We start from the raw sequence: 144179 nt of genomic DNA on the forward strand, positions 1-144179 counted from the left end.
AGACTGGCATAGCAGGTAGAATGCCAGACTTAAATACCAAACATCCTGAGTTCGACCCCTGGCATCAAACATACCAGCCTGGAGTTCTGATTCTCTTTCTCCCCACTTACTAAATAAACAATTTTAAATAGTACTATCCTCAGCATGTAGTGGTCACTTATAAATGGTTGGTGAGTCAGACTAGTGTATCTATGAAAGAGATTTGTTCTTCTCATGTGTTGGGGATGAGATTTCAGTTCTCAGTTCCAAGTTTGCATTTCTATCTATAAGTATACCGATTTCAGTACTCTGTCATACACTGGTAGAAAAGACTGAGAGCTTAGTGTTGAATTTAAATGATACATTCAAATCAAGAGATGGATAAATGAAATCATATCCAAGTAGAATGAAAAGATTTTACAAAGAGAAGTAGGACTGCAGCATCCTAAGAATGTGGTTTCACAGGCCTGAAGAACTCCTAAATTTGGGCAGTGGCATCTAGCCCACTAAGGCATTGAAGCAGAGACCTAGTTTTAGCAAAACAGTATCATCCACTTCATTAAATTATTTATTTTAATTTTAGTTGTGGTACAGATTTTATCTTTCCACATTTTAAAAAGATTTGTCTGCTTTTTTGATGGGCCTAGACCTCAAATAAATCTCTCTCTCTCCATTGTTACTGGTCACCTCTATCAGGAACAACACAACAGATCTCTTTGTGGGCCCTCATAGGACCTTGCCCTCAACATGGATCAACAATGGTAGAGAATGTTCCATCATCCAAAGGGAGGATGGACAACATACTCTATGTTCCACCTGAGGAAGATGGGTTCTCAAATTGGGGCAGCTTGGAACATTCCTACTCATGACCACAGAATGTGAGCTCAGATCTACAGGGATGCAGAGGTCACATAGGCTCCTAAGCTGAATATGTGCCCCAGATCACATCAAATCAATGGGGTTTACAGTCAACAACATTTATACACCTTTCCAATATTTGGGAGCTACTCTCTTCCTTGATCCAGCTTTCTGGTCCTTTTTCCAGCCATGACATCATCTCCCCCAGACAATAACTTGGACCTACCTGCATATCAGATGTCAGGCTCAGAAAGGAAAAAAAAAAAAAAAAAAACTAGTATAGTCACAGGCCCTTTGGAATATAACTAAAATAGACCTACTAACTATCCACAAAATAGAGAGCCCCCAACTCATCATCTGAACTATTCCTGCCTTTAGGTTCATGATTAATCAACAATTTGTTTGCCTTTATATGTTAACTCTTCTTTCAGCCACCAGGTTCCAGATGCTACCATGATGCCAACCAGACTTCCCTGGGCAGATGACCTCACCAATGTGTGCTGGAGCCCCACTTCCCCAGAGCCCCATCTCACTAGAGAAAGGGAGAGACAGGCTGGGAGTATGGATTGACCTGTCAATGCCCATGTTCAGTGGGGAAGCAATTACAAAAGCCAGACCTTCCATCTTAAGCACCCCATAATGTCCCTTGGTCCATACTCCCAGAGGGATAAAGAATAGGAAAGCTATCAGGGGAGGGGATAGAGTATGGAGTTCTGGTGGTGGGAACTGTGTGGAGTTGCACCCCTCTTATCCTATGATTTCTGTCAGAATAAAAAATAAAAATAAAAAATAAAAAGATTTGTCTGTTTTTTTAGGAGAAAATAGAGAAGGGGAGAGGCAGAAAACCAGAGCATCACTCTGGCACATACAATGCCAAGGATTGAAATTGGGATCTCATCTTTGAGAGTCCAATGCTTTATCCAATGCATCACTTCCCAGGTCACTTTCTTGCCCTTAAACCATCCTTTTCTTTGAGTTTTTAGGTCTTTACAAGTATGAACATAGGAAAAGTCAAAACTGGTTTTATGTTTGTAAATTTAATCAACACTGTAATAAAAATAATGTCAATACCATGGGTCCAGAAGAAGTTTCCCTGTCACTCCTCTAAGAAGAATCTAGTGAAGTTTGAAGTTATGAAAGCATTCAAGGTGCTGCCTCTTGCGATGGTTATCACTGGAAACTATACCAGGCAAAATGTTTAGATGACCCTAACCTGAGGATTGCCATTTCAACTGAGATTCAGAGGTCTAGGAGGTTTGGGATGAGGACATTAATACCCTAACCACTTTCCTAAGTTGCCCTCTCAGCTCCTTCCACCTATGGCAGTTCTAGCTGCTTAAAACAGTCCCTAAGGGCTCAAAGTGTCTCAACTACACATCACTTATTGCATCAACATGTTGGAGGGAGTTAATAGTCTCTAATAACTGTTTGGTACAGAGGCAGGGGACACACACACACACACACACTCACAGAGAAACTATAAGACTGGAAGAAACTATACCCAAAGAATGTTGGGCGTGAAATGCAGAGCCCAGGCTCTGAGGCATTAGAATGGACAAAGCACTCCTCTGCAGTCCCTCCCTCTAGGTAACCAGGTTAACTCCAGAAACCCCACCAGCTATAAATAAGACTCATCACTTTCTTTTTTTTTTAATTTTCATTACTTTCCAAATCATTTTATTTGGGAAATAATGGTTTACAGGATAATTGACACATGATTACAGTTTCTCCCCATGAGAAACCATCAGTGATGTGGTCTGCATACTGCTCAGTGGTCTGCAAACTATCAGTGGTGTGGTCTGCATACTGCTCCTACCAACCCGAGTCTCACCATTTTTACTAGTCTACAAATTCATACATCGGAGACCTGCTCACTTATGAACTCTAGAGGAGACAAACATCTCTTTAAATCCAAAGTATTTTCAAAATTCAATTGTGCCAGATATTTGCTTTAGGCAACCCAATGGGAGAACTTCAAAACCTCAGAACTTCTCCAGAATGTGTGTAAAAGTGGGAAGTTGGAGAAATGGTTTAATCTGAGGTTAAAGAAGAGACATGGTTTTTAATCAGGTAAAAGATACTGGTACCCTAGTGGGGGTTATATTGTTATATGGAAAACTGGGAAATGTTATGCATGTACAAACTATTGTATTTACTGTGGAATGTAAAATGTTAATTCCCCAATAAAGAAACCACAAAAAGAAAGAAAGAAAAAGATACTGGTCCCAATATAAGTGAGTCAATATTCCAGCAAAAATTTCAAACATCTGAGGAAGGTTTCACTAGAAGGTTGAAAACAAGTGAATTGAGTGTTTACCATCCAGGATTGAAACTGCAGCTTTTCAAGAATCAGGTGTGGGGGTCAGGTGGTGGGACACTTGGTTAAGTGCTCACATACACAGTGCACAAGGAACCAGGGTTAAGCCCCTGGTGTTGCCCCCACCACCACCTGCAGGGGAAAAGTTTTACAAGTGGTGAAGCAGAACTGTAGGTGTCCCTCTGTCTCTCTCCCTCTCTGTCTCCCCCTCTCCTCTCGATTCTCTGTGTCTCTTTATCCAGTAACAAAAATAAATTTTAAAAATTTTTTTTAAAAAGAAAGAAATCAGGTGTGGAAATAAACCGGAAGTAGTGGCCTTCTATTTGCCATGAATGCTATCTATAGCTAGAAGCCAAAAACCACTCAACAGAAGTGTTCCCCAACTTCATGCCCACAGGGAAACACTATGATTTTGTACTTTTGCACAGATGATTAATCTTATTAGCCATGCAACAACCTATCATTTCTTAGATCAAAACATCTCCTCCCACAGTGTGCAAATCTATGTCTTGCTAAGAGCATCATCAGTGCACCCAATCACTTTATTTCCCCCTAGAGCACTGCTCAACTCTGGTTTATGGTGGTGCTGTGGATTGAACCTGAGAGCTCAGAGCCTCAGGCTTAAAGATCATTTGCATAACCATTATGCTATCTCCTCAGCCAGATTTTGTGCCTTTGAAAGGCCCTAGGCACTTGCTCCTTTGTAGGCTCCTTCCTCCATTAAAAAAATAATAATAAGGGGCTGGGTGGTGGCACACCTGGTTGAGCACACACATTACAGTGCACAAGGACCTGGGTTCAAGCCCCTGGTCCACACCTGCAGGGGGAAAGTTTTGTGAGTGGTGAAGCAGGGCTGCAGGTGTCTTTCTGTTTCTCTCCCCCTCGGTCTCCCCCTTCTCTCTCAGATTCTGGCTGTCTCTGTCCAATAAATAAAGATGGTGATAATAATGCTGATAATAATAATAATAATTAGTAGTAGTATAAAGTCAAATACACCATTATATATTTAAAATATTTTTTTGAGTCAGCTCTCAGTGTAAGGCTCAGTCAAGTCCATAGTGCCCAGGTTCCTTTCTCTGGCACCACTGGGAAATGCTACAGCACTGGAGAAAGTTATCTCTCTCTCTCTCTCTCTACCTCCTTCTCTTTATCTTGTCCCTGTCTCTCTCTATCTCCCCTCCACACCCCTCAACAGACAACTGAATGGAAAAGTGGTGTGGGTATGGTGAAATGGTGAATAAGCCAGACAGTGGCTCTGCAAAATAAACTTCCTTAAATTTTCTTTCACCAAAGTCTCCTTTTTTTTTTCCTTGATTCTTAAAAAAAAAAAAAAAAATTAAAGTTTTTTTAAGGGCCCCCAAAATGGTTTGTGAGCACTGCCCAGTACAAAGTGGCCATGCTGGGCCTAAGTCTAAGAACGTGGGGGGGGGGCCGCAGGGGGTAGCGGGGGAACCCCAGGGACCTTAGTCCTTACCCCACAGCCAGGGGATGTGGCAGGCCGAAGTTCAGTCTGTACTCATCCAACTAGGGCGGGTCTGGAAGCCCAACGGACGCCCCACAAACAGGTGCACACCCCCAAAGTGGAACCCCATTTGATGTGGGGACTGTTGGGAGGAAACTTAGCAGTTTCCGGGGGCGCTTCTAGTTCCAGCACTTCCTTCCCGGACCAACAATGTCCGAGAGGGACGGGGGCTTGCCCTGCTCTTACTTACTTGCGTGCCACTGACCACGAGTCTGTCCATGGCGACAAGGCGGACGCGAGGCACACAACACCCAGCACCGAGCGTGGCAGCGGGCAGCCAGGCAGAGCGAGCAGTTCCGCACTGGGCGGTCAGCTGACCCGGCGGAAGCCTGGGGCGCAGGCTGCTGGTCTGGTCGCAACAAGCTGCACGAGTCTCTCGCCCTCCGATGGTACTCATGCAGGTGAACCTGGCAGCCAAGCCAAGGCAACCACAACTGTCCTGCAGAGGGCCGTGCCACACACACACACCACTAAGGTGTCAGCCCTTGACCTCCCTGAGGTTTCCAGGACTCTGTGGACCCAAGAGGGGACACACACACACACACACACACACACACACACACACACAGTGTCAACACACACACCACGGTGTCAGCCTTTGACCTCCTAGAGGGTTGCAGGACTCTGTGACTCCAAGAGGGGACAGAGGAATCAAAATAGTGCTCTCCCTCCCCCCACCCCCACACGCACACACACAAAATTCATGTCCAGAGGTTTACTGAATGAGAGATAAGAAGCTAAATAGGGGTTAGGTAAATTTCTCATCAGGGTCTCCCCATCTGTGCTTGAGCCTGGGAAAGAGACAAGTGGGGCTTTTCCTATATATTTTTATTATTTTAATTTTATTTTCTTTATTGGAGGATTAATGGTTTACAGTCAACAGTAAAATACAATAATTTGTACATGCATAACATTTCTACATAACAATACAACCCCCACTAGGTCCTCCTCTGCCATCATGTTTCAGGACCTGAACCCTGCCCCCCCCCCCCAAGAGTCTTTTACTTTGGTGCAATACACCAGCTCCAGTCCAAGTTCCACTTAAGAGTTTTCCCTTCTGATCTTGTTTTTCAATTTCTGCCTATGAGTGAGATCATCCCATATTCATTCTTATGTTTCTGACTTATCTCACTTAACTTTTTTTTTTTTTTTTACCAGAGTACTGCTTAGCTCTGGATTATGGTGGTGCAGGGGACTGAACCTGGGACTTTGGAGCCTCAGGCATGAGAGTCTCTTTAGCATGATATCTTCGAGCTCCATCCAAGATGGGATAAAGAAGGTGAATTCACCATGAACCCGAGACTTTGGAGCCTCAAGAATAAGAGTCTCTTGGCATAACCATTATGCCATCTACCCCTGTTCACATTTCTCTTTTCCACATAACAATTCAATCCCCCTGTAGGTCCTTCTCTGCCATCATGTTCCAGAACCTAAACCCTCCCCCCACACCACCACCACCCCAGAGTCCTTTACTTTGGTGCAATACACCAGACCTAGTCCAAGTTCTGCTTTGTGTTTATTGTTCAACTGTTTTTTGTTGTTACTGGATTTGTTTCATTGAAAATGCATTAAAAATTTAGATGGAAATGAGTTCTACCAATATTTTCCTCTAAGTATTTGATAGTGTCTGGTCTAACATCCAAGGGGCATTGAAATCCCCTAGTATGACTGTGTTGCTGTTAATATATTACTGTAGCCCTTTCAGTAGATGCTTGATGTATTTAGATGGCCTCTCCTTGGAGGTATAGATGTTTATAATCATTAAGTCCTCTTGACTGACTGATCCTCTGAGTACTAAATAATGTCCATCCTATCTTTTTTAATTTTATTTATTTTATGGTTTATCATGTCAGATTGAAAATAGCTGTTCCTGACCCTTTTTGTGGTCCACTGGCTTCTATGATATTTTTCCATTCTTTCACTTTGAGTCTGTGTTTGTCTTGCTAAGTTAGGTGGGGTTCCTGCAGACAAAAATGATTGGGTTGTGTTTTCTGATCCATCTTCCTACTCTGTGCCTTTTAATAGGTGAATTCAGACCATTGACATTTATTGATATTATAGACTGAAGATATTTTAATGCCATTATTCTAAAATTTTAGAGTGTCCTGATACATGTCATGTTTATGATGATATGAATGTTTATAGGAGAACTTTCAGAACTTCTTGCAAGGCAGGCTTGGTGATAGTTGATTCCTTCAACTATTGCTTGTCTGAGAAGGTGATCCTGTCCTGTAAGGAATTTGTTTTTTGTTGTTGTTTTTGTTTGTTTGTTTTGGTTCTTTTTGTTGTTGTTAATAAAACTCAGACCAGAAGTGATACCTCAGCTGGCAAACAGCGGGACTTTTACCAGTCACTCCTGATCCTAAGGATCTCTCCTTGAGCCCCTCGCTGTCCAGGAGCCACAGGTATTTGCACTCACTTGTGACTTGGTGGGTTCCCAAAGTATTCTGAGTCTCATCTTGTGTTCTCAGGTGATCTTCTTTTTATTCTTAGTTAACCAGGAGAGGGGAGAGTCGCAGCTGCTGCAACTCTGTAGTCCTACCTCCAGAAGTCTTCTGGCCTTTCCTATATTTCACAATCCAGATTACATAATTGTCACCAACTGCAGGAAGGAAGGGTCCTCTCCCCAACTTTGAGGAGAAGGGGTAAAGACCAGAGCTTAAAAGGATTTTCAAAGGTGGGACTTCCATTTGTTGGCTATGGGAATTCACAGGTCTTCTGTTTTCATTGTTATGTGTCTAAATAGCACTTACAAACCGCCAGTTATGCAGAGTGAAGAGAGAAATTTGATTTCCCTGTAAATGAAGTGCTGACTCAGCTAACAAGAATCCAGCTAACAGTAATATAAGTCCTGCAGAAGGAGAGTGTAATAATGTACGCAAATCTCGGACTCCTCCGGTCTCTCCCTCTTCACAGCAAAAAGGCATTTGTAAGGGTCAAAGTCATCTGTACACACACACACACACACACACACACACACACACACACCTTCCCCTCATTTGGAAGGTAGGGATGGCCACTGCTGCCTCCATTTGCATCCTGTCAGGATGACCTCTGGCTCAGTGAGCACTGCAACCTCATGCCTGATTTCAACTGAAAATTTACCTTTATCTCTCTGTCTTGAGGATTTCAAAACTAATGCCAGCTATCAATTTCATATATATATGAAAGAGAGAGAAAGAGAACAAGAGCATCACTCTGTCACATGCAGTTCAGGGGATCTAACTCAGGACCTCCTGTTTGAGAGTTGAACATTATATCCATTGCACCACCTCCCCAGGCCTAGAACCACCCCACTTTGAACTGATCTTTCAGTTCTGTTTCCTTCATACCAACAAGTGAAAACACCTTTCAGAAAGAGAAGGGAAAAGTGAGTTCTGACATTCCTGACTCCTGGCCTCACACACACTATAGGTACCTCAACTCAGTGGTCCTATTGGTAACCCCTGAAAACCCCTCCTTTGGCTATGGGAGTTCACAGGTCTTCTGTTTTCATTGTTCTATGTGTCTAAATAGCACTTATAAACCGCCAGTTATGTAACTGATGATGATCATTATGATGGTGGCTAAGCATTTTGTGGTTATCATCATTGTGTCTCGGGCCTGCTGCCAACACACTGTAATGTGGGCCCTCATTGTCAGCATTTTGATCAGTGATGTTGGCCTGTGAGGGTTGACCTGCCTGCCCCTCTCTCTGCCAGGAGCAGTCAACACAGCAGAGTGGAGCTGTAAGAACACAGACTTGGCTGTGTTTACTTTGGGGGCTTCCAGGAAATGCTATAACAAAAGGTCCCCAAAGGCCAAAAAAAGAAGGCTTGCCCTCCAGAGATAAGGGGGATCAAAGGGAATCCTTAGAGACTTGCTGCCAGCCCAGCTCCTCTCCCTCCTTCTCTGCTGGACACAACCTCTCCAGACTATTGTCCACTTTTGCTTTCCCTTCCTGCCTGAAAAGGAGGAAGTAAACCCAAAGCCTGACGATCATGATACTCTGCTCCCCCCACACACACCAGCTATCTTTCACCTTGGACTTCCCAGGACTTTGACCAGCAAGAGTGGACAGATAGAAACAAACTCAAATTTACTTAAAAGATGAAATCAGCAACCTGTACTCCCCACCCCATCCCTATAGGAGAAGAGTACTCAAAGTTTTCTCCATGCCCTGTCTTCTTACGGAGGAGCTACATCTCCCAAGCACAAACTGATCTGTTAATGCTATCAACTGGGCAGGAATCTACTTCACCTTCCCATGACCCTTCCCTAATGTTCCTCTACATGGACCCACAGTGATTATTCTAAAAGCTCAATTTGACCCTACCTAAAATCATTCAGCAATTCTTAATCAACTCATTGTACAGTCCAAAATCACTAGCATCTACCTCAAGAATTCTTATCATCCCATCCTGCCTCCTCTTCCATTGTATCTATCCTCTGACTTTTAGTTGTTCATTTTGCCTAGTCAGCCCTTTTACCCATTCCTGTCTCTACTAGATGAACACTCACAAAAAATGAAATTCAGGATAGTGCAGATTGAGGTAGACTTTGGGGTTTGAAATGTAAAATAATAGCAAGGAGTTATAAAATTTCTTAAGCAAAGTAGAAATTTGCTGAATGGGGAAAAATAGATGAGTCACAGACTAGTCTTACTTTCTCTTTACTCCCCTCAGTTTTGGAAGTTAGTCTTTAGAACAGAATAACAAGAAAAAGAATTTGTATCTATGGATCAAGGAAAGTTGAAACAGAGGAATAAGGCACATCTTTCTACCTCCACATCACCTTCTTGGGCGGGCAGGCAAAAAGTAAGATTAAGTAGAGATAGCAAAGGTTCTTATCCCTTTGGAGAGAGAGAGAGAGAGAGAGAGAGAGAGAGAGAACACAAAGGAACATAGAGACAAGGTTAGCCCAGGAGGTAAGCAAGTGGTTTCCTTGATATACAAAGAATTCACAAGAGTAAACAGAGGGGGAAAGTTTTGATGCTTCTTGAATGCAGCTAGCTTCTTCAGCCCTGTCTAGGAGTTCTGAGAAAAACAGAAGGTTCATGCAGTCCTCCAGGTTCTTTTTCAGTTCCCTCACTCCACTGCTTAGCCAACTGCAAGTAATCTGCAAGCACCTGTACTGCCTCATCACCATTTTATTCCACAGTCCATTCCACAATAGCTTCCAAGGACCAGGCACTATGCTAGGACTAGCAACACTTGTGATTAAGACATAACTTTTTAAGATTTATGCTTGGGGGAGTCAGGCAGTAGCGCAACAGGTTAAGCGCACGTAGCACAAAGCGCAAGGACTGGCTTAAGAATCCCGGTTCAAGCCCCCAGCTCCCCACCTGCAGGGGAGTCGTTTCACAGGAGGTGAAACAGGTCTGCAGGTGTCTGTCTTTCTCTCTCCCTCTCTGTCTTCCCCTCCTCTCTCCATTTCTCTCTGTCCTATCTAACAACAATGACATCAATAACAACAATAACTACAACGACAATAAAAAAACAAGGGCAACAAAATAAATAAATAAATAAATATAAAAAAATTTTAAAAATTGCTTGGACATTCACAGTACTATGTTAACAAGAAAATTTATAACAGTGATCCTTTATTCTGAAATCAGAGTTGAGGTATGTGATTGAAATATATATAGTGTATTTCGGGGGGGGGGCAGAGAACAGAAAGTTAAAATCACACCTGGGTAGAAAATCCTAGGCCTGGGAGTCAGGCAGTGGCGCAGTGGGTTAAGCACACGTGAAAGCACAAGGACCAGAGTAAGGATCCCCGATCGAGTCCCCGGCTCCCCACCTGCAGAGTAGTCGCTTCACAGGTGGTGAAGCAGGTCTGCAGGTGTCTATCTTTCTCTCCCCCTCTCTGTCTTCCCCTCCTCTCTCCATTTCTCTCTGTCCTATCCAACAATGATGGCATCAATAATACTTACAACAATAAAATAAGGGCAACAAAAAGGGAGTAAATAAATAAATATTTTTTAAAAAAGAAGAAAATCCTAGGCCTATGAATTCTGGAGCTCTAAGAGTGAGAACGTTCAACACATACAGCTGGATATTTCCTTATCACCCTTGATGAAGAAGGCAATATTTTATTCCTACTGTCATCCTTGTTATTATTATTATTCTTTGGCAGAAGAGGCCCTTTCCCCTAGAGTCCTTCCTCCATCACATTCCTGGGGACAAAAAGGAAGATCCTGTTTATTTCCAATCAAGGGAGTTGATTCTGGGGTCAGCCAGAAACAAGGAAACAGGAACTGATTTCTTAAATCTTCCTACTCCATGCATCAGCAGCTGAGACAAGGACAGGGCAAGTTAACAAAGTTTTATTAAAAATCACTACTTATCCTTAGTGGAACTGTTATATAGCCTGGCCTCATTTCTCTCAGGCCCAGCCCCTGGGCAGGTTAAGATGGTTGTTGCAATTAATCATACCCCAGCCCCTTAGTTCAAACTCACCACATTCAAATTTCAATTAAAAATAAAAGCTGAATGTCTGCATACAAATGCTCTTTGTTGCTGAGGCAGCCTCCTTTCGGCCTAATGGAGGGCATTTAGAAAGTGTAGGAGAGAAAAAAGGTTTTGATGCAGTATTTGCACATACATGAGAGAATTGAGAATGATCTGTGCACCAAAACACCTTTCTGATCTCCCAACTAGAACAAATTAAATTTAGAAAAATATAAATTGTGATAATAATGTTTAACATGAATATCCATTGTATAAATTTTTGTCTATTATTATGTAGTATAAAATTAATTGGTGTTATTAGTTCTCAATGCCTCGGATTTCCCTTCTATTTAAATTTTAAAGTATTCTGTTGTAGTTAGTCTCCATGAAAATGTACACATTAGCAAACAGTGGGAGAGGGAGTAGGCCTGGAGAAGGTGGCTGTGAAGGGACTGCTGCTTTTCATGCCATATCTTCTGTCATTTTTGCAACATGGATATATCACCACTTTTGTCATTAAGAAAGGAAAGGGAGGAAATTGGACTGGAATGGGGCAGGAAAAGAGAATTTGCAACTGAAACTTATCTATTAATCTCCTAGCATTGTTTTCACAAATCCTAAAAATAGCAATGAGAGACCAATCTTATTCCCCAATTTGCCTGGAATGTGCCAGATATCCCCAAGTTCTCACCTGGGTTCAAATGGGAAGTCATCTCTGAATTAAGAAGAAAAGATTATACTGAACTTTGGAGAAGGGAAGGGAATAATGACCAGAAGAACCCACTGAACTTTGTATTTTCTGGTGAAGAACAAGTATGTTGAACAAGTCTATATGTTTCTGCATATATATCACAATCTTTCAGAACCCCAATTTGATTTGGAGGTTGTACTTTTAAGAGGTTGTGGAACCTCCCTCCAATTAAAATGTATGGAACTCTGAAAATAAGATTCTGACTCAGTCAATAGTTGGCATCACAGTATCCAATATTTTTTTTAAGATTTTATTTATTTATGAGAAAGATAGGAGGAGAGAGAAATAACCAGACATCACTCTGGCACATGTACTGCCGGGGATCAAACTCGGGACCTCATGCTTGAGATTCCAAAGCTTTTACCACTGTGCCACCTCCCAGACCACAAAGTATCCAAATTTTTATCAAGTAATTCCAAGTAATTTGAATTTGTGATCATCTAAACTGTTTTAGAAATCATCTACTCCAGCCCCTGATGGAAGGATCTGAGCTCTAAAAGACAGGAAAGGAATTGCCCAAGGTTACCTAGCATATGAGCAGCTATATCCAAGCAAGATTTCATTCTTCTGGAGAAAATAAAACAATAATCCTGCTATATCCCATGAGAAAAGGATGAAGAGGCTGGGGAAAAGCACCAGAAAAATGCATTTCATATTTAATCACTTCTTGTCACACTGTAACCATTTTCCTCATATGGAGCCCCACACTGATGGATCAGAAATAACATTTTAAAAGTTATACCTGCAAGGAAATGGCTATTAATGTTCTTCCTCTCCTTTTAGAGTGCTGAGGAATACATATTAATTTTCTTTCTACTTATATTGCCTATTTGCAAATTGTATTCACTACCCAGTGTTCTAATTTGCCTTACCCCTGAAGAGATTATGATGAATAAATGTGTTCCTAGAAGTAAAATAAAACAATTTGTCACTGAGATTTATTTTTATAATTATTTACAGGGATTATTTTAGGATGTATGGGGGGCAATAATAACAATGTACACACAAGGGTTCTGGTGTCTCATACCAATATTAATTCAAAGTCTCTTCCCACTTCTTCAAAAGGAGCCTCAGCTCTCTTTGCAGTTCTGAGCCAGGGCCAAAGCAAGCATCAGTTGTACTGGACACGCCAGTGCCAGAAGACTGAGAGTCAGTGAAATGGTTGGTCCAGCCTTATAGAGAGGCTCATTACCTAATCTAGGAGTCCCTGGTTCAAGAATTTAACTTTTTAGGAGTCGGGCTGTAGCACAACAGGTTAAGCGCAGGTGGCGCTAAGCTCAAGGACCGGCGTCAGGATCCCAGTTCGAGCCCCCGGCTCCCCACCTGCAGGCAGGTCCCTTCACAGGCGGTGAAGCAGGTCTGCAGGTGTCTGTCTTTCTCTCCCCCTCTCTATCTTCCCCTCCTCTCTCCATTTCTCTCTGTCCTATCCAACAACAACGACATCAATAATAACTACAACAATAAAACAACAAGGGCAACAAAAGGGAATAAATAAATAAAATAAAATAAATATATATATATATATAAAGAATTTAACTTTTCTACTAACTAGCTGAGCATCTATGGACTAATCCTCTCACTCCTCAGATCCTCCATTTCCTTAGGAACTGTTTACTACCAAAATAAAAATATAGTTAAATGTATACACCCTCACAAAATAAACACCCAGAATGCACCCAGCAAATATTTATTGAACACCTTCTTTGTGTCAGGCACTGCAGGGACAATAAGCAACAAGATAGAGACACATCTTCTTCCCATGAGACACACATCTGGTGGGAGGGCACAACATGAAATACATAAATATCACAGGCAGGTGCGAAGAAGACAAAAGCAGACAATAAGAGTGTGGAGGAGACTAAGGGTATTAATTTAGATACAGTGTCCAAAATCTTTGCATTACCCGTAGAACCTTTCTCCTGTGAAATCTTAATGACCACAGCACGGGTAAGATTTGACCCCAGTGTGGCCCAGAGATGACTCACAGAGTTAGCATACAGGTTACCATGCAGAAGGACCTCAGTTTAAACCCCTGGTCACCACATGGCAGTGCGTGTGGGGGGGGGTGGGGGGGTTTACAAACAATGGAACAATACTACAGTATTCCCCCCCTCTCTCCCACCCCTCTCCCTCCCTTCCCCTTCGTCCTCTCTCCCTATCTCTCTGTCTCACAACCTCTATTTATAAGAAAAGCATGGCTACCAGAAGTAGTAGAATCCTACAGGAGCAGAACCCCAAAAATAACCCTGGGAAAATAAAATAAAATAAAATAAAATAAAATAAAATAAAATAAGGATCTGACCTCAGTAAGGTTTGATTCCATTATAAGATTTGACAGTGTCGGGGGTGGGGGAAGGGACACAGGCCTTTGGTGGTGGGAATGGTGTTAATATACACTCCTATTAACTTATGGTCTTACAAATCACTATTTAATCAATATAAGAGGAGAAAAGTAGGGGCTGGGCAGTGGTGCACCTGATTAAGTGCACCACTAGGTTATAATGCACAAGCACCCAGGTTTGAGCCCGCAGTCCCCACCTGCATGGGGAAAGCTTCACGAGTGGTGAAGCAGGGCTGCAGGTGTCTCTCAATCTCTCTCCCTTCCCTCTTGATGTCTGGCTGTCTCTATCCAGTAAATAAAGATAATAAAAAAATGTTTTTCAAGCCCTCGGCTCCCCACCTGCAGGAGAGTCGCTTTACAGGTGGTGAAGCAGGTCTGCAGGTGTCTTTCTCTGCCCCTCTCTGTCTTCCCCTCCTCTCTCCATTTCTCTCTGTCCTATCCAACAACAATGACAGCAATAACAACAACAATGATAAACAAGTGCAACAAAAGGGAAAATAAATAAATTAATTTTAAAAAAAAAGAAAAAAAATTTTTTAAAAAAGAAGGGAAAATAGATTGAATGCCTCAAACTTTTTGATGCATAGACCCCAGTTCTGAGTATATATTCCTTTAGTCTAAGCACTTAAGGTTTCAAATTGGTAACTTGATTGAATTTTAACAGTGGGCTTAAATTGTTAATATGCTTCTAATAATGACTTTTTCCTTTTTATTTTTTTGCTTTTCAATTTTTTGATTTGTTTATTGATTATTGGATAGAGACAGAGAGAAATTGAGAGGGGAGGGGGAATTAGAGAGGGAGAGAGAGACACCATGTCTCACCACCCATGAAGCTTTCCTCCTGCAGGTGGGGACCAGGGACTTAAACCTGGGTCCTTGTGCACTATAATGTGTGCATTTAACCAGGTGTGCCATCACCTGGCCCCATAGTGACTTATTACATCATCTACAATCTTAGAACAGAGAGACCAGAAACTACTGGCTGTGTCACTGTATCAGCTATGGCTATATGTATATAACATTAAATAACATTAATCATGGTGAGGTCTTGTATGATACAGCAAATCCTAACAATGAGAGTTTCAAAGTCAACCAATTTTTCAAATAATTTGGTTATAATAATAAACTATCTACTGCCTTCTTAAACCCTGAGACAACAGGAACCCTCCCCATTCTCTAAAAAACCCATATTTCTCCCAGTCCTGGAACCTCCATGGTGGGATTTGTTTTTCAGCAGTCTTCTCTCGACCCATACCAATTGATACTGCATCTGCTGATCTCAACCTAAACAATGCAACCAGTGCCACCTTGACATGTTTCACTTTGGACTGTGTCCACAGACGACAGGCCTGCGATGTCAACCCTTTAGCTCCAGTACTCTGGTGAGACCATTCCTAGCTCCTAGGACTCCTTAACTCCATTTTGGGTAGTGCACTTCCTAACAAAGCCCCAGCACCTAGATATGGACCAGGGCCCAAGAGACAGAGCACATGTACACACATATCCATAAGTTAGGGGAAAATATATACCTTAAAGCAAAAGTACACAATAGTTTGTAGTGACCCAATAAGTACAGCAAGCAAGTAGAAAGACCTAAAAAAGACAACATAAAGTACTTTATCAAATAGTTTCTACTTAGATACTCTCCTCACCTACTTCCTATTTCACTTCCCTCAATCACTCTAACCTTGTCAGACAAAGTAAGGACTACAAAAGCTGGGTAAGAGCAAGAGACTGGCATACTTTAATGATGGCTCCTCTGATTACTACCAGGCTACCTCATTTCCTGGGGTCCTAGTCAGGGAATCCTGGGATCCCCACACAGACATGATGGGCCTAGACCTCTAATGGATCCCTCTCTCCATTGTCACTAGTCATTTCCATCAGAAACAATATAAGGGACCCTTTTGTGGGCCCCTAGAGGACCTTGCCCTCATTGTGGGTCAACAACGGTAGGCACTACCCCACTCTCTGAAGGGAGGTTGGGGGTTGGACCAAAATACTCTACCACACGAGGAAGATGGGACTGGCAATGGATGCAGTCTAGAATGCTCCTAGCTATGACCACAGAATGTGAGCTCAGACCTACAGGGATGCAGAGGTTACACACTCTCCTGCAACAGAAAATAGGCCCCAGATCAAACCAATGCAGTTTACAGTTTAACAATATTTATATACTTTTCCCATATTTGTTTGGGAGCTACTCTCTTCCCTGATACAGCTTTCTAGTCCTATTTCCAACTCTGACAGTGTCTCCCTAGACAATGCCTTTGGTCATGTTAGCTGTTGGGCTCAAGCAAAAATTAGTAAAGTCATGAGCCCCTTGGAATATACCCAAAATAAATTTACTAGCTTTTGCCAAAATAGAGAGTCCAAATATCATCTGCTACATTCTTTCCTTTAGGTTCATGATTAGTGAAGAATTTGTTCTTCTTTATATCTAAGTGCTTTTTCAGACACCAAGTTGCAGATGCTACCATGATGCCAACCTGATTTTCCTGAGCAGAGAACCTCACCAATGTGCTCTGGAGCCTCACCTCTCCAGAGCCCTGCCCCACTAGAGAAAGATAGAAACAGGCTGGGAATATGGACCCACCTGCCAATGTCCATTTTCAGTGGAGAAACAATTACAGAAGTCAGACCTTCCACCTTCTACACCTCATAATGATCCTGGGTCCATGCTCCCAGAGAGACAAAGAATAGGAAAGCTTTCAAGGAGATGGGATACAGAACTCCAGTGGTGAGAATTGTGGAATTGTACTTCTCTTATCCTATGGTCTTGTCAATAATTTTTATTTTATAAATAATTAAAAAAAAAAAAAGACTTGACAGTGCTTTGGTGATACTACACTAGTGAAGTATTCTGGGAAGAATTCTCTAAGGAGAGAGCCAGACCTGGGAAAAGAGTTTTCCTAGCAAAGGGAACAGCAAATTCAAAAAACTAAATGGTGTTTTCTTTTAGGCTATGTTACCAACTTGCCCCTGTGTGAGAGGCAATCTTGAATTTGAATGTTTACAAGGGCAAAGTGTCACCCCAGCTAAACAAAAAATGTATCCCAGATACACCTGCCTCAAGATTTGGATTACTCCTCTGCTCAAAGACTAAAGATTTGAGATTCAGTGGCGGGAAGCAGAGGTGTTCATGGACATACAGAGATTCTACTTAAAAAAAAAAATGTTTTTCTTGAAGAGGAAAACAGAAAAATTACTAACCTTGTATATGGATGCACTGGCACAGAGTCTCACAAATAAGCAAAAGCACACAATTATACATGTAAGCATATAGGCATACACCAAAGTTAGATTTATAGGTTCCATGTCATGGCTACTACTTGAACTGAACCAAGCAAGGCAGGACCTAATCTCTTTTAAAAATATTTTTTATTAATTTATTTATCATTGGGAAGGGATACAAGAAATTGAAAGGGGAAGGGGAGATAGAAAGGGAAAGAGAGGGAGTCGGGCAGTAGCGCAGCGGGTTAAGCCCAGGGAGCGCAAAGCACAAGGGCCAGCTTAAGGATTCTGGTTTAAGGATTCCCACCTGCAGGTGGTAAAACAGGTCTGCAGGTGTCTGTCTTTCTCTCTCCCTCTCTGTCTTACCCTCCCCTCTCCATTTCTCTCTGTCCTACCCAACAAGGATGACAATAATAACTACAACAATAAAATAAGAGCAATAAAAGAGAATAAATAAATATTTTTAAAAACTCTTCTACACTGCTGGTGGAAGTGCAAACTTGTGCAGTCATTATAGATAAAAGTATGGTGAGTCCTTAAATGCAAATGGAAATATGTTATGATCCAGCAATTCCACTAAGCATTTACCCAAAAGATATAACACTAATTAGAAGGGATATATGCTCCCCCATGTTCATAGCGACTTTATTCACAACAGCAAAAACCAGGGAACAACCAAAATGCCCTTTGGCATATGACTGGATAAAAAAGTTATGGAACATCTACTCAGTGGAATATTACTTAGCAATAAAGAGATGATATTGTGTCCTTTGGGATAAAGTGGATGGAATTGGAGGTGGTTATGCTTAGTGAAGCAAGTTAGGAGATAAAGGACAACCACAGAATGGTTTGACTCATGTACAGAATACAAAGAACTGAAAAATGTCAACCTATATCTAAGACTGTAGGAGAACTATACTGGCTATCTGTGGGGGTGGGGATGGAGACACAGACCTTTGGTTAAAGGAGTGGTGAGAGAAAAAAAAAAGATACAGTGATATTATCTACAATATTCTTCAGTATTAATTATATCTTTGAAACATAAAAAAGATACACCTGAAATGCAAAAAATTGCTTACATAAAGGGTTTTTGTTGGTAAAAATTATTATGTACATGTACAGAAATATATATGTACAGAAATATAGATGTAATTTACTTCTTATGTGCATTTATTGGTTATTGTCAAATTGTGGACTTCTGAAAAATTTTAAATAAATACCTTCTTAAGAGGGTTAAAAATAAAAATAAGTAAAAGTAAAATACTTAGGAGTCCAATGCCTTATTCCAGGCCACAGCTGAGAAAATTTTTAAAGTTATTTATTGAGGCTAGACACACCTAGTAGAGCACACACATTACCATTTATGTGTAGCCAGGTTCAAGCCCCCAGTCTCCAACTGCAGGGTTGGGAGTTTTACAAGTAGTGAGCAGTGCCACAGGCATTTTTGTCTCCCCTCTATCTGTCTTTATTTCTATCTTAATCAGAAAAAAACTACATATGTCAGAGCAGTGAAGTCATTATGCAGGCACAGAATGTCAGTGATAACACCAGTGGCAAAAATAAATAAATAAATACTTATTTATTATCTATGTGAGAGAGAAAGAAAAACAGAACATCATTTTGGTACATACAATGCCAGAGATCAAACTCAGGAACTCATTTCTGTAAGTCCAGCTCTCTAATCACTGCAGCACTTCTCAGGCTGCTCAGTGAAAAATTTTATTAGTAAAATATTAAGGAATAAGAAGATGAGTCACCAACTTGTCCAGTGCTACTTAATGTCAAGTAAATTGGTATGGTCACTGGTGACCTTAATAATGGGATAGACTATAAGTTAGGGGAAAATATATATCTTAAAATAAAATTGCACAATAGTTTGCAGTAGAAAGACCTAAAAAAAAAAAAAAAAGACATCATAAAGTACTTAATCAAAGGTAAGACTGCAAAGAGTTTACAACCCTGTTTCAAAGTTTTGATATCTGTTTTGGGAGCCGAGGATAGAGGAGCCAAGATGGTATCATTCACTAAAATATAAGATTGGAAGTTAATGAAGTCAAGGAGAACTGATCCATTTTGTTTTGTTGATTTTAGCCAGTCAAATACAGCATGTGGTGTGTGTGTGTGTGTGTGTGTGTGTGTGTGTGTGTGTGTGTGTGTTGGGGGGGGAAATAATGCAATTTAAAAGTCAATGCATTGGAGTCTTACTCTAAGAGACAGACACTCTAGGACCAGCAGCAGCAGCACGTGACAATGCAAATGCAAGTCTGAGGATTTGAATCATTTGAATCATTACTCTACTCTGAGCATGTGTCATCTAGTCCTCCATCCCTCAAAGACTGCCATTTGATGTTAAGGTGATTGTTGTAAAAGTCTCTCCTGTGCACCTGGAACTGATTCCTGCCATTTGATGTTACGTGCATGTATGTCTGTTTCCAACTTCCAAACCAGGTGGTCAGCTCCATAATGTAGAAACCTTAGTTCATATATTAATAGTCTTGTCTGGAATAAATAATTTACAAGTAGGAAATGAAGGACAGAGAAAGGAAGCAGATTCTAAGGCATAGGAACCACTTCTGACCACCTTATAGGGGTTGGGGAGGAGTTACTTAGAGACCATGGTTGCCAGCTCTCCCCCACTCCCCTGTAGCCCCCCAATTCCAGAGTTAGTATCCTTGGTAGCAAGCCTCCCTGGAAGAGCTCTCCATGCTTTCTCCTGAAGCTGTTTGCAGTAAGTGACTCACTCAATTAAGAGCATCTACATAACAAAGCCTCACCGGGCTGCAGAGGTCACAGAGACTGTGAAGTGTGTCTTTAGTGTGTGTGGCAGAGAAGGTTCACTAATTACCAGTCATTTCCACCCCTCAAGAGCCTGTCAGCTTTTGAGATGCAAGGGATAAAAGAATCCCCAAATTCCCACCCCACACCAATCAATTCTTCCTCCTCAGCCCTCCCCTGCATTTCAAACCTGTGACTAATAAGTGTCTCTGCCCACCTAGCTCAAAACTAGAAGGGAGGAAGTAAGGAGAAAGGCTGATTTCATTGGCAGCTTTTTAATTTTTTTTTCCTAAGTAAAAGGGGACTGACTGGGAGGCAAAGAGAGGTTTGAAGGCTCTGCATTTTCTCTGCTAAATGAACAGACAAAACTTGTATTTTTCCTCTATTGATAAAGGTAACAATGGTTTTCAGTGGAAACTACAAGTATGCAAGAGAAAGTAAAAATCATCATCCCACCCCCTATAACGACCAGTGGTTGTTCACATAAGCCTTCTTCTATCATACATTCTAGACAACATACTTTGACTGTAAGTATGTGTGTGCCCTTGCCCTTTTATAATCAGTTTCTTCTTTTAGTGATATTTCTCCAACATCTCCTCCCATGGGCAAGGGGGAAGAGTGTTCAAACTGGCAGGGATGCTGAACTGAGCTAGCAGAGAAGTTACATTTAGATGTTAGAGCACAAAGGGGAAGTACTGCCAGAATTTCTGGTTGCTGTAGGAGTCCCTTGTGAGGCAGGAAAGAACTGTAAGCGTTGGAGCTCAGATTTACTCTATATAAACCTCAGCTTCCCTCATCTGTAAAATGGGACTAACAGTACATGCATGCTTTGTAAGACTGTTGTGAAGATTAAGAGAAACCATGGTTGTGAAAAGACCAGATAGGCAATGTTTTATTTCTCATATTAATAAGTATTCTTTGTGTCTATTCTTAACTCATTTTCATGAGTATTCATTCACGCCTGCTTTTACTAAGCCTTCAACTAGCATACATTGAGGATACGAAGAAAGCATCTGGTTCAGGTCTGGAAGAGATTAAAAACTAATTGAGAAACTGAACATACACTCAAACACAAAGCCAACCATACCGATTTACACGACTAACAAAATATATCAATTAATAGACAATTAAATGCCACACAAGTGGCATTGACAGTGCTTCATGTGTTTAGAGATAAAGAACACTGAGGAATAATAATAATAGTAACCTCTCTAAGCACTATGTGCCAAACACATGTGTCCCTTGTCTCATTTAATTTACCCATTGAGGTAGAAACCATTATTATAACCATTTGCACAGGAGGAAATCGAAACTTCAAAGAAGTTAAGAACTTTACCCTGAGCCACACATCAAGTTAATAAACAATATTGTTCTTTGGGATCAAGCAACTGTACTCCAAAGCCCACCATAGACTGAAGCACTATTGACCTATTCTGATGGAGTGAGGTGGGGGAGAACTAGCTGGCACAAAGAGCCTCAGAAACAAAGAGGGGAGTGAGGATGTGTTTGTTGGTCCAAGGGAGAAGATCCCCATCTGGCTAGGCAATTGCATTGTAGAACTGTAGAAAAATAAGGTTTGATTGGAGAGAGAGAGAGAGAGAAAGAGAGAGAGAGATGGAAAGAAGAAGGAGGAAGTGGAAGAGAAGGAGGAGGAGGAGGAAGAACAAAGGCATGTGAAACATATTCTGGTAGAAAATGGGTTATCCAAGGGCACCAAAATGGAAATAATAATAATAATAAATTAAAAAATAATAATAATTTAAAAAAAGAAAATGGGTTATCCAAATGGTCTATGGATGCTACAAGGTCCAATCAAAACAGTGTTTAAGAAATGGTGCATGCAAAGGTAAAAAACATCATAGGAGGCTTTGGAGATGAAGAAAAGTAGCCAGGAATGGGTGAATGACTATCCTTTCTAGAAAGTCCTGCTTCCCTACCCTTTTTATCTCTGTAATATTTTGCTTTCCATGGCCTCCAGTCTCATTTTGGCATATGTACTAATTCCTTTCACATTATGATTCTGCAAGAACTAGCTCGCTCAGTCATTCCATATGTGCTTGACAGTGCCATGTCAAGGAAAAAAACTGAAGATGACTCTGATGCTCTAACAGAACTGACCTTCACTAGACTCCCCCAAATCCAGTTCATTCCCTGAGCAGACCTACCCTCCCAACATCAACCCTCTCCTTGGGCCTCTGCTGCAAGAACTAGTTTCCCAGCACCTATAGGTGGGGAGGAAAAAAAAAAAGTCCCCTCAGCTTCTGATGAAGCAGGGCAGGAAGATCTGAGGACATGGTACATGGTAAGGCCTTCAGCAATTCAAGTAAAATGTGGTGAATATGAGAATATGACAAACTAAATGTGTGGTAGATAGAGTCCCTGAGGGGCCAGGTAGTGGTGCACTAGGCAGAGAGTACACATCACCATGCTTAAGGATCTGGGTTCAAGTCCCCGATCCCCACATGCAGAAAGGAAGTTTCACAAGTGATGAAGCAGTACTTCAAGCCCCACCCCAATATATCTCCCCCTTCGCTCCCTCAATTTCTCTCTGTCTCCATCAACAAAAAGAAAAAGAAAAAGGAAGGAAGGAAGGAAGGAAGGAAAGAAGGGAAGGAGGGAGGGAGGAAAGAAGGAAGGAAGGAAAGAAGGAAGGGAGGGAGGGAGGAAAGCTAAGGAAATGTCCACCAAGAGCAGTAGATTAGTCATGCTGGCACCAAGCCCCAGCCATAACCTTAGTAGCAATAAAATTTAAAAAAGAAAAGAAGGCTCCTCCATTGTCTGTCACTGCCTCTGCAGCTGCTGCTACCACTGCTGCCTAAGTTGTTGCAGCCTCAGGCATCCTACTTTGCTACCTCCTCAGACAGATAAGAAGTAATGCAAGTAAGGAAAGAGGAAAAGAAAAAGAAAAAGGTAAAGAAAGAATGAGAGAGAGAGAAGGGGAGGGGAGGGAAGGAAAGGAAAAAAAGTCATAAGACTCACTAGCAGGCGTGGAGGAGATAGCATAATGGTTATGCAAACAGACTCTCATGCCTGAGGCTCCTAAGCCCCAGGTTCAATCCCCTGCACCACCATAAACCAGAGCTGAGCAGTGCTCTGGTGTTTCTCTGTGTCTTTCTCTGCATCTCTATCAAAAATAAAATAAATAAATAAAATTTTTTTAAAAACTCACTAGCAAAGGCAAGGCCTGAGAAGGAAAAATATTTGAATATATATTCACATAACAAATATTTATTTAGTATTATTGATGTACAAGATATATTCTTCAGGAACTAAAACTAGAGTGGTATCATTTGTGTCCTTAATTGATATTTTTAAAATGTTGAATGGAATGGGAATGAGTAGAGATGTAGAAAAAGAAGAATAGTAAATGCTGAGCTCAGAGACATGGAGCATTTGACAGGGTCAGGAGTTGAGGAAGGTGCTATACAATGTAGAGGGAAAACCTTCCTCCTCATCCTTCATTCTACCAGCTAACTTGTTGTATACAAGGCCTCAAAGGCATTAAGACACCATCTTCCCAAGAAAATGTAGCCCAGGGATGTACCCATGTTATTGACTGCATTCCACAAACATTTTTGAGCACTCTAAAGTACCAGGCACTTAAAGTTCTTACACTCTGCTAAAAAGAATCAGAGTTGATTACTACCTAAGGTGATTGATCTTGAAAGTGTCCTTTGATGCCTTAGGAACCTTAATCAGACATGCTGAGTGTCATCAAGTTTTCTTGAAAGAGAAGCAAAGGGAAAGAAACTCTGTACTTTCTCAAACTAGATGGGGATAACCTTTTCTTACTTGGTCTGGTAAAAGGTAAGTAAAGGTAATGTTATAACGCTATCTAGAATAGTGTTTAAGGCAAGATGATGTTCAATAAAATCATCTGAACAAAACCAACTGAATAAATATGTTCTCTTATTCATTTCTGTGATGGTTGATTCTCTGTATTAAATTTACAAGTATAATGAAAAATTGAAATTGCCTGACAGAGTTGAAGATAATTGGTCAGGCAGCTTGGTGTTGGGGTGACCACCAGTTCTCATCATAGCATCTCACAAGCATAACATAATAATAGCAGTCACTATCACATTTGTTTAGAAGTCACTGAAAGAGCCATATTATGGCAAATTAATCAATATTCTTAGTTACAAATGACTAGCTCTACATATTTAAGTAGGAGGAGAAAGACTTGTTAAAAGGATATTAAGAGACATCAATAATAATAATAACTACAACAATAAAATGACAAGGGCAACAAAAGGGAATAAATAAATAAATATTTTTAATCTTTTAAAAAAGATATTAAGAAACTCAGAATCCACATAAAGGTCTAAGTTGAGTGCAAAAATGTTTTGCAGACACCTATCACAGGGAGATGAGAAATAGTACCCATGTGTCAACAACCGTATTGTAAACTATTAAGCCCTCAATAAAATGAATTTAAAATTAAAAAAGGATTGGAAACCTTGGAAATGAGTAAACACCAAAAGTGGCTGGGAAATGGAGCACGTATTTACCCATGTTACTGCAATGGCATGGGTAGGCCTGAGTAGCTCCAGTTATCACATTAGGCATGACAACAACTGTACTCTTTACTGCTTTCTAGCCAATGCCATTGCACGGAGTTCAGTGATGCTGCCCTAAAGGCTCTCGAAGTCTCTGCTGTTCCTCCAAAAAAGAGTTTGCAACCTACCTCAATCATCTACTCATCCCTTGAATATCAAAGATCCTGTTGGAGGAACCTCAGCTATCAAGGTCAGAGAGAAGCAGGATGTAACTCCTTTCACTTCTGTAGTTGGAAGCAGACCCCACATTATAACAATCAGGAAACTAGACCTAGAGCAGACAAATGAAGTTTTAAAAGGAGGAAGGAGGGAGGAGAGACACTATCAGACTTGACTCTAAGAGACTTAACGGCTATTCTAATATACCAAAGCCTTCTTTCAAGAATGTTATTCTATTGGTCAGGTTACATTAAAAACTATACTTTAAGGCAAGTCTTTAGTAGGTTTCTAAAACCTTTTTGGACCACCATGGTGGTTTTCCAGTGATTATAGAACCATCAGAATAACAATGCTAGAAGTAGGAAAAGTATATGTTTGACTGTAAATTTAAAGACTACTGATTTTATTCACTTAAGCAAATAGGGCATTTATTTTTCCAATATAACAAGAGTTTTGGAGGTGCTGGAAATGACTCAGGGTCCTGGTGATGTCAGGACAAAGTCTCTTTCTGCTATTCTCTTATATTTAAGATCACAAGATGGTTGCTAAATGTCTACACTTTCCACCCAAGCCTATGAAAGGGAGAAAGGAGGGGAAAGGGGGGGGGGGGGCTTGGCAAAAGAGTGCTCAAAACAACAGTATATTCTCTTTGAATCAGGACAATAAAATTTGTTTTCTATCACTCCCCCCACTTCACCCGCACACACTCACACACTTAGTTGCACTCTGACTTGTTCCTCATTTGCCCAACGAGAGTCATATGACCATTCCTAACTGCAAGGATGATTGTGAAAGGTGAAAATACTATTGCACTGATTGGCCTATACCAATCCTGAATCACTGCCTAGCATATTGCTTCAATGTTCAGATGAGTAAGAAGGAAGGAGGTAGTTATTGAACACCTTGTCTAAAGTCTAATTGCAAATTTAGGTATTGCAGGGTAAATTGTGAGGAGCACAGGGGTGTTGAAGATGCAGAAGTTAAAAAAACAAATGCCAGGAAAAGAGAAAAAAGAAAATCAGATTTTGTTGGGGTGTAAGTGATCCACTTCTGTCATCACAGAGAAATAAAATCACAGATTTTAAAGACATAGACACAAGACATTTTACCATTAAAAAAAAGATAAATTTGGAGTCGGGCAGTAGCACAGCAGGTTAAGTGCACGTGGCATGAAGTGCAAGGATCGGAGTAAGGATCCTAGTTCTAGCCCCCGGCTCCCCACCTGCAGGGGAGTCAGTTCAAAGGTGGTGAATCAAGTCTGCAGGTGTCTATCTTTCTCTCCCCCTCTCTGTCTTCCCCTCCTCTCTCCATTTCTTTCTGTCCTATCCACAATGATGACATCAATAACAACAATAATAACTACAACAATAAAAACAACAAGGGCAACAAAAGGGAATAAATACATTTTAAAAAAGATAAATTTATAATAATCTATATGGACATCAATAGGGTAATGGCTAGACAATACCCTTTTAATAAATACTATGTTACAAAAAAAGAATAAATTAATTCTATCTACAGAGGACACTGAGTGATGATACACCTGGTTGATTAAATCCTTAAAAAGAGACAGAGTTTAGATGGGAAACAGAAAGAAGATAGGTAAGATCATGTTTTTCTTATTATTTTTTAAAGATTTTGTTTGTTTGTTTATGAGAAAGATGGGAGGAGAGAAAGAAAGAACCAGACTTCACTCTGGTACATATGCTGCCAGGGACTGAACTCGGGACTTCATGCTTGAGAGTCTAATTTTTATACACTGCACCATATCCCAGTCAACCATGTTTTTCTTTATATGTGTTCAAATGCATTACTGGTTGAAGTTAACAAGTTGTTTTTTTATATATAATTTTGGGATGTAGCTTAGTAATTTTAAAATATTTTAAATAGAGACTAATGGTGGCACAGCAGGTTAAGCGCACATGGGGAGAAGTGCAAGGACCCAGAGTAAAGATCCCAGTTCGAGCCCCCAGCTCCCCACCTGCAGGGGGTCGCTTCACAGATTTTCTCCCCCTCTCTGTCTTCGCCTCCTCTCTCAGTTTCTCTCTGTTCTATCCAACAACAACAACAGCAATAACAACAATAACAAGGAAAACAAGGGCAACAAAATGGGAAAAACAGCCTCTAGGAGCAGTGGAATCATAGTGCAGTCACCAAACCCCAGTGATAACCCTGGAGGCAAATATATATATATATAATTTTATATTTTTAAGATGAAGAATTAGAGGATTAAGGGGAGGGGAATGGTGGCATACCAGATTAAGCGGACATATCACCACATGCAAGGACCCAAGTACAAACCCCAGCTCCCCACCTGTAGGGGGCACACTTCACAAATGGTAAAGTAGGTATGCAGGTGTCTATCTTTCTCCTTATATCCCCTACTCTCTCCTCTCAATTTCTCTCTGTCCTGTCAAATAAAAATAGAAAGAAAAAAATGGGGAAAAAATGGCCACTAGGAGTGGTGGACTCCTCATGTAGGCCCCAAGCCCTATTGATAAACCTGGTGGGGGAAAAAAAAAAAAAAAAAGAATAGGTAGACTGAGGATTATATGTGAACAGTAGGGAGTCCCTGAAGGTTTGAGCAAAGGAATGAAGTGATGAAGAAAGTTAATTGGGGTGAGGGGGCCAGGTGGTGGTGCACCTGGTTAAGTGCACACATCACAGTGTGCAAGGATTCAAGTTTAAGCCACTGCTCCCCATCTGCAGTGGTGAAGCAGGGCTTCTGGTGTCTCTCTCTTTCCCTATCTCCCCTCCCCTCTCAAGTTCTCTGTCTCTATCTAGTAAATATTTTTAAAAAATAAGCAGATAACTTTAAAAAAAAACACACATGGGTATATTTTTTTTAAAAAGTTAATCTGGGAGGGACCTAGTGGGGACCGGGTGTTGGCCCATCTGGTTGCGCACACTTGTTACAATGTGCATCCGGCCCCCACCTGCAGGGGGAAAGCTTTGCCAATGGTGATGGAGGACTGCAGGTATCTGTCTCTCTCCCTCTCTATCTCCCCCTTCCCATTGATTTCTGGCTGTCTCTATCCAATAAACAAATAAATAAAGATAATCATTAAAAAATCCATTAATCCTCCAATAAAGAAATTAAAAAATAGTCTGAGAATAGAATAATTAGATAGTTCTTATTCCAACATCTATGTCATAAGCTAATAACTGAACTATGATAGCAATAACACTGGAAGAGAGAGAGAAAAAAAGAAAGGGCGACACAAACTAGAGTCTTAGACTGTAGATAACTGGTGCAATGAGGAAGGGTTGTTTTTCCTTTCAGTGGTGTAACCAGCACATTTGCACTTTGAAAGCCTGGATAAATAACTGCAAAACCATATTTCTCCTCTCTGACTCCTTCAGCATTCATTTATTTGACATTTTTCCATACAGAGACTCTATCATTTCCCCATGAGAATTGTTATTATCTCCCTTATTAAACTGAAGCTATTTTGGGAGATGAGATCATAGAGAATAGTTGCTGGTGGTCCCCCAGAAGTGCAATGAATACACAAATTCAACACAGTTGATAGCACAACAGCACATGCAAATGCTCTGCATTCATTCCTTGAAGGAGCAATATCCCTCCCAGGTCCTACCTGCATAAGGATCACAGTTTGAGCCCCCCCCAACCCACCCCCACCTGCTTAAAGGAGCAGTCTCAAAACTATCACTGATAGCAGATCAGGTGAGGAGAGGTAGAAGAAAGGCAAAGCTAAATAAAGGTGGTGGTAATGGGGGGGGGCGGGGTTGAAACAAATAAGTTCCAAGCCTCGAAGCAGGTCTGCAAGTGTCTATCTTTTTAAAAAAATTTTTAATTATCTTTATTTATTGATTGGATAGAGACCGTCAGAAATCGAGAGGGAAGGGAGAGATAGAGAGGGTGAGAGACAGAGAGACACCTGCAGCACTGCTTTACCACTTGAGAAGCTTTCCCCCAGCAGGAGGGGACTGGGGGCTCGAACTCAGGTCCTCGCACATTGTATCATGTGCGCTCAACCAGGTGCGCCACCACCCGGCCCCTCAGGTGTCTTTCTCTCCCCCTCTGTCTTCTCCTCCTCTCTCCATTTCTCTCTGTCCTGTCCAACAACATCAATGGCAACAATAATAAGAACAGCAAAATTGGGGGGGATGGCCTCCAGAAGCTGTGGATTCCTAGTGCAGGCACCTAGCCCCAGCAATAACCCTGGAAGCAAAGAAAAAAAAAAAACTTAAGCAAAGGATAGGTTTGGTCTGTGTTGTGGTTGTGGCTGTTTTGTTTTGGCAGGGACTCACTAGTTAAGTTTTCCTACCAGGCCAGTGGGCGCTCTTTCTCTGAGCAGATTCCCCGCTGGCTCAGCATGGCCACAGCTGCAAGTGGAAGTGATTAACACTCCCCCCATAAGGGAAGTGCAAACCGGGCGGGATTCCCCAGGAGTGATGGGCTGGGGTAATGAGGGGTCACAAGAAAAAAAGGAATAAGGATTTAGACGGGATGGATGGAAGCTTTCTTCTCTCCGCGTGTTAAACAACAGGGTCAGGGTACCTACCTCAGAGAGCTGCTGAGAGGACAAAAAGCACACAAAGTTCTCAGTATCTGATACAAAGTGAATGTCCAAAAAGGCTCAACTTTTGGTTTTGCTCTTCCTGATAGACAAATGGGACCCTGTGAGAGTGTGGATTCCCTAAGGCGGTATGGTGAACTGACAGGATCCCAGAGAACGGACAAGTGTCTCCGTTTGGGAGCATCAGAGTTAATAGTATGTATATGTTTATGTTCCCTTGGCGTTAAAAAAAAAAAAAGGGCCAGGACAGAGTCCCCAGCTAGGGAAAAATGGAGGCGCCCACCCACGCTACACGTGGGCCCGCACTAGGCCTCCAGAGCCCGTGACTTTTTGCGCCCCGACCGGCGGAGGCGGGGCCTGGCGAGCGAGGGCGGAGCCTGGCGAGCGGGGGCCGTGACGGCATGACGTGAGGGCGGGGCCAGACGAGCAAGTGACAGGGGCAGCGTGGACGGGGGCGGGGCCTGGAGGAAGGGCGGGGCTTGTGGCTTGGGTGTGGGGCCGGCACACACCCCCGCGGACCCGCCCCTAGCGGAAGTGCCACCTCTGGGTCCCGAGCCCCTTCCAGGCGGTTCCCGATGTTCTTCCCAGGCTAGTACGCCCTTAGCAACTCGGCGCCTAGCGTTCGGCCAGGGCCCCAAAGCCAAGTCTGAAGAGGAAGCGCAGGGTCTGCGCGTCGGGCTGTCTGGGGTGGTGCTCTCAGCCCCTCCCATTCCCCTGCCGTCCTCTCTGCTCCTCTATTAGCAGCGTGGCCGCAGGCGCCCTGGGCAACCGCACAGGTAAAGGCGGCTAGTGAGGACGCAGGTATGGGTGCCTCCAGAGCCACAGGAGCAGAGAAGCCGAGGGCAGGTGACTTTTTTCTGAGATACTGTATGGACAATTAGGGCTCGGGGCGGGTGGATACGGACCCCAGGAGTGCAGCCGAGCTCTGAGAAGGCAGAAGGGCGGGACTGAAACCCCCAGAGATTGGGGCCGGGTTGCGTCCCCGCGTCGTGCGCAGGCTCCTTCGTGCCCCGAAGTGCAGATCTGGTTTGGTGAAGGAGGTTTTGGGCTCCTACACCAGAGGGTTATCTCTCACCTATCTGCACCGTGACGGCGATCTGACAGTCGCCCCGCCGAGCGCATACAGTCTCGGATTTGCAGAATGAAAATCAATAAAATCGATTCAACGCAAAGAACACGAAACACGCTGAATTATTATTTGCGTTTGTTGTGTGTGTGTGTGTGTGTGTGTGTGTGTGTGTGTGTGTGTGTGTGTGTATTTTTAACCGACTTCTTGGAAAAAGTGACCAGGTTCGATGGGGAGGGTAAATGCCCCCCCATCTCCCGACAGGGGACAGGAACAGACCCTCGGCCCCTAACCTTCCAAACTTCCCCGAGCGCTTGTGCGGAGTAGGGTGGTGGGAAGGGTGCGCTCCTCTTGGGGCTACGACTTCCTCCCGGGCCTTACTGTCGGCACTTTAGGGAGACGCTCTCCCCCCTCCATCCGCATTTCCGCGGTTCACCACCCCCACATCCCCGGGGCCGCCCCTCCTCCCCTCCCCCGAGCTCTCCCCGGCGCTTTAAATAATGATATTTGCATGCAGGGAGCGATTCATAAATATGTCAGGGCCGGTGAAATATAGGCAACATTTCAAACTTTCTATTTAAAAAACATGAATTATGGCCGCGGAAAATGTGTTCCCATTTAAAGGCGATACGAAGTATTTGGTGTCTCGTCCCCGGGCCCATCCATCACGCAGACAATAAAGAGAGTTTTTCGCCCTGACACGCGCGATTTATGGGCGCCCTTCTCTGCCCTCATCACTCACCCGCCGCGGCTGGCCAAACGACAGGCCCGGCGGAGAGACCCGCGGCTGCCCCCGCCCCCGCGCCGGCCCGCGCACTTGGCTCCCTCGCCAGCCCCCCAGGACTGTGGCTCCCGGGGACCCAAGCCTGGGAGATGGAATTTCGACAGTGATGATCTGGGGAGCTAAGTGGGAGCAGAAGACACACTTGTCCTCTCACCTCCGTGCAAGCCTCCTTTAGGGCTGTAGCTGAGCGCACGGAGCAACTGCTTGCCGGGCCAGCTGCCCTGGTCTCCCGGCAAGCGAGGCGCCACGCTGGGAAGTTTGTGGCGCTGACGGCGGGAGGCTATTCACCAGAGGGTTCGCGGTGAGGGGAAAGGACTAGCTAGGGGACTCCTCGGGTCAATTTCGGGGCATTTCAATGTGGAGAAAGTAAACTGTCCTGTGAGCCAGCGCTGCTGAGCACTGTGCCTTCTGCAACTCTTACAAAGCCACCTTCTCCCGGGCTCCATCCCTACAAACACACTCTGGACGGTCCTCGGCCGCCTTGGAAACTACGTTTACTGACAGGGACCGACACGTCGGCAAAAAGTAAAAACGTGAAAGCACCTTTCCTCGCATTTCACCTCGGGCCAAGACCTGAAACTCGATGCCCTCACTGCCCACCGCCCCAACACACACACACACACACACACACACACACACACACACACACACACACACACACACACGCCTGTGGTCCTCCCACTGAATCTCCAATGCAAACTTGCATATCCAAGAAAGTTCAGGTTTCATCCGCCCCGAAATTTGCTTTCATTTTTCTCTGTGGGAGGACTCGGTCCAGTGGGTTCGCAAAGCACTGGTAGAGATGACTGCAGGTACTTCCGAGCAGCAATGAGCCGCTCAGCCTGAGGGCGCTCCTAGTCCAGCCTCCCTCCGAGAAGCCACCTCGCCTCCCACTCCCGACCAATATGTCTGCGTACACAGGAGTCCTGAGTGGTTTCCTGCCGGATGTCCAAGAACTGGATTTATTTCTGATACAGGCAGCGCAAACCTCAGCCAGAGAAATCCCATCGACCTAAAAATAATGACAAAGTTGAATTTATTAGATTGAGATTCGTGCATAAATGAAGTGAGATTAAAATTAGCAGCTACACATCCAGTGTCAACCAACGATTACGTCCAGTTTCAAAGGCATGTAACATCTGAAGATTTAGGTCTACAGAGGGTTATACAATATTTAGTTACTGGTGTGTGCACATGTAGCTAAGTTAAAAAAATTCTAAAGCAACTGTGTTTTTACAGTCTCTGGTTGTTCTCTGGGTTCAGCATAGCACTTATGTTCAGATAACCTCCCAGTGAATATTTTCTTTAGGTAGAGAAAGTTTCATGTTGTGAAGTGACAGGTGAAATAAACCCATTTAAGAACCGCAGGTACACAGATTGCATAGATACACTATTTGTGGGTATGGAAAAGAAAACATGTGGTAAAGTTCACACAAATGGGGGACTTTCAGGAAGCTGTTGTGGAGGCCACAGGTCCTGCAGTCCCAGTACGCAGCACACTGAGATGGACTCTATTCCATATCCACTGATAGCTGGGAGAGGCTTAGCCCATACAGTCATGACTGCGGCACTTAGGGAGTTTTCTCCATTACATGCCCATAGAGAGGGAGAGACTTCTCCTAAAGTTAAACCCAGCATTTACCAAAGCAGTGCCTGGGATCCTATGGGTAGCCCTTCCTCCTTAGTTATTTATCTCTCAATCCTGGTTCCATGCGACTCTGACTGGGATCATTAGAGCCTACATGAAAGGGCAGACAGATCATGTCTGATTCAGATATACCCCCAAAGTCTGAAACTGGGAGACCACCAGGAAGAAGGCCACCATTTTGCACTGACTCCAGGCTCTGCCAGTTTGAGGTCACAGAAGCAGTGATCTCAGTGTAATTACACATGAAGTGTTAGGCACCCCTTTCACATACTCAGTGTTTCTGCCCAAATTCCCTCTGGTTCTCCTCCACTTATTTGCAAAACCCAGACAATGCCATAAGCAATGCAGCAGCTGTGAAATTCCAGCATCAAACACTAATTCCAGAATGGGCACTTGCAAAGTTCACCCACCTCAGTGCCCTGCCCTCCCACCCCCTCCTCAACCTACCAAACATACCCTTAAACCGCAAGCATAAATCGTCCTGCTTTAGGAGAAAGTAGGAAGGACCTTGCTAGGTGTTCTTGAGAACTGCACACATCCTGAGCCATTCCTGCCGCACAGAAATAACCCGGGCCCTGAGAATGTTCCTGCTTCAAAGGGTGACGGCATGAGAGTGATGTACACAGTATACCAAGCAGGGGGAAAGAGATAGGAAAAATCCCCTTGGCAAATGTGGAAAAGGGGTAGGGTGGGGTGGGTTGGAAGCCTGGGGGAGAGAGGTTGAGAGAGAGAGAGAGAGAGAGAGAGAGAGAAAATAAGTCTAGGGAAGCAAGCCCATAAGAGTTACTAGCTGCTCGATGCCCCAGGACCAGGCCAGGAATTGACTGTGAAGAAACTGGGTATCTCTGCAGCCCCTGAGAAAGGGACAGAGTCGCCAGAGACTGTCTGCCTCTAGCCCAGCAAATCTGGGCCCCACTCACAAAGCCAAGGGCCAGGCTTGGGACCAGTGTCCTCGGAAGATCCTTTCTCTCCCCCCTCCTGAGGGACCACAAGGTGGGGCTGGACCTGGGTGGGGAGGCCCCCAGGGGCGCCTGCCAGTCCTGGACTGTTTGGGTGCTCTGGGCCAGGCTTTCCAGCTCGCCGGGCCTGACCTGTCAGGCGGATTATCTTCGAGGGAGATTAATAGGGGAGGCGGGCTGCAATAATAATCGTTTTGTTTGATGTGACAACTCTGATAGGCGTTGATTTACTTACAAACTGATAGGCTTTTAATTGAGCGCCTCCGCCGAGCCCGAGATGAAAGGGAAGCGGCGGTGAAAGGCGGCCCGCCTGCCCTCCGGCCTCAATACTGATTAGCCATCTCGACAGTGAATAGTTCAAGGCATTTTCAAACTTTTCCCCTCCGTTCTCTCCTTTTACTTCTCCTCCCAAGCTCTCCTCAAATATCTGTCATACCTACTTTTTTTTTCCTCAGAAAAACAAATCATCCCCATTGTGTGCAAATAAAATCCCCAGGCTATCTACGCAAACCGCCACTGGAGGCTGGAGGTAGTAGGCCCAGCTTGGGGTAATTAATAACGCCCCCGCCCCCGCGGTCCGGCAGACTTTTGGGGATTTGGCCTCCCAAGAGAGGTGCGCAAGCTCCGCTGCTAATGCCTCCCGAAAGCCCAAGACGAAAGGCCCCCAAGGCGCCCCCGTGCGCTCGGACCTTCGGAGCTGACTTGAGCGCGGAGAGAATGCACGCGGACCAACAATCCTGCGCGCGAAGCCTGGAGGTTTACAAACGTCTGTGTCCACATGGTGCACATTCCTCCCAGGGTACAGGAGGGCCATTTGCGGGCTTCTCCAGGTTTGGCTGCCGGGGTTGCCTCCCCCAGAACCGTCCAGACGGGAGTGGAAAGGGTACCGGTGCACAGATGGCTGCGATTACCTCCAGCTCTGGTCTCCACGCTAGCCTTCAGTTCTTGGGCCTTGTGGGGTAACCCAGGCGACTTCTGGCCCACTCTTGGATTCACCACTGCCATCCCTGCAGCTGGCTCAAGCCAACAACTCGATAGCCAAAGCCGCGCACTCAGTGGCACAAACAGACATTATCACACCCTCTCGGGATACAAGCAGTCTCAGACATGCTGCCCTACAGAGACAACACAGGTCTGTCCCACTCTCGGAAGCAGGCACCCTAAAAATTGCTTCCTAAGGATCACAACTTCGAATGTAGCCTCGCTGTGATTTATCTCAGAACTCACCATCCTCAGTTGTTTCACAGACAGATATTTCCAAACCCCCCTGAATGTAAGAATGAAAACACACACACACACACACACACACACACACACACACACACACTCTGCATTGCCTCATTGCCTCACTCCCCTAACCTCTCTTCGCCAAATTATCTTTAGTCTAGTCACCATCTTATGAAATTTACCAACCTAATGAATCAGGGGATAAAAATGTAGAGGGGCAATGCCTGAGAAAATTCTCAAGCTCACCCCAGAAAGTTCTCAGTAGCTGTTAGGGGAAAGGGGGTAGGATGATGAGAGAGGACAGGGCTAATGTGCAGGTCCCAGACCTGAGCCCCGCTGCGCACCAGGCTCAGCGAGGATGGAACCCGGTCTCTGGGATAGGCCACCCCCCCCCCCCAGCAGCTTTTCCCCAACGCGAGTTCAGACTGGTTTCTGGTTCTCAGCATTCCCAGACCCACCATTTCTCAAAGGGACCTGACAACAAAAGAAAAGCTGGGGAGGGAAGTGGGGGAGGGGAGATTCCGAGGAAAAGGTGGTGGTGTCCTTTTCTAGTTCCCTGCCAGTCTCTACGAGTTTCTTGCGGGAACCCCCGAACTCACTCGGTATGCTGTCAAAGCCCTAAGAACTCACACAGCGGCACGGACATACAGACACATTTGTGTACCCAGATTCCAGGTACATCGAGGCACTCACAGCGCCCCCCCCCTCCTTCCTAACAGCCTGAGTGGCGGTGCAAATCGAGAGGAACGCGGCAGTCCTGCTCGGCTTCCTGGGAAGAGTCCGTGTTCCCACAGCCAGCCACCCCTCCCTCTCTCCTTCCTTCCCTCGCTTCTCCCAGAGCAGGCCGGTCCTCGCTCGCCGTTTTAATGAACTTAAAAGCCTGTACCCTGAAGGAAGTCGGGTCGCCTAGGCAGTGGCGCTGGCGAGAGGTGGATGTGGACTGGGGAGGAGGCCAGAGCAAACCGGAGACTTAGCTGCTCCCCCATTCATTCGCGCTTAGGCCTCTTTGTAGCAGCCTCTCAATCCCATCTGTGACCTGAGAAGGCTCAAACTGGAGGAAGGTGGGGAGTGTCCCACCGTAGACCTTCAAGACTCAAGGTTAAGTTGGTGGTCGGGTTCTTAGAAGTCTCCGAGTTTGGGGGAGGGAAGCTATCTAAGGCTGGGGGTCCCCCGACAAGCTGGCAGCTGGGTACTCGCACGCTTTACTCCCCTAGAGAGTGTGGGGTGCTGGGGTGGAGTAGGAGGACTGTGTCAGACCTCACCGCAGCCAGTCTCCCGTACCCGGAGCCCTTCAGAGCTCTGAGGCCCCTTAAGGGCCGAAGTCCCCGGGGGTGTATCTCCGAGAGTGAAGAGAGGCCGGCATCCCAGCTCGCGCTCCACCTCTCAGCGCCCTGGGGCGCACCTGCGCACTTTCAGTATTCATTCTGTGACACTGAGCGTCCCTCTCCCCCTTTTCATTATTTTTCTTAAGAGCACCTCTCCCCACCTCCCTTCCGAAGAGGCTGTTCCTCTTTCCCCCTCCTCCAGTCTCCCCCTCGGTCTCTTCCTTTCCTTCTCTCTCCCTCTCTCTCTCTCTCTGTGTGTGTGTGTGTGTGTCTCTCTCTCTATCCTTCCCTCCCTCCCTCTCCTTTTCCCTTCAAGTTGCACCCGCCTTGTAATCAGCAACAAAAGCTGACATAAATCACAGGCGGATTGACAAGAACTGACAAATAACTGATTGATTGCGGTCGAGGAGCATTGACAAGTGATGGAGGGGTGGAGATGCCCAAAGAAATGGGGGGAGAGGAAAGAGGGTGGCAAGGGAGAGTAAAAATGGGGGGGGGGGGCGAGTGTGAAACAGAAGAAGCATGTGACCAGGGCTTCAGCCCCAATCTGCGCGTCCCCGGGCGTCACGTGGCCGGGAAGGGTGGGGAGCCCGGCCCGCCTAGTAGAGCTGAGCAGCCACCGCCTCCGCTGCCCATCTAGTTTCTGGTTTCTCCACCGCCAGAGTCTCGAGAAATCAAAGCGGGCGGGCGGACTTATTCCAGTACGCACTCCGCATCTTTTCTTACCCTGGGCGGCGTGCTGTGGGAGATTTTACTACCGGAGAGGAGAGACTCTAAGGTGAGCAGAGGCCACTATGTTCCGCTGTAGTTGACAGTCCGGCTATTGTACATACCTCTGCCGGTGTGTCTCCTAGCACCCCTTCAGTTTATCCCTCAAACACACCCTCCTACAAAAGGTTTCAGTTTGTGTTCCAGCTGAGGCAGGGGGGCAAGCAGGAAGGGGGGAGAAGAGGGAGGCGGCAGAGAGCAAACGTAGAATAAATGTCCAGCTCGTCCTCCGAGCGAAAAGGAGGGTGGGGACTCGCAGCGGGGCGGCGAAGAAGGAGCTGCCCATTATAACCAGCGCGGCGAGTCCTGGCGGCGGCGGCGCGGGACGCGTCACATCCCCTTGACCCTCCAATCACCTCGGGCTCCCATTTGATTGGAAGGCGGCAAAGGCTTTAATCTCCCCCTCCGTGCAGCTGCTTTTGAAGTGAGTTTCCTCGCCAGAGCCCCGGCTGGACTGGCAGCAGCTCACATCGCGGATCGCAGCGCCGGCGCCGGGTGGCTAGTGCGCGGCGCAGGGGCGCAGCCCGAGGCAGCCGCGGCGAGCCACCTAGCGCTCCGCAGTCTGGGCCGGCTCCTCCCGCTCGGCCACTGCTTCTCCGCGGGTCACCCAGGATTACTCGCTTCTCGCTGCAGGCGCCGGGAAGGCGCGCTGGGCGCCAGTGGCCGCCGCGCCAGCTCCTCCTCCTGCTGCTCCTGCTCCCCAGGCCAGCGCGCAGCCCGGAGCCCGCCCCGCGCCGCCCGGAGCCCTGCCCCCCGCTGCTCTCATGCGCGCGGGTGGGTCATGAGCACAGCGCCCTCGCTTTCTGCCCTAAGAAGCAGTAAGCACAGCGGCGGCGGCGGTGGCGGCGGCGGCGCGGACCCTGCCTGGACCAGCGCGCTCTCTGGAAATAGCTCCGGCCCCGGCCCAGGCTCGTCCCCGGCCGGCAGCACCAAGCCTTTTGTGCACGCCGTGCCCCCCTCTGACCCTCTTCGCCAGGCTAACCGCCTGCCCATCAAGGTGCTGAAGATGCTGACTGCGCGGACTGGTCACATTTTGCACCCCGAGTACCTGCAGCCCCTACCTTCCACGCCCGTCAGTCCCATCGAGGTAAGTACCCTCTGCCGGCAGAAAACAGACCTCCACCAGGGCTGCCTCCCCACGGGATGAATCTCTCTCTCTCTCTCTCTCTCTCTCTCTCTCTCGTCTTGAGATAGGAGGGGGCTGGTCGGTGTGATGAAGCTCCGGGTTGAATGTACACTATTCCCGCTTCTTAAAGCTGGGGTTGAAAAGTGTGGAGGAGGCAAAATAGGATGTAAATGCTAGGGTACAAAGGCAGCCAAAACTTATTTCTCCCTCTGGTATTAAAGCCCAACCCAGATTCAGACACCTTCACTTCAGCCCGAAGACTAATGGGAGGTCGAAATACGGTTCCAAAGTCACAGTCCTCAGGCTCTCACCACCCCCACCCCCGCCAGATTCCAGTATTTCTACACGGCCTCTAAAGCACCAAATGACCAAGTCCTTACTCTGAGGAGTTGGGGGGGGGCGGTGAAGAGTGTACAGTTCTGGGTCTAGGAACTAGAAAACAAAATATCTTGGGAACCTTTTCAGAAATCTAGTTATGGGCCAGACAGGAAAAATTCTCTTGGTGGGGAGGGGGTGTTCCGCCACTGTTCTCAGAGAGAGGTGTGTGTGTGTGTGTCTCCCTGGAAACGCACCTCCGGGCTGGAAAGATTACTGAGGGTCGTTTGAACTCTAAAAGCCAGGGTTCTAAAAGGGTTTACCTTTTCTCCCCCTCTCCTCCCTCACATCTGACCCCGCAGCTTGATGCCAAGAAGAGCCCGCTGGCGCTGTTAGCTCAAACTTGCTCTCAGATTGGGAAGCCCGACCCCTCGCCCTCTTCCAAACTCTCCACGGTCGCCTCCAATGGGGGCGGCGCGGGCGGCGCCGGCGGCGGTGCTGGAGGCGACAAGGACGCCAAGTCAGGTCCCCTCAAATTGAGCGACATCGGCGTGGAGGACAAATCGAGTTTCAAGCCGTACTCCAAACCCGGCTCGGATAAGAAGGAGCCGGGAGGTGGCGGCGGAGGCGGCGGCGGTGGTGGTGGCGGCGGCGGGGGGGTTTCGGCGGAGAAGTCCGGATTCCGGGTACCGAGCGCCACCTGCCAGCCATTCACGCCCAGGACAGGCAGCCCCAGCTCCAGCGCCTCGGCCTGCTCGCCGGGCGGCATGCTGCCTTCGGCCGGGGGCGGCCCGGAGGGCAAGGACGACAAGAAGGATTCTGACGCGGGGGGCGGCGGCAGCAAGGGCTCCGGGAGCGCCTCGGCCGAAGGGGGGCCCGCGGGGCTGGCTCATGGCCGGATTAGCTGCGGCGGTGGGATTAATGTGGACGTGAACCAGCACCCTGATGGGGGCCCCGGGGGCAAGACGCTTGGCTCGGACTGCGGCGGCTCCTCCGGCTCCAGCTCCGCCTCGGGTCCCAACGCGCCCGCCTCTTCCTCGGTGCTGGGCTCTGGGCTGGTGGCGCCCGTATCGCCCTACAAGCCGGGCCAGACGGTGTTCCCTCTGCCTCCTGCGGGTATGACCTACCCAGGCAGCCTGGCCGGGGCCTACGCCGGCTACCCGCCGCAGTTCCTACCCCACGGCGTGGCGCTTGACCCCACCAAGCCCGGCAGCCTGGTGGGGGCGCAGCTGGCGGCGGCCGCGGCGGGCTCTCTGGGCTGCAGTAAGCCGGCCGGCTCCAGTCCCTTGGCGGGGGCGTCACCGCCGTCCGTGATGACAGCCAGCCTGTGCCGGGACCCGTACTGTCTCAGCTACCACTGCGCCAGCCACCTGGCCGGGGCGGCGGCAGCCAGCGCGTCCTGCGCGCACGACCCGGCCGCGGCGGCCGCGGCGCTCAAGTCCGGATACCCGCTGGTGTACCCCACACACCCGCTGCACGGCGTGCACTCCTCGCTCACCGCCGCCGCCGCCGCCGGCGCCACACCGCCCTCCCTGGCCGGCCACCCTCTCTACCCCTATGGCTTCATGCTCCCGAACGACCCGCTCCCTCACATCTGCAACTGGGTGTCGGCCAATGGGCCGTGTGACAAGCGCTTCGCCACGTCCGACGAGCTGCTCAGCCACTTGCGGACCCATACGGCCTTCCCCGGGACGGACAAACTGCTGTCGGGCTACCCCAGCTCTTCGTCTTTGGCCAGCGCCGCGGCGGCCGCCATGGCCTGCCACATGCACATCCCGACGTCGGGCGCTCCAGGCAGCCCCGGGACCCTGGCGCTGCGCAGCCCCCACCACGCGCTGGGACTCAGCAGCCGCTACCACCCATACTCCAAGAGCCCGCTCCCCACCCCAGGCGCACCCGTGCCGGTGCCCGCCGCCACCGGACCCTACTACTCCCCCTACGCCCTCTACGGACAGAGACTGACCACGGCCTCGGCACTGGGCTATCAGTGAGGGCGGTCGGGGGGGTGGGGGTGGGGGGGGCTAGCCAGGGGGCGAAAGGAGCTGGAGGGAGGGGGTGAGCCCAGGGAGGGATGGGCACCCAGCAGAGGCTACTGTCACCCGGGCGTGTGGGGAAAGACCCGGGCCAGGAAAAGAAAAATATACATACCGTGCCCATCTACCCGAAACAGCGACAGTGACCCGGTGGGAACCCACTTCAGACCCCCTCCTTCGTACCCCAGTCTCTCACTTCCCCACCCAAACTTTATAAAAGTTGGAAAAAAAATCGTTTGACTTTTATAGAAAAAAATAAGAAGGAAAAATAATTGAGGTGTTCATCTGAGGACTGCATTGGTGGACACTGGTATTTATTTATGTTAGCTCCAAGCGGACCCGTGGTTCAAAAGTGCATTATTTAGTTTGAACTCTGTAGTAAAAAAGGGGGGATTAAAACTTGAGGGTAAAATTGTGGAAAACAAGCCCTCCCGTCCCTTGTAGATTATAAATAAATACAAAGCCGCCACAGAACTAGAGGTCTTCTCTTTAATGTTACTTTAAAATTGCTATGATTGTATTGTACGTTCTTATTTAATGTCTGATTGAAACACAAATTTCCATGCATGTTTGTTACAAAAAAATGAAAAATCAAAACAAAACAAGTCACAATTTGTCAATTCTGATTTCAAATTGCAATTATTTTTAAGGTGTACACCATCAAAAGAGAGTGGGTATTTTTTTGTATGTATTCTGGAAGAAAACAAAAAAAAAAAAGGAAAAACAATTCTATTCCAAAACCTCATTTGCCTTATTTTGTTCTTTAAAGGAACACTTAACTATTTTTAATTTTAAGTCCACCCGCTGAGAAGGGGACAAGTAAGGTTTACGTCATGTACTAAAATAATAGACAATGTATCGCTTTAAAGATTAAAATTCCGTATATTTGATGTATTAAAAGGTTTTACTTATTCTTCTTATCTTTTTATTTTTGGTTAAAGAGGAAGCTTTATTTTTGGTTAAATAGGACGATGGTGGCCTTTCCGATTGTTCTGTTGTGATTTTGAAGAAGCTAAGGCTTCAGAAGTGCTGGCCCGTGGTGGGGTGGGTCTTGAGGGAAAATGTTTCTAACGAGGGGCTGTCACCATTTGGAAAGATAATTTTCTTAGCTATACCTTACTTCATTGGCTTCTCTCCCCCCCCCCCCCAGCAGATAGCTTGTTAAAGTGAAAGAAAAAAGGGGAGGAGGAGGCTTTACACCCCACTGGAGATTCTTGGAAGTTCGAGTTTCGTTTTGTTCAAAGGACGACTCAAGGTGGTACTCGTTTGTCGGGTCTCGGCCGGGGTAACTGCCCACGTCGTCCCTCCCTTCTTTTCCAGGCAACCGGGGCACTAAGGGCGCTTTGGAGACCTATTCCCTAAACCTACCAGAGCGCGCCGGATGGAACCAACCCTCTAGTCCCTGGGAGATGGGATGGTGCAGTGAATTATCCTTCCTCTTTTCAGGTCTGCTCTGGGCCCCAGGTGGCCGCGAGCCGACCCCCTCCACCCACCCCCTAGCGGCCTCCTTACTCTCCCCCAGTCAGAGCCGAGGCAGGCCGGCGCCACGGCTGCTCTTCCGCGTTCCGACTCCTGCGTAGCCGGGCGTGCGCCGCGCTGGCACTGGACGCGGACACCCCTTTAGAGTCCGCCTAGCTAGGCTTTCGGAGCCCATTCTCGTTTCACTGGGATGACTAGGTGGCCACCGGGTACCCTTCCCGGCTGCTAGTTCCCATCCACAAAGGGGCGGCTAGACCCTCGATCCGGACGTGATCGTCGTGACTCTTCTCCCCAACTAGAGCCATGGCTGCCCGCAAAACCAATGGTGCCGTGCGAAGGCGAGCCCTAATCTTTTTGAGGAAAGAGGTGTCCCAGGCCACCCCACACACACATAAACCCTCCCACACACACACATAAACCCCACACACTCCCGGCCGGGGTGCGAGCTGGGGTCCCCGGGTTGTGTGGACTGTCACCCTCCCGAACCAGAGCATGCCGGCACGACCCCACGCGCCCGAGCCCCTCTCTTTCTGGGGTCAGGTTTTCTGGGTTGTCAGATCCAACTGGCCTCCCTGGGTGCCAAGCTTCCCCTGCTCCCACCCTCCCACCGAAGATCGCAACCTCCCAGTGCCCAGCTCGAGGCTTGGGCCTGGGGATGGGGAAGGTGGGGGGGGCACCAACGCGCAGCCCCCGCCGCCATTTGTTTGCGGCCTGTTGATTTTTGAGATTTTTCCAACGTCATGTCCAGCGTCAGCCTCTCGGCTGTTGGGCCTTTCTCTAGAACTGCAAGCCAAGAAGTCTCGGTGACCCCGAGGCCTCGGCAGGGAGGTCCCAGGCCTTCGCCTGGGGAGGACTCAGTGGAGGCTCGGGCTTTGTGGGTGCCTCCCCAAGAGGGGCGGCCTCCTACACCTCCCAGCCTCTGGCCACGACTCCAGAAGCTGCAACTGCCCCCCCCCCCCGCACCCCCGCCCCAGGAGGACCTAGGCTGCTGTTCCGGGACTGCTCCCATTCAGGTACAGCTAAAAGAGGCTGGGTTGGGCCTGGCAAGTCGAGAACCCCAGTGCATGGGGTGGCTTGGCACCCCCAGTCCTGTAGGCAGAGAGCCCTCTTCCCCATCCGCCAGACTCCAGCGCCCACGGTTTGGGATGCGGGACGTGCCCACCCTCTCACCACCTCCCGCCACCAGCCTCCTGCTTCTCTGGCCCACGGGCTTCACCTTCCTCTGCCCCTCATCTTCTGATGGAGGTTCCGGGCCACCGCCCCTCGCCCCTGGCCCCTGGCTCGCCTCCGGGAACAGTGGGGCAAGAAAGTACTTAAGGAATCGCCCTCTCCCCTGTAATTTCTAACTGGGCATACCCATGCCCTCAATCCTCTCTTGGTATTTTATTAACACACACACGCGAAATGGCTTGAAATTTTAGCGAAACCCACTTCCTGGAGAAGCTATCTGAAACTGAAAAATTCTGGAGCCCGAGGTTTTGGGGGCAACGCAAGGGAGGGAGGGTTCCCCGACGTGTTGAGCTGAGGCAACCAGGCGCGGTGTGAGCAAAGACTCTGAGGGTGCCAGTCTGTGGCGTGGGTTCAGTATCGGGTGCAAGCCCCCCCTAAGAACTTGCGCTCCTCTCGCGGGCTCGCCCTCAGGCTTTCTGCTCCAGAACCGCCTTGGGATCCCGGGAGCGCCGACCTGCGGCAGCTGCGGCCCGAGCGGCAGGCGGCGTGTCCGCCAGGCGGCGCTGTAGCGCCCGGCGGAGCGGGAAGGAGAACCCGAATGCGGGTGGGTATGCAGGCCTCCGGCTGGCTGGTCACCCTGAAATCCTGCGCCTCCACATCCGCAAGGATTTTGAGAGTGGTGTCCCGCCGCTAGTCCTTGTTGCTCATCTCTCTTCTCCTGCTGAAAGCCACGTCCGCTGTAGCTGCTGTGCTGCTCTCTTTCTCTAACCCAGAGAAGTGGGGCCCCAGTGTGAAAGGAGCTCCCAGCCAGGGGAGCTCCCACAGTCTCGGATAAATCACCTTGTCTGTGATGTTTCATGTCGACCCCACAGGTTAATGCAATTATTCACAACCACATTCGGCTGGCTACTTTTTTTTCCCTGCCCCTTGCCCTCCCTTGCCCAGGCTGTCCATCCATCACTTTACTGGCTCCTAACAAAGGTGAAGAAACTGAGGCTAAAGCCAGCAGAAACAGTCCAAACCATTCCCTCTATGAAACGACCCCTGTCCCTATCTGTACCTCTGGTGGTAAGACTGAGTGACTCAGTGTGACTTGGTGATCTTTAAGCCTAAGGAGGAAAATAATAATAATAATCCTTTAGTTAATGAACTCCTGTGCTTTTGGAAATGTGTGACCATTGCCCAGAAATTAGGGCTGCCCCTAAACAGTCATCTGATGGTCCGTTTTTGGCTTGGTGTTGCTCACCCTCAATAATTAGAGGCCTAGGGAGTCTGGCGGTAGTGCAACGGGTTAAGTACACATGGCGAAAAGTGCAAGGACCTGCGTAAGGATCCCAGTTCGAGCCCCCAGCTCCCCACCTGCAGGGGAGTCACTTCACAAGTTGTGAAGCAGGTCTGCAGGTGTCTATCTTTCTCTCCCCCTCTCTGTCTTCCCCTCCTCTCTCCATTTCTCTCTATCCTATCCAACAATGACAACATCATCAACAACAACAATAAAACAACAAGGGCAACAAAAGGAAGTAAATAAATATTTAAAAAAATAAATAATTAGAGGCCTGTCTGTGCTTCTGAGCGATTGCACAGCTCCAGCCAACCTGTAAGAAACTATGTGCTGTCCACGTTATCCTATAGTATTACATTTAAACTTTACAATTCCATGTGGTTCTTCAGATTTTCACCCTTGTTTCACAAGTAAGGACACTGAGACTCAGCAGGGAAGGGGACCAGTTTGAGGTCATATAGCTAGTGAGAGATGGAGAATGCAGATTCTTGTCCTGGCTGCACTCACCTGAGATTTGAAAACATAGCAATGTCTAGGAGAGAGTATGGTGGACACAATTGTTTTTTCCCTCTCGTTATCATTATATGACTTTTTATTATGGAAATTTTTAGCTGTACAGAAAGAAGAGTGAACAGTGCAAAGGATCCCTGTAAACCCACCACCTCGCCTCAACAATTACCAATTCAAGTCAGTTGTCTCCTCCCTAGCCCTTCCAGTTTGCCACACCTCTCATTATTTTAAAGTAAATACAGATATCTTATTGTTTCATCTCCTCCTGTCTCTTCTAGGGAGAGTTTAAGCCTAGCCCTGGGCTGGCCCCCACATCATCTCCTTTCCTTGCCTCACTTGAGGCTAAGTGAGGTTATAGATATTTCTCAAGTTCAGTCAGTGTGTAGCAAAGTTGGGATTTGAACACACTCTGTCAGACCCAAAGTCCAAGCAGGTCATCCTATCCTTGCTGGGGATCCCCCAAAGTCCTTTCTTTCTTCCTTCTTCCTTCCTTTCTTTCTTTCTTTCTTTCTTCCTTTCTTTCTTTCTTTCTTTCTTTCTTTCCCTTCTGTCTTTACTTTTTAAATAAATGCCTATTTATTATTTGTCATCAGGGTTATTACTGGAGCTCAGTGCCTGCACAACTTCACTGTTCCCAGAAGTCTTTTTTGTTGTTGTTGTTTAAGAGGGCAAGAGACAGGGAAAGAGACAATGAGGAGAGACACCTGCAGTACTACTCTACAGATGGGAATGAGGGATTTGAACCTGGATCTCTGCACATGCTAATATGTACATTTAGCCAATGGAATCATCACCCAATCCCTACTAAGTCCAGAATATTCTGCCTGGTTAGCCCAGGGCTTGTTCTGGGAGTGAGTGTCTGGGTTGCAAAAAGGCTCTTGAGCACCTGACAAGGCAGCAACACCTAGTGGGTACACCTATAGCATAAGGGGCATTTTGAAAGTGACAACAGCTTAAAAACCACATGACACCATGAACAGAGTACAAATCTGGGGATGAGGCTGATCTAAATCACACTTACAGTTTTAACACTGGCTCTATCCTGACTTTCTCTGAACCTCAACATTTCTAATCTTTAAAATGGGGCCAGTGATACCAACCTAATGGGGCTAATGTGAGGCACAAATTCAGTAATAAACATGAAAATGCCCAACAGATGCCTGGCCCATGCTGATTCTGGGTATACAAAGATTCCTTTCTTCTTTCCAAAGTCTTATTTCATTGGGATCAGCCCTCTTACTTAAGACCTGTCACTCCCACAGACTCATACTCTACCATCTTGCCAGCAGGTTCCTCTTCTCTTCTGGTCTCTCTTTGCCTTCCTACGTTGTGTCTCACTAACATTCAGCTTGGACCTTCTGCTAGGAGACTAGTCCCCCCAACACCTTGGCGAGTTGTATTCATCATACACCCCTTCTTTGGAATGCTTTCTTCTTTCCCATTCCTTCAAAACTCTCAAGACTGACCTCATCCAGGAAGACCTCCAGGTTTCCCAGAACACACACTGATATTTCCCTCACTTTGCATCCCTTCAGCACTTGCAACAAGGGCAGGAGGTGGAGGTTTAAAGGCCACTGGAATGGGATAGGGGAAACTGAGTTTGAATATTGCAGCTTCATACTTGTGTGTGACCACGGCAGTTACTTCTGGTCTCTTTGAAACTTATCTCTTAAATAGGATGCAGGAATGTGAATGCCATGGGTGAGCATCACATATTCCAACACTAGCAATGTTAATGGTGAGCATATATTGCATACTCACTATTCAGGCTCTCATTAGCCCTGTCACTGTTATTATCTCCCTTTTACAGATGAGGGAACTGAGGTTGAGGGAGCTGTATCATGTCTGTACTTAGGGGTCATTCACAGGTAGGTTCATTCAGAACTGGAGTAAGATAAACACTTTTGTTGGTAGCTTTCTAAAGAACCTCTGAATGGTGACTTTTTGTTTTTATAGTTGTTTAATAATGGATTACAAGACTATAAGATTACAATGGTACAGTTCCACACTATACCCATCATCAAAATTCTGTTGCCTTCTCCCCACCCCAACCCATAACCATCACAGTTCACCAAGTCTTAGAGATGGCTACTCTAGTCTTCAATTGGCCACTAAAGTCTTAATTTAGCTAGTGTGTGTGTGTAAATTCATGTGATTTTGTTGTCTATATTCCACATTGACTTTCTACCTCCTTACTTCACAAAGCTTAACCAACTCCAGTTCCTGTTTTATTTTATTTATTTATTTTGGATAGAGACAGAGAGGAATTGAAAGGGGAGGTGAGAGAGAGAGAGAGACCTGCAGCACTGTTTCACCACTTGTGAAACCTCCTCCCTACAGGTCAGGGCTAAGGGCTTACACATTGCAATGTGTGTATTCAGCTAGGTGTGCCACCATCTGGCCCCTCCACCTCCAGTTCTGAATGGGAACTTCTACCTACAAGCCACAGTTTTGTGGTGATAAAGTGGGTAGGAATGTGATAAGTTATCGGAACTTGTAATTTAACAGTAGTGGATTTTGCTCTTTCTTAATATCTGGAGCTGCATGCTATAATATCTTACAGTGGATTTCTCAAATGTACTTTTTACTCATATAAGGAATTTTGAGTACAGATCTGTCCATTTTGACCCAGCATCCCACACACAATGGAAGAACAGATCATCTTTAAAAAAATAAAAAATAAAAAACAGGACCAGGGAGACAGCTCAACCTGTCAAGCTGCATACCTCAGGCCCTACAGTCTGTAGGTTCAATTGTTGGCACCGCCTGATGCCAAAGTTAAGCAGTGCTTTAGTCTTCTCTCTCCTTTGTCATAATAAATAAATAAATAAATAAGTTTTCATTTGAAAATAAAAGTTGAGTGGAAAGGAGTGGCATTGTAACCTACCTTCCACCCCTTCTACAATATTGATTTAAAAAACAAACAAAATGGGGGTCAGGTGGTGGATCAGCGGGTTAAGCGCACGTGGCTCAAAGCACAAGGACCAGCGTAAGGATCTGGATTCGAGCCCCAGCTTCCCACCTGCAGGGAAGTCGCTTCATAAATGGTGAAGCAGGTCTGCAGGTGTCTGTCTTTCTCTCTCCCTCTGTCTTCCCCTCCTCTCTCCATTTCTCTCTGTCCTATCCAACAATGAATGACATCAGCAGTAACAATAATAACCACAACAAGGCCAACAAATGGGGAAAAAATGGCCTCTAGGAGCAGTGGACTCATGGTGCAGGCACTGAGCCCCAGCAATAACGCTGGAGGCAAAAAAAAAAAAAAAAAAAAAAAAAAAAAACCAGAATACAACTTCCAACTGAAAACAGAAAAAGACCAGTGATAAATCAAGTTTAGTGATGAATCAGGTATTACTTCCCCCACCACCACCACCCTTTTTGCCACCAGGGTTATTGCTGGGACTCATTGCCTGCACAATGAAGACACCACTCCTCCCACCCTTTTTTTCCTTTAATTTTTGATAAAAACAGAGAGAGGGAAAGAAAGAAAGAGGGAGAGAGAGGGAGAGAGAATCGTGCAGCAGTGCTCCACTACTTATGAAGTTACAGCAGGAGCTTGATCCCAGGTCCTCTCACAGGGTAACATGTCTGCTCTACCATGTACAACACTGCCCAGGATCCAGTAGGAACCCTTACCATCAACAATTATAGAGTAAATACAGAAACCTTAAGAAACATAACAGAGAACAGAAATAACATAGCATAACAAAGAACAGAAATGGCTGAATCATAGCAACACTCACCCAAGTTTGAATCATGTCTCCACATACCTGTCCAGTGGCAGCCCTCAGGGAACACCTACACTTGAGAAAGAAGCGGGAGCAAGAAAACTTAGAGAAAGGCAGAAGAGGTTCCAGGACTGAAATAAGTAGAGAGAAAGCAAGAACAGAAATGTATGCATATGACCATTTGGATAGTCCTGTAGATGGATGCTTCCTCAGGCTTGGGTCTCAACAGGAAGACATATCAGAGTTCTGAGATGACATTTTTGTGAATCTTTGTCATTATTATAAACTCACACACTTTAAGGTCCCCTCTCACCCATGTTCTCCAAGGACAACTCCTGTGGTGTGGGAATTTTACACCCTCCACAGCACTAGTTCTTAAGCCTTTTGAGGGCTGAGGAAAAGATGCAGAAACCACCACTTTTTTTTTTATTTAAAAAAGGAGACATTAACAAAACCGTAGGACAAGAGGGGTACAACTCCACACAATTCCCACCACCAGATCTCTGTATCCCATCCCCTCCCCTGATAACTTTCCTAGTCTTTATCCCTCTGGGAGTATGGACCCAAGGTCATTGTGGGATGCAGAAGGTGGAAGGTCTGGTTTCTATAATTGCTTCCCTGATGAACATAGGTGTTGACAAGTTGATCCATACTCCCAGTCTGTCTCTCTCTTTCCCTAGTGGGGTGGGTCTCTGAGGTAGTGGAGCTCCAGGACACATTGGTGAGGTCGTCTGTCCAGGGAAGTCTGGTCAGCATCTTGCTGGCATCTGGAACCTGGTGGCTGAAAAGAGAGTTAACATACAAAGCCAAACAAATTGTTGAACAATCATGGACCTAAAGGCTGGAATAGTGCAGATGAAGTGTTGGGGGTACTCACTGCAGACTATTGTGTACTTTTGCTTTCAGGTATATATTTTGCACTATTTTGTGGATACATGTGAACATAGGCTCTATCTCACAGGACTGGTCTATATCTAGGTTTTGGGACTTTGTTAGGAAGTGAAAGGAAAGGTCTCACCCGAGTAATGAAGCTGAAGGGTTGTCATTCCACACCTGAAGACTCTGGACACAGTCTGAAGTGAAGCATGCTGAGGTGGTACTCGTTGTGTTGATTAGGTTGGGATCGGCGGATGCAATATTGTTTGGTATGAACTAAGAGAAGCATGCAGGAAAGTGTGCCCCACCCTAAGAAACCACAACCTTTTAAAAAGAAATCCAATAAAAATTATAGCCCCTTTGCACAGAAATGAATACATACTCAGCCCTGGGAAAATCATTTCAGGTAGTTTGTGGACCTGCAGGTTTAAAATTCTTGATCTTGGAGAGTCGGGCGGTAGCGCAATGGGTTAAGCGCAGGTGGCGCAAAGCACAAGGACCAGCGTAAGGATCCCAGTTCAAGCCCCCGGCTTCCCACCTTCAGGGGAGTCACTTCACAGGTAGTGAAGCAGGTCTGCAGGTGTCTATCTTTCTCTCCACCTCTCTGTCTTCCCCTCCTCTCCCCATTTCTCTCTGTCCTATCTAACAACGATGACATCAATATCAACAACAATAACTACAACAACAACGAAAAACAACAAGGGCAACAAAAAGGGAAAATAAATATAAAACAATTTTTAAAAATTCTTGATCTTGAAAGATATCCAATATTTAAATATAAATAATATTCTCTTGGGATATGCCCTAAGAGACTCTAGGTTTTCCTCTCTAAAGTACTCTGACCAAGGCAATTTCCAACTCCTCTGTAATTAACTGAAAAAAAAAAATTATGTCAACCTGCCACAGGCCAGTGTTAGCCTGTACAATCTTCACCATCACTCTGTAAGATACACATTATTTTAGTCCCACTTTACAGATGAAGAAACTGAGGTACAGAGAGGTGAAAGGATTTTGCCCAAAGTCACAGAATCTGGCAGTGGCAGAGTTGGGTTTCTGTTATGTAACTATCAGCCTACAGAACCTTTGTTTTTGTGCTTTTTACCACTACAGAGTGGCCTTTACCTTTACCTTTACCTTTACCTTTACCTTTACCTTTACCTTTACCTCTCTGTAGGCTAAAGACACCCACACACATCAGATTTCTCCCTTACTGTAGGTATTGAGCCCCATGAAGTGGTGTACTGGAAACAGCTCACATTGGCTCATAAGAGACAATTATGCACATCTTTTCCCAATTCCTCATTCTCAGGTGTTACGCTGATAATTTGTAATCAGTCATGGTAGGAACATTTAGACCACAGTAAATGGGTTTACTGTGAAACCACAAGTGAAAGTGTTCCCCTAAGAGAGCTGCCTGTTAAACATTTACTACTATATCTCAAGAAACTAGTTTCACTCAGATGGCTTCAATCAGCAGATAAAGCCAACCTAACCTTAAACCAGTGGGAAGCAGAGATTTTCCTCCATGCCATGTGAGGGTTTGGGTTCGGTCTGCTGAGCCCAGGAGGAGAGAGAGAGAGAGAGAGAGAGAGAGAGAGAGAGAGAGAGAAGAGGGATCCAATGTCCCAACAGCTGAGGGCCTGGACCCCTTATCCTACATAGGTTCATATCCCTTACACCAGAGCAAGACCACTGTGGGAGGATGTCACTGTCACCTGATATGCAGAGCTGCTGGCCACCCGGAAGCTCCTGCAGCCTGCCCAGCTCTGTACCCCTAACATGGGACCCTTGGCTACTCTGATGCCAGTCAGCTAGATCTGGTTTAAACCTTTGGAGTTTAGCCCTTTTGGAGCTAGCCACAGGCAGCTGGCTCTTCCCTCCACCCCAACCAAATATTAGCACCCAGCACACTGCCCAGCTGGAGTCAAGCACTTTCTCTGAGCTTTGTCCACCAGCAAATCCCAGGAGACAGCAAGGGCTCCAGTGGCCTGCATCTGGAGAGAAGCCTGCCCTGGCATCTTCTCACCAGAAAGGGTCTCAGGTCACAGGAAAGAAACTCGATTATTATTACCATCTAGTAAGCATTTTCCTTCTGCAAAGCACTGTACATGATCACTTTTGATCTCCACAAGATCCCTAGGAAATATGTACCGTATTAATCTCATGGTACAAGTAAGAAAACTGAAATTCAAAGACATTAAGTAGCATGACTGAGGCCACACTATTAACAAGTGGTCGGCTGCAATTCAAGGCAGGCCAGAGCTCTCTCAGTACAAAGTCTGTGCCTGTAAAACCTGTGCATAGCAATTCAAAGATGACAGAATACCCATAGCTGCTCCTCTGGCTTCAATGAAAGTGTGAACAGGGTATTTCCACTTTCCTCCATTGGGGTTCCCTGGAAAAGTCCTCAAGGCAAAAGGGATGACAATATTGAACTCCTCTGGCAAGACCAGTGCCCCATCAGAATTGTGAGTGTCTAGCCATAGAAAATGAATATTCACTGGTCACCATTAGATAAGCCCCAACTGCATACACAGCATTTTCTTAGGCATGAAGGAAAGGGTATGGTGCACACCCTTAAATAACTTACTATCCAGGCTAGTGGGCCACAGCGGCAACTGCCACCTTGAGGCAGGCTATGATAAGGACTGTAATCAGAGGAAGTATGTGATTACTTGCCATAAGATGTGGGGATCAGGAAGGAAGCAGCAACTGATCTGGACTTGGATAATGATAGGTGGAAAATGAAGGATACTTTTAGACAAATCAAACTGATATGCTATGTGAAAGTCTGTTTGAGAAAGCGTGTGTGTGTGTGTGTGTGTGTGTGTGTGTCCATCCATCCTGTATGTGAGTGTATGAGTTTGGGTATTATGTGTCTGAGTATATATGTGTCAGAGCATAAACTTGTGTGTGCATGTCTGTCTGTCCCATCACCAGAAGAGTGGGAGAATGGGGGGGGGTAGAAGACTAGAGTGCAAGGTCCTTGGTGTTCTGGGATGGGAGCATCCACCACACCAAAGCAAACCACCTCCTTATCACACACACCCAGGGCAGGCCTGAACAGAGGCTTCTCTGCAGCAAGTTCTACTGCTTTTCAGGCCTCCTGAAAAGAGCAGCTTGACCAGAAGGCTCCCTCCCCCCAGAAGCTTTGGGGCTCCCTAAACCCCTTCAAGTAATGATCTGATGACCATAATGAGAGCACTGCTCAGCTTTGGCTTATGGCTGTTGGGGGCCTTTGGAATCTGAGGCATGAAATTCTTTTGGCATAACCATTTTGCTATCTCCCCAACTCTATGCAGACATATTTTTATATAATAAATACATTTATATATTAAATATACAGTATGTACAATTTTAAGAATTCATTGATATTCTGAAAAATAAACAAGAACAAAAATCATCTTTAAAAGAAACAAAGATACAGAACCTTTTTCTTCTTTGATACATAGATGCCTACTTTTTTTTTTAATTGAGGGGGGTTAATGGCTTAGAGTATAGCTGTTGGCACATGGATAAAAATTCTCATCTCACCACAATAGGTGCCTGTAATACACTTTTACCTCCCAGCCTAGTTCTTTTTCCACCTCTGTATACTAGGATCCCTTCTTAAATTATTTATTGAGACATGGTTGACAAATTCTGCTCGTACCTAGGTTGCAAAACATAAGTTTTGTTTTGTTTTGTTTTTTAACCAAAGCACTATTCAGCTCTGGCTTATGGGAGCACTGACAACTGAACCTGGTGTGTTGAAGCCTCAGGCATGAAAGTCTTTTGCAGAATCATTATGCTGTCTTCTCAGCATTAACTTTAAGTTTATATCCTTTGACTAATACCTCATCCATTTCCACTACCTCTAACCCCTGGCTTATTTCATTCAGCACCATTTCCTCCAGGTTCATACAGGTTGTTGCAAAGGGCAGAATTTCTTCTTTTTTCAGGGCTAAGTAGTATTCTATTAGGCGAGCATATGTGTGTTATACATACTGCAGCTTCTTCGTTCATTCATTACTTCATGGACAGTTGGGTTGTTTCCATGTTTTAGCTATTGTAAATAATACTGCAATGAATGTGGGAGTGAAAATACCTTTTTGAGGCACTGATTTCATTTCTTCTTGATATATACACAGAAGTAGGATTACTGGATCATACATGGTACTTCTATTTTTTAGCTTTTGAGAAACTTCCCAAGTATCTTCCACAGTGGTTGTATTAATTCACATTCCCACCAAAAGAGTGTATGTAAGGGTTCTACCTTCTCCACACTTTTTCCAACGCTATTATCTCACTATTTTAATAATAACCATCCTAGCATACGTACAGTGATATCTCATTGTGATTTTGATTTTCATTTCCCTAATAAATAATGATGCTAAACAGTTCTTCTGAGATCAGACGAGATCGGGCGTGTTCAGGGTGGTATGGCCGTAGATGCTAAACAGTTCTTAATGTAGCTGCTAAGCTATTCATATGACACTTTTGTGAAATATCTGTTCAGGTCCTTTGCCCACTTATTAATTGGACTATTGGTGATTTTTATTTGCTTTGTCTTACTGTTGAATTATATCAGACCCCTATATATATTGGGTATCAACCCCTCATCAGATATAAGTCTTGAAAATATTTATTTTATTCCATAGGTTGCCAGTTGCCTTTTCATTTTTTTAAATTTTTATTTCTCAGTTTTATGTAAACTCATTGTTTGTTTCTTTCTTTCTTTCTTTTTTTTTTTTTTAACTTTTGTTGCCTGTGCTTTTGGTATCATATCCATAGCCATCATTTCCAAGTGAAATATCAATAAACTTTTACATTAGCTTATCTTTGAGGAGTTTTACAGTATTGAATCCTAAATATAAATCCTTAAACTAGTATAAGTTAATTAAAGTATATGGTTTATTAAGAGTATGGTGATTTTTTTGGGTTCAGTAGTGACAAATGCAAATCCACTGCTCCTGGATATTTTTTTTCCATTTTATTGGAGAAATTGAGAGGAGAAGGAGACCTAGAGAGGGAGAGAGAAAGAGAGACACCTGCAATCCTGCTTTGCCACTTGTGAAGCTTCCCCTGCAGGTGGGGAGCCAAGAGCTAGAATCTGAACCAAGTTCTTGCATTTCATACTGTATGCTTAACTGGGTACAACATCACCCACCCTTGGGGACTTCTCCTTATGCCTGGCATCAAGTTCTATACTGCTCAGGACTGTGGCCCCCATGTATGTACCCTGAGAGGTCAGTACTAGGACCAATAGCTGCTAGAGCAAAGGTCTGTCCATTGATCAAAGAGTTGACATGATGATCACTGTCAGGTCAATTAAGTACCCAACAGATTACTCAATGAATGACTGGTGGATAGACCAGCTGTTTGGCTGATTGACACCTTCTAAATTTTCATTCTTATTAACATTTAGTATAGGGCTTGGCTCTGTGTACATGCTGAATAAGCAACCACCCTGTTAGTCATAGGACCTATTAGAGACTGGCAAATGTAGTTTTTATTTTATTTTATTTTATTTATAAAAAGGAAACACTGACAAAAAATCATAGGATAAGAGGGGTACAACTCCACACAATTCCCACCACCAGAACTCTGTATCTCATCCCCTCCCTCATAGCTTTCCTATTCTTTAACCCTCTGGAAATATGGGCCCAAGGTCATTGTGGGATGCAGAAGGTGGAAGGTCTGGCTTCTGTAATTGCTTCCCTGCTGATCATGGGCATTGACAGGTCAATCCATACTATGTAGGGTTTTTTTTTAACATTTATTTTTTAAAAAAAATTTTGAAATCTTCTAATTTTATTGTATTTATTATTGGACAGAAACAGAGAGAAATTTAAAGGAAGGGGGAGATAGAGAGGGAGAGAGACAGAGATACCTGCAGCCCTGCTTCACCACTCGTGAAGTTTTCCCTCAGCTGGTGGGTGCCAGGGGCTTGAACCCAGGTCTTTGCACACTGTGATGTGTGCGCTAAATGAGGTGTACCACCACCTGGCCCCCAAATGTAGTCTTTATTATATTAAAACCCATTACAGATCAGAGCCCTAATATAGGAAGAACAGAATGTTGAGTGGAAGACTGCTACTGATCTCTGACAAAAGGGAACAGTGATGAGTTCTGGATAAGGACTGAAGACACTGGAAGGTCACTTCTCAAGTTCAGAGGTGGAACTGCATGGAACTTTAGAATGGAATCACATTATCTGCAGAACTCTCTGAGGGCTATTTGTGTCCCTCAGAGATGCTGAGCTGAGCAGGGAGAAGCCACTTTTGGCCTTTGAAATGACCACTTTCTATGTCCAAAGCTCAGCTCTTGAGGAAGTATAGCTTCACATATCCTAAGATGCTATTCATCAATAAATCTTCCTAACATTCCCATAGAGACCTATCTTCAGTGCTCCTAGTTACTGTTAATGCTAAAGTCTTTGCAGGCAGGGTCTATTCGGGGTCACAGGCTTCAATTCAGAACTGAAGAAATGCAAGTCTTGAAACTTTCTTCCTCTTTGCCCCTTTGCTGAAATTGCCTCTTGCCAAGTGAAATGGCAGCTCTGCATCAAGCTACAGGATCCTACTGCCTGGGTTCAAGTTCCAGACCTGTCACTGACTGACTGGCTATGTGACCTTGGATACATCACTTCACCCTTCACTGTGTCTCAGTTTCTCAAGCATGGAATGTGAATAACAGTGCCAACCTCACATGACAGTGTTTAAGAACAGGGCTTGACAGAGCTCAGAACTCCAAAACTCTGAGGTGTGATTACACATGCAGAAATTCATTTCAGTCAGTCCTATGTTTCCTGTCGTAACAGCTTTTGAAGAGTAAATAGCTGTCTTCTGTCGTGCTGCGCCACGGAGGAGAGAGAGAGAGAGAGGACATCCGGAGTGGAGAGGAAACACAATTCTTTATTCACACGGGCACCTCAGAGTTGGGTGAGAGCGCAGTGGTTCGGGCCACATGAAGGTAGCAAAAATGGCCGCCTCATGCAGCAACCTTCCCTGTGTCTAATCACCGAAGTGAAAAGCGGGCAAGAGAGAGGGGGGCAGAAGAAGAAGGGCTTTATAGGGAGTGATGAGCCGGGACAGGATTGGTTGGGAAGGGCACTTCGAGAATATCGTATTAACTCTCATGGGAACTGGCACTAGCCTGAGGGGACATGGCGGAACAGGTGCTCCGAGAATGTCCCAACTCTCATGGGAACTGGCACTAGCCTGAGGGGACATATGCACAGCAGTCTTCCATCTTAAGTTGCCCACTCTCTTCCTTGTGCACAGAGTAGAGTGTTGGATAGAATGCCAGCTCCCCCCGGCTTAAACACCAGTATGTCTGTATGAGATTAGTTTGATCCCACTCAAAGCTGCGGTCTATTTACATAAATCACTTTTACATTTACATAAAGCACCACCTTCCCTCCAGGGCATTGGTGGTTCAGTGGTAGAATTCTCACCTGCTCCGCCCCCTCTCCTTGTTACACCCTGATCTTCCACCAGTCACTTTTCGCTCCACCCTCTCTATGTCACATCCTGTTTCCACCCTACTTGGAGAGTATAAATACAGCTGCTCTTCCGATTAAAGACACTTGGAAATTGCTTTCTGGCTCCGAGAGTTCCAGAGTGTATCTCCTGCGAAGTTAGTGCGGCAAGAGTTCCTGATCCCTCTCCCATGCAGCAGCCTAGATCTGCTCCAGTTGAGTTCTCTCCAACCCAGAGAGCCCTAGCTCAGGAAGAAGCACCCTCAGGCTATCCCAGCAGTAGAAAATCCTACTTCCAAGTCAGTTTGGAAGCAGAGTTGGAGTGAACAGGTGTGTGGTTTACATAGAAGCCTGCCTCTTTTCCCGCCGCTCAGCAACATCCCATCCAGAGGTGCTAAGTAGCAAGTGCTCTGCTACAGGGATGTAGTGCACACCCAGTCCCAGTCCACCTTGAAGAAGCATGGCAGGCACGGAGACCTTATGCACATGCTCTCTACATACCCATCTCCCAGAACAAAGGATAACACTGTGAAAATGAAATTGCTTCCAAGGTTCCCTTAATTCCTTAAGTGTCACTTTTCTGCATATTTATGGTAATCATCCCTGCAACAAAAACAGTGACTTCACTGTCTAAATAATAAGGTAATTTGTTACAGCTAATTACTCAAGGACTTCCTTAATCTCAGTTAAAAGGTCCAAGAGGATTCCTGCCCCCTCTTATTCCAATGTTCCTGAAGATTCCCCTAATGTATTCTGGATCACAGATTAGTGGGGAGCCAAGAATGGTCCACACTGGGCAGAACTGCTAAAATCCATCCTAGTAACGTGAAGCAGTGATTTATTGTGACATGGAATGTGGGACATTTCCCCAGCTTTTGTGATTGTGGTAATGAAGCTGTAAACCAAATAGCATGAAATGAGGCAAGGCCTTACAATTTAATCAGCTCGTAAACAGATCTACTGCATCAAGCAAATGACATTATTATCCATCCGAAGTAAATCATGCTAATCTCGGGAGATAAAATCAACATCGTTAATGGTCACATGTCATATTCATCAACACTAAACCATCCCTTTTGACAGATTAATCCTAACTACAGCTCCCAGGATGTATGGTAATAGGGCTTGTAGCATGCATTTCACTCTGCGCCAGGCTAACCAGCACTCTTAGGCTGCTATTACAAATAATTTTTTTATTGATTTACATATTTTAAAATGCATTTAAGGTGAGGCACCATTAAAAACCCTGTCACCCACCCATATTTCTTCCCTATATTCCCAGACTTTATTAATAGGAGTGGGAAGACAAATGCAGTAAGCCTTATAAATACTTTGTTTAGAGCACTGTTATGGGTAATTAAGATTGGGCTTAGGGGTGTGTGTCAGGGGGAAATGGGTAAGGAACAGAAAGGGTGACAGAAAGAAGGGACCTTCTTATGGTTCAGGGATAAAAAGAAATTTCAGCTTCCTTTGCTTTCTGTTTTCCCTAGAGGGGCCAGAAAGAAGAAATTCTCCCTCAAATCTGCTCTCAGAACCTTCCCTCTCCCTCATCCTCTCACACCCAACCTCCACCTGTCAACTCAGCCTTATGGTATGTGAATCTGTGCCTGTGTTTCAGTCATTGTATCTTGCCTGCTGATTTCAGATGCCAAATGCATTTATTTATCATGAAGCTGACCTAGGATGAATGCTCCTAGAAAAAATGTCCACTATTCAAAATGTCACTTCCCCTCAACAGGCTGTGCATTATATTGACAGGCAAACTTTCAGAGACCTCTGAATGATGAGGATGGATAGAGAGCTGCCATAGCAGCCAGCATTGCTGCCCAGGCTGAGTGAGTAAGTGAGTGAGTGCCCAGATTATCTATATCCTCCCTGGGAACACAGATGCACTGTAAGGCAGGACTATGACAGGAGATGTAACATGGAGACTTTCAAGGATGCATTTCTCAATGACAAGCAGGTAGCAGCTCACCTTATCCCAGTTGACCTTCCATGGGCTCATTCGAAGGACTCCCTGTGGAGCCAGTAGGGGTTGGTGCATAGGAAAGAGGAAGTTGTCTTCCTGATCCATGTTGCTATGTTTCATATTGGTTTGTCCCCCTTCCCCCCAACTCTGAGAGAATTGGTTTGGCCCTTGCTAGTTTCGCACCCCTCTTTCTCTCCGCCCCATATGCTAAGGACGCCCAGAGTCCCAGCAGCAGCGGCGGAGAGAGAATGATAGGGAAGCACATGGTGTGGTGATTTGCCTGTTTGTGAATAAAGATTAAACTGTAGCTTCTCAGCCCAGCCGTGTGTCCCCGAGTCTCTGGTCGTCTCTGTCTACCGCTGCGAAGCTAGCCCGGCCTACTGGAGCCTCCGAAACTTTAACAACACAAGGATGCATTTCTCAATGACAAGCAGGTAGCAGCTCACCTTATCCCAGTTAACCTTCCATGGGCTCATTCAAAGGACTCTCTGTGGAGCCAGTAGGTGGTGGTGCATAGGAAAGAGGAAGTTGTCTTCCTGATCCAAGAGGGTGGGGATACAGAGCCACAACTTTGGGTCATGAAGACCTTGCATTTCACAATAATATCCCCATCAATTATTTAATGAGTCAGGCCCAGATCAACATGGACTAAAACCCAGGAAGAAGATGAAATTTTGGAAGAAAATGGAGCAGATTTGAGCTATTGAAAGCATTAAGCATTTGAAACACATCTCCTGAGATACTGAAAAATCCACCTCTACTTAAGTGGACTGTGGGATTGGGATTCATACATTTGGGCCTAAGAGATAGCTCACTGAGCAGAGCATGGGCCTTGCCATGCAAGTGGCCCAGGTTTGAACCCTGGCACCACATAGGAGATGCAATGGCACCAGAGGAAACTCAGTGCTATTGTTTCTCCCCTTCTCTGTCTTTCTTTCTCTCTATCTGAATGAAAATATGAGGTCCTGGCCCACAGAAAAACAAAAAGACTCACACTGACAAAGAGTTCCCAAAGCAGTTTTCATAACGCCTTTCTCCTGCCATGTTTTATTTTTGAAATGGAGTATTTGATAGATACAACAGGGACCTGAAAATCTCTCCAGCTCAGGTCTATGTTTGCAAAATTGCATCTATTGATTAAGCCAACTAATAAAATGATACAGAGTGTAAATTAACTTCAGGGTTTAGGTGGCACCACATTCAAGTGGTTGGAACCCACTGAGCTATAAGAATCTCAAAAGATTTTGTGTCTAGGGCTTCACATGGTCCTTCCTAAGAGCCCTGAAGGCTGGCTTCTTTGCTTATTGGGGGCTGAGGTTTAGGTCTGAGTCAGTCTGCCTTAGGACAGTGATTCTCAAACTTTAGCGTGTGTTATAAGCATCTGGGAACTTGCTAACACAGAATACAGACCTCCAGAGTATCTTCTTCAGTAGAACTGAATGTACTTCTAGCAAAGTTCTCAGGTGGTGCAGATGTTGCTAGTCTTGGAATCACACTTTAAGAAGTGGTGTTTTTAGTCCTCTGGGCACTCCAACCTGGCCTAGCTGTCATGCCCTTGCCCCGTCTACTTACATGTTCCTTCCAGGCCTGTGGGCTTTCTTGCTCACACTAACAACCACTATCAGAGAAGAAAGCCAGGCCCCAAAGCCCTGGAGTGGCCAGTGAGGAAACTGCTATAACAGTCCAGAAATAAAGGACCACCAGGAGAATGAGTAGTACCCTATAACTCACACTGTACCCTTGGGCCTCAGGCCTCCACAGGAGTTGGTTGTAGGGCTGTCAGGACCTTTCCCACTCAGGATGACACTATAGTGCCCACAACTTGTATTGGTGGGTCTCAACAAAACTCAGGAGGGGACCCTTGATGGGAAATGAGGTCCTTTCAATCTGAATATTGTGGCAAAAGGAATTAAGGATGTCAGTGCTTCTCCCTCTCCATTCTCTTTCTTATTTGTAGATATAATATTGTTTTTGTTTTTACCAGAGCATTGTTCAACTTTGGCTTATGGTGGTGCTAGAAATTGAACCTGAGACCTTTGATGCTTCAGACATGAAAGGTGTGTTTGCATAACCATTATGCTATCTCCCCAGCCCCAATATAATTTTTCCATTTGCTTTATTTATTTATTTTTATTTTATTTTTTAATATTTATTTTATTTATTCCCTTTTGTTGCCCTTGTTGTTTTATTGTTGTAGTTATTATTGTTGTTGTCATTGTTGGATAGGACAGAGAGAAATGGAGAGAGGAGGGGAAGACAGAGAGGAGGAGAGAAAGATAGACACCTGCAGACCTGCTTCACCGCCTGTGAAGCGACTCCCCTGCAGGTGGGGAGCTGGGGTTCGAACCGGGATCCTTATGCCGGTCCTTGTGCTTTGCGCCACCTGCGCTTAACCCGCTGTGCTACAGCCTGACTCCCTATTTATTTATTTATTTATTTATTTATTTATTTATTTTGTCTACAGGGTTATCACTGGGCCTCAGTGTCAGCACTATGAATCCACTGCTCTTGGTGGCCATTTCTTCCATTTAATTGGGTAGGAAAGAGAAATTGAGAAGGGAGGAAGAGACATAGAGGGAGAGAGAAAGATGGACCAAAACAAAATTAAATAAATTTGGTGTTTTGGAGCAAGAACACCCAAATTAGGAGAGGCAGAAAGGGCAGGGAGGAAGGTGATGATGAGAGAACATCACCTGTAGAGAGTCACAGGTCCAAAGATGGGTCCAAAGCAGGAAGCTGGGAGCAGAAATGCAGGATACATACCAGGACCCATAATACGACATAGCAGTACCTACAAAATCTGGCTCACAGAGACCTCTCTCCTACCCTTTCCCTGGATGTCTTATGTTATAACTGGCCAGTTGTTTTTGTGAGTGAGTGTGTTGAATGACAAAAAAAATTTTTTTTGCATGACCCATCTGCTCGGAGTACTCTAAAAGGTAATTGGCTTTATATAAAAATGCTGGACGCAGCCAAAGTTTCTGGAGACGTCCAGAAACATTCCAAAATTTTTGTTTTTCTCCCTCTTTTGATTTTTATATATAGTTTTGGTATATATGTATGTGTTTAATCTTAAACTGTATGACTAATGACGGATATAAATTTGTTTTTAAAAATAATATGTTTTTATAACAAAAGTTCTTTCTCCTCCAGTGTGTTATAACTAAATGTTTATGGGTATGTCTCAAGTTTGGTAACACTAACTTAACGGTCAAAAGTGTAACCCTACAGCTACACTATTACCAGACAAGGTAAATATTAATTTGTTAAGGTAACTAACTATTTAGGTAAAAGTCTAAATGTTTAACGTGACTATACATTCCCAAAACTAAAATATATAAATTTTATATACAGGACACCTTTGAAAGGCCCCCAAAGGTGTCCTGTAAACTATCTTGTGGAAATTAATCCACAACAGATCTGGCATCAATCTGGCACTGTAAATGTTAAAATCATTATCACGAAAATGCGTTAACTCTCTAAGCAATTTGAGTTTGTTTAAAATACATATTTTAGCTAAAATTGGTCTCAAGATCCTGCGGTAGAGACTGCTACAGGCGGTCACATTAGATGACCTTTAAATAAAATCATAAAGAGATTTTAAACCAATTATAATCATCGAGGTATCAACTATAACAAACCTATAACTTGTTACAAGTTCAAATTAACCACGAGAAGCAGATTGTTTGTGTTTCTTTCACAGGAATCCCGGAAAAACCATCTGAACCCCTGCACACCCAGACATCACCCACTAGATGGCACGACTACAGTGGCACACCTCCCGAAACCCTAGATGTCACTTAACGCGATCTGAAGAACCTGATACACAGACTCCAAGGACAGAACTTTCTTAATGCCTGCTCGCCATTCCTGCTTCTGATTTGCCTGTCACGTGTTGGCGGTTCCAGCTGGCTATCTACAGAAAAGCAGAATTCGTAAACAAAACATTCACCTCAGAGGAGATCCAAAAGGCTAACAAACATATGAAAAACTGCTCTAGGTCACTGATTGTCAGAGAAATGCAAATTAAGACAACACTAAGATACCACCTCACTCCTGTAAGAATGGCATACATCAAAAAGGACAGCAGCAACAAATGCTGGAGAGGTTGTGGGGACAGAGGAACCCTTTCGTATTGCTGGTGGGAATGTAAATTGGTACAGCCTCTGTGGAGAGCAGTCTGGAAAACTCTCACAAGGCTAGACATGTACCTTCCATATGATCCAGTAATTCCTCTCCTCGGGTTATACCCCAAGGACTCCATAACACCCAACCAAAAAGAGGTGTGTACTCCTATGTTCATAGCAGCACAATTCATAATAGCTAAAACCTGGAAGCTACCCAGGTGCCCAACACCAGATGAGTGGCTGAGAAAGCTGTGGTATATATACACAATGGAATACTATGCAGCTATCAAGAACAATGAACCCACCTTCGCTGACCCATCTTGGACACAGCTAGAAGGAATTATGTTAAGTGAGCTAAGTCAGAAAGATAAAGATGAGTATGGGATGATCCCACTCATCAACAGAAGTTGAGTAAGAAGATCTGAAAGGGAAACTAAAAGCAGGATCTGACCAAATTGTAAGTAGGGCACCAAAGTAAAAACCCTGTGGTGAGGAGTAGACATGCAGCTTCCTGGGACAGTGGGGGGTGGGAGTGGGTGGGAGGGATGGGTCACAGTCTTTTGGTGGTGGGAATGGTGTTTATGTACACTCCTAGTAAAATGTAGTCATATAAATCACTAGTTAATTAATAAGAGGGGGAAAATTAATTGTATGTGTCGAAGTTTTTCAAAACACAAACTGAATCTTTTTAATATATAGGCTGTGTAATTGATATGCAGACTCTCTCAAAAGCCTATACCAAGTAGATCAGAAGCAACCAATAGCACAGCTATATACAAGATACTGGGTACTGTACAGCAAACCCTAACAAAAGGACTTTTCAAAGTTAACCCAATTACCAAATAATGCGATGATAACATTAATTTTCCATTGTCTTTATGAACCCTATGACAGCAGGAACCTCACATCTCCACTATAGAACCTCTACTTCCCTCAGTCCTGGAACCCTTGGATAGGGCCCACTTTCCCGTATGCCTCTCCCAATCCATATCAAATAATATTGCATCTGCCGATCACAACCTAACCAACACAACGATTGCCACCTCAACATGCTTCACTTCAGACTGTGTCCAGAGACTTCACGTGTGGAATGACAACCCTTCAACTTCATTACTCGAGTGAGACCTTTCCTTTCATAGTATACTCTAATTTCATCTCAGGTGGTTCACTTTCTAACAAAGTCCCAAAACCTAGATATACACCAGTTTCTGTGAGAGAGAGCATATGTTCACACGTATCCGTAAACTACTGCAAAATATATGCCTGAAAGCAGAAGTGCACTAGAGTTTGCAGTGAGTACCCCCCTAACATTTCCTCTCCACTATTCCAAGCTTTGGGTCCATGATTGCTCAACAATTTGTTTGGCTTTGTATGTTAACTCTCTTTTCAGTCACCAGGTTCCAGATGTCATCAGGATGCCGGCCAGGCTTCCCTAGACTGAAGACCCCACCAATGTGTCCTGGAGCTCAGCTTCCCCAGAGCCCCACCCTACTAGGGAAAGAGAGAGGCAGACTGTGAGTATGGACCGACCAGTCAAGACCCATATTCAGCGGGGAAGCAATTACAGAAGCCAGACCTTCTACCTTCTGCAACCCACAATGACCCTGGGTCCATGCTCACAGAGTGATAGAGAATGGGAAAGCTATCAGGAGAGGGGGTGGGAAATGGAGATTGGGTGGTGGGAATTGTATGGAATTGTACCCCTCCTACCCTATGGTTTTGTTAATTAATCCTTTCTTAAAAAAAAAAAAATCAGAATTCCAGTGGCTGACCTCCCTCATGCAGCATCTCATCCCCTGCCAACTCTTCCCCTAGCCATCTACTTTGGACTGAGACTTGTATTAGACTTTCTGGCATACCCTATAGACATTCTACACAATTTTAAAGCAGCTTATTTCCCTTCACGCTGCTGGTTTTTTATAGACTGATCCTGAGTAATTCATAGACTTTACAGACTGTTGCCTTGAGGACTATACAATGCCAAATAGCCCCTCTGTTTGGTGGGTCATGCCATCCCGCCTCCCCCTCATTATGTACCCTTACCCCTTCCTCCCCCAAGCAGGGAACACTCCTTTACACACCAATCCTTCCCTTCACTTCACACTGGCTTTTACTACTCCCCTACTTGACCCTTCCTGTTTTGTTATATCATTTAGGTTTATGCCCAAAAGGTTTCTGCTCCATGATAGTCTTTTACAGACTTTGAACCATCTTATGCTATTACTAGATAGAAAGATAGAAAAGATGTAGAGATATTGTGAAGAGATGGTTGAGCAGGCTGCACTTAAACCTATGAGATGAGTCCCTCCAGGTAAGTCTCTCTCCCTAAAGAGGGGTTGAGCACAGGAGGACGCATAAATCTCAAAGGTTGGCAGCCATTTAAGCCTTCCCTCCTCCACAGAAAGTCCTACATCTTCCCACCTGAGCACGGCATTCCTTAAAAACATTTAAACCTGCTCCATTCCATTTTTCTTTACTGTGTCCATTTAGATATAAAGGAATAGGAGGAGATGTTGCTGAGGAATTATTCTGATGCAGTCTCCGCCCCCAGGTTTTACCACGCCCCGTGAAATCCTAGCAGTGCCCCCTTCAACCAATCCTGGCCCCACATGTCACCCCTGGTTGTCGCCCAATAAAAAGCCCCCTCCCCCTCCCCCTCTGGGCTCTCTCTCTCGCAGATCTCTCTCCCTTCTCTCACCCCCGTGGTCAGGTAGTGGGGACGGCCAGGCTGACTCCACGTGGCCTGAGCCACCCACCCATCCTATAATAAAGATTTGTGTACCCCCTTGCTCCGGACTTCCCCTCTCTTCTCCGCGGTGCAGCCCGACACCGGACCACAACAACACAGAAAAAAGAAGTGAAGTTAGGAGTGAAACTGCCAAGTCTCCATGGATTCCTTTCAGAAATGTCTGTGTCTCTGAGAGTGCAAATGATCAAGGCAGGCCTGCTAAGCCAGAGTTTAGAACCCCAGAGGTCAAGATGGAAAGTAGCAGATTTCCTAGAGATCAGAGATGCTGACTTCTAGCCCCAGTCCCAGCTGTGACTTTGCTGCATTTCCTACAGTCTCTCTTTCCTTCCCTTGTCTTCCCCTACTCTTTCCTCCTTTGTGAAGAGGAACTATTACACTAAATTCGCTCTTAAATAACATTCACTCCTGATAGGTATGAGGTTATGTGCGTGTTTCTCAAAGAAGACTCTGAGGTAGCCTATTCCCAGGAACAAAGGATTCGGTGATCATATATATTTGGAGTTTTTGTTTTTTTTTTTTAATCCCAAGCCCCCTCTTGGGTTTATAGTTTATATTTATATATTAAATTTTCTTGAGAGGGGCCAGGGAGATAGTCTTTCATACCTGAGTCTCTTGGGTCCCAGTCTTAATCTAGGCACCACCATAACCCAGAGCTGAAGAATGCTCTGATTTCTCATTTTATCTCTTATTAAAATATTTTTTAAAAGACTCTTAAGAGTCCTCAAGTCAAGAAGCCTGCTTAACTCTTTAATACAACATCTCCCCAATTAATTTGACCATGGAAACTTTTTCCCACTTAACATCTATTAACAAAGCCAGTGGACAAAGCCACACTCAGTGGACCACACATTGTTGTCATGCACAGGACCCAGACTCAAGCCCCTAGTTCCCCACCTATAGAACACATTTTGGGAAGTATGACTAATGCCAAGGATTGAAGCAAGAGACAGATAAATATATCAGCGTCTGGAGATGTCTTTTCCCTTGTACCCAAATGTGCAGGCCAATTCCTCTCCTTTCTCAGCACCTTGATGCTATAATACATTCATCTTTCTTTTTTAAAAAATATTTTTATGAAGTTTTTTCATTCCTTTTGATTTTATTGTTGTAGTTATTATTATTGTTGTTATTGTTGTTGAATAGGACAGAGAGAAATAGAGAGAGGAGGGGAAGACAGGGAGGGAGAGAGAAAGACAGACACCTGTAAACCTGCTTCACCACTTGTGAAGCGACTCCCCTGCAGGTGGGGAGCTGAGGGCTCCAAATGGGATCCTTACACCAGTCCTTGTGCTTTTAAAATTTTTTTTACCACTAGGTTTTATTGGGTTGTTGAAAAAGTCATGACTTATTTTTCTCTCGTTTTTCTATGCAAAAAGTACATCACGACTTTTCTGACAACACAATATAACTTTGTCCTGTACTGAGGGAAATTTCTGAACTACCTTAGCCAGGCTGTGGTATGAATATAATCAATCATGAAATCAGTCAAGTATTTGAAGATAACCTAGCCACTATTTTCAATGGACTTCAGTCTGTCCCCTGGTTAAGTAGATAAATCCTCCTCACACTGCTCAGTGCAAACACCACTAGATATTGTCCCTTTGGACAAGGTATTTTTTGTTTTTATTATTGTCAGTGGTTCATTGCTCTGAGTCAAATTTTCCAATAGAAATAGAAAGACATCACAGCATCAAATTTTCCCTCAGGACAGTGGGGATTTGGCTTAAACCTGGGTCATGTACATGATTGTTGTTAAAATTTCTGAGGCTCTTGCCGGGCCGGCTAGCTTCACGGCGGGTAACAGAGACGCGGAGACCACGGCTGGGCAGGGAAGCTGTATTTCTTTATTCAGGAACAACGATTCACAAACTAAGACAAACTAATCACCAAACAGAACTCGGCTGTCTCTTTGCGGCGGCGCAAGCACTCTCTCTTACTCTCGAACTCAGGAACTCTCCAACTCTGCAACTCTGGAACTCTTGTACTCAGGAACCCTCTCCCGGGGTCCCCTTTGGGTCGGGGCCAAGCGGGCCGCGAAATTAACTGGACTGATCCAATTCTCTTGGCGGGGGAGGGCTAGAACCAACCAATGTAAAGCATACGGCACATGATAAACCAGGCACCCTCCCTAGTGAGTTCTCCCGCAGGCCCTCCACATCATTTTTTACACAGCAGTGCCAGAAATCAACTCAGGACCTCATGCTTACAGGATACCTATGAGTGGTCTCCCTGGCCCATCTTTTTCATTCTATATATGTACTACGAAAGAGAGAGAACAGAGGAAGAGAAAGGAAAAAGATGAGAGGAACCAAAAGCTCTGCTTCCCAACCATGGAGGTGTTATTTGTGGCGTTTCCATGTGGTGTTGGGGATCAACATCAGGGCCTAAGGTATGGTAAGCTATGAACTCTACCCACCAACCTATCTCCCAGCCCCCCATGCCATTTTTCTTTTCTTTTTTAAAAAATTTTTAATTTTTATTTATTTATGTATTAGAAACTGAGAGGGGAGGGGGAAGAGAAATAGAGAGGGAGAGAGACAGAGAGACACCTGTAGCCCTGCTTCACCACTCATGAAGCTTCCCCTCACTCCCCCACAGGTGGGGACCAGGATCTTCAACCCAGGTCCTTGTACACTGTGATATGTGCGCTTAACCAGGTGTGCCACCACCTGGCCCCCATTTTTCATTTTGTAAGTTCAAGAAACTCATGCTTCTTGCCACATAAAAGTCTATCTTTTTTTTTTTCTTTTCCCAGAAATCGAGAGGGAAGGAGGTGATAGAAAGGGAGAGAGACAGAGAGACACCTACAGCCCTGCTTCACCACTTGTGAAGCTTTCCCCTGCAGGTGGGGCCCGGGAGCTCAAACTCAGGTCCTTGCACACTGTAACATGTGTGCTCAACCAGGTGTGCCACCACCCGGCCTCTCATTAAAATTTTTTTAATAATAATAATATATATATATATATTATTTAAAATATATATAGCCTTGGGGTAAAGTCTGTCTCAGACAAATGTGCTGAAAGCAGCAGAGTCAGTAGCCTTGTACTTAAAAAGTCTATCTTCCTACAATAAACATTTGTTGCTTTTGTAATGGGGAAATATGCAGTAAAAACTTTTTTTTTTTGCCTCCAGGGTTATCGCTGGGACTTGGTGCCTACACTATGAACCCACTGCTCCTGGAGGCCACTTTTCCCATTTTGTTGTTGTTATTGCTGTTGGAACTTTTTTTTAATTGCCACCAGGATTATGGGTGGGGGTTCTGTGCTGGCATGACAAATCCATTGCTCCTGGTGGGCACTTTTTCTTTCTTTTTTTTTTTCTTCTAATTTTTATTAGCTAGGACCAAGAGAAATTGAAAGAGGATGGGGAGAGAGAGAGGAAGAGAAAGATAAATACCTTCTTTGCCGCTCATAAATCAGACTCCCTGCAAGTGGGAAGCGGAGGTTTGAACCTGGTACTTGCATTTGGTAATAACTTCGTACTTGCATGTGCCATCACTTGGCTACCCATTACAAACTTTTTAATTGAAAGAAAGACTGGGGCCTAGTAGTAGTGCAGTGGGTTAAGCGCACATGGCATTAAATGCAAGGACAGGTGTAAGGATCCCTGTTGGAGGCCCTAGCTCCCTACCGGCAGGGGTGGTCGCCTCATGGGCAGTGAAGCAGGTGTCTATCTTTCTCTCCCCCTCTCTGTCTTCCCCTCTTCTCTCAATTTCTCTCTGTCCTATACAACAACAACAACAGCAGTGGCAACAATAAAAAAATAACAAGGGCAACAGCAACAAAATTGGGGAAAATGACCTCCAGGAGCAGTGGATTCATAGCGCAGAAATCGAGCCCCAGCAATAACGCTGGAGGCAAAAAAAAAAAAAAAAAAAAGACTAAGTGATGTAGGAAAGCATGTTGACCAAGCAATTGCCAGACAGTAGTAAATAAAATGATGTGTGAGGGAAGCTTTGAAAGCTAAGGGAAATTTTCCTAGCCTTCCAGGAATAGACTAGCGGAATTTTTGCATTATCTACACATTGAAACCCCTCTAGTTTACTCATCCCATTCTCTGAATCCTCATAAGGTTGGCTTAATACCTGTAGGTTAAATACATAGGTACCAAACCCCAAATATAGTGGATTGATCCAGAGATGGGCACCTGATCCAAATAGGGCCAATCAGAGATAACCCAGGAATAAGGGGCAGAAAATTAAGAAATAAGTCAAATTCTGAATATTCAACCAAGGACACGTAATCTGGAAAAGCCATGTCCAGCCACATAGATTTCATAGATGTTTGGCAGAGAAAGAAAAGACTTAAGCAGATACACAGAGAATATAGAAAGGAAGCAAGCCTGCCTGAAGCCTCCAGAGCTCTAGACCCTTTTTGATCCACATCTCAGTCCTTAGATGGAGACTATGGGCCTGAGTGCTAATTTAGCCTCTCTATATGCCCCACCAGGGCCAACCCTCCCAGTATGGCCTCTCCAGATCCCCCCCCCCATTTTCTAGTCTTTTTTAAAAAAATTTTTATTATTTATTTTCCGTTTTGTTGTCCTTGTTGTTTTACTCTTGTTGTAGTTATTGTTGTTGATGTTGTCATTGTTGGATAGGACAAAGAGAAATGGAGAGAGGAGAGGAAGACAGGGAGGGGGAGAGAAAGATAGACACTTGCAGACCTGCCTGTGAAGACTCCCCTGCAGGTGGGGAACTGGGGGCTCGATCCAGGGGCTCGAACCAGGATCCTTAAGCCGGTCCTTGTGCCTGGAGCCACGTGCGTTTTACCCGCTGCGCTACTGCCCGACCCTCTATTTTCTAGTCTTGAGAGTGAGCTACCCTCCCTAATCAATATACTTTTCTCCTTTCCTTGAGTCCTTTCCCCTAAGCTTTTGAAAGTTAAAACCCAGCATGAACCTTGTCTTTCTCTTTCTGCTGATCCATCTCTTCTCGGTGGCACTCAACATAGAATAGCCTAGCTGGAAGGAGGGAATCTTGGGAAGAGGCAAAGAGAAGAGAACAGCCAGAACTGTTCAAAATTGAAAGTTCAAATATATCACCTCATCATGAAACAAGTCATTTTTAAGTGCTTTTTTTCAAAAGCACATCAGTCTCTGGATTGTGTAAAGCATCTTCCCAGATGAGCATCACTGTTTTATGAGGTCAGAAAATTAATGTCTAGATCATTGATAAATAGACCAACTTTTCCTTAAGAAAAGTTCTTGTCTTTCTTGTAGATCCTCCTCTGGTCCACTGCACTACAGAGGTAATCTTCATTAAATTTCCTAATTTTCATAAAAAATCAGTCAACCTGGCAGCCCCAGGTTCACTTTAAATATCATTTTTAGGAATTGGGTGGTGGCTCATCTGGGTGAATGCAGGCATTACCATGTGTGAGGACACATGTTCAAGCCCCTGATCCCCACCTGCAGATGGGGAAGCTTCACAAGTAGTAGAACAGTGCTAAAGATATCTCTCTCTCTCTCTCCATGTATATATATATCCTTTTTATCTCTCACCCTTTATTTAAAAAATGGCCACCAGGAACAGTGGAGTTGTACAGGCACCAAGTCTCAGTGATGATCTTAGTAGCAAAGTAAATAAATACACCACATACTCACACACGCACATACATGTGTGTGTTTTTATTTTATTTTAAAGAAAATATATATTTTTCTTCTTTTTTAATATTTATTTATTTGTTGCCCTTGTTTTATTGTTGTAGTTATTATTATTATTGATTTCATTGTTGTTGGATAGGACAGAGAGAAATGGAGAGAGGAGGGGAAGACAGAGATGGGAAGAGAAAGATAGACACCTGCAGACGTGCTTCACCACTTGTGAAGTGACTCCTCTACAGATAGGAAGCCGGGGGCTTGAACCTGGATCCTTATGCCGGTCCTTCCGCTTCACGCCGCGTGCCCTTAACCCACTGCACTACCACCCAACTCCCTTGTGTGTATTTTTAAATCATTACCATAAAAGTAATGATTTTTCTTTCTTTTTTTTTTAAATAAGACCAATTTATTTATTTATTTATATGAGAGAAGCAGAAAAGAGGGAGACCACTGACCAAACTTAGGGAAACTTTGAGAATAGATCAGTACCTATTTATTATCGAACAGTCAATGCCCATGTTCAGCAGGGAAGCAATTACAGTAGCCAGACCTTCCATCTTCTGCATCCCACAATGACCTTGGGTCCATACTCCCAGAGGATAAAGAATAGGAAAGCTATCAGGGGAGGGGATGGAATATGGTGGTGAGAACTGTGTGGAGTTGTACCCCTCTTATCCTATGGTTTTGTTAATGTCTCCTTTTTAAAATAAATTTAAAAAATTTTTTAAATTAAAAAAATGTTACAGAAATGATTAACTTAAAAAGTAAAAATAGTCTATGGTCTGGGAGGTGGCACAGTGGCTAAGGCATTAGACTCTCAAGCATGAGGTCCAGAGTTTGGTCCCCGGCAGCACATGTACCAGATTGATGTCTGGTTCTTTCTCTCTCTCCTCCTATCTTTTAATAAATAAATAATCTTTAAAGAATTTATTTAAAAAAATAAAAATATGCTGCGCTCTTATTTCCCCCAGAGAAACATTTTTAAATTAATCTATATTCAGATTCTCCTTTCACATTTACTTTTTTAGTAATACTGATCTGCTTTCTTCTTAACAAATTGCATAGTTTTCTTGACTTACTTTCTAAAAAATATTAATATTATCATTCCTGCTTTCATTATTGTTGTTGTTTTCCTCTAGGGCTTCACTGGGCCTACATGCCTACATACTCCCATGGCATCAAGCAGACTCTTTTCTTCCAGATAGAGGACATGAGACAGAAAGGGAGAGAAAGACAGAGAGGAACAAAGACACCATGGCACTGCTCCACTGTTTGTGGAACTCTCCTTTTGCACAGTGCTTCCATCTGGTGGTCAGGGTCTCGAGCCCAGCGTCTCATGCATGAAAAAGTGTGCACTCTATTAAGTGAGTTATCTCCTGATCCTCTAAAATAAAAGTAGTGAGAGTGGCACAGAAGAATGAAAGACTTGTAAACATGAAGTACTGAGTTCAAACCCAGGAACTGCATATTCCAGAGTGATGCCCTGGTTCTCTTTCTATCACTAGTAATTTTTTAAACAAATAGTAAAAAGTAATGTTATTATAGTAATAAGGGTTTAGATGGAATATAAAATTTCCTCTCATCCACATTTAAACACTACCACTAACTTCTTTTTTTACCTTTCCAGAAATTTTCTATATTCATATTGTTTAAATATTTCATTTTCAGATTCATTTATTCATGAGGGAAATAGAAATAAAGCCAGGTTCACTCTATTATATATGATGCCAGGGATTGGACCTGGGGCCTCATGAATGTTGTTCCTATGCTCTATGCCGTTAGCCTTCTCCTCAGCTGCTATTATTAGTATTTTAATACAAGCAATATCATATAATACCTATTATACTTTAACTTACTTTTTCACCTAGAAAACATCTTACACAACTTTCCCTGTCACCACTTTCATCTCCCTTGTTCCTACTGATGGCTGCATTGTATTCCAGCTGTACAGGTATACTGTGATTTATATATCTAGATCCAGGCCTCAGTCACACAGAAGGCCTGCATTCTAGACTTTTGAAACAAGAGCATCAGATTGTTTGGATCCCTGTATCTAATAAAAACAGAGCTGAAAGAAACATAGTACATGGGGAATAATTTGGAGGTGCAGTTGGAATTACTCTTTACATTCTTCATCTAAGTCTCATTCCTGAATGAAACCATCTGTCAATGAACCACATATTTGATCCACATCTCCTGGATCTCCTAGAAGGTGCTTTCATCAGGTCTTAGCCCTGATTTCTAATGTAGAGGCCTGCACAAGGTTACCCTTGACATGTTATGGTACTGTGAAGAATGTTGCATGACTCCCATGAGATCCATGCAAAAAAAAAAAAAATCCGTTTCTTCTAAGGGGATGTTTTGTTTGTTTGTGTGTTTTCCTAAGGACCATATGACATTTGTAATGCTTCTTCTTTTCCTTTGACCTCCAAGAAACTCAGAGTCAAACTTTAGTCATCACATAAACTTTTGCATATTTTCTTTCTATTTTTAATTCTATCTGTATAGTCTTTTATATTTCTTCTGGGTCTTCAATTGTAAAGATCCTGCCCTTTTTTGATGCAGTGCCAGTGAATGAATAAGGGGTCTTGTACATGTGTGATATTACTGAACCACTTCTCTGGTACAATTTTTATTCTATAGTTTTGAGAAGGAAAAGAAAAAGAGACAAGACACTAAAGTATAGCTCCACCATCCATAGAGTTCCTTTGATGCTGTCCACAGTGCTCCTTGTGGTGCCAGGGATTAAATCCAGTGTCTCACACACAGTATTTGTTTACCACATGTGAGACTGATATGACTAAGTCACATCCCAGTCCTAAAGATGTTTTTTAAAGCAGAAATACTATACATGAGTAAGCTAGTTCTCCTATTCACAGAGATATTGTTTTCCTTTTTCAAATATTGTTTTAATGAATGTTTATAGACTTCATTTAATTTTTTTATTATTTTTCCTTTTGTTGCCCTTCTTGTTTTATTGTTGTTGTTGTTGATGTCATCATTGTTGGATAGTGTCAGGAAATTGTGGAGAGCATCACAAGGCACCCTGCATTTTTCTGCCTCCAGGAGCCTGGCATTCCTTAAAACATTAAGCCAGCTCCCCCTGCTCCACCCTGCATTCCTGATACTATGGCCTATCTACAGGATGATTGTTTTGCCTGAAAGATCCCCACCCATTGCATTCCTTTGATCTATCTTCTTTCTACCCTCAAGACCCTCCCTGCCTGCAGGGTATCATTAATCCTACCAGTTAAAACCCTCACAACAGTTGCTAAGGAAGTTCCTACCTTTCCAGTCCCTTTTGCCTTTCTCTGCCCCTTTCCTAGCCATTTCTGTTTCCAACTTGCTACTTCCAGGTCTGCCCTTTAAAAGCCTTGGCTCTCTGATCAATAGAGAATGACATTGCCTCACAGCCACAAGTCTGTTCCTGAGTCATCTCCCTCACATCGCTGAGTGAGTAGCAGCCCAGGCTGGCTCCAGTTGAATTCTTTCCAACCCAGAGAGTATGCGCCCAGAAAGAGGCACCCCCATGCTAGCCCAACAGGATAGGACAGAGAGAAATGGAGAGAGGAGGGGAAGACGGGGAGAGAAAGAGAGACAGCTTCAAACCTGCTTCACCACCTGTGAAGTGACTTCCCTCCAGGTAGGGAGCCCTGGCTCGAACCCAGATCCTTACACTGGTCCTTGCGCTTCACACCACGTGCGCTTAACCCACTGCGCTACCATTTAACCCCCAGACTTCTTATTTTTTTAAAATGATCTTGCTTTGGGGCTAGACTGTCATGCACCCAGTATAACACACATGTTTTCATACACAAGGACCATGGTTCAAGTCTCCACACCCTGCCTGTAGGGGGGAAGCTTCACAAGTCACGAAGCAAAGTTGCAGATGTCTCTCTTTGTCTCTCCCTCTCAGTTTCTCTCTGTATCTTGCAAAAAGAATAAAGAAAGAAAAAAAGGAGGGTGGGGAAATGGCTGCTTAGAGTAGTGGGTTTGTCGTGCAGGCACAAAGCCCCAGAGATAACACTGGTGGGGGGGAAAAAAAGGGGAAAAAAATCTCACTTTTTAATTTTTGAAGCTTTCCTGTTTTGTAGAGGTTTCTTCTTATCATTAGTAACCTTGAAAGACACCTTATTTTTTGCAAAATAATCCAGAAGATTAGGAAAGTAATTTTCTACTTTTTTAGAAATCTTTTTTTTCCTGGCACACCTCTTTTTATTCAAATACCTATCTCTCTCTCTCCCTTGTCCTACTGATATGAAGAAGTTTAGAGGGTGCTATGGAGACCACAGAAACAAGATGGGACAGCAGGTTGAGCTGACAGGAGAGATTTGTAGCTCAAGGACACAGAGCCAAAATTCATTCGAGTCACATGAGATCATTTGAAATGAAGTGTGGGGGCCATGTGGCTCTTTTACAGGGCTCATTGCTTCAACTCTGAATTTCCTGAACCCTTTCTAAGCCTGAGAGTTATCCTAATAGGACTGCCACTTCTAAGACCAGCTTGGAAAGTGGCTGGGCCACATGAGGACTTGTAGTCCTTTTAGTCAGGAAAGGCCTTGGGTCTCCAACTAAATAAGTGGGTGGAGATGGCAGTCCCTAGAACCCATAGGGTTAGAAGCTGTCCTGACTTCTTACATGAGAAAAGGTATAACAGGATAATAACTAGGAACAGTGAGGTGACCCAGTATGAACAGAGGGACTGAGGATCGATGCTCACACCCACTGCCTATTTTGTGGATCCTTTTACTACATTATATATTATATGCAAACCACGGCATAAACTTAAGGTCGCTTTTCATGTCAAGTGGCTTCTTTGAGCCTATATGTTATATTTTACAGATCCTGGACAGTAACATTTTTCTTTTTAGTGCGAAGTTGCTCAAGGTTCATCTGAGACTCTTTTAAATTGCTGCTTTCAGAGAAATAACAATGTAAAATGACAAGATGATGTATGGCCCCTGCTGGCCAGCTGGGGCTGCAGCAGCCACAAATGCCACCAAACCTCTGGGAATGAAGTAGTCTCCAGAGCACCATTGTGCAATTGTCCTAACCGGATCATTTTTAATTAGTTGCAATTAATTTCAAGTGACAGCGTCCTGCAATATCAAGTCAGAAAGGCTCTACTGCGTGGGTGGGGTTGTAAGGAACAGGCGGCTGGTGAGAGAAAAGCCAGAGGGAGGTCCCATCATAGGGCTTCTACTTACAAGATTTCCCTGGTGGGTGGTGGAGGAATCATTTCCTGAGTTGGTGGAAGAAAATTCTTCCTAATATGCAAATGTTATGATTCTCTCTGAGCACTGTATAGGGCCTGCTAAGGAGGTGCTATTTACACCCAGAACATGTAGACAGGCATGTCCTGAAAATCATCTCACTTCAGTCAGACAAAGTGGTTCAGTCTGATAAGCACTGCCTCAGTTTGACACAGCAGACGCTGAGATGGGCATTTGAGCAGATTGTATTTTGGGGAGGTGACCCCCAGAAATCACTTCCCTGGGAGTATTGTAGTGAATCAAGAAAGAAAAAGAAACCAAGTAGAGGTGTGTTATTAAGAAAACTAGCCCACCTGGAGCTTACTCCACTGGGGGGCACTGAGAAACAACTTCTGAGAGTTCACCCTTTCATAGGATGAAAGAACTGATATTTACACAACAAGATTGTTGGTCATAGTGTAGAACTGCCTACGAGTTGCTATTTAAAGGTGTACCGGTGCAGGCATGTGCCCAAATGAGCTCACATGTTACCATATGCAAGGGCTTGGGTTCAAGTCCCCAGTCCCCACCTGCAGGAAGGAAGCTTAACAGGGCTGCCAGCATCTGTTTCTCTTTCTCCCTCCCTCTCAATTTCTCTCTGTCCTGTCCTATCAAATTAAAAACAAATAAAAGGGGGAAAAATGGCCATTGGGAATCACCACTCATACAGCCTCAAAGCTCCAGTGAAAACCCTGGTGGCAATATAAAATAATAATAAAAGAGTACCAATGACTGGAGAATGCTCTTGGGCAAATAACTGTAAATAGTGGTGGCTAGAAACTAGGTTTGGAGCACCAACTTGGTGTAGTAAAGGGTATGGGATGTGCAGTGGCAGTGTCTGCTATAACCTCTAGGATCTCTTCCAATTCTAAACTCCTGTGATTTCCCTGTACACCTTGGATATCACTCTAAGGAATTTATAGTTACATGGGGAAAAATAGGCAAATAGTAAATCAAGTGACACCCTAAGGAAATGAACCATTGGGCATTACAGAGGACTCCTTAGAAGACAGGTCGCCTGCCTCTCTGGTAAAGTCTCCCCCCTCCCTACCACATCCAGGAAGGCTGGCTATAACTCAGGTCTGACCATTGTGAGCTGACTTGGTTTCTTCCCCTCCAGCCAAGCTGACACTGGCTTTATCCTGTTTCTAGCAGACATCACTAAGCTATTGCTCTCAGCACCCTTTCCCCTGTATCCAGGATAGACTCAGAGTCCTCATAGGACTGCTGTTGATCAAGAGACATTCATACAAGACAGAACTAGAGAGAGTATCATTCCTGAGCACCGATATAAAAGGGGAGCATGAATGCTTGTAAGATAATCATTCTATGTTTCTTACCTAGTTGACTCTTGGGGCTAACAGACTAATTTCCATTTCTAATGCACTTACTCTTTTTTTTAAACCAGAGCACTGCTCAGTTTTCTGTCTTATGGTGGTGCAGGGGACTGAACCTGGGACTGGGACTTTGGAGCCTCAGGCATGAGATTCTCTTTGCATTACCATTATATTATCTACCTTCTGCCCTGCACTTAGTCTGTGAACAGTAGATCACCCTCATTTCTTGGCCACCAGGTTCCAGATGCTAGCATGATGCCAACCAGACTTCCCTGGACAGACAACCCAACCAATGTGTCCTTGAGCTCTGCTTCCCCAGAACCCTTCCCGACTAGGGAAAGAGAGGGACAGGCTGGGAGTATGGATCGACCTGTCAACACCCATGTTCAGCAGGGGAAGCAATTACAGAAGCCAAACCTTTCACCTTCTGCATCCCTCAATGACCTTGGGTCCATACTCCCAGAGGGTTAAGAATAGGAAAGCTATCAGGGGAAGGAATGGGATACGGAGTTCTGGTGGTGGGAACTGTGTGGAGTTGTACCCCTCTTATCCTATGGTTTTGTCAATGTATCCTTTTTATAAATAATAAAAAAAGAACCAGAACTTGACTGTGTAGGTTTCTCTGAATAGGTGGAGAGCAAGTCACATATTCCTTCATTCCATTCCCATCCCACCTCCCTTAAAGTCCTAAAGCCATCCTTCACCGGCTAAATCAGTAAGGAAAGAGAGAAAGCTAAAAATAAAAAATAGTAATAACAAAATAAAAACTTGTCCTTTTCTTGGGAGTAATAACACACAACAAACATTTACAAGATTTATTGAGTACTTACCATATGCTTGTAGTAAGCTTGTAGTAAGCTACATTATTTAGTTTCTACAACCCATTTTAAAGGGGGGTGGGGAGAAAACTGAAGCTCAGACAGATGTACATTACTTGTTTAAAGTCAGCCATCTATTTAGTGGATATACCTTTGGCGGTCTCTGAGTCCAGAACCCCAGCAATGAAGCCAACTAACTTCACTACATACTCACTATACTTTTTTTTTTAATATTTTTTATTAGCAATTCAAGAGTGATTTACAAAATTACATGTCAATAGGGGTATAATTCCATACCGTTCTCACCACCGGAGTTCTGAATCCCAAGCCCCTTCATTGCAAATCATCATGGTTCTCCCAGGGTTGCAGACATGTGTTAACTGTCATCTCTACAACTAACTATCCACATTTGTATATAATTGCCCCCCTTTTCCTCCAGGTCCAATCCTCTCTTCCCCTCCAAGCCACTCATAACCCTATTACTATATCCAAATATCTCTCCCCCTTTCATCCTCTCTTCTCTGGGACCTGATGGAGCTGGAGTTCAGAGCCCTCTTATATTCTTTCTCTTATCACTTCTCCCTCACTGGGAGTATGGAACAAAGTTGCTTTTAGGGTGCAGAAGGTAGTAATTCTGGCTTCTCTAATTGCTTCTCTGCTGGATTAGGTGTTGATAGTTCGATCCATACCCCCAGCCTGTTTCTATCTTTCCCTAACGGAGTAAGGCCCTGGAGAGGTGAGGTTCCACGACACATTGGTGAGGTCCTCTACCCAAAGAAGTCAGGGTGGAATAATGGTAGCATCTGCAACTTGGTGTCTGGTAGATGGTAGGACATAAAGTGAAACAAAATGGTTAATAAACAGGAATTGAAAACACTGTCACTATACTTCCACTGGGTTTTGCTTCATGCTTCCTCTGAACTAAAATACACATGCACACTATAAAGTCCTCTTTCCATTTTGTGTCTGACCTAACCACTTCCCTCTTCTCTAAAATTACTAGTCATACGCCCCTAGAAACATACCTAAAATAGACTTCCTAGCTTCTTTTTCTTGAAAACCCTATTCTCATGTGTTCTATTCCTACTTTTTTTGGCTCCTGTTTATTAAACATTTTGTCGTGCTTTATATCTTACTGCCTTTTAGCCAACAAGTTGCAGATGCTACTACAACTTCATCCTGACTTCCCTGGGCAGATGACCTCACCAATATGTCCTGGACCCTCACCTCTTCAGAGTCCTACCCAACTAGGGAAAGACAGAAACAGGCTGGAGGTATGGATTGATCTGCCAATGTCCATGTCCAGCAGAGAAGCAATTACAGAAACCAGGCCTTCCACCTTATGCACCCCATAAAGAACTTTGGCCCATACTCGCATAGGGGGAGAAAAGTTAGGTGAAGATGACCAGGGTGTTCTGAATTTCAATTCCATCAGGACCCAGAGAGAGAAGAAAAAAAGAAGGACAGTAGCAATAGGTGTCAGCGTGACTTAGGAAGAGAAGGCAGGATCATAGAAAAAATGGGGAAATATATATATATATATATTATATATATATATATATATATATATGTGTGTGTGTGTGTCCATCTCCCACTTCCTTCTCTTACCCATGCATGCACACACACACACACACACACACACACACACACGCATGGACACACACACACACACACATACTCTAATTTAAAAAAGTAAAAATTGGGCAATAAATAGGGTAGAGATAGAGTTCATGCCCTTATGCCTTGCTTGTAAAACACCATAGGTCTGTTTCTTAGCATCACATTAAAAAAAAAAAAGTGGATTCTGTCACTGGTCATCTCCATCAGGTGCCGGGATAGCCTGAGGGTACTTCTTCCCGAGCTAGTGCTCTCTGGGTTGGAGAGAACTCAACTGGAGCTGATCTAGGCTGCTGTGTGGGAGAGGGATCAGGAACTCGTGCTGCACCAACTTCCGCAGGAGATACACTCTGGAACTCTCAGAGCCGGAAAGCAATTTCCAAGTGTCTTTAATCAGAAGAGCAGCTGTTTTTATACTCTCCAAGTAGGGTGGAAACAGGATGTGATATAGAGAGGGTGGAGAGAAAAGTGACTGGTGAAAATCAGAGTGTGACAAAGAAGGGATCAGTGTGTGACAAGGAGGGGGTGGAGCAGGAGAGAATCCTATCATAGAACCACCAATGCCCTGGAGTGCTTTATGTAAAAGTGATTTATGTAAATAGACCAAAGCTTTGGATCAGTAAAATCCCTATATAGGCATATGGTTAAGCAGAAGCCAGGGGGAGATGGCAACTACCCAACAATCAGGAGCAACATAGTGTACCTGTTTGGGGGCCTCTATAGGCCCTTGTCCTCTGTGAGGATCAACAATAGTAGGAACAGCCCCATCCTTCAAATGAAGATTCGGCTACCATACTCTACCACTCAAGGAAGATGTGTCCTGAAATAAGTGCAGCCTTGAATGTTCTTAACTGTGACCACAGAATGCGAGCTCAGACCTAATGGGATGCAGAGGTTACACAGGCTGCTGTGACGAACATGGGTCCCAGATCAAACCAATGGGGTTTATAGTTAACAACATTTATATACTTTCTCCATATTTGGAAGCTACTCTCTTCCCTGATCTAGCTTTCTAATCCTAATTCCAACTCTGACACTATCTCCCCAGACAATACCTTTGGTCCACCTTCATGTTAGCTGTTGGGCTCAAGCAAAAATCAGTAAAGTCATGGGCCCCTTGGAATGTACATAAAATAGATCTAGTAGTTTTTTCCAAAATGGAGACCCCAAATCTCATCTGCTATATTCTTGCCTTTAGACTCCTGATTATTTAACAATTTATTCTGCTTTATATCTTAATACTTTTCAGCTACCAAGACACCAATGTGACTTCCGCAGGCAGACAACCTACCTCACCAATGTGTCCTGGAACCCCACTTCTCCAGAGCTCTACCCCAATAGTGAAAGAGAGATAGGCTGGGAGTGTGGATCGACCTGCCAACAGCCATGATCATCAGAGAATCAATTATAGAAACCAGACCTTCTACCTTCTACACCCCATAACAATCCTGGGTCCATGCTCCCAGAGGGATAAAGAACAGGAAAGCTTTCAAGGGAGGATCAGATATAGAGCTCTGGTGGTGAGAATTGTGTGTAATTGTATCCCTCTTATCCTATGTTCTTGTCAATATTTCCATTATATAAATAAAATTTTAAAAAGTGAATTATTATATCTACTTGAGGAACCCCCAAAATAACTGGAAACCCTATCATTGCTTCCTTGCTTCTGCTTCAGATTAGCACAAAAGGGCTGTCATTGGGAATGGGTAGCTGTCCTCCAGACATTGCTAGTGCAGTGCCTATCTCCAGAGGAGCCGAATTCCTCCTAGTCAGTCTTTTTTTTTTTTTCCCTTTTGTTGCCCTTGTTGTTTATCATCATTGTTGTCATTACTGTCATTGTTGTTGGATAGGACAGAGAGAAATGGAGAGAGGAGGGGAAGACAGAGAGGGGGGAGAGAAAGATAGATACCTGCAGATCTGCTTCACCTCTTGTGAAGCAATTCCCCTGCAGGTGAGGAGCCAGGGGCTCAAATTGGGATCCTTAAGCAGGTCCTTGCACTTTGCACCACGTGCACTTAACCCGCTGCGCCACTGCCTGGCTCCCCCTAATCAGTCTTTACGACACTATCATCCATTAACTTATCTAAACCCTGCCTCTGCACTTGACCAATCTTCCCATATATGAAGGATGCTTCTTTGCCTGCAGAAGTCACTTTGAAGTCACCCTCTCATCACAGCAGATGTTTTTTTCACTCCTTAATGTGTCTTATCTTTGAACTTCCAGTGCATTCAGGGTTTTGTTGTTGTTGTTTTTATTGCATATATATTTGTGAATCACCCCCAGTCTTATAAATAACCTTACAAGATGAGAGGTATGCTATAGGAACAACTTAAAGTAATCTATTATTACCATTCCCAAATCTTCTTTAGGACTTAGAAGACATTATTTTATTTTTAATATTTTATTTATAGAGACAGAGAGAAATTAAGTAGTAAGGGGGAGATAGGGAAAGAAAGAGAAATACCTGCAGTATTTCTTCACCACTTACGAAGTTTCCCATTATTCAGGTGTGGATTGGGGGCTTAAACCATGGTCCTTGCAAACTGTAACATGCGCACTCAGCCCAGTGTGCCAGCCCCAGCCCCCCCAATACATTGTTTTTCAGTAGTCCCAGAATCTAGGTGGCTTGTTTGTTTTTTCAATGATTCATTGCTAACTTTTTTCCAAATCTGTCTTTTTTTTAATTTATTTTTTAATTTTTGTCATTACCAGTGCTTCAATGTTCCAGACTGACTTTCTTAGAAAGAAGAAGAGGCAGAAGACACACACACAGAGAGAGAAAGAGAGAGAGAGAGAGAGAGAGAGAGAGAGAGAGAGGGAAATAAACCACAACACTGAAGTTTCCTCCAATGCAGTGTGGACCAAACTTGAACCTGAATCGCGAGCTATTTTGCCAACCCTGAATCAAGTCTTTATGTAGATAAGACTATCATGCGATTTCTGTTCTAGCATTCAAGATCTCTCCATTCCAGCTCTCTCAAGTTGAGTGATGGGTTTTCTGGTCTTTGCATTACTTTCCTATGGTGCTCTTCTCTCCTGTTTGCCATAGGGCCTGTCAACACTTTGTACATTTCCGGTCGATGAATCAAGTTAGTATGCTTTTCTCCAGGGTCTGGGTCAGGCCATAAAGCGTGACCATTTCAAGACTGTATGTGGGAAGTTTGTGTAGATTTAACAAAGATTTCATTGCGCGAAGGCAGGAAAGCAAGCTTTGGGTAAGGTTATGAACTTAAAGTCATCAGGGAAGGCTTCCTAGAGAAGCTATGGAGACTGGAATTCTCTGGGCCATAGCTTTCAGTCCATCAAACTCACAGCCTCCTTTTATTACCAGGTTTGTCATGCCCCATTTACCATCCCAGGATGAAATGCAGACATAATATCACCAACCTATGCACATAATTTTTTTTAAAAAATCAATATATTGACCTAACTGTATTATAAAGGAGAAAGAAATGGTAGTTATAATAAAATAATACATAGTCCAGTATGTAAATGCTCAGGAGCAATAAAGAAGTTAAATGCTTGCACCTAACATAAAACCACATGATGGGACAGCCATTAGTGCCTCACCACATGAACTGGTGACTTAAGGGCTACAAGTGATATTCCTATATGATCATGTGGTGGTTTCTGACATGGGATACAATTCTTGGTAAGAGTCTATAAAGGCAGGATAGTCTCCTTCTCAATAGCCACAGGGTTGCACTCCAAAAAAATCCGGTATATGTTTAAAAAAAAAAAAAAACATGCAAAAAGACTCTGGGATTAAAGGTAAAACAAAGTTAAATTTAGACTTGTGTCATTGTGAACAAATTTTTCCACCAAAATCACTGTCAAGCTTAGGATCTCTCTGGTAGTTGTGCATATTGTACACTGCACAACTATTTGCTTCAAGTAAATGAATGGCAACCCGTAGGCTTGCAGAGAACAAAGCAACTTTGATAAAATTTTCAAAAATTACATGGGGCGTGAGAAAAGTCTCCATTTTCTGGGACAGTTTTCACATTGCATTCCCGGTGCCATCCTCATAGTTCTAAATACTAGTATTATAACAACAAAATGTCCATTCACAAATGTCCAGATCATCCTCTGCACATCACCATCCATGGAGAATCACTGCTTTAGAACTATAAGTGGATCTAGCCTCTCCCACTGGAAAACAGTCATTAGCCTCTTTTTTTTTTCCTGAGATAACATAGGTTTGTAACATACATAAGTTTGTATGGAAAAGGATGACAGGGGACCTAGTGGGGGTTGTATTGTTATGTGGAAAACTGAGAAATGTTATGCATGTACAAAAAATTAAAATAAAGGGTTGCAGAAAACATAAAAATAAAATAAAAGTAAAAAAATACATAAGTTTCATGTACACAACTTTATGATTCAAATAATTTATATACTACAATATGATCACCACCAAAAGACTAGTTTTCATTCATCACCATTTTACTTTACCCGTCTCACTCTCTCTACACTCCCCTAGCCTCTTTTCATCACTACTCTTTATTGTTCCTTCCACTCACATTTTCCCTCCCATTCTAGCCCTATGCCCTCACTTCTGGGTTAGCAGAGACATCTACTTCGGTTCTCTACTTCAAAGCTAAACCTCTGGTCCATCCAGAGAACTAGCCCATCAGTGAAGTACAAGACCATTCACTCTCTCACTGTTGAATTCAGAATTCAACCTCACAAAGGCAGTACTTCATACCTAGACACCAGTCTTTTTTTTATCAATCTTTCTGGGCCAGGGAAATAGTGTACCAGCCTTTCATTGCCTAAGGCATCAGATGTCTCAGATTCAATCCATGGAATCACCATATGCCAGAGTTGAGCAGAGGTCTGGCCTGTCTCTCTCATGTACACACTCATTAAAGTAAATAAAAAAATTTATAGAACAACTTTGGGAACCCACTAAATCCCAGTGAGTGGAAACACATGTGGCTCAGGGATGGAGAGGACCCTAAGGAGCTAAAGAGAGATTCCTGGGGCTAAAGCCTGTTTCTACTGCAGAGCGGCTGTAACAGGCTGCAGTTTACTGGTTGAGGCACCAACTCCAGTCTGTTTTACAAAGAAAAAGACTGATGAAGGGAGGAGAGGACTCCCTTAAGACTCACCAAATGCAACTGTGAGTCTCCATTGCTACTGCCCTCAAAGACTGGAGCAGCAGGGGGGAGACCCTGTGCCGACATTAGGGAGGGCAGAGAACTGATCAGGAAACTCAGGAGAAGATCTACACCCTAATGGCCTAGTGGTGGGGCTGTATAATGGGAGTCTTTCCACATTGTTCTCCTGATGAGAACATGATGAATTCTTGCCTCAGAACCCACAGACTAAAAACAGGACTTGTTTAGAAACTCACAGGGCCCAGCAGTGCTGCCTGGCTTGGCAGAGAACCTGAATTGAGCCCAGAGCTTTGGATCCTTGGGGTGTGGGAGTCTTTTTACATAACCATTACATTAGCTCTCCCCCACCATGATTTGTCTCTTGGTCAGGAGTGAGTGATTAAGCTAAGAAACCTACTTATAGTTAAATAACCCTCATTTGCCATAGTCTACAGGGAAGAAAAAGAACAAAAGAAGCTTTAACAGCCATTGTACTCCAACTCAGGGATTGAAAAAATATTGAAACAACTATTAATTTCCACAACTGTGAACTCTTTAAGTACCTTACTTAGACCCAAATCAATCCAGGCAAGAGTGATCAGTAATTTGAAAAGTACTGAGAGAGGGACCTCATAACATATTATATAGAATGATTAAACCAAGAAGAAATATTCAACACCCCACTCTATCAACTTGACAGATCATCCAGGCAGAAAATCAATAAAGACATGATGAGCTAAATGAGGAGATAGATATACTAGAACTATTAGACATTTTAAGAGTCATTCACCCCAAGAAACTAGAATACACATTATACTCAAGTCCACCTGGGTCATTCTCAAGGATAGACCATATGTTAGGCCACAAAGACAGCATCAGCAAATTCAAGAGCATTGAAATCATCCCAAGCACCTTCTCAGACAACAGTGAAATTAAACTAACACTTAACAATAAACAAAAGATTAGTAATAGTCCCAAAATGTGGAAGTTCAACAGTACACTACTTAACAACTACTGGGTAAAAGAGGAAATAAAGGAAGAAATCAAAATGTTTCAAGAGTTCAATGAAAATGAAGACACAAGCTATCAAAATATTTGGGACATGCCTAAGGCAGTACTGAGAGGGAAGTTCATAACCATACAAGCACACATTAGGAAACAAGCAAAAGCACAAATGATTGCACACCTTAAAGATCTAGAAGAAGAAGCACAAAGGAACCCTAAAACAACCAGAACAACAGAAATAACTAAAGTTAAGGGAGAAATCAATAACATTGAAAATAAGAAAACCATACAAAAGATCAACAAAAGTAAATGTTGGTTCTTCAAAAGAGTGAACAAAATCAGCAACACTTTAGCTAGACTCACAAAACAAAAAAGGGAGAGGACCCAAATAAATCAGATTGTAAATAAAAGAGGAGCTATCACAACAGACACTGCAGAAACTCAACATATCATGTGAGGCTTCTATAAACAACTATATACCACCAAGCTAGAGAACCTGGAAGAAATAGACAATTTCCTAGATACCTACAAACTTCCAAAATTAAATAAACAGGAACTAGATAACATGAACAGACCAATCACACCCAATAAAATTGAAACAGTTATCAAAAACCTTCCCAAGAATAAAAGTCCTGGACTAGATAGTTTTACAACTGAATTCTGCAAAACCTTCAAGGAGGAGTTAATACGTCTACTTTTAAAAGACTTCCAAAAGAGTATGGATCGACCGGTCAATGCCCATGTTCAGCAAAGAAGCCATTACAGAAGCCAGACCTTCTGCCTTCTGCATCCCATAATGACCCTGGGTCCATACTCCCAGAGGAATAAAGAATAGGATAGCTATCAGGGGAGGGGATGGGATATGGGGTTCTGATGATGGGAATTGTGTGGAATTGTACCCCCTTATCCTATGGTTTTGTCAATGTATCTTTTTTATTAAAAATAAAAAATAATAATAAGTCTTCAGAAGATTGAAGACACAGGAATACTCCCTTCCAGCTTCTATGAAGTCAACATAACTCTTATACCAAAAGCAGATAGGGACACAACCAAAAAAGAAAACCACAGACCAATATCTCTGATGAGCATAGATGCTAAAATATTGAAAAAAATTCTAGCCAATCAAATATAGCAGTATATTAAAAAGATTGTTCATCATGACCAAGTGGGGTTTATCCCAGGCATGCAAGGTTGGTTTAGTATATGTAAATCAATCAACATAATCCACCACATCAACAAAAGCAAGACCAAAAACCACATGGTCATATCAATAGATGCAAAGAAAGCCTTTGACAAAATACAATATCCCTTTATGGTCAAAACACTACAAAAAATGGGAATAGGTGGAAAATTCCTCAAGATAGTGGAGTCTATATATAGCAAGCCTACAGCCAACATCATACTCAATGATGAAAAACTGTAAGCATTTCCCCTCAGATCAGGTACTAGACAGGGATGCCCACTATCACCATTACTATTCAACATAGTGTTGGCATTTCTTGCCATAGTAATCAGGCAGGAGCAAGGAATTAAAGGGATACAGATTGGAAGAGAAGAAGTCAAACTCTCCCTATTTGCAGATGACATGATAGTATACATAGAAAAACCTAAGGAATCCAGCAAGAAGCTTTTGGATATCATCAGGCAATACAGTAAGGCATCAGGCTACAAAATTAACATTCAAAAGTCAGTGGTATTCCTCTATGCAAACACTAAGTTAGAAGAAATTGAAATCCAGAAATCAATTCCTTTTACTATAGCAACAAAACAATAAAATATCTAGGAGTAAACCTAACCAAAGAAGTGAAAGACTTGTATACTGAAAATTATGAGTCACTACTCAAGGAAATTGAAAAAGACACAAAGAAGTGGAAAGCTATTCCATGTTCATGGGTTGGAAGAATTAACATCATCAAAATGAATATACTACCCAGAGCCATATACAAATTTAATGCTATCCCCATCAAGATCCCAAGTACATTTTTAGGAGAATAAAACAAATGCTACACATGTTTATCTGGAACCAGAAAAGACTTAGAATTGCCAAAACAATCTTGAGAAAAAAGAATAGAACCAGAAGCATCACACTCCCAGATCTAAAATTGTGTTATAGGGCCACTGTCATCAAAACTGCTTGGTACTGGAACATAAATAGACAACCTGACCAGTGGAATAGAGCCCAGAAGTGAGCCCCCACACCTATGGATATCTAATCTTCGACAAAGGGGCCCAGACTATTAAATGGGGAAAGCAGAGTCTCTTCAACAAATGGTGTTGGAAACAATGGGTTGAAACATGCAGAAGAATGAAACTGAACCACTGTATTTCACCAAATACAAAAGTAAATTCCAAGTAGATCAATGACTTGGATGTTAGACCACAAACTATCAAATACTTAGAGGAAAATATTGGCAGAACTCTTTTCTCCATAAATTTTGAAGACATCTTCAATGAAATGAATCTAATTACAAAGAAGACTAAAGCAAGTATAAACCTATGGGACTACACCAAATTAAAAACTTTCTCACAGCAAAAGAAACCACTACCCAAACTAAGAGACCCCTCACAGAATGGGAGAAGATCTTTACATGCCATACATCAGACAAGAGTTTAATAACCAACATATATAAAGAGCTTGCCAAACTCAACAACAAGACAATAACCCCATACAAAAATTGAGGGAGGACATGGACAGAGTACTCACCACAGAAGAGGTCCAAAAGGCTGAGAAACACATGAAAAAATGCTCCAAGTCTCTAATTGTCAGAGAAACGCAAATAAAGACAACAATGAGATACCACTTCACTCCTGTAAGAATGTCATGCATCAGAAAAGGTAACAGCAGCAAATGCTGGAGAGGGTGTGGGGTCAAAGGAACCCTCCGACACTGCTGGTGGGAATGTCAATTGGTCCAACCTCTGTGGAGAACAGTCTGGAGAACTCTCAGAAGGCTAGAAATGGACCTGCCCTATGATCCTGCAATTCCTCTCCTGGGGATATATCCTAAGGAACCCAACACATCCACCCAAAAAGATCTTTGTGTACATATGTTCTTGGCAGCACAATTTGTAATAGCCAAAACCTGGAAGCAACCCAGGTGTCCAACAACAGATGAGTGGCTGAGCAAGTTGTGGTATATATACACAATGGAATACTACTCAGCTGTAAAAAATGGTGACTTCACTGTTTTCAGCCCATCTTGGATGGACCTTGAAAAATTCCTGTTAAGTGAAATACGTCAGAAACAGCAGGATGAATATGGGATGATCTCACTCTCAGGCAGAAGTCGAAAAACAAGATCAGAAAAGAAAACACAAGTACAACATGAACTGGAATTGGCATATCGCACCAAAGTAAAAGACTCTGGGGTGAAGGTGGGTGGGTGGAGAGAATACAGGTCCAAGAAGGATTCAGAGGACCTAGTGGGGGTTGTATTGTTATATGGGAAACTGGGGAATGTTATGCATGTATAAACTATTGTATTTACTGTCGAATGTAAAACATTAATTCCCCAATAAAGAAATAAAAACAAACAAAAAAACAGTAGCAGCAAAACAATAAAATATCTAGGAATAAAGCTAACCAAAGAAGTGAAAGACTTGTATACTGAAAATTATGAGTCACTACTCAAGGAAATTGAAAAAGACACAAAGAAGTGGAAAGCTATTCCATGTTCATGGGTTGGAAGAATTGACATCATCAAAATGAATATACTACCCAGAGCTATATAAAAATTTAATGCTATCCCCATCAAGATTCTAAGCACATTTTTAGGAGAATAGAACAAATGCTACAAATGTTTATCTGGAACCAGAAAAGACCTAGAATTGCCAAAGCAATCTTGAGAAGAAAGAACAGAACTGGAGGCATCACACTCCCAAATTTCAAACTGTATTATAGGGCCATTGTCATCAAAAGTGCTTGGAACTGGAACATGAATAGACACACTGACCAGTGGAATAGAACTGAAAACCTGGAAGTAAGCCCCCACATGTATGGACATCTAATCTTTGACAAAGGTGCCCAGACTATTAAATGGGGGAAGATGAGTCTCTTCAATAAATAGTGTTGGAAAAAATGGGGTGAAACATGCAGGAGAATTAACTGAACCACTATATTTCACCAAACACAAAAGTAAATTCCAAGTGGATCAAGGACTTGGATGTTAGACCAGAAACTATCAGAAACTGAGAGGAAAATATTGGCAGAACTCTTTTCTCCATAAATTTTGAAGACATCTTCAATGCAATTATTCCAGTTACAAAGAAGACTAGGCAAGTATAAACCTATGGGACTACATCAAATTAAAAAGCTTCTGCACAGCAAAAAAAAAAACAATACCCAAACCAAGAGACCTCTCACAGAATGGGAGAAGATCTTTACATGCCATACATCAGACAAGAGTTTAATAACCAACATATATAAAGAGCTTGACAAACTCAACAACAAGAAAACAAATGACCCCATCCAAAAATGGGGAGAGGACATGACAGAATATTCACCACAAAAGAGATCCCAAATGCCAGGAAACACATGAAGAAATGCGCCAAGTCTTTGATTGTCAGAGAAATACAAATAAAGACAACAATGAGATACTGCTTCAGTCCTGTGAGAATGTCATACATCAGAAAAGTAGCAGCAACAAATGTTGGAGAGGTTGTTGGGTCAAATGAACCTTTCTGCACTGCTGGTGAAGATGTAAATTGGTCCAACCTATGTGGATAGCAGTCTGGAGAATTCTCAGAAGGCTAAAAATGGACCTACCCTATGACCCTGTAATTCCTCTCCTGGGGATATATCCTTAGGAACCTAACACACATCCAAAAAGATTTGTGTACACCTATGTTCATAGCAGCACAATTTGTAATAGCCAAAACCTGGAAGCAACCCAGGTGTCCAACAACGGATGAGTGGCTGAGCAAGTTGTGGTATATATACATAATAGAATAGTACTCCGCTATTAAAAATAGTGATTTCACCATTTTCAGCCCATCTTGGAGTTTGAAGAAATCCTGTTAAGTGAAATAAGTCAGAAACAGAAGGATGAATATGAGACAGACAGAAGTTGAAAAACAAGATCAGAAGAGAAAACACAAGTAGAATCTGAACTGGAGTTGGTATATTGCACCAAATTAAAAGACTCTGGTGTAGGTGGGGGGGAGAGTACAAGTCCTGGAAAAGGATGACAGAGGAGCTAGTGGGGGTTGTATTGTTATGTAGAAAATGAGAAATGTTATGCATGTCAAACTATTGCATTTACTGTCAACTGTAAAATATTAATCCCCCAATAAAGAAATTTTAAAATAATAATAAATAAATTGATATTTACTACCCCCCCAAATATTTAAGCAATCTTTCCTATTCTACTTCCCATTCTCCACATATTTCCCACCTCCACAGTACATCTTTCACCATTCCCCTTCTTGGCCAAGCCTGCCTCCCACCTCCCCACCACTTCCTGCCCTGCCTCTGCCCCCTAGATACTGCCTTATTCACGAGCCTTTCCAGGTGTATATGGACAGAATTGTCCTCCCCTAGGGTTTCATCTTAAGTCTTGTAGACCCATAACATCTCTAGAGGTTGTTCTTCCTGCATAAACTAGACTGCTTCCAAAATCAAGGACCAAGACTTAATTGCTCTCAAGTCTCCATGAACTCAGGGTTGGTAAAGTAGAATGAGAATGCCAAGAAGGGACATAAACTAAAGTGATAGTTTGCTTGGATCCACCTTGCTTACTGAGTGGGAGCTGACTTCTTGAAGAGTGACTATAAAAGACTGGTCTGGAGAGGTGTCTCAGATAATACTGGGGTAAAGAGTGAAAGCTACTGCCATCCTACAGCAGGTGAGGATGACAGCTTGATCTACCAGATAGAAAAGGAAATCAGAAGAAGCCCTATATCTACTCTGATTGGGAGATGCTTGGGTCTGCACTTCCCATCAGGCTGAGGGTCACTAGTTGAGATTAATAGTTCTGGAGATAGCACTGACCTAGTGTGTGAGGGCCTGAGCTGGGTTCAACCAGTCTTGCTGCCACACATAAATGAGTGCCTGGTGTCTCATGGCCCACCACACCAGAGGACCTAATAAGAAGGAACTTCACTAACCTTTTCCAGGTGAAATTAAATCCAGAGTAGAGGCTGGATGGTGGTGCACCTTGTTGAGAGCACATGCTACAGTGCACAAGAACCTGGGTTCAAACCCCTGGTCCCCACCTGCAGGGGGAAAGCTTTGTGAGTGGTGAAACAGTGCTGCAGGTGTCTCTCTGTCTCCCCCCTCTCTATCATTCTCTTCCCTCTTGATTTCTGGCTGTCTCTATCCAATAAATAAATAAGTATAATAAAATTAAAAAAACAAATCCAGAGTATTACTATTTGGCCTCATTTTTGAGTCATCATCCTCTTTTAAACATATTCTGTGGGTAGAGGTAGATAGCATAATGGTTATGCAAAGATATTCTCATGCCTGAAGCTCAAAGTCTCAGATTCAATCCCCTGTACCACCAGAGCAAACAAAATGAAACAAAACAAAAAAGCATATTCTGCATCTCCTTCTTCTATTTTAGATTAAGTTTAGCAATATAGCTCATATGCATTTTATCATTAGAGTTGATTATCTCATTATATAATAATAATAATAATATTTTTACCTAAAGAAGGACTACTTTTGTTCAGTGTGTTATCCTGTCCTAGAAGTTGTGTTCTGTACTTATCCCCATCCCATACAGTGTTTCTCTCCTTACCTTTCTCCATATTCATCTCAGCAGGGCTCAGGAAGGGAAAGGAGGCTACCGCTGTGACTTTAGAAAAATCTCCTTAAAAATACCTCTATATTCACCTTGCACTGGCTCTTCAAACCCTTCCTCATTCTAAAATACCTGCAGCTTTAGTTTCCAGCTGTGCTAAGGATATAACCTTGGGCAAGAATGCTTCTGTTGCAGCTTGACCTAGAGGAGGATAAGCAGGATAGGTGCACTGAGGGACCACAAGAACCTGGTGAGAGTTGTAGTCTGGGAGCCCCAAGAGAGATGGGAAGTGGTCAACTGCCTGTAGGAAATATAAGAAAATTTTTGTCAATTCAAAATTTTGTCATCCTTTTGGAGCCTCCCTCATCACCTGAATTGCTCTCTAATGCTCTGAGGCTGGTGGCCTTTAACATCTATCCAGCCCTCTTGCCATGCAGGAGTGACCAAGAAATGGATACAGAGACTGCATGTTTTCTAATGTCACCACAGGATCCATCTTGAAACTGAGTGCAAATCAATATCTGGAATATCCTATTTAAAGTACAGATGTCCATGCTCTAGGTTGAGAATATGATTTGGCAAAATAGGGTGAAGCTCACACACAGGAGAAAGGCTTGGTGGCTGAGTAAACAAGGTGGTTGAGTAAGCAGGACTAGTCACATTTTGACCAAAGTCTTGAGCAAAAGAGGTGGAGTCATCTCCAGCTTCATGGCTCAGTCTCCAGGAAGGGAGGGAGGGAGGGAGGGATACTCAGGGATCCCAATGAGGATCACAACAATACACAAACTAGGATATTCCCCCAGGCTTTGGCTCTAACCAAAATACCTGTGGAGACAGAGAACCCACAATAATGTCCCTAAATGTCCCTGGGTCTAGCTATGGATGAAGATGGAATAAGTTATTTCTGATGAGCTGGCATGGAACAGGCCTGTCAAATTCCTTAGCAGATGTGTGTGTGTGTGTGTGTGTGTGTGTGTGTGTGTGTGTTTTCACAGAGTGTATACCTCCTTTTGCTCTAGCTGCTGTTACTATTGCCACTCTGCAGTTTAGCAAGAAAACAGACATTTCTCCAATAAAGAAACCTTTTAGAGAGAGAGAGAAAGAAAGAGAGAGAAAGAGAAAACATTTAAAAACCCTCATTGGAGCTCCAACATGCCCTGGAGGGAGGGGTGGTGGAGTGGAACTCTACCCCAAGGCTATAGGCTGGGGGCGGAGTGTAAAAGTGAAGTACAGATAGAAGAGGGTCTTTCTGAACAAAATCAGGTTGGGAGAATAGGAAGGGAGAGTTCTGACTCCCAGGTGAAGCTCAGCAGTGGTCCCTACCCCTCCCCCTCCACACGGCCTGACTCTAATGTCTTCTGATGGGACAAATTGGCCAGCACGACTATTAGCTGGGTGACATCAAAAGGCATTAATCTCTGGTTCCCAAGCAAGACCAGCACCACATTAGTGCCTTGCACCCAGTCATTATTAAGACTTTAGCCCAAGGGTATAATAAATGTTTTATGGCATGCAAACCAAGGTAATGGAATGCAAATCCCATAATATAGCCATACATTTATTTTCTAATGGAGCAAATGATGATGTATTTTTATCTGAAAAGAGCTGCCGATAGGATCTGCTTGGGAAATGCAAAGTTAGGAACCCAAAAGGTGAGTGGGTGGTCCTGCTACAGTAGGGGCTTGGGGTGATCAATGGTGGGAGCCTCACAGGGACTTCCCAGCAACAGTCAAGGCTCAGCACACAAACCTCCTGGACAACACCATTGCTCTTATTCTTGCACCTCAAATGCGCTCCTTTTGGAGCATATACTGAACATTCTGTGATTTAATTACATCCCCTTTGCAGAGTGCCCCCTCCCAGGAGCCCCCACCCTCCCAACCCCAAGCTGCATACCAATAAGCTACTCAGCTCATACTGGCTTTCCAAAAATATGACTCCATTAAGGTGTGAAATGTTAATGGGATCGAGGGGCGTGCAGGGCTATTTCTCCAATGGAGTTAGGCCTTGGCATTGGTGCTGTTTTTATTAAGAGGCCAGCATTGTTCAGTTACAGCCTGGGGCTGGTGGGGAAGCCAGCTGCCTACCTGGGGTGACTGGGATTTCTAACAACTGAGTCCCCCAGGTCTTTCTGAATACTGCTGCTTCAGAAATAACTTTCTGATTATTCTAGTTCTCCAAAAAGAGAACAGGATCTCTTATGTGGTCAGAGGGCTTCTTTAGCTCCAAGAACCTCCTTAGTGCTTTCTCTTGCCCAGCCCAGGCCTGGCACATAGCACACAGCTCACGGTCCTGATACTACTGTTTAAGGACTCTTTCTACACAGGCATTTATGAGGGCAAGGAGTTCAAGACCTCCCAGCCTTCAAGGTATTGATAGACCAGAAAAAAAAAAAAAAAAGGCACAGCTGAAAAGAAACTCAGTCTCAGGAGGTATTTGATTTAAGGGTAAATGAGCAGTATATCTGAGGAGTACAAATTTTCTATAAGATTTCTGAATGTGGAGCTGGTGAAATAGCTCACTGGGACAGCATACTGTATTCATGTCTGGCCTCCACCACATTGAAGGAAGCTTTAATGCCATGGTTTCTTTATGTCTCTTTCTGTCTCTGTCTATATCTCTGTTAAAAAAAAAAAAAAATCTTTGGTGGTCCGGGAGGTGGCGCAGTGATAAGGCTTTGGACTCTCAAGTATGAGGTCCTGAATTCGATCCCCGGCAGCACATGTGCCAGAGTGATGTCTGGTTCTTTCTCTCTCCTCCTATCTTTCTCATTAATAAATAAATAAAATCTTTTTTAAAAAAACCTTTAAAAATATTTCTAAATGCAGGGAAAAGTGGATCTATTAAGGAAAAATAAGAAGGGGAGTGAAAATCATTGTCCAAAGGAATCCTAAGGGAGTGAGCAGTTTTGTGAACCAGAGATGTAAAGACACCTTAAAATGAAAAGTAGGACTTGTTTTTTTTTCCCCCAGAAAGCTCATAGTAGGTATTTAATTCACACTGTTTTCAAACAAAGATTTGTTTGTGATTATGTATTAATATTTAATGACAGAGAAAAAAGAGCACCATTCTGGCAACTGCGGTGCAAGGGGATCTAATCTGGGACCTGTGCATGCAAGTCCTGCATTCTACCCCAGCCAGCCACCACCCCAGCTACCACATTGGTTTTGCATACCTGGAAAGCAATTCTTGTTCTCAGAGAGGCAAGACTATATCAAGGATTACTATTTGAAAGCTTGGAGGCACTTTCTTTTTTTTTTTTCTTTTTGGTGGAGCTGAGGTCTCTCAGTGTCACTACTCTGGATCACTTTTTTACTTAAAGACAGAGAGAGATGGGGAGAGACCCCATAGCATAGGAGTTTCATCCAGTGACATAGCACTTGGAGAAACTTATGATATCCTAATATGCTTTCTTGGTTTAAAGAATAATATTAGCACTATTAACAACTGATTGAAAAATCTTATCAGGCCCTTTGCTAAGCAGTTCATTATCTCACTGAATCTTTAAACGACACAAAGGAAAGTACCTCTTGATTCCCACTGAAGAATAATAATGACAGGTCTCAGAGTAGGAACTTGCCTAAATGAGGGAGAGCTAGGACTGCAACCAGATTTGCCTGCCTCCAGAATAAGGTAACAGAGGTTAGGGGAGTAAAGAGCTGTATTGAAGGGCACACAGTCAGTTGACATAATCAAGAAACTCAGATTTCAGGCCACTGCTGACTTCTGTGCCACAGTAAGTAATTCTTGGATTTTATATGTCATACCATTCCATGCCCAGATGACTCTGTCTACCTTCAACTAGCCTGCTCCCAGGAATAAGACTAATGACTCTGAGTCTACTCTACTTAAAGATTCTCCATGAATTTGTCTGCCTGAGCATTTTCTCAGTCGTGAATGCTACCAGTTGGTTGTCCTTGACGGATACATGGGCTGTGATGAGTTACGCTGCATTCTGCTCTAGTCTAGACAGGTAAGGTCCCAGAACAGTCCTTTATGGAACATAGTCCTCTGACAGATAGATAATGGGTGAAGTAACATCTCTGGGGAAGAAAACACATATAGCAAACAACTCTTGAGTTCTTCAGAGCAGATCTGAGGAGGGAAAGGGGGTGGATACCCAACAATTTGAATAGAGCTTAAAATAGGATAAGGCAGGAGGACTCTCAGCCTAAGGAAGCACTCACTTTCAGTCATACAAATACAGGTCTTAAATATGAATGTCCCCTAAATGTTGTGCTCTAGGCACCTCTTTTGCCAGGGCCAGACACCACGTTTATCTAACCCTCACAAATGGAAAAGTGGAAAGGAGTCCAAGTCTCCTTGGCCTGTTGTTACATGGAGTTAAGAGAGGAGTGGCTCCCTATTGCTCCTAGAAAGCTTGGCACCTGCATCTAGAAAACTTAGGATTCAAGATTAGATGAAGAAAACAAAATCTAAGTAAATTAACTTATGTAAGTATAAACAGAGGTATACTTAAGTGAAGTTTCAGCAATTGTCCTTAGGAAGAACTGTATCCAATTACCCACATTCTTAACAGCCTATTTGTTTCATCTCTCAGCTCTGCTTTCCTCAGTATTCTTCTGGGCACAGACTAGCTGAAGTACACAGAACGTTACTTGGACTTGGGATAATACACACATGTAAAAACTAAGTACTGCTCACTGAAGCAAAAAACAGCAGTGGCATGAAGCCAAACTTGCTCCTGCAAGAGGAAGTGAAGTGATGGCCTCACTCTGAGGCTTGAGAAGCAGCTCCCGACTGAGGGTACAACAGCTACAAAAAGCTCCTGGCAACTCCTAGGCAATCTCAATCCAGGGGAAAAGAGTTTCTTTGTCCTACCAGTTATAGCAATAGTTTCATTGGTCCAGCTCCTATCCTATACCTATTGCTGAACAGATCATTGTGGTCAGGGAGTTGACTGGCTCTGACTGCCTAGTACTAGTTATGAATTGAACCCTGGGAACACCCAGACATGAAACTGCATTAGGAAACACTGAAACAATGAAAGAGATGTGGGTTTCCCAAAGGAGAATCCGAGTGCATACTGGTTAAAAAGAAGAGATAGAGAGGCTCTTCAAAAACTCTAGTTGAACCCAAGCCTTCTCTAGGGGTGTTCATAGCACCAGCTGCCAAAACTCAGATGATTTGTGAGCATCCTCTGGAAAAGCAACATGCTTCTTCCTCATCTTTGGCCAACTTACTCTCTCCCTAAGGGACTAGCCAATGACTTGTGCATTACAGTCACTTGGTAAGAATTTGCTGATGTTATGAAAGAATGAATGAGGAACTGTGCTAGGGCTGGGCCCTAAACTTTTATTAACTGCAAGGTTAAAAGCTATCAAGGGTCAGGGGCACCGCAAAGGGGCAGAAGGAGTGAGTCAATTAACACCTTCCTTTTTATTTCCAAATCGAACTGTTGCATGAGGTTTGGGGATGATGTAACCACTCAACAGCACCAGCAGAGGATTTATGGGCCCTGGTGTGTGGAATGATGATCTGAACAAGCAACTGATGAGAGGCACTTACCTTGGCCGCCCTCACATACAAGTCTCCCTAAAATAATGGCTGTGAGACATGAAGACACTTTTATAAACTTGTACCCCTACCCAGGGCATATCTGAGTTGACCCACTTTTTTCTGGGTTTAGAAGCATGTCCAGCTGAAACATAACTTTGATGAGAGGGGGGAAGTGTGAGTATGTCATAGAGTTTCAGGAAGGAGTAGGCAGGGCTGCCAGTTAATTCAGGCGTGAATCCCAGAAATGAGACCAAGATCCCATCAAAGCCTTCTGAAGTGGGGTTGAATTTGAGTAGGAAATGGCATTAACCAGCATAGAAAGTCCATTTGTTAAAACCACTCATTGTCTTCTATCTGAGATGAACAGGATTTGCCTTTTCTAGAAATTTCTGGGGAGGTAGCCATTATGGTAGGACCACTCTATGAACTGCTGTGGAGCATGGGAAGGGAGAAGGTACGCTTTCCCTCCAGCCCTTCCCACCAGCGCCTGTGTCCAAATGATGGATTTTTGAGTGGGTCATTAAATGCTGATTAAAGTACTGGAAAAAAAAAAAAACCAAAAACAGTATAGTGTGTTGTACATACATACACACTTCTACGCCAGCACCCCCCCACACACACTTTTTTCAAGCTGCCCTGAAGTTTGTTCCAACCTTCCACTGGAAACGCTATAAAAGGCCAGGTTAATTAAGTCCTATATATTACCAGCACAAACACTTCCAACTTTATTCAGCAGCTCAGTGAGTGAGAAGGAGGCCAGGCAAGGTCCAGGCAGCTCAGGGTAATAAAACAGAAGACTCAATTACCGTGTACATTTGCAGTTTTTTATAAAATCATTTAAAGTTCTCCCAATGAAAAGCACAGTGAAAAGGGATTGGAATCCTGAAATCCAGCAAAAGCTCAGGGAACCAGGGATTTTAGAGCACCCAGAGTAAGAAAGGCCTCTTGGTCCTTCCCCTTTTCCGGGCTAGGAGACCCTCTTCACAGAGCAAGTGAAAACAAACTTTGCAGGAAAGAAAGAAAAGAAAGGGTACTCCCCAACCAAGTACTGAGTGTTCACTGAGTCTCAGTATTATACTAGCACTTTGCAGAGCTCACTCAGTTAGATCTTTCCAGATTTATAGATAAGGAGACCACAAATGGGGCCTGGTGAAATGCTCACATTAAAGTGTGCAAGGAAGTAGGTTCAAGCCCTTGGTCCCTACATGCAAGGGGAAAGCTTCATGAGTGGTGAAGCAGGGCTGCAAGTGTCTCTCGCTCTTCCACTCTCCCTCTCTCCCTCCCCCTCTCAATTTCTCTGTCTCTATTCAATAATAAATAATTTTTAAAACGTTAAAAAAAATCTTTTGGAGACCTTGTGGTGGTGCACCCAGTTAAGTGCACATAGTATGAAGTGCAAGAACCCATGCAAGGATCCTGGTTCAAGTCCCCCACTTCCTACCTGTAGGGGGAGATACTTCATAAGCAGTAAAGCAGGTCTGTAGGTGTCTATCTTTCCCTCTCCTTCTCCATCAACCCTTCCCCTCTCAATTTCTCTCTGTACTATCTAATAAAATGGGAAAAAATGGCCACCAAGAGTAGTAGATTCATGGTACGAGCACTGAGTCCCAGTGATAACCCTGGAGGCAAAAAAAAAAAAAAAGTAATTTTTGTGATCTGGAAGATGGTGCAGTAGATAAAGCATCGGACTCTCAAGCAGGAGGCCCTGAATTCAATCCCCTACAGCCCATGTACCAGAGTGATATTTGATTCTTTCTTTCTCCTTCTATATTTCTCATTAATACATAAATCTCATGAATACATAAAATCTTAAATAGAAAGCTATAGCAGAATGAGTCTTTGGTACCCAACCAACAGAGATCCAATGCCCAGAGCTATTATACTCTGATATCTGCCCTTCCCTTGAAGCCACCAGGACTACTATCTGCACAACATGGTCCAATGTTAAATGACTCTGTAGTCCGTGGATCTAGACTCAAATACCAGGACCACCACTTCCTAGATGTGTACCTTTGGGCAAACTACTCCACCTCTCTGAATTTTGGAACCAGACTACTTACATGTGAAAACAATTTTAGTATCTTCTTCACAGCATTATTCAAAATAGCTTTTAAAAAATGCTCATCCCAGAGTCTAGAGTATGGTGAATATTGTTTATTCTTCTAATTACTATACTTGTGATACAATTGCTTGTCATGTTCATTATATTTTCCAGGTTAACAACTAATGAACCAGTTATTCTAGCCATGCACCTGTGCAAAAAAAAAAAAAAAAAAAAAACTAGATGAAATCTCACAGCTTTTTCCGTTACACTTTAGTGACCTAATTTGCAAATGGATTCTCCCATTTCTCAGTCTCATCAAAGGACAGGAACCTCTTTCTTTTAGAGGAACTGGGTTTTTCCTCCATGAAAGTAGCAAAAGTAAGAGCTATATACAAGTAAGAAATGACTTATTATTTTGTTTTCCTCAATAAATAGAAAACTGTTCAATATGCCTGCTCTCTCAGAAATGGAAATATAAAACTCCAATTCAGTAGCAGCCCCTGGAGGGAGAAATTACTCTCTAGGTTGTATGTAGCTCAGTGACCCAGAACAATGTTTCCCACAAGGCTGGAGAGAATTAGCCCAAAGTTCCCTCAACTTAATCAAATTTCTCAGGGCTTCAGGAGAAGAACTTTGGTGGAAGTAAGACTGAAAGGTCAGACCAGCCAGAAAGGCAATGCCTAGCACATGACAGGCACTTTGATTACCATATGTCAACTGAATGAATCAAGTAGTAACATCTGGTATCTTTCCTGTTGTAAAGGTCTTCCTGTAAACTGGCCCAATAGACACACTATTTTCTAAACAATAGTTGTACTCTCAGGCATACTACTTCTTCTAGAACCTTAGTATTCTCCTTTTTAAAAATTTTTAAAATGTATTTACTTTTCCCTTTTGCTGCTCTTATTTATCATTGTTGTTATTATTGTTGTTGTTATTGCTGTCGTTGTTGGATAGGACAGAGAGAAATCAAGAGAGGAAGGGAAGACAGAGAGGGGAGAGAAAGACACCTGTAGACCTGCTACACCACCTGTGAAGTGAACCCTCTGCAGGTGGGGAGCCAAGGGCTCAAACTGGGATCCTTATGCCAGTCCTTGCACTGCATGCCATGTGTGCTAAACCAACACTGCACAGTATTCTCCTTCTAAGAAGAGGAATATTGCCCTAGAGACAGTTTACCAGATAAGCCATTTGCCTTGTCATGTGTATGACTCAAGTTGAGAGTGCCATGACAGGGGAACCTCCAGTACTGTGATGTATACATATGTTTATGTACCTCTCCTCTCTCTCCTCCTCTCTCTCTCTCTCTCTCTCCCTCTCTCTCTCTTTCTGAATGAAAACATCAGTCCAGGAATGATTAAATCATGTATGTGTGAGATCACAACTCTGCGAATTTTTAGAAAAAGAAGTGAGGTTTTTTCCTTCTCTCTTTGAAATTGGGCAGAATTTTGTGGTTACTTTAACAAATAAAATGTCACAGACTTGTTACAATATGACTATAAATTGTAATTCAGAAAAGGTTTGCATCTAACTCTTGTGGGAGATCTAGCTAACATACTGAGAAGTCAAAGGCTAACATACTGAGAAGTCAAAGGAAAAACCACATATAGATATTCAGGCCAAGAGTAGCAGAGTAGCAGGTAAGAACTAGGGAAAGATAGAAACAGGCTGGGGTATGGATCAACCTGCCAACATCCATGTCCATCTGAAAAGCCAGAACTCCTACCTTCTGCACCACATAAATAATTTTGGTTCATCCTCCCAGAGGGCAAGAAATGTTAGGGGAACATGACTAGAGAGCTCTGAGACCTAATTCCATCAGCATCCAGAAAGAGAAGGGGGGGGTAGGAAAGACATTTTGACATAGTAATAGGTGTAGGTGTTACTTAAAATGAAAGAGAATGTAGGACCATAGAAAAAAAAATGGACGTGGGGGGGGAGGCAATAGGGCACCAGGTTAAATGTGCCCTATCGCCCAGGCGCCATATGCCGGGCTAGCTTCCTGGGCGTGAGAGAGAAGACCAGGGGCTCGTGGCTGAGCTGGGAACGCAGTTCAATCTTGAGCGGGGATGCAGTTCGATCTATCTCTAACTGTTGGTATGCTTCTAATTCTGCTTCTAAAACCCCTTCTGTTTCATTGGTTTAATCCCCCCCTGCTTAACACTGTAGTCTATTTACATAACCACTGCTAACTAAGCACCGCCCTGCCTGCAGGGCACTGGTTTAATCCTGCTGGTTCATACTCTTTTTGCTCCGCCCCCTCTCCTTGTCACACCCTGATTTCCACGAATCTTTTTTCACTCCACCCTCTCCACGTCACATCCTGTTTCCACCCTACTTGGTGAGTATATATATAAGGACAAGATTGTGATTAGAGATAGCTTAGCTTAGATTGTGTTGCATTCCACATGAATAAAGACTGAACTGCGTACCACTCAGCCATGAGTCTCTGGTCGTCTGTCTCCTGCCCACGAAGCTAGCCCGGCATCTAACCACAATCCTGTCCTTATATATCTCCTGAGGCGGAAGTGTCAAGTTGGAAGAGGATGTATGTAGGATAAGGGGTGGGGAGAAGGAAAAAGCACATGAACCAGTGGGGATTAAACCAGTGCGGGCAAAACAATGATTATGTAAATAGACCACAGAGGCAAGCAATGAAACAAAAGGGGTTAGAAGCAGAATTTAGAAGCAGATAAACAAAATGCACATAGTATGAAGTACAAGGATCCTAGTTTGAGCCCCCAGATTCCCACCTGCAGGGAGGGATGGTGTCACTTCACAAGTGGTGAAGCAGGTCTGCAGGCATATATTTTTCCCCCTGTATTCCCTTACTCTCTCAATCTCTCCTATCCAACAACAACAGGACCACCGACAACACAACAATAGAAAAAGGATGGCTCCAGGAGCAGTGGATTTGTGGTAAAGGCATCAAGCCCCAGAAATGACTCTGGAGGCAAATAAAAGAAAAAGGAAAAAAAATGAACAGATAGAAAGACAGATAGTTATAGAAATAATAGTCTCCCCACACCTATGGACATCTAATCTTTGATAAAGGGGCCCAAAGCATTAAATGGAAGAAGGAGGCTCTCTTCAATAAATGGTGCTGGGAAAACTGGGTTGTAACATGCAGAAGAATGAAATTGAACCACTTTATCTCACCAGAAACAAAAATCAACTCCAAATGGATCAAAGACCTGGATGTTAGACCAGAAACAATCAAATACCTAGAGGAAAACATTGGTAAAACACTTTCCCACCTACACCTCAAGGACATCTTTGATGAATCAAACCCAATTGCAAGGAAGACTAAAGCAGAAACAAACCAATGGGACTACATCAAATTGAAAAGCTTCTGCACATCCAAAGAAACTATTAAACAAACAAAGAGACCCCTCAAAGAATGGGAGAAGATCTTCACATGCCATACATCAGACAAAAAACTAATCACCAAAATATATAAAGAGCTCAGCAAACTTAGCACCAAAAAAGCAAATGACCCCATCCAAAAATGGGTAGAGGATATGAACAAAACATTCACTACAGAGGAGATCCAAAAGCCTAACAAACATATGAAAAACTGCTCTAGATCACTGATTGTCAGAGAAATGCAAATTAAGACAACATTGAGATACCACCTCACCCCTGTGAGAATGGCATACATCAAAAAGGACAGCAGCAATAAATGCTGGAGAGGTTGTGGGGACAGAGGAACCCTTTCGCATTGCTGGTGGGAATGTAAATTGGTCCAGCCTCTGTGGAGAGCAGTCTGGAAAACTCTCACAAGGCTAGACATGGACTTCCCATATGACCCAGTAATTCCTCTCCTGGAGATATACCCCAAGGACTCCATAACACCCAACCAAAAAGAGGTGTGTACTCCTATGTTCATAGCAGCACAATTCATAATAGCTAAAACCTGGAAGCAACCCAGGTGCCCAACAACAGATGAGTGGCTGAGAAAGCTGTGGTATATATACACAATGGAATACTATGCAGCTATCAAGAACAATGAACCCACCTTCTCTGACCCATCTTGGACACAGCTAGAAGGAATTATGTTAAATGAGCTAAGTCAGAAAGATAAAGATGAGTATGGGATGATCCCACTCATCAACAGAAGTTGAGTAAGAAGATCTGAAAGGGAAACTAAAAGCAGGACCTGACTAAACTGTAAGTAGGGCACCAAAGTAAAAACCCTGTGGTGAGGGGTAGACATGCAGCTTCCTGGGACAGTGGGGGGTGGGAGTGGGTGGGAGGGATGGGTCACTGTCTTTTGGTGGTGGGAATGGTGTTTATGTAAACTCCTAGTAAAGTGTAGTCATATAAATCACTAGTTAATTAATACGAGGGGGAAAATTAATTGTATGTCTCAAAGTTTTTAAAACACAAATTGAGTCTTTTTAATATATAGGATGTGTATTTGATGTGCGGACTCTCTCAAAAGCCTAGACCAAGTAGATCAGAAGGAACCAATAGCACAGCTATATACAAGATACTGGGTACTGTACAGCAAACCACAACAGAAGGACTTTTCAAAGTTAACCCAATTACCAAATAATGCGATGATAACATTAATTTTCCATTGTCTTTTTGAACCCTAAGACAGCAGGAATCTCACATCTCCACTATAGAGCCTCTACTTCCCCCAGTCCTTGAACCTTTGGATAGGGCCCACTTTCCCGTATGCCTCTCCCAATCCATATCAAATAATATTGCATCTGCTGATCGCAACCTAATCAACACAACGATTGCCACCTCTACATGCTTCACTTCAGACTGTGTCCAGAGACTTCACGTGTGGAATGACAACCCTTCAGCTTCATTACTCGGGTGAGACCTTTCCTTACATAGTATACTCTAATTACATCCCAGGTGGTTCACTTTCTAACAAAGACCCAACACCTAGATATACACCAGTTTCTGTGAGAGAGAGCATATGTTCACACGTATCCATAAACTACTGCAAAATATATACCTGAAAGCAGAAGTACACTAGAGTTTGCAGTGAGTACCCCCCTAACACTTCCTCTCCACTATTCCAAGCTTTGGGTCCATGATTGCTCAACAATTTGTTTGGCTTTGTATGTTAACTCTCTTTTCAGTCACCAGGTTCCAGATGTCATCAGGATGCTGGCCAGGCTTCCCTGGACTGAAGACCCCACCAATGTGTCCTGGAGCTCAGCTTCCCCAGAGCCCCACCCTACTAGGGAAAGAGAGAGGCAGACTGGGAGTATGGATCCACCTGTCAGTGCCCATGTTCAGTAGGGAAGCAATTACAGAAGCCAGACCTTCCACCTTCTGCAACCCACAACGACCCTGGGTCCATGCTCCCAGAGGGATGGAGAATGGGAAAGCTATCAGGGGAGGGGATGGGATATGGAGATTGGGTGGTGGGAATTGTGTGGAGTTGTACCCCTCCTACCCTATGGATTTGTTAATTTATCCTTTCTTAAATAAAAAATAAATTTATTAAAAAAAAAAGAAAGAAAGAATAGTCAACCCATATCTGTGACCTTGGGAGAACCACTGCAGTTTCCAATGGAGGGAATAGGGACACAGAACTCTGGTAGTGGGAATGGTGTGGGATTGTACCCCTTTTACCTTATAATTTGTAAGTCAGTATTAAATCCCTAGTAATAATAATTTCTCAAAAATTATTTTTTAAAAAGTGAGCAGGGGTTATGCAAATGGTTATGCAGAGACTCTCATGCCTGCGGCTCTAACATCCCAGGTTCAGTCCCCAGTACCACCATAAACCACAAGTGAGCAGTGCTCTTGTAAAAAAAAAATGGAGCAGAAAGAAAGCATCAAAGCACCCTTGAATTGCTCTCTGAATTCCCAACCTCTCTGAATGCTCTGTGAAATGCTCTCTGAATTCTCAGCCTAAAATTCTGTAAGTATGATATATGATTGTTTTGCACCACCAAGTTTAAGCTAATTTTTAACCAAGCAATAGATAACCAGAATAGCTGACAATGCCTTTCAATGCCAGACTCAGTTCTGTGAGTTGTTTAATAAGTATTCTTATAGTAGGTCGTATAGTTATTCATTCAAACCTATACATAAACACATTTCCTCTCCCTTAGAAGAAGCAGGCTTGTGTTGGGTAACACAGAGGGAAAAAATAGGTTTTGGCCTTAGATGACCCTGACTTCCATTTTCCTAACTCCATGACTTAGTACAAGTCAATTCATTCCTTTGAGCCTCAGGTTGGATAATGTCTTCTTGCAGGATACTTGTGCAGATTAAATAAAATTGACATTAATGATTTGTTTGTCACACAGATCCTTAATAAGTATTCTCACAGAAGAGCTTGTAGTTACCCATTTAAACCTACAAATACATAGCTGGTATTTCATACTTCTGACACAGGAATCTACTCTGGGTTAAGGAGGATTAAAAAGTAAATCTCCTTGTTTCAGGGTCCCTTTTCTTAAAAAAAAGATTTTTTATTTATTTATTAATGAGAAAGATAGGAGGAGAGAGAGAAAGACCCAGACATCACTCTGGTACATACGCTGCCAGGGATAAAACTCAGGACCTCAGGCTTGAGAGTCCAAAGCTTTATCCACTGCGCCATCTACCAGACCACAGGGTCCTTTTCTAAAATATATTTTTTCATTTATTTCTTTGTTTGGTTTACCAGAGCACTTTTCAGCTCTGACTAGTAATGATGCCCAAGGACTAAACCTGGGATGTCTTATATAGAATCCTCAGCATAACCACTGTGCTATCTCCCTGACAGCTCAGAGTTTTAATGTGCACAAAATAAGCATAAGGAAGTGAATGTGAATCAAAAAGTCTCCATTTTGTTTAAAGCAGCAAATGTTTAATAACTGCTCAATAAAGAGCTATAGTCAGAACTAGAAGTTTTCTGCATGAGATATTAGGTTTTCTGTTCTTTGGGCAGCTTTAGTAATTTGCATTTTTCTTTTTCTTTTTTTTAAATTTTTTATTTATAAAAAGGAAACATTGACTAAACTATAGGATAAGAGGGGTACAACTTCACACAATTCCCACCACCAGAACTCTGTATCCCATCCCCTCCCCTGATAGCTTTCCTATTCTTTTTTTTATATTTATTTTATTTATTTATTCCCTTTTGTTGCCCTTGTTGTTTTATTGTTGTAGTTATTATTGTTGTTGTTGGATAGGACAGAGAGAAATGGAGAGAGGGAGGGGAAGACAGAGAGGAGGAGAGAAAGATAGACACCTGCAGACCTGCTTCACCGCCTGTGAAGCGACTCCCCTGCAGGTGGGGAGCCGGGGCTCGAACTGGATCCTTATGCCGGTCTTTGTGCTTTGCGCCACCTGTGCTTAGCCCGCTGTACTACAGCCTGACTCCCAGCTTTCCTATTCTTTAATCCTCTGGGAGCATGGACCCAAAGTCATTGTGGGGTGCAGAAGGTGGAAGGTCTGGCTTCTGTAATTGCTTCCCTACTGAACATGGGCACTGACAGTTCGATCCATACTCCCAGCCTATCTCTCTCTTTCCCTAGTGGGGAAGGGCTCTGGGGAAGCAGAGCTCCAGGACACATTGGTGGGGTTGTCTGTCCAGGGAAGTCTGGTCGGCAACCTGCTAGCATCTGGAATCTGGTGGTTGACAAGAGAATTAACATACAAAGCCAAACAAATTGTTGACCAGTCATGGACCTAAAGGCTGGAATAGTGCAGATGAAGAGTTGGGGGGGGGGGCCTCCATTTTTGTAGATAACTAGTAGGCATATTTTAGTTAAATTCCAAAGGGCCTGTGGCTATATTAGTTTTTTTTTTTTTTTTTTCCTTTTTCTTTTTGCCCCTTAGCCTGAAATCTGATATGCAGGTGGATCCAAGTTATTGCCTGGGGAGATGATGTCATGGCTGGGTAAAGAACCAGAAATCTGGATCAGGGAAGAGAGTAAGTCCCTAATATGGGAAATAAATATAAATATTGTTGACTGTAAACCCCATTGATTTGATGTGATCTGAGGCCCATAATTAGCTTAGGAGCCTATGTGACCTCTGCATCCCTCTAGATCTGAGCTCACACTCTGTGGTCATGAGTAGGAACATTCCAGGCTGCCCCAATATCGACCCATCTTCCTCAGGTGTAGCATAGAGTATGTTGTCCATCCTCCCTTCAGAGGATGGAACATTCTCTACCACTGTTGATCCAAGTTGAGGGCAAGGTCCTATGGGGGCCCATAAAAGGGTCTATTTTGTTGTTCCTGATAGAAATGACCAGTAACAATGGAGAGAGGGATTTATACGAGGTCTAGGCCCATCATGTCTGTTTGGGAATATCAGGATTCCCCGACTAGGGCCCCAGCTGATGGGGTAGCCTGATAGTGACTAAAGAGTCATGGTTAAAGTATGCCAGTCTCTTGCCTTTATTCAGTTTTTGCAGTCCTTGCTTTGATAAGGTTAGCTTTGGAGTGGTAATTTGTGTTTTTTACAGCTTTACCTATTTTATTACATTTTCAAATGTATTTGTACAAACTTATCCAACTGTCCTTTATATGATAAAGATAGAGTAAAGCTGGGCAAGAAAGAGAGAGAGAGAGAGCTGCAGCCTGCTCCATTACTCATGAAGCTTCCATCCTATAAGTGTGAATCAAGGCCTCAAACCTGGGTTTTTGCACATGTTAAACTACCTTTTTAATAAATTATGAAATCCTCCTATAAAATCATCAAAATTGTGCCAAGAAGTCATTGAATGTACAGTTGTCATTGAACTAGCACTTTTGCCACCATCAATCCCAACAACCTGTGAGTCACCCATGGGCATGTTTTCCTGGACCTCCCAGGGCAGAGCAGTGAAAGCACTATGAGTACTAACAAGTTAGAACCACTACCTCTAACTCACTTGGGAGGTTTCAAAGGAAATCCAAATTCCTTAACAATCCAAGCTCCTAAAGATAGTTCATGTGTGTCACCTGAATGACTAGAGTTTGGTTCAGAAAAAAGTTGTCCTTATTGATGTAATGAGAACTGAGTATCAGTAAACAACGCATTTCCCCCCACTAAGGGCAGATCTGTAAGTATAATGTGTCTTATTTTCTCTTCCATTAACTTATAAATGTCACTACTTTAAAGCCAGTCACCCAGCATTTTGAACTTACCCACCCCACTGCCAGCATACAACTCCTTCTAAAATGTTCTTTCCTTACTATTTTCATAAGCTGAGTAGGTTTTGTGACCTCACTTTGGCAGTAGTCATGCATGTTTCATTCTCATTTCAATTGTTGGCCATTTCCCCACCGAGGACAAGCAGTATCTAGCAGTCAGAGACAAGGGCTGGGATTTGGGGCGGAGTTTTATCTGTTTACACTGGAGGACCTCATGTGTGCTTATGCTAATGTGAGAAATGAATGCATGGGTCTAACCTCAGCAGTGGTGGTTATGATGAGACGTCCACTTGGGATGTACCACAATATTCACCTTTCCCAATGAGGCCTACTTCTGGAAAATTTCAGAGAAACGAATAGCATAGGTTTAGAGTACAGCACTCCTGAGTTCATGCCTCCTGGGAAATCCCCAGCATACAGTCCCCACTCTCTCCCTGTCTTCTCATCATATCCTCCCTGACACTGTGACAGATCCCTTCCAGAAATGGAGCTGTCCCTGAGCTCTGTCTCTCTCCATGGTTGGCTGTCCTGAGGTTTCTCTATCTGGATGCCCAACTGAGGAGAGCAATGGACACAAGAAGCTGCCATGCCTGCCTGTGAGTCAAAGGTCCCCGCAGACCCATGCAGGAATTGGCTACTCAACCAACTCTGGAACCTTCCCCTTTGAGAGATGAGTGGTGCCCATCTGACACTGAAGAAGTTAAAGGAACATGGAAGAACATGCCAGAAAAAAAAAAAAAGCTGGCCCTGTATGTGTATAATTAGAACTGAGTATCAACAAACAATTCATTTTCCCCTCATTAAGGGAAAATCTGTAAGTATAATATGTCTATTTTCTCTTTCATTAATTTATAAATGGCCACTACTTTAAAGCCATTTACCCAGAAGTTTGAATGTACCCATCAAGCTCAGGTCTGAGCATCTTCTCTCCTTCAAAAACAGAGGTGCCCACTCAGCCCGTAGTTCTCATGGAGAGAGGCTGAGGGGGTGCCCTCTGACATACTACAGGTGGTGTCACATTGTTCACCCACATGGCAGATGACACATAATCCCAAAATGTTACTCAGAGAGACTTAAATTATGTGTCTGACTGAGACCCTGGAGGTGTCTCCACTGAATGTACACCTTTATAAGAGTGGGAACAAGCAATGGAGTACCACTGTTAGAACCAGAACCTTTTTATAGCAAGTTTTACAATACATTATAAATTCCAATTTATGGGGCCAGGTAGTGGCACACCTGGTTGAGCGCACATGTTACAATGTGCAAGAACCTGGATTTGAGGCCCCAGTCCCCACCTGCAGGGGGGATACCTTGCAAGTGGTGAAGCAGTCTTGCAGGTGTCTCTCTGTCTCTCCCTCTCTTATCACCCCTTCCCTCTCAATTTCTAGCTGTCTCTATCCAGTAAATGAAATAAAGATGAAAAAAATTTTAAAATAAATAATAAATTCCAATTTATAAAGGAGTTGATTCAGCAGGACAAGAAGTGGAGTATGTGAGTAAACAGCTTTAGGATTCAGGAAGTAGCAGTTGAGTCTTACACATTCTAAATATAAACTTAACATCTAAATGGAATTAATAAATAAATATTTTAAAAATGTCAATGGAAGATAATTAGGAAGAATGGAACAGAGAGAGAGGAAGGGAGGACTTTTCCTCAGAGAGATCCATGTTGAAGGTCTCACCTACTGATCTGTAAGATAATAAATTTTTCTTGTTAAAAAAAAATGGCAACTCCACTCATTTTCTTTTTTATGAATTTATTTATTTATTCCCTTTTGTTGCCCTTGTTGTTTTATTGTTGTAGTTATTATCGTTGTTACTGATGTCATTGCTGTTGGCTAGGACAGAGAGAAATGGAGAGAGGAGGGGTAGACAGAGAGGGGGAGAGAAAGACAGACACCTGCAAACCTGCTTGTGAAGCAACCCCCCTGTAGGTGGGGAGCTGGGGGCTCTAACCAGGGTCCTTGAGCTTTGCACCACATGCACTTAACCCACTGCACTACCGCCCTATTCCACTCATTTTCTAAACAACTTTGTTTATGTCCTTTGAGACTTTGTGGAGAACTAGCTGAAAGACCCTGACTCTTGGGAACTTCTGAGAACATAATCAGTGAGCATCTTTTAGGATGCCAGGCCACAAACTGAGACTGGAGATACTAAAGATCAGATAGCAATTCTCTCCTCTATAAAGGCATATTCCCATTGTGAGAGAGAAGCAACACAAACACATTCAAACACACATACACATAAGAAAAAGATAGTGTAGTCTATGGCCATACCACCATGAACACGCCTGATCTCATCTGATCTGGGAAGCTAAGCAGGGTTGGGCCTGGGTAGCACTTGGATAGGAGAAAAAGATACTGTAGGAGACCAGGTAGTACTGCAGCGGGTTAAGTGCACATGGCACAAAGTGCAAGGACCATTGTAAAGATCCCAGTTCGAGGTCCCAGCTTCCTACCTGCAGGGAGGATGTCTCTTCACGCTGCAGGTCTGCAGGTGTCTATCTTTTTCTCCCCCTCTCTGTCTTCTTCTCTCTTGATTTCTCTCTGTCCTAACAAGAAAGACAGCAATAACAACAACAATAATAAAACAACAAGGGCAACAAAAGGGGGGGGGGTGCTGTAGCACGGGTTTTTGCAAAGTAGAAGCCTCCAGTAAAACAGAGTTCTCTTCCCTGGCAACCCAGCCCTGAGGCTTCTCTATCCAGCACTCTTTACAAATACTGAGCCCTTAATTCTGAAGTTTGACAGCAGTGCAAATGGACGTGGAATCCCAGAATCACCACACTCTGTTAGAATTCAGTCACTCTTGAAGGACTCTCAGAAGGAAGAATGAAAATGTATATATATTTTTAAAAGCCCATTTTCTTGCATCTTAAGAGATAAACTAGGGAGAAAGAGGAAAAAAGGAAGGAAGGAAGGAAGGAAGGAAGGAAGGAAGGAAGGAAGGAAGGAAAGGATGGAAGGAAGGAAGGAAGGAAGGAAGGAAGGGAAGAAAGGAAGGAAGGAAGGAAGGAAGGAAGGAAGGAGGGAAGGAAGGAAGGAAGGAAGGAAGGAAGGAAGGAAGGAAGGAAAGGATGGAAGGAAGGAAGGAAGGAAGGAAGGAAGGAAGGAAGGAAGGAAAGGATGGAAGGATGGAAGGAAGGAAGGAAGGAAGGAAAGGATGGAAGGAAGGAAGGAAGGAAGGAAGGAAGGAAAGGATGGAAGGAAGGAAGGAAGAAAGGATGGAAGGAAGGAAGGAAGGAAGGAAGGAAGGAAGGAAGGAAGGAAAGGATGGAAGGAAGGAAGGAAGGAAGGAAGGAAGGAAGGAAGGAAAGGATGGAAGGAAGGAAGGAAGGAAGGAAGGAAGGAAGGAAAGGATGGAAGGAAGGAAGGAAGGAAGGAAGGAAGGAAAGGATGGAAGGAAGGAAGGAAGGAAGGAAGGAAGGAAGGAAAGGATGGAAGGAAGGAAGAAAGGGAAGAAAGGAAAGGAAGAAAGGATGGAAGGAAGGAAGGTAGGTAGGTAGAAAACAGAGTCCTCCTGATGAAAGTATATTTCTTCCATTAGTCTGGAAATACCTCTAAAGCTATGTCTCCTTCATCAGAAAAGTGCTTTAGAGAATATCAACCACATCTCTTTCATCATATTAGAAGACCCCTTGAAGACAAAGACCAGGCATCTTCCCACTAAACTGGACATTCCCAGGATTAGGAACAATTACTCCCACCATAAAGAAAAATCTCAGGAGCAAGGGCTATGTCTGAGGGCAGAGCCTTGTCTCCCTGAATTTTTCTGGATAGCCTCCCTGAACTCAGAATAAAAGTAGCTTCTTTGTATGCCTCCCTCTCTCCTGGAGTCCAAAGTATACCACAGACCTGTGCCAGGAGAGGCAGGAATAGAGCATAACCCTGCTTTCAGAAGCACCCGTAGGTTTTTCAATTCTTCAGTGATACTACCTACATGTAACAATAGCAAGACAAAGGAAAGGGGCAGAGATGAACACTAACAAGAACCCACTTTACTGACACAAAGTCATAGAACTATCTTTTTCTGTGTCCCACTCACAAGCCCAGGAGATGGATATTATATTCTCTGTTATATAAATGTACAACTACAGGCTCAGTGAGGAAAAGCAATCTACTCAAGTTTAGTTAGGATAGTAAAACTGGAATTTAAATTGCTGGTCCAGTTCTAAAGAATGGAATCTTTCCACCACATCTACCTGTCACCTCTGGTAGAAGAAAGAGAAGAGGAAGAATGTGAGACCGCAAGAGTTAGATCTTGGGAGAGAAGTTTCTGCTGAACATCAACTGCAGGAAAAATTTGGAGAGGTCAATCAAGTTCTGTAAGCCTGATGGTGAAACAGGAGAGTCCCACTTCTGAGCCCCACCTGTACCATCCCTGAACAGAGAAAATGGAGAATGCTCAGTCCTGGTTATAGACTGATCATAAATTTAATTAGTTACTCCTCAAAAATGCCATCTCTTGATGACTTCTGATACAGACTACGTTGGTCCACCATTGGGATAGTATCATCATCAATATAAAAATCATTAGCATGCGAAGTAATTCCAGGGAATGTGTAGCCTAAGTCTTGTCAGATAAAGAAAGTACTACAAAAGCTGCATAAGAGCAAGAGACTGGCACACTTTAATGATGACCCTTTTGGTCACTACCAGGCCACCCCATCATCCGGAGCCCTAGTCAGGGAATCCTGGAATTCCCCTATAGATGTGATGGGCATAGACCTCTAACAGATCCCTGTCTCCACCATCACTGGTCAGCTCCATGAGGAAAAACATCACAAACCTTCTTGTGGGCCTCTATAGGACCTTGCCCTCAATGTAGAACAACAATGGTGGAAACTGCCCCACTCTCCAAAGGGAAGTTGGGTCAACATAGTCTGTCACTCAAGGAAGACTGGTCCTGAAACAAGTGCAGCCTAAAGTGTTCCTTGCTATGACAATGGAATGAGAGCTAAGATTGACAGGGATCCAGAGGTTATACAGGCTCCTATGCTAAATATGAATAGACATGGGCCTTAGGTCAGATCAATGGGGTTTACAGTTAACAGCATTTATATACTTTTCCCATATACTCTCTTCCTTGATCCAACTTTCTAGTCCCATTCCCAACTCTGACACCATCTCCCCAGACAATACTTTCATCCCACCTGCATGTATTAGCTGTTGGGCTCAAACAAAAATTAGTAAAGTTATGGGCCTCTTGGAATATACCCAAAATAGACTTTCTAGCTTCTTCCAACATGAAGACCCTAAATTGCATCGGCTATATATTTACCTTTAGGTTCCTGATTATTAACAATTTTTTTCTGTTTTATATCCTAATTCTTTTCAGTCACCAAGTTGCAACCTGACTTCCCTGAGCAGACGACCTCACCAATGAGTCCTGGAACCCCACCTCCCCAGAGCCCAGCCCCACTAGGGAAAGATAGAAACAGGCTAGGGGTACGGATTGATCTATCAACAACCATGTCTAGTGGAGAAGCAATTACAGAAGCCAGACCTTCCACTTTCTGATTCACCTTTCACCTTCTGCACCCCATAAAGATATTTGGTCTATTCTCCCTGAGGGATAAAGAATAGAGAAGCTTCAAGGGAGTTGGGTGGTAGCACATTGGGTTAAGTGCACGTGGTCAAAGTGCAAGGACCAGCCTAAGGATCCTAGTTTGAGCCCCCAGCTCCCCACCTGCAGGGGAGTCGCTTCACAAGCGGTGAAGCAGGTCTGCAGGTGTCTATCTTTCTCTCCCTGTCTCTGTCTTCCCCTCCTCTCTCCATTTCTCTTTGTCCTATCCAACAACAATGACATAAATAACAACAACAATAATAACTACAACAATAAAACAGCAAAGGCAACAAAAGGGAATAAATAAATACTAAAAAAAAAAAAAAAGAATAGAGAGGGAGTCAGGCGGTAGCTCAGTGGGTTAAAGCGCAGTTGGCGCAAAGCACAAGGACCGGCTTAAGGATCCTGGTTCGAGCCCCTGGCTCCTCACCTGTAGGGGAGTCGCTTCACAAGCGGTGAAGCAGGTCTGCAGGTGTCTGTCTTTCCCCCCTCTCTGCCTTCCCCTCCTCTCTCCATTTCTCTCTGTCCTATCCAAAAACAACAACATAACAACAATGATAACTATAACAATAAAACAACAAGGGTAACAAAAGAGAATAAGTAAATAAATAAATATTAAAAAATATTTTCAAAAAAAAGAATAGAGAAGCTTCTAATGGAGGGGATGGGATATGGAACTCTAGTGGTAGAAATTGTGTGGAATTGTACACCTCTTATCCCACAATCATTATTAAATCACTAATAATTATGTATGATAATAATTATATAGATCATGAGAATAAAGTATCCTCCACAACACTGTATCCTCTGACTTGAGTCTATAAATGTAAGATGGTCCCAGGTTGAAGGGACAACTGGAACTGGGCCACCCTCCTCCTCATCATCATCTTCCTCCTTCTCCTCTTCCTCCTCCTCCTTCTCAATTTCCTCCTCCTTCACTGTCTCCTTCTCCTCCATCTTCTTCTTCATTTGCTAATGATTTAATACTGATTTACAATATTATAAGATAATAGGGGTACAATTCCACACTGTTCCCACCACCAGAGTTCTGTCCCCCATCCCCTCCATTGGAAACATCAATAGTTCTCCGATGGGGACAGATATGGGTTGTGTCCATATCTATAACTATCAATCCATATATCTTCCACTTTTCCTCTTCTCTCTTAGATAAAAGAAACAGTGTCTGACTTCCTTTGATGTTTTCCAGATTCACTTCCCTTTCAGTGATGATTTAAAAACAGATTTCCCCCAGCTCCCTGTTGGGTAGTTGCCATCTCCCCCTGGCTTCTGCTTAACCATATGCCTATATAGGGATTTTACTGATCCAAAGCTTTGGTCTATTTACATAAATCACTTTTACATAAAGCACTCCAGGGCATTGGTGGTTCTATGATAGGATTCTCTCCTGCTCCACCCCCTCCTTGTCACACACTGATCCCTTCTTTGTCACACTCTGATTTTCACCAGTCACTTTTCTCTCCACCCTCTCTATATCACATCCTGTTTCCACCCTACTTGGAGAGTATAAAAACAGCTGCTCTTCTGATTAAAGACACTTGGAAATTGCTTTCTGGCTCTGAGAGTTCCAGAGTGTATCTCCTGCGGAAGTTGATGCAGCATGAGTTCCTGATCCCTCTCCCACACAGCAGCCTAGATCAGCTCCAGTTGAGTTCTCTCCAACCCAGAGAGCACTAGCTCGGGAAGAAGTACCCTCAGGCTATCCCAGCAGCTCCCCATCTGTAGGGGAGTCACTTCACAGGCAGTGTAGCAGGTTTGCAGGTGTCTATCTTTCTCTCCCTGTCTCTGTCTTCCCCTCCTCTCTCCATTTCTCTCTGTCCTATCCAATGATGATAACAATAAGAATAACTACAACAATAATACAACAAGGGCAACAGAAGGGAATAAATAAATAAATATTTAATAAAAACAGATTTCTGATGACAAACACTTTGGCTCCTGGTGGGATAGGGTTTCAGAGTCTTCTGGTCATCTTCCCTTATCGTTTACCCTTCTGGAAGTATGGAACAAAATTCCCTTTGGGGTGCAGAATGTGGGAGTTCTGGCTTGAATAATGCTTCTCTGCTGAACATAAACATTGGCTAGTTAATCCATACACCTAGGCCACTCTCCTTTAACAGTGTTTCACAGTGAAATAAGGGGCAGCAGAGCCTAGGCCTGATAGCTATCTGTCCCTTGGCCAGCTGCCTTGGAGAGGAAGCAGGGTGCTTCCTGCAGGTGCCCCAGCCTGCCACTCCAAGCTATGCCCGACTTCTGCTGCTAGTCCCCACAGATGTTGGCCTTGACACCATACTTCTCAGGTCTCATGTTCACCTCCCTTGTCAACCCTATGGGCCCAGATGGATGTGAGCTTAATGAGGCATGACATCTTGTGTGCAAAGTAAACTCAAGGTTCACATTTTCTCTACTTACTTTATTCCCCCTTGTGTTCGATCTGCTCTGCTTCACTAACTGAAGTCACAAACACGGCCCTCTCTCTGCATTTTGCAGATTAATTGCTGGAATCCTTGTCTGCCTAAATTAATGGGAGTGATAACAATGGCTAACATTTAAATGAAATTTATTACATGCCAGATCCTGTTCTAAATATGCATAGATCACTTAATACTCCCAACAATTCTGGAGCAGGTAATATTTTAAAAAAATATTTTCTTTATTTTAATAAAAGAAATGCAGAGAGAAAGTTATAGGTGAGGGTGGGTGTTGTTAAAATTCAGAGGCTCTAGCTGGCCGGGCTAGCTTCACGGACAGGTAACAGAGACGACCAGAGACATACGGCTGGGCAGGGAAGCTGTATTTCTTTATTCAAGAACAACGATTCATAAACTAAACCAAACTAATTACCAAACAGAACTCTGCTGCCTCTTTCCCGCAGCGGCGCCAAGAACTCTCTCTTACCCTGGAACTCTGGAACTCTGTCGGGGTTCCTAGGGGCGGGGCCAAGCGGCCCACGAAACTAACTGGACTGATCCAATTCTCTTGGCGGGGGAGAACTAGAACAACCCAATGTAAAGCATACAACAATTCCCCCTTTTCTTATTAACTAAATGACTACAGTATCAAGGGTGTGGGGTGAACAGAAACATATATCATACAGGCATTTTTAAAAAAGAAACTGGCACAAACATGGAGAAACATGTAAGAAAGTAACAAGAACCAGTGTGCTGCCAAGGGAAGGCCTGAGGGGGCCTTTTTTGCCTCTGTGGGCAAAACTTTATCAGCTTAAAAAAAACATTTCTTGCCTCTGGGGGGCGTACTTGTCTCGACGGACATTTGCATGGGGGCGGGGAACGGCCTAGAGTCCCAAAGGCTGGCTGCAATTTACTTACTATGAAATAAAACTTGTTATTAGCATAACCAAAGCATAATTTAACGTTTATAATAGAGAAGGAATTTGAGACTTTTACATATCAACAACGTCTTTTTAACCTTTTGTTACACCCATTCAAGATGGAGACACACCCTAGTTGTGTGCAGGAAAGGAAACCTCAGGCATGAGAATAATTAGCATAGCCATTGTGCGATCTATCATTTCTAATAGAGAAGGTAATGGAGAGTTTTACATATTAACAAGTCTATTTAACCTTTTGTTTAGACCAACTTAGTTGAAATATATTGATTGTTAACTAATTTTTACCTCAGACTTTAAATGTAAGTTAATTTTATCTTTATGAGAATTACGTTGAAAACCTTTTTCATTTAACTTTGACTAGTAAGAATTTAGCCTTAAAGTTACTGTTTACCAAACTTTAAACATACACATAAACATGGTCATTAATACACAAGGAGAGAAACCTTTGTTACGAAGACATGTCATTTTAAACACGAATTTAAATCTGTACTGTCTTAGTTGTTGGGGGGGGGGTGCGTTGTCCAGTGGTGGTCTCTTGGGCAGCTTCACTTCTAGGAATTGCAGGTTGCGATCTCTGCACAAATTTCTGTATACTCCAGCTTGTCTGCCTTCAGACCGGACCTGCGGCTGGAGATCTCATGTGCCCAGTTTCGGCAGGGAGCCCGGGGGTCTGGGAGGTCCAGGATCGTTCCAGAATTCATAGCAAGAGGGCGGGCAGGCCAGCATTGTAGAAGGCGTGGGCCTAGGTGCCCAGGGGTGGCGGCCATGATAGGCCACCGCGGCCCTGCCCCATGGCCCTGCCCTGTCTGCTGCCCTGCTCGCAGTGGCTGAGCAGCGTGGAGGGATCACACGTCCAGTGCCCTGCGCCACGCGGTGGAGAGCCGGCTCCTGTGGGCTGGCCTGCGTGCTGGCATTGGGCTTCTGCGTGGTGGCATCGGGCTCCAGCGTGTTGGCATCGCGCTCCTGTGTGGTGGCATCGGGCTCCTGTGTGCTGGCGTCAGCCTCCTGAATGTTGGCATCGGGCTCCTGCGTGCTGGCGTCAGCCTCCTGTGGGCTGTGGGGCTGCGGGCGCGGTACGCGGGGTAGTCTGGGCACAGCCGGCTGGCTGGCTGTTTAACCAGGTGGAAATAGCAGCTCCGGGCCTCGCCTCCCGCCCACTGGCTATTCCCGCTGGCTGCTCTGAGTTCGCCCAAACCACAGAGTGGTCCAGAGATAAATGTTCCAGAAACAGCAAAACAGTCTCGTGAAAAAAGAGCAGAGGCCTTTGGAGATCTCTTCACAAGCAGAAGAGAAGGCCATAGTGCATAGGTAGCCAAATTGTCTCTACTTATCTGAGAGATGCGCAGGTCAGGTCCACATGGGCACCATTTGTTGTTAAAATTCAGAGGCTCTAGCTGGCCGGGCTAGCTTCACGGACGGGTAACAGAGACGACCAGAGACATACGGCTGGGCAGGGAAGCTGTATTTCTTTATTCAAGAACAACGATTCATAAACTAAACCAAACTAATCACCAAACAGAACTCTGCTGCCTCTTTCCTGCGGCGGCGCCAAGAACTCTCTCTTACTCTGGAACTCTGGAACTCTGTCGGGGTTCCTAGGGGTGGGGCCAAGAGGCCCGCGAAACTAACTGGACTGATCCAATTCTCTTGGCGGGGGAGAACTAGAACAACCCAATGTAAAGCATACAACAGGTGGGGTGCACAGCAGGGATGAGAGGAGAGAAAAACCAAAGCACTGCTCAGCTCTGGCTTATGGTAGTGCTGGGGACTGAACCTGAGAACTTAGAGCCTCAGGCATGAAAGTCTTTTACATAAATATTATGCTGTCTCCTCAGCCCAGCAGGCAATATTTTTTTACCCATTTTATAAAGTGGGAAATTAAAATATAAAAAAGTAATTTGTCCAAGCAAGACTGGCTACATGATTTTCAGAGCCTAGTAAAAAATGAAAGTGGAGGCTCCTTGTAAAATAAATTAAATTAAATTAAGACTTTCAGGGCCAGGAGGTAGCTTGCCTGATAGAACATCTACCTTACCAAGCAGGAAGCCTTGGTTCAAGTCCCAGAACCACACTGGAACACCATGACATGAGAAACTCTAGGGATAGTGGCCTCTCTCTCTCTCTCTCCTCTCTGTTTCTCTGAAATAAAACAAACAAAAAAAAAGTTGGCCTGAAAGCAGTTGGATTGTGTATGCATCAAGTCCCAGTGACATTAAAAAATTACGTCAAGAGATCAAATATTTAAGCAAGGGGCCTATTTAAGGCAGACTCTTAATGCACTACACAGGTTTTCAGTCAACCCTGTACATAACAAGGTAAATCAGTAAATAGTATAGGTGGAACTTGGGTCCAAGACATTTACTTGGTGCAGCAGAGCCTGTTTCTAAAAGCTAGATAGACAGAACTGAGCAGTCGTATCACCACCCTGCCATAAGGGGTCACTGTTGAAAACTGGTCCTGTGTAGTTTGACACATCCCTAGATGCACAAAGAGTAACTAACACCTGGGGTTCTGATATGGCAGACTCTGACTGGTCATACATAGTCCCAACCTATCAGGCCTGTGCTGGGTTCATGATCTGTTGGCTAGATTGGGCCTGGGCTCCGGGTTGTAACTCTTATTTCACACTCATGTGTGCAGTCATTGTTCCCTCAGCAAACTGCCATAGAGCATGAGTCAGAAATGTCCCAGCCCTGCTTCCTGCTGGGTAGGCACCAGTCTCCCTAACAAACATCTGAGTTAGGTTCACCTATTCAGACTTACTTTCCTGGTGGTGAGTTTTCCATCTGGGGTCCTTTCTATCTTTTCTCGCCAAAAGCTTCAGAAGGGCACAACTCAGTTCACCTATTAAACTTAAACTTCAAAAAAAGAAAGGCCAGTCAGGGTCTTGACCTTAGTTCTCCCCTAGAAGACTATCTAGCCCATCTGCAAATATTCTCACCTCTTTGACTAGCTCTACATACCGGAATCTGTTTAGAATGACAGCATTCCTTTTTGCATCCTTTTCCCCAAAGCAAAGTGTTTGCCTAATTACCTCAAAGTTACATAACTAAAGAAAAAAGGCATTACTATCTTGCCAGTAAATCTAGTTTTGCTCTATTCTACTAACAAAATTTAACATGGCTGACATATTGATGTCACACTCAGATTTTCTCTTAAGGTCATAGGTGGCTAAAAGAGTTAGAGAAAGAGACTTGAAAGGATGAAGGATTAGAAGAAGAGACAGAAATAGTGGCAATTGGATACTAGAGCCTCTCTCATATGGACTTGCTGGAATACCTGCATTGTTCTGGGTACTAGACACGTCTCTATAGCCAGACTCACACTACCCACATTTCTTCTCTCTGTATTAGCTAGAAATGTATCCAGCTGCAGACTACCAACCAACAGTGAGTTAAACAAACACAGATTTGATATTTTCACCCAACATAAATCTGAAGGTAGACCTGTTTGGTTTACCAGCTCACATTGTCTTGGTCTTTGCCTCATGGAGGCTGATGGCTGTTGCAGCTCCAGACTTCAAGTCTACATCTAAGGAAAAAAGAAGGACGGACAAGAAGAGCAGAAACACCAGCAGTATCTAATGTCTTTAACAGGAAATAAAAGCTTTCCTAGAGCTTTCAGAAGATTTCAGCCTATGCTGGTCTGAACTGTGTCACCTGCCTTCCTTAGCTAAAAGGAGTCTCAAATGGTGAATCTATTGCCCAGGGCTGACATTGTTAACATGAACAAAAATGTTGAAGGAAAATGCTACATTTTTCCCTGTACAACCTTCCCAAGTGCCACAGAGCCCAACAGCACCACGATTGCTCCCAGAAGGGTCCCCTACCTCCCTGTGGCCTTCTCAGTGCCCCAGGCAAGAAGGCCCACCCAAGGAGTCAGACTTCCCCTGAGAAGAAGATCCAGCTGTCAGCTTTCTGCTGCAGTGATTAATGATGCTCTACTGAGCTGGGAGTGGGTGGGTGGGGAAGGGGGGTTGGAATTGGTGGCTAATTAGCTGTAGACTGATTAAGCACAAGGCAGACAAAGTCCCAGATGTGATAAACATGAACTTTCAATCTTCCTCCCTCCCCAACCTGCCACCATAAGCAGAAGGCAAGACCTGTGTCACCCCTCACCATGTACCTCCCTAGGAGGTCATAAGATACCTATTACACCTTCACAAACACTGCCCACACCAAACAGGGCATCATGGCAGGAGAAGGCATACCAGGATTTCTTCCAGGGCTTAACTTTTCCTGCAGCCTTTTCCCTGGCCCTCAACTATATACAGATTCTTTAAAACAGAACCTGTTTTAAAAACCACATGTCTTATGCCGTGCAGGGTGAAGGGTAGTAGCTGCCCTGGCCCCTACATAAAAGGTGATCAGGTATACAGCCAGTGCAAGAAAAGCCTTGGCATAGGCCGGGGGAAAAATTTGAGCCTTGCAGCCAAGTGATCTAGAAGACTCCAGAGGAGAGTATATTTGTGGTAAGAATCCCACCAACCTCTGGAGTCTAACTCCAGTTGATTAAAAGGCACCCAGGGCCAGTATTTCAGTAAAACAACTAGGAAATAAGCAAGGGGAATTGTTAATCTGAGGATTCCAAGCAGTGCAAGAGGTGTCAGAGCAGTCCCAGACATCCTAATTCAGGCCTAGTGTGTGGGAACTTGCCTGGGTGGGTGCAACGAGAGGGCAGGGAAGCAAGAAAGAATTAGACTTGCACAAACTTCATAATTGAAATCATTAATAGCAGTAAAATAAGTTGTCCATCCTACATGTAATTTGTAGTAATGTTTGGTTACTGAGATTAATTTCTAGTAATGAAATACTAATTAAGCCATTTATTGAGTAATGCATTTGCTTGGTGATGTTTTATGGGTGTTCACTTATAAATATTTTAATTACTTTTGCTAAGTAATTAGAATTTACTAAATAATTTCCAAGCTACTTATTAATTTCTAGCAATTCTCAGCCAACCAACAAGTAATTGTTTTACTTTATATCAGTAATTAAAGTCTTATTATTATTTTTACTTTGAGTAAAGAGAAAGACAATAATAAAGACAGTCTGGCAGCCCAGGAGGTGGTGCAATGGCTACAGTGTTGGATTTAAAAGCATGAGGTCTTCTTGGATGGAGCTTGAAGGAATCATGTTAAGTGAGATAAGCCAGAAAGAGAAGAATGAATATGGGATGATCCCACTCATAAACAGAAGTTGAAAAATAAGAACAGAAGGGAAAGATACAAAGTAGAACTTGGGTTGGATTTGGTGTATTGCACCAAAGTAAAGGACTCTGGGGGTAGATGGGAGGGTTCAGGTCCTGGAACATGATGGTGGAAGAGGACCTAGTAGGGGTTGAATTGTTCTGTGAAAAACTGAGAAATGTTATACATGTACAAATTATTGTATTTTACTGTTGACTATACATCATTAATCCCACAATAAAGAAATAAATAAAAAGAGGTGTGGTCTGAGTTTGATCTGGGGTCTTGCACGTGTCAGAATGATACTCTAACTCTCTCTCTCTCTCTGTTTTTTTTTTTTGTTTCCCTAGTTGTTGCAGCCTTGTTGCAGTTATTATTGCCATTGTTGACGTTGCTTTGTTGTTGGATAGGACAGAGAGAAATGGAGAAAGGAGGGGAAGACAGAGAGAGAGGGGGAGAGAAAGATAGACACCTGCAGACCTGCTTCACCGCCCGTGAAGCGACTCCCCTGCAGGTGGGGAGCGGGGGGCTCGAACCGGGAGCCTTATGCCACTAGGGTTTAGTGCCTGCACATGAATCCACTGCTCCTGGAGGCCATTTTTCCTTTTTTTTCTTGTATTTTATTGGATATGGCAGAAAGAAATTGAGAGAGGATGGGAAGAAAGAAAGAGAGAGAAATATATACACACCTGCCGACCTGCTTTACCAGTCCTGCAGGTGGGGATCAGGGGCTCGAACCCAGGTCCTTGCACATGGTAATATTTGCACTTAACTGGGTGCACCAGTGCCCATCCCCCCCCCACACTCTCTCATATTAACAAATAAATTATTCAAAAATGTTTTCTTCATAATCCAACATTACTAAAACATTAACACTTTTCTTTATATCATTACTGACTTTTTTATGAGTGCAAGTATAAAATTGAGATTATGCTGACTACCGGCTTTCTGACCATCAAATTTTGTCAGTTTTATACTATACTTTATTAAGTGCCAAACCATTCTAGAAAGATGTCCTCTTCAAAGTTAAAACTTCATTTATTTCTTAAATTTTTTTTATTTTCTTTTAATGAGAGAGAGATACCGAGAAGAAGATACAGAGAGAAAGGCCAGAGCACTGCTTAGCTCTGGTTTATGGTGATACAGGGAACTGAACCTGGAAGGTTCATAGCTTCAGGCATAAAAACTTTTACATAACCATTATGCTGTCTCCCCAGTCCAAAGTTAAACTTTCTTAAAGTAATATTTACTTCTTAATTTTTTTTTTTTTAGATAGAACAGAGAGAAATGGAGAGAAGATGGGAAGACAGAGAGGGCGAGAGAAAGATAGACACTTGCAGACCTGCTTCACCACCTGTAAAGTGATTCTCCTGCAGGTGGGGAGCCAGGGGCTCAACCAGTCCTTGAGCTTCGCGCCACATGCACTTAACCCGTTGCGCAACTGCCCGACTCCCATAATATTTATTTTTGCAACCTCTACATACCTACTATATATCAAACGCTATGCAAACCAATTTGCATATTCTGCCTCTAGTATTCACAACACAGTAAATAATAAACTATTTTGTGACAGTAAACTGTAAAGTTGAATTTCCACATGGTAGTGTCAACATAACATTATCATCAACAAAATAATGGTGACCAAAAAACATACTGAAATAAATGAAAATGTCTATTTTTATGAGTAAATTTAGGACTATAGTGAATATAGTATTCCATAGAGATACTTTCATTTATTATTTTTAAAATATTTATTTATTTATCCCCTTTTTGTTGCCTTTGTTGTTTTTATTGTTGTAGTTATTGTTTTCATCATTGTTGGACAGGACAGAGAGAAGTGGAGAGAGAAGAGGAAGACAGAGTGGGGGGGAGAAAGATAGACACCTGCAGACCTGCTTTACCACCTGTAAAGCAACCCCCCTGCAGGTGGGGAGCAGGGGTCTCTAACCGGGATCCTTACACCGGTCTTTGCGCTTTGTACCACCTACTTCCTGATACTTTCATTTATTATCTAGTCTTTAATTTCTAGGAATTTCAGCTGTTCAATACATGAAAAGAAGTACAGTGAATGTTGCTATATATAAGCATACCTGTATTGGTTCAATTATTTTCTTAGAACCTACTTCAAGAACAGTAACAGCACTAATGTCACCCCCGTGATAATCTTTAGAAGAAATACTGTATAAAATTGGCCAAGAGATATACTGGCAAAAGTGCGTACATCAACTAAAGGACAATTACTGTCCCATGGCAACCTCTATTGTAATCATCAAACAAGTAAAATTGGTAAAATATAAGGGTAACTTAGATCCCACGTAAACCCTAGGTCTCTTCCCTCCCTAATTTGAGGCCAGATCCCATAAACCCAAAACCGGTTTGAATACAATAAATGACTCTCAATGATTTAACAACTGGGAGAAAGTCTAGTCAGGGAGCCCTCTATCCGCCTATTGGGCACTTCCATCAGGAACATCATCATAAACTTTCTTATAGGCCTCTCCAGGAACTTGCCCTCACTGTAGAGCAGCAATGGAGGGACTGCCCCACTCTTTGAAGGGAGGCTGGGTCAGCCTACTCTACCACTCAAGGAAGACTGGTACTGAAATGACTGCAGCCTAGAATGTTTCCAACTGTGACCTGCGAGTTTAGACTGACAAGGACTCAGGTTACACAGGCTTCTGTGCTAAATATGAATATATATGTGCCCTAGGTCATATCAGTGGGGTAAACAATTAATGGTATTTATATACTGTCTCATGTTTGGGAGCTACTCTCTGCCCTAATCTAGTTTCACAGCCCTACTTGAAACTCTGACATCTTCCCAGACAATATTTTTAGTCAACTTGCCAATGCCCATGTCCAGCAGAGAAGCAATTACAGAAGCCAGACCTTTCAACTTCTGCACCCAATAAAGAATTTTGGTCCATACTCCCAGAGGGATGAAGTCTAGGGAAATTTCCAATGGAGGGGATGGGACACAGAACTCTGGTGGTGGGAAATGTATGGAATTATACCCCCATTATCTTAGAATCTTCTTAATAATTTATTTTTACTCAAAAAACACTTTTATTAGTGACTTCATGATGGTTTATAAGATTATAAGACTCTAGGAGAATAGTTTCACACTGCATCTAACACCTAAACTCTGTCTTCTTCCATAAACCTCTATAGTTTTTTAAAATTTATTTATTTATTTATTGGGGAATTAATGTTTTACATTTGACAGTAAATATAGTAGTTTGTGCATACATAACATTTCCCAGTTTTCCATATAACAACACAACCCCCACTAGGTCCTCTGTCATCCTTTATGGACCTGTATTCTCCCCCTACCCTCCACCCCAGAGTATTTTACTTTGGTGAAATACATCAATTTCAGTTCAGGTTCTACTTGTGTTTTCTCTTCGGATTTTGTTTTCAACTTATGCCTGAAAGTGATATCATCCCATATTCATCCTTCTGTTTCTGACTTATTTCACTTAACATGAATTTTTCAAGGTCCATCCAAGATCGGCTGAAAATGGTAAAGTCACCATTTTCAATAGCACCACCACCTGGCACCTATGCATTTTTAAAAGCTTTCATATGGAAAAAAATTTTTTTTTTGTCTTTTAGTTGTAAAGTTATCAAATAAATAATTGTGACTTTGAGGGCCAGGTAGTACATGGGATTGAACCTGGGACTTTGGAGCCTCAGGAATGAGAATCTCTGCATAACCATTATGCTATCTACGCCCCACCCTATAAATATGTCTTTTTATAAAAAATATATATATTTATTTATTTCCTTTTGTTGCCCTTGTTTTATTGTAGTTATTATTTTTGTTGTTATTGATATCACTGTTGTTGACAGGACAGAGAGAAATGGAGAGACGAGGGAAGACAGAGAGGGGGAGAGAAAGATAGACAGACACCTGCAGCCCTGCTTCACTGCCCATGAAGCGACTCCCCTGCAGGTGGGGAGCGGTGGGCTGGAACCCAGATCCTCACTCCTGTCCTTGCGCTTCGCACCACGTGCGCTTAACCCGCTGCGCTACCGCCCGACTCCCTAAATATGTCTTTAAAGGGAGTCGGGGGGTAGCGCAGCGGGCTAAGCGCACTTAGCGCAAAGCACAAGGACCGGCTGAAGGATCCTGGCTCAAGCCCCCCACTCCCCACCTGCAGGGGGGTCGATTCACAAGCGGTGAAGCAAGTCTGAAGATGTCTTTCTCTTCCCTCTCTGTCTTCCCCTCCTCTCTCCGTTTCTCTCTGTCCTATCCAACAACAATAACTACAACAATAAAACAAGGTCAATAAAGGGAATAAATAAATAAATATTTTAAAAATTAAAAGTATGTCTTTAAAATTAAAATTAATTAAAATTATGGCCAGGGAAATAATTGAACTGGTACAGAGTGTTGGGTATGCATTGCTGGGGTTCAACCCCCAGTACCACACATACCAGAGAGGTTTTCTGACTTCTTTTTCTTTCTGTCTCATGTGAACCTACTTTATATGGTATAAACAAATATTAAAAAAATAAAATTAATTAGCACACAGTCCAGGAGGTGGCAGGTGGAGTGGATAAAGCATTGGACTCTCAAGCATGAAATCTCAAGTTCAAAAAACCTCAGCAGCATATGTACCAGAGTGATGTCTTGTTCTCTCTCTCTCTCTCCCTATTTTATTCATGAATAAATAAAATCTTTTTTAGAAATTAATTGGCACTAGGTTCTGAGAGTTATCCCCCTCATAACATGTGCCAGAAAGATGCTCTGGTTCTTTTTTCTTCTTCCTTTTTTCCTCTTCTTGCCCTCCCCCTCCTTCTTCTCTCTCAGGGCCATGTTCTTAAATCCATGCTGGCAATCTGTCTTTTAATTGTTACATTTATAGTCACTATATAATTTCTATTTACTATGTAACTATTATTGCTATTCTAAGGCTTAAGTCTACCATTGTACTTGTTTTCTGGTTTATTTGTTTTTTATGTTTTTCCTTTCTATTTTCTCCCTCATTCCTTCTCATGGATTACTTGAATTAAAAAACATTCATCATTCCTTATATATCGTTTTTTTTAAGTTCCTTGTTGGGGGATTAATGTTTTGCAGTCATCAGTAAATACAATAGTCTGTACATGCATAACATTTCTCAATTTCCACATAACAATACAACCCCCACTAGGTCTTCTACCATCCTTTTCCAGGACCTATACTCTCCCGTATAGTGTTTTTTAGTGTGTCTCTTTGTACAACTTTTATTATTAATTGCTTTAAATATTACTGCACATTACATACATAAAATTTGTCATTTTACCAGTTCACATGAATAGACTTTATCTTCATTTATATCCCTTTATTCCATTTATAGTTTAATTTTTAAACATTTTTCTGAATACACTTAGAATAGCAACCATAATTTTAGCTTAATTATCTAACATTATTTTAGAAAATTTAAAGGAACATCTATTGTATTTATCCATGCTTTTTTATTAGTGTGTGTGTGTGTGTGTGTGTCTTCTTGATGTTATAAACTTCCCATTTTACAAATTTCTTTTTGTTCAAAGAATTTTCTTTTGTCATTTTTTTGTTCTGGTGGTAACTTCTCTTACTTTTCCTTCATCAGAAAATGCCATTATTTCTTCTTCATTCCTACAGGATATTTTTATTGGGCATAGACTCTGAATTGACATATTTTCATTTATACTACTTAAAAAATGTGTCCAACAAGGGCAACAAAAGGGAATAAATAAATAATTTTTAAATGTGTAATTTCTTTCTGGCCCTCTGCTTTCTGATTAAAAAATTACTGTAATTCAGATTGTTTATGTCTATTTCTAAGAATTTTCTTTACCTCTATTTTCAGTAGTTTAACTGTGATGTACCCAAGTATATATGTCTTTTAGTTCATCCTGTTTGTAATTTACCCAGCTTCTTAAATTATAGGTTTATGTCTTGACAAATTGGGAATGTTTCTGCCATTATTTTTTCCCATAGCTTTAACCCTCACCCTCTTCCTCCTCTCCTTCCTGAATTCTGGAATGTTACATCATAGGTTATAGTCCTCATATCTTGAAGTGCTTACTATCTTGGTCTCTCTCTCTCTCTCTCCTTCTCGTTCTCCCCCCTTCCCTTTCATACACACACACACACACACACACACACACACACACACACACACACACACATAAAATACATAATAAAATTGATTCATTTCTCTAGTTTTAGCTTCTGGTTCAGTGATTCTTTGCTGTCTTCCATTGTTTTGGTTTTTCACTATTTACTTATTTAGTGAGAGAGGCCAAGAACCACAGAGTTCTGCCATATGAGGCACTGGTGACTGAATCCAGGGTCTTACGCATGCAAGTTCAGTATTCAACAACTGAGCCCACTACTCTCACTTCTGGATACATGAAGATCCCACAAACACTTCCAACTCAATGCATCCTACCGCCCAGTTTCCCCTAGGGATCACCACCGCTCTAATACCAACCAGAAACTTGGGTACTGTCCTTGATATTCTTGATAACTCCTTTCTAGTCACCTATCATCCCCACCACATCTAAATCCTATTATATTTCCTTAACTCCTCTCACCTCCAATTCCCCATTGTCATGCCAGGATAATTCCAGCAGACCTCTCACCAGTGTTTCTGTGGCTCTTTCTAAAGCCCAACCATGACCACATCACTGTGCTGCTCCAGAGTTTTCTTTGACTTTCCATTTCTGTGAAGGTGAAGTATAAGCAGCTTCAATACAAGGTACAGCATGGAGATCCCTGGCTGCCTCAGTGGCCATAAAAGTTTACCTCCCTAAACCAAAATAAAAAGCTCATGACCGTCCTGCCCCCCACCTCCCACCCCAATCTAAGCCATCATTTACCAGGAGCCTTCTGTGGACACCTATGAAACAACATCCCTGTGTGCTGTCCTTTGCACACACTGACCACATCATGCCCTCATTCTCAGGGACTGGGCAGCCCATGAGGGAAGTGACCCATGGAATTTCCCTTTGGGCCCCAGACAAGCACAAAGAGCATGAGAAACAATGGAGACCAGTCCCCCAATGTGTGTGTAGGTGTAGGAGTGTCTCTGAGAACATCCTTCTCTGGGTCCCTGGGAGCAAGGCAGAAGTCTAAGGTCAGCTTCCGCTCAGGAAGGAAGGTTTCTGCACTTGCTTTGGCTGTGGAAAGAGGAAGGTGGACTCTCCATTTTATTACTGAGTCCACTACCTGAGATTTTTATTTTTGTTATTGCATTCTTTATGTGATTTTTTTTTTTTGCCTCTAGGGCTTGGTGCTCCTGGAGGTGATTTTTTCCATTTTGTTGCCCTTGTTTTTCTCGTTAGATAGGACAAAGAGAAATGGAGAGAGGAGGGGAAGACAGAGAGGGGGAGTGAAAGATAGAAACCTGCAGACCTGCTTCACCACTTGTCAATCGACCCCCCTGCAGGTGGGGAGCTGGGGGCTTGAACCAGGATCCTTATGCCAGTCCTTGCAATTTGCACCATGTGTGCACTTAACACATTATGCAACCACCTGGACCCCTCTTTATGTGATTATCGTGAGAGTGAATCACATTGAATGCACATGTAAATAAATGAACAAATGAGTGCTTACAGAAAAGAACTGAACCCATACTCAACACTAGAATGTCTATTCAGTCCAGACAGAGGCAGGAGAACATCAAGAGAAAGTTAGCAGCAGGTCTAAGGCAGAAAAGAAGTGAGGTAAGTACAGTTCAGACTGGTCAGACCAACCACTTTACCTGCCTTCTCTTAACTTTACATAATCTAATGTCGACCCAACAATCTTGCTGCTCGTTACAGCAATCCTCCCTCACCCACACCTTCACACAACCCTATCCATAGCCAGAAGTTTTCTAGAACCACTTTCCAAGCATCTCTGAGGTCACCTAGGATGAAATCACAAAGAACAGATTGTGTCAAATAGTTGACCCTGACTTCACAAAGTTCAACTCCTCAGGCCTAAGGTGACACCCTTACATGTCCCACCTCATTCAAGGCAGAGCCATGGGCATCCATCCACCCATGGAAGAACTTGGTGCCAGGACATGTTCTAAGCCTATGTGGACCACTCAGATTCTTTCTATAGGGAATCTAAACTGTAATTATGGAGATCAAATAACAGAAACTGGAGCTAAAAAAACATTCTAAGCACTCTCAACCAACTTGATCTAACTAACATTTATATTACACTTCAACCAAAGGATGCATAATAAACATTTTAATAGAACATAGAGGGCTGGGGAGATAGCATAGTGGTTATGCAAAACATATTTTCATGCCTGAGAGGCACCAAAGATCCCAGATTAAATCCCCAACACCATAATAAGCCAGAGGTGAAGAGTGCTCTGAATGAAAAAAAAAAAAAAAAAAACTTCCATGGAATATTCTCTAGGACAAACCACATGCTAGGTCATAAAACAGGTCCCTTTACCTCAAAGACATTGAAATCATAAGATGTATGTTCCCTGGCCACAAGACTAAATTCACAATCTGTGACAGAAAGAGATATAGGAAAAAAAGGAGTCAGTTTTATAAATTAAATAACCTCCTAGAGCATAAATCCATAAATTAAAAAGTAGAAAAGTTATGAGCTGGTACTTTAAAAAGTCATTTAGGGGGCAGGTGGTGGTGCACTTGGTGGAGTGCACATGTTACTGTGTTACTGTGTTCAAGCACAAGTGTGTACCCAGATTAGAGCTCCCAGTCCCTGTTGTTAAAATTTGGAGGCTCCAGCTGGCCGGGCTAGCTTCACGGGCAGGTAACAGAGACGACCAGAGACATATGGCTGGGCAGGGAAGCTGTATTTCTTTATTCAGGAACAACGATTCATAAACTAAACCAAACTAATCACCAAACAGAACTCTGCTGTCTCTTTGCGGCGGCACAAGCACTCTCTCTTATTCTGGAACTCAGGAACTCCCCGAACTCTGTCACTCTGTCACTCTGGCGGGGTTCCTTGGGGCGGGGCCAAGCGGGCCCGCGAAACTAACTGGACTGATCCAATTCTCTTGGCGGGGGAGAACTAGAACCCAATGTAAAGCATACAACAATTCCCCCTTTTCTTTTTAACTAAATGACTATAGTATCAAGGGTGTGGGTGAACAGAAACCTATATTGTACAGGTATTTTTAAAAAAAGAAACTGGCACAAACATGGAGAAACATGTAAGAAAGTAACAAGAACCAGTGTGCTGCCAAGGGAAGGCCTGAGGGGGCCATTTCTGTCTCTGTGGGCAAAACTTTATCAGCTTAAAAAAAACATTTCTTGCCTCTGGGGGGCGTACTTGCCTTGACGGGCATTTGCATGGGGGCGGGGAACGGCCTAGAGTCCCAAAGGCAGCTGGCTGCAATTTATTTACTATGAAACAAAACTTGTTATTAGCATATTTCTAATAGAGAAGGAATTTGAGACTTTTACATATCAACAACGTCTTTTAACCTTTTGTTACACCCATTCAAGATGGAGTTGTGCACAGGAAAGGAAACCTCAGGCGTGAGAATAATTAGCATAGCCATTGTGCAATCTACCATTTCTAATAGAGAAGGTAATGAAGAGTTTTACATATCAACAAGTCTATTTAACCTTTTGTTTGGACCAACTTAGTTAAAATATATTGATTGTTAACTAATTTTTACCTCAGACTTTAAATGTAAGTTAATTTTATCTTTATGAGAATTACGTTGAAAACCTTTTTCATTTAACTTTGACTAGTAAGAATTTAGCCTTAAAGTTACTGTTTACCAAACTTTAAACATACACATAAACATGGTCATTAATGCACAAGGAGAGAAACCTTTGTTATGAAGACATGTCATTTTAAACACGAATTTAGATATGTACTGTCTTAGTTGTTGGGGTGGGGGTTCACCATCCGGAGGTGGCTTCCCGTGCAGCTTCACTTCTAGGAATTGCAGGTTGCGATCTCTGCACAAATCTCTGCATACTCCAGCTTGTCTGCCTTAAGACCGGACCGGCGGCTGGAGATCTCGTGTGCCCAGTTTCGGCAGGAAGCCTGGGGGTCCGGGAGGTCCGGGATCATTCCAGAATTTATAGCAAGAGGGCGGGCAGGCCAGCATTGTAGAAGGCGTGGGCCTAGGTGCCCAGGGGTGGCGGCCATGATAGGCCACCACGGCCCTGCCCCATGGCCCTGCCATGTCTGCTGGCCTGCTCGCAGTGGCCGAGCAGCGTGGAGGGATCACGCATCCAGTGCCCTGCGCCACGCGGTGGAGAGCCGGCTCCTGTGGGCTGGCCTGCGTGCTGGCATTGGGCTCCTGCATGGTGGCATCGGGCTCTTGCGTGTTGGCATCGGGCTCCTGCGTGGTGGCATAGGGCTCCTGTGTGCTGGCGTCAGCCTCCTGCGGGCTGCGTGGCTGTGGGGCTGGGGGCGCAGTGTGCGGGGTTGTCTGGGTGCAGCCGGCTGGCTGGCTGGCTGTTTAACCAGGTGGAAACAGCAGCTCCGCGCCTCGCCTCCCGCCTGCTGGCTATTCCCGCTGGCTGTTCTGAGTTCACCCGAGCGAGTGGAAACCACAGAGTGGTCCAGAGATAAATGTTCCAGAAACAGCAAAACAGTCTCGTGAAGAAAGAGCAGAGGTCTTTGGAGATCTCTTCACAAGCAGAAGAGAAGGCCATAGTACATAGCCAAATTGTCTTTACTTATCTGAGAGATGCGCAGGTCAGGTCCACGTGGGCGCCATTTGTTGTTAAAATTCATCGGCCTCTTGCTGGGCGGGTAACAGAGACACGGAGACAACGGCTGGGCAGGGAAGCTGTATTTTTTTATTCAGGAACAACGATTCATAAACTAAACCAAACTAATCACCAAACAGAACTCTTCTGTCTCTGCGGCGGCGCAAGCACTCTCTCTCACTCTGTAACTCTGGAACCCTCTGAACTCTGTCACTCTGGAACTCTGGCGGGGTTCCTTGGGGCGGGGCCAAGCAGGCCCGCGAAACTAACTGGACTGATCCAATTCTCTTGGCGGGGGAGAACTAGAACCCAGTGTAAAGCATACAACAAGTCCCCACCTGCAGGGGGAAAGTTTCACAAGTGGTGAAGCAGGGCTGCAGGTGTCTCTCTGTCTCTCACCTTTTCTATCTCCCCCTTCCCTCTCAATTTCCGACTGTCCCTATCCAATAAATAAAGATAAGAAGAATATATTTTAAAAAAACAAAAAAGTCAATTAAATGGGGAAATCTTTAGCTAGACTACCAAGAAAGTGAGGAAAAAAAAAATACAAATTACCAAAATCAAGAATGAAGAAGAGGGCCAGGCAGACACACCTGGTTAAGTGCTCACATTACAGTGCTCAAGGACCCAGGTTCAAGCCCCTGGTCCCCATATGCAGAAGGAAAGCTTCACAAGTGGTGAAACAGTGCTGGAGGTGTCTCTCTCTCCCCCTCACTTCTCAGTGTTTCTCTGTCTCTATCCAATAATAAATTTAAAAAAGGAGTTTTAAAAAATTAGAAAAAATCAATTTGATGGGAGCTGGGCGGTGGTACAGCTGGTTAAGCACACATGGTGCCAAGCGCAAGGATCCCGGTTCGAGCCCTGGCTCCCCACCTGCAAAGGGGCCTCTTCACAGGTGGTGAAGCAGGTCTGCAGGTGTCTATCTTTCTCTCCCTTCTGTCTTCCCCATCTCTCTTGATTTCTCTCAGTCCTATCCAACAACAGCAACAACAGTAATAATAACCACAACAATGATAAAACAGGTGTCTTTCTCTGTTCCATTCTGTCTTCCCCTCCCCTCTCAATTTCTCTCTGTTCTATCAGAAAAAGGGGAGAGGGGAATGATTACAGGACCAGTGGATTCATATTACAAACACCAAGCCCCAGCAATAACCCTAGAAGCAAAATAAATAAATAATAAATAAATATAATAAGGATCCTGGTTTGAGCCACCAGCTCCCCACTTGCATGGGAAGGTCGCTTCAGAAGCTGTGAAGTAGGTCTGCAGGTGTCTATCTTTCTCTCCCCCTCTGTCTTCCCTTCCTCTCTCCATTTCTCTGTCCTATTCAACAACAACAACAGCAATAACAACAAGGGCCTCCAGGAGCAGTGGATTTGTTGTGCAGGCATGGAGCCCCAGCAATAACCCTGGAGGCAAAATAGGTAAATAAATAATACCAGTCCTCCACAAACACAAGTAACAATAGAAACAGGAATAATTTCCAAATTATCCTATGAGAATAGATTTAACCAGACACCAATGCAAAAACAGAAAAAAAGAAAAAGAAAAAAGGTGTCATAAACGAAAAAATCAATATCACTAATAAACAAAAATAAACTTATTTTTATTTTTATTTTAGTTTTAATTTTTTAATATACTTATTTTCCCTTTTGTTGCCCTTGTTGTTTTATTGTTGCTGTAGTTACTATTTTTGTTGTTATTGACGTCGTCATTGCTGGGTAGGACAAAAAGAAATGGAGAGAAGATAGGAGACAGAGAGGGGGAGAGAAAGATAGACACCTGCAGACGTGCTTCACCGCCTCTTAATCGACTCCCCTGCAGGTGAGGAGCATGGGGCTGGAACTGGGATCCTTACTTATGCTGGTCCTTGAGCTTTGCGCCCCCTGCGCTTAACCCACTGCACTACCCGGGTATCTTTATTTTATATACATATATATAAAAGGGGAAGCATTTGGTAACTTAGTATTAAAAATGTTAACTATGGGATTTTTTTTTTTTTTTTGCCTCCAGGTTTATCACTGGGGCTCAGTGCCAGCACTATGAATCCACTGTTCCTGGAGGCTATTTTTTCCCTTTTGTTGCCCTTGTTGTTTTATTGTTGCTGTAGTTACTATTTTTGTTGTTATTGACGTCGTCATTGCTGGGTAGGACAAAAAGAAATGGAGAGAAGATAGGAGACAGAGAGGGGGAGAGAAAGATAGACACCTGCAGACGTGCTTCACCGTCTGTGAAGCGACTCCCCTGCAGGTGGGGAGCCAGAGGCTCAAACCCGGATTCTTACGGCAGTCCTTGCGCTTTGGGCAACGTGCGCTTAACCCGCTGTGGTAACGCCCCATCCCCAATTTATTTTTATTTTTACTTATTTTTTTAAATATTTATTTATTTAGTCCCTCTGTTGCCCTTGTTGTTTTATTGTTGTAGTTATTATTGTTGTCGTCATTGTTGGATAGGACAGAGAGAAATGGAGAGAGATGGGGAAGACAGAGAGGGGGAGAGAAAAATAGACACCTGCAGACCTGCTTCACCACCTGTGAAGCGACTCTCCTGCAGGTGAGGAGCCAGGGGCTCGAACTGAGATCCTTATGCCGGTCCCTGCACTTTGCACCACCTGCGCTTAACCCACTGCGCTACCGCCCGACTCCCTATTTTTATTTTTTTTACCAGAGCACTACTTAGCTTTGGATTATGGTGGTGAAGGGAATTGAACCTGGCAGTTTTGGAGCCTCAGACAGAAGAGTCTCTTCACATAGCCATTATACTATCTACTCCCCCGCTTTTTAAAATTTATTTCTATTTTTTTATTTTTTTACCTAATGAATAAAGATATAAGAATTTTAACAAAATATTAGCAAACTAAATTCAGCAATATACAAAAAAAGATTATATTCAATTATTAAGTTTTTTTTTTAATAAAAAGGAAACACTGGCAAAACCATAGGATAAGAAGGGTACAAATCCACACAATTCCCACCACCAGAACTCTGAAACCCATCCCTCCCTTGATAGCTTTCCTATTCTTTAACCCTCTGGGAGTATGGACCCAAGGTCATTGTGGTTTTTATCCCAAGAATGTAAGACTGATTTGATATTTGAAGATTCACTAACATTTATACACCATATCAAAAGAACAAAAAAAAAAAAAAAAACTCTATGTGAGTTTCACATTTCCAATATTTCACTCAGTAGATTCAGGAAAAGCATTTGATAAAATTCAGTGCTAAATTCTGGCTTTAAAAAAATTAGTCTGAGGAGTCAGGCAGTAGCGCAGCGGGTTAAGCGCATGTGGCGCAGTGCAAGACCAGCCAAAGCATCCCAGTTTGAGGCCCTGGCTCCCCACATGCAGGGGAGTCACTTCACAAGCAGTGAAGCAGGTCTGCAGTTTGTCTATCTTTCTCTCCCCTTTCTGTTTTCCCCTCCTCTCTCCATTTCTCTATGTCCTATCCAACAACAACAACATCAATAACTACACAATAAAACAACAAGGGCAACAAAAGGGAATGAATGAATAAATAAATAAATATTTTTTTAAATCTTTTTTTTTTTGATAGAACAGAGAGAAATGGAGAGAGGAGGGGAAGACAGAGAAGGGGAGAGAAAGAAATACACCTGCAGACCTGCTTCACTGCCTGTGAAGTGACACCCCTGCAGGTGGGGAGCCAGGGGCTCGAACCGGGATCCTTTTGCCGGTCCTTGCAATTGCGCCACCTGCGCTTAACCCACTGCACTACTGCCCAACTCCCTTTTAAAATCTTTTTAAAAAATTAGTCTGGCAATATTTTTATCCAACTTCAGGCTAGCTATCAAACTCAGGCAAAACTACCATAGTTGTGTGCCCCCCAGGAACATGCCTCAAATGGACTTCCTAGCTTTCTTCCACACCAAGATCCCTAAGCTCATCTGCTCTATTCCTACTTTTTGGTTCTGTTCACTAACCACTTTGTCTCACTTTATGTCCACCCCATCACCTGGGGCCCTAGTCAGGGAATCCTTGGATTCCTCAATAGATATGACAATGGGCCTAGACTTCTAAAAGACCACTCTCTCCACCACACTGGTCATTTCCATCAGGAATGACATAATAAGTCCTTTTGAGGGCCTCTCCAGGACCTTGCTCTCACTGTAAATTAGCAATGGTAGAGACTGCCCCACTTTCAGAAGGAAGGCTGGGTCATCCTACTGTGCCACTCAAGGAAGACTGGTCCTGAAATGAGTGCAGCCTAGAATGTCCCCCAGCTATGACCGTGGACTGCATACTCAGACTGACATGGAAGGTTATACAGGTTCCTGTGCTAAATATGAATATATATGGATGCAGATTGATATGGTAAACAGTTAATTGTACTTATATATTCTCTTCATGTGTGGGAGCTATTCTCTGCCCTAATACAGCTTTCTCTGACTACATCTTCCCAGACAGTATTCTTAGTCCACCTCCATGCTAACTATCAAGCACAAATAAAAAGTACTAAAGTCATCAGCCCCTAGAACATAACTAAAATAGATTTCCTACCTTCTTAGCACCTTAAAATCCCTATTCTCACCTGCTCTGTTCCTACTTTCTGGTTCCTGTTTTTCAAACATTTTGTCCTGCTTCATATCTTAGCAGCCTTTCAGACACCAAGTTGTAGATGCTATTATGATTCCATCCTGAATTCCCTGGGAAGACAACTTCACTAATGTGTCTCTGATCCTCACCTCCCCAGAGCCCTACCCCACTAGGGAAAGACAGAAACAGGCTTGGGGTATGGGTTGACCTGCCAATACCCATATCCAATGGAGAAGCTATTCCAGAAACCAGACCTCCACCTTCTGCACCACCCCCCCAAAAAAAATGTTTGCTCTATACTCTCAGAGAAGGTTCAAAGCCCCCACACCACCATAAACCAGAGCTGAACAATGCTCTGGAAGAAAGAAAGGAAGAAAGAAAGAAAGAAAGAAAGGAAGAAAGAAAGAAAGAAAGAAAGAAAGAAAGAAAGAGAGTATACATACTCCTAGAGGAGACAAAGTATTAGGGGAAGATAACTAGAGGGCTCTGAACCCCAATTCCATCAAGACCCAAAGAGAGAAAAGGGAAAAAGAAAGGACACTCAGAAGTAGTAGTGGGGGTGAGGGTAGATAGCATAATGGTTATGCAAAGAGACTCTCATGCCTGAGGCTTCCAAGTCCCAGGTTCAATCCCCTACACCACCACAAGCCAGAGCTGTGCAGTGCTCTGGTGTTTCTCTGTGTCTCTCTCTGCATCTCTCTCAAAAATAAAATAAATAAAACTTTAAAAAAAAACTATCCCTTTAAAAAAAAAAAGAAGTAGTAGTAGGTGTAGGTGTGACTTAGAAAGGAAGAGAAGGCAGAAGCATAGAAAAAAATGGGCAAAAATTAGATAGATAGATGATAGATAGATAGATAGATAGATAAACGATAGATACAAATGTAGACAGACAGACAGCTATAGAAATAATAGCCAATCCATATCTGTGACCTTAGTGTCGTATGCTTTACGTTGGTTTGTTCTAGCCCTCCCCCCCCCAAGAGAATTGGATGAGTCCTGTTAATTTCGCGGGCCTGCTTGGCCCCGCCCAAAGGAACCCAGAGAGAGGGTTCCTGAGTTCCGGAGTTCGAGAGTGCGAGAGTGCGAGAGTTTCTGAGTTCGAGAGGAAGGGAGAGGGTTCCTGAGTTCCAGAGAAAGGAAAGAGTGCTTGTGCCGCCGCAAAGAGACAGCCGAGTTCTGTTTGGTGATTAGTTTGTCTTAGTTTGTTAATCGTTGTTCCTGAATAAAGAAATACAGCTTCCCTGCCCAGCCGTTGTCTCCGCGTCTCTGTTCACCACCGTGAAGCCAGCCCGGCCAGCTGGAGCCGTCCGGAAATTTTAACAACACCTTAGGAGAACCACTGAAGTTTTAAAAGGGAATGAGGACACAGAACTCTAGTGGTGGGAACAGTGTGGAATTGTACCCATTATCTTGTAATTTTGTAAACCAATATTAAATCACCAATTAAAAAGAAAGTAGTCTGGGGACCAGGGAAATATCATAGTAGTTTATACACAGATTTTGCATGCTTAAGACTTGGAGGTCCCAGGTTCACTCCCTGGCATCACCATAAGACAGAGCTGTGTAGTACTCTGGTTAAATAAGTAAATAAAGTATTTTTAAAGTAATCTGAGACAATTGGATACCTAGTTTTACAAATTCACAACTGCAAAAAGAATTTGAACTTACAGTACACAAAAATTAATTTCAAATGGATCATAGTCAAAAAGGTAGACATAAATTAGCATGTGTCTGAGAAATCCTACTACTTAGTCCTAGCCAAGAGAATTAAAAGCATATGTGTTTATACACAAAAAAACTTGTGCACAGCTGTTCAAAGTAACATTATTCACAATTATGGAAACACAAAAACCACCCAATTGTCCATCCGTGAGGAATGAATAAACAAAATGTTGTAAATGTAGAGAACGGGATAGATAGAGAAAAAATGTAAGCAAAAGCAGTGTTCTGAAAGGACTTAGCAATCTTAGGGACCGTGAGAAGGCTCATGAGGTAGAAAAGCAGGGTTCATAGTTAAGGACAGGTGAGAGATGAAGTTGCAGATGCAAGCTAAGGGTATACAGATCATCTATTCCCAGTCAAGACATTTTTTTAAAAATTATTGACTTGATAACAATCGACAAGACCATAGACTAAGAGGGGTACAATCCCTCACAATCTCCACCACCAGAGTTTTGCATCCCACCCCCCGCCATTGGAAGCTTTCCCGTTATTTATCCCTCTGAGAGTATGGACCCAAGATCATTATGGGGTGCAGAAAGTGGAAGGTCTGGCTTCTGTACTTGCTTCTCTGCTAGACATGGGCATTGGCAGGAAAATCCATACTCCCAGCTTGTCTCTCTCTTTTCCTAGTGGGGCAGGGCTCTGGAGACGTGGGATTCCAGGGTACATTGGTAAGTTCCAGTGAAGACATTTTAAGCAGGGCTCAAATTTGCTTGTTTTGGAGAGCTCAATTTGATTGGAGCAAGAGTCCTTCTGAGTACTTGAGCCATGTACATTTTCAGGTCTCTATATCTCTTTTCTATTCTCTTCTATCTCTCTCCTGTACTTGGTCTAGATCTCCTTTTGTGTTTTTTCTTTTTTTTTTTTTTTCCTTCAGGGTAAAACCTCCAGGGTTTTTTGTTTTGTTTCTGTTTTCTGGGGCTCGGTGCCTGCACTACAAATCCATTGCTCCTGGTGCCATTTATTTTAATTTTTTGGATAGGACAGAGACAAATTGAGAAAGGAGGGGAAGACAGAAAGGGGGAAAGACTTGACGACCTGCTTTATTGCTTGTGAAGCAACTTCCCCTGCAGATGGGGAGCTGGGAGCTTGAACCAGCATCCTTGCTCTGGTCCTTGCTTCATACTATGTGTGCTTAACCTGGTGTGTCAACACCCAGCCCCTTCCTTTCTTTTCTTTTCTTTTTTTTTTTTTTTTGGACACCATTCCTTGAAAATGACCCTTAATCACTTCAATCTTATCTGTACCCAGTTTTCAGATTCCATCTCCAGGCCACCATTCCCACCCAGACTTGGATCTTTAACAAACAAGTATATCCAAGTATTTCAGGATTCCCTTTCAAACAATAAGCCTTTCAGAACCTCAACAGATACCAACAATCTAAAAGAAAGAGGAGAGTATGACAGAGTGATACTATAAAATGTTGGTGAATCAAGACAAAGTTAAAAGAAAAAAACTGTTGTAGATGTTATACATTAGACACAACAATCATGGTAACCACAAAACAAAATATAGAACAGAGACCCATATAAAGCATAAATGTGTGCTGGAGAGACAGCATAATGGTTATGCAAAAGACTCTCATGCCTAAGGCTTTGAGATCTCTAGCACCACCAGAAGCCAGAGCTGAGCAGTGCTCTAGCCTCTCTCTCTCTCTCTCTTTCTGTGTGTGTGTGTGTGTACCCCTCTCTCATGAGTAAACAAAATACTTTCAAAAGATATTTTTTTCAAAAAACATAAATGCAGTAGATAAAATCATTATAGAAAACCATCCATCCACAGCAGGGGTAGATAGCATAATGGTTATGCAAAAAGACTCTCATGCCTGAGGCTCTGAAGTCCCAGGTTCAATCCCCCACACCACCATCAGCCAGAACTGAACAGTGCTCTGGTTAAAATAAAATAAAAAAAGAAAAGAAAGAAAACAGAAAAAAAAGAAGAAGAAGAAGAAGAAGAAAGAAAACCATCCACAAAGTAACAAAGCAAACAGGAAAAGAATCAGTAAGAACATAAAGCAATGTCAAAACAGAAATCAGAATGGCTGTAAGTAATAATAATAATAATAATAATATACTATCCTATATGTGAATTGCTTGAATTCACCAATCAAAAGACTCAAAGTGAGTGAATGGATTAAAAAAGCAAAATCCATATACTCTATGTCTCCAGGAAACAGACATCTATCTGAAGGAAAGACAAATAGAATATCAAAGTGACAGGCTGGAGCAAGGTGTTCCAAGCCAGTAATGTGTGTGTGGGATGGAGAAGTAGGAATGGCTATTCTGCTATCAGATAAAATAGACTTTCTGACAATGAAGGTAGTAAGAAGCAGAGAAGAATACTACATATTGCTTAGAGGATAAATCTAGAGCCATCATCAATATGTAGGTTCCCAATATGGGTATACCCAAATATATAAAGCAAGTTCTAACTGACTTCAAGGGAAACATCTACAGCAAAACAATAATCGTAGAAGAGCTCCACACACTGCTCACAGCAAGAGATAGATCATCAGGACAAAAAATCAACAAGAAAACAGCAGCCTTAAAAGTAGACACAGACAAAATGAACTTAACATATATACAGACTAATCCATCCCAAAAGAAATTAATACACATTCTTCTAGTGCACATAGAACATTCTTAAGGAATGACCATATGATGGGACACAAAGATAGCCTTAAGTTTGTGAATATTGAAATAATAAATATTATCTCTTCTGACCATAACGGGAGGGGTGAGGTTAGAAATCAATCAGAAAAAGAAGAAAGAAGTACCTCCAAAGCATAGAGACTAAGCAACATGCTTCTGAATTACACCTGGTAACTTAAAAGAGAAATTAAAACTACCTTGAGAACAATAAGACACCATGTGAAA

General features: G+C 43.5%; 3 protein-coding genes across 8 annotated transcripts in view; 2 read left to right on the plus strand and 1 right to left on the minus strand.

The window, feature by feature from the left end:
• Positions 1–4969, minus strand: part of LRMDA (leucine rich melanocyte differentiation associated) — a 1384659-nt gene extending 1379690 nt beyond the window's left edge. Inside the window, exon 1 of the mRNA XM_060171730.1 lies at positions 4867–4969. Within this exon, the coding sequence (XP_060027713.1) occupies positions 4867–4896 (30 nt within the window). The 5' untranslated portion in view covers positions 4897–4969. The remainder of the gene's footprint in view (positions 1–4866) is intronic.
• A 32701-nt stretch (positions 4970–37670) lies between these two features.
• Positions 37671–41632, plus strand: ZNF503 (zinc finger protein 503). Its single transcript, XM_007539361.3, has 2 exons — positions 37671–38334; positions 39051–41632. The coding sequence occupies exons 1-2, from the start codon at positions 38029–38031 to the stop codon at positions 40677–40679; spliced, it is 1935 nt and encodes a 644-aa protein (XP_007539423.1). The 5' UTR covers positions 37671–38028; the 3' UTR covers positions 40680–41632.
• Positions 41633–42794: 1162 nt separating this feature from the next.
• On the plus strand, positions 42795–82579 carry LOC132532798 (palladin-like). 6 transcript variants are annotated; one of them, XR_009544763.1, is made up of 3 exons: positions 42795–43213; positions 80228–80355; positions 81948–82579. XR_009544763.1 is itself a non-coding variant. In XM_060171971.1 (2 exons), the coding sequence occupies exons 1-2, from the start codon at positions 42941–42943 to the stop codon at positions 80279–80281; spliced, it is 327 nt and encodes a 108-aa protein (XP_060027954.1). In that variant the 5' UTR covers positions 42795–42940; the 3' UTR covers positions 80282–80579. The 6 variants fall into 6 exon arrangements, 2 of the variants coding, with proteins under 2 accessions (XP_060027954.1, XP_060027895.1); XR_009544749.1 differs by lacking the exons at positions 80228–80355; positions 81948–82579 and adding exons at positions 45264–45394; positions 62879–63121; XR_009544762.1 differs by lacking the exons at positions 80228–80355; positions 81948–82579 and adding exons at positions 45264–45394; positions 45756–46565.
• Positions 82580–144179: the final 61600 nt, after the last annotated feature.

The sequence above is a fragment of the Erinaceus europaeus genome, chromosome 1 (genome assembly GCF_950295315.1).
Source record: "Erinaceus europaeus chromosome 1, mEriEur2.1, whole genome shotgun sequence".
Classification (NCBI taxonomy): domain Eukaryota; kingdom Metazoa; phylum Chordata; class Mammalia; order Eulipotyphla; family Erinaceidae; genus Erinaceus; species Erinaceus europaeus.

Bases quoted from the DNA above. Each gene is read 5' to 3' on its own strand.
- ZNF503 (XM_007539361.3), top strand. From the start codon at position 38,029: ATGAGCACAGCGCCCTCGCTTTCTGCCCTAAGAAGCAGTAAGCACAGC. The intron at 38,335-39,050 runs GTAAGTACCCTC...CTGACCCCGCAG, and splicing joins CGCCCGTCAGTCCCATCGAG to CTTGATGCCAAGAAGAGCCC.
- LOC132532798 (XM_060171912.1), top strand. From the start codon at position 42,941: ATGTCCAGCGTCAGCCTCTCGGCTGTTGGGCCTTTCTCTAGAACTGCA. The intron at 43,214-62,900 runs GTACAGCTAAAA...TTTCTTTCACAG, and splicing joins CCGGGACTGCTCCCATTCAG to GAATCCCGGAAAAACCATCT.